The 144,179-nt window shown below is 48.7% G+C and overlaps 1 long non-coding RNA gene and 2 pseudogenes across 1 annotated transcript; 2 read left to right on the top strand and 1 right to left on the bottom strand.

Moving 5' to 3' along the window:
• Positions 1–44,284: 44,284 nt before the first annotated feature.
• On the top strand, positions 44,285–44,387 carry LOC119873482 (annotated as a pseudogene).
• A 19,476-nt stretch (positions 44,388–63,863) lies between these two features.
• Positions 63,864–99,697, bottom strand: LOC111097425. The gene is made up of 5 exons (XR_005364663.1): positions 97,938–99,697; positions 97,286–97,363; positions 82,150–82,285; positions 81,559–81,666; positions 63,864–64,726 (listed from the first exon to the last, which is right to left on the bottom strand). It is a non-coding gene; the product is annotated as an uncharacterized LOC111097425 (long non-coding RNA).
• Positions 92,921–94,560, top strand: LOC100687175 (annotated as a pseudogene).
• Positions 99,698–144,179: the final 44,482 nt, after the last annotated feature.

Here is a 144,179-nt window from a genome sequence, read left to right as displayed (position 1 = left end):
GAAACGAGGACCGGGAGAAGGGGACAGTTGGCCCAAAGTTACATGGCAAACTCTGCTGTGCCTGCCACCCTGTCCTGTAACAGTGCCCCTTTCTCTTCATTCCTCACCCCCTGTCTAAATGCGAGAACTCAGAAGCAATTGCTAGAAATGGCAAGTCCTGACCCTTGTGCAGTTCAAGAGGGAGCAGGCTTGGAGGGAACGAGGCAGGACATTAAGTTAACAGCCCCTCTGGAATGGCCCTGGCACTGAACTTCTCTTTAAAAATTTGTCTTCAACCCCGAAAATGAATCGAGGGACCTTGTAAAGAATAGTTATTGACATAGAGCTGCTCAGGGAGCAGCGGGACACCAGGCCCATGAATCAGCTTGCTAGCAAAATGAGATTTCTTAGACAGCCAGGCCTGGCAAAGGCAGAGCTGGAGGGACAGGGAAACCACGTCGAACCTGTCCCAGCCCTGGTGCTCAGCTCCCTGCCCACCCCCTGCTCCACCCACACCAGCCCTGCCTGCGCCTCCTTGCCTGTCTTCAACAATCTTGACAGGTGCCTACTAAGTGCCAGACACGATGCTCCCTTTAAGGAAAGGCTTTGGGAGAAGGAGAGGTCTTGGAGCCAAACTGAGAATCCTGAAAATACAACAAATGGGCCAGAGGAAAGAAATTCTCACTTGAAGCGATGATACTTCCTAAGACGGGTTGGTAAGGACTCCTGGAGTCCGACAGTACATTTGCTGTGTGTGATCTTCGGCTGATATATCACCAGCTCTGGGTCCTCACTTCCTCATTTCTATGAACATGGAAATCACCACCACCAGGCAGTGTCCACTGGCCTCTCTCACGAGGCCGCAGTGTCTCAACACCAATATTGCTGAGAAGAGTCTAGAGAGATAGGAATTATTAATGCCATGTTAAAGAGACAGGAACACAGAGAGGGCAAGCAGCTGGCTGATGGCCTCCAGCTCAGAACTGACCTGGCAAGTAGCTGTCCTCAAAGCTTTGCCGGCTCTGCCATCCTCTACCTGATGCCACCATGGGTTTGGATTTGCCGTATTGGGGTGAGAAGAGCATAATGGAGGAGCAAAGGGTGGGTAGGAATGATAACTATCCATGTGTGTGCCAGAGAGGCAGTGAGTCTCTGGGCTAAGACAGAGCTTGCAAGGTCCCCTGCTCACAGGGAGCTCCCAGTCTTATGAGAGAGACCCGGTGCTGTCCCAGGGGAGCTCCCAGTCTTAGAGAAGAGGAACGGGCCCTCTCCTACAGCAGCTCCCAGCCTGAGGGGGGAAACAAGCCACCTGCCCTTGACAAACACCTAATCTGATAAGCCTGGTCACACCCTGAAGAAAGTACATGGTGTATACAAACAGGTGCAAGTAAGCACACAGTACTTGCTGCATGCACTTAGCCCACAGCACAGAGGGGTGAAGTAAATGTGGAAGGCAGACGGCTAACCCAGAAAGACAGCCTGGAGCAGGGCTGCTGGTGGCACTGAGGGGAGTCATGAGAGGGGTCTACCAGATGGCTGGGAAGTCAGGCATCAGCACTCAGAGGTTTAGGAGGTGAGATGGATTTTGTTGTTGTTGTTGTTGTTGTTGTTGTTGTTGTTTTCTTTTTTTTCTCCCTGGCAGAAGGGAGGGAGCCCTAAGGGAACCTGACCAAGAGGAGTGGGTGTGAGGATGGGAGGAAGTGACTATCCCTCAGGTGACCCTGGAGCAGCCCTGGGCTGTTGGAGAGAGCACTGCTGTCCAGGCATGAGAGAGGCTGGGGAGATGGCCCCAACCCTTTCCACCTCTCAGGGAGGAAAAGGTGCCTGGCACCCAGTGGAGAGGCCTGGATCAGAGCCAGGAGGCTTGGCTTCCAGTCCCCTGGGCAAGCCCCCTCACAGTGAGACCTGGCATGAGTCTCTGGCCTTCCTCTGTAAGACAAAGACTCTGGACGAGCTATTGTCAGATGGCCCTGCCCGGACTGAGCCTTTGTGTCCTCCCATCAGAAGCCCAAAGGCAACCCATATGCAGACCCATATACATAAGTTCAAGCACAGGAATCATGGTGCCTGGCACCCCCTCCCTGGATGCTTAGACTGGACCTCAGGCAGGGGCACTGGGGCTGCTCCCTGCAGCTCCTCCCTCCAGGGGAGGTCCTGCCAGCCTGGAGAACTGACAGCAAGCAGAGGGAAAATGAGTAGAGCCCTGGCTTGGATCTCTGTGCCCCATCTTTAGCACAGAGCCCTGCAGCCCAGCACTTGCCCTGAAAGTGGACTCCACCTACAGCCTGGCCCCATGGACCTGTCAGGGAAGAGGGTAGAAGAAAGCTGCAGAGAGTGAAGGGTCCCCCTAGCCTCCCTGCTCTCTGCCTCTCATTATTTACTCCTACCACTGACTCCACACATACTTTGCCCTCCAAGAGACAGGGTGGAGTCCACCCCTCCCCTGGATAGGACACTGGTCTAGGGCCGCCTCCCTCACACACACTTGCTCACTCCATGGGGTCCTCTTGCCTCTGCCCACCTCTTCCTGGTTGCTTTGGTCCATATTCCAGTCCCCTGGGTGAGATGGGAAGGGGTGGGCCCAGGGGACCGGAGCTGGACTGTGGTGAGCCCTCTGGGCAGGGACTACTTCCCCAGGGGAGGGTAGAGGGGAAGAGGGGAAGCAAAGAGCATCCTCAGCATCTGGGCTTCTCTAGGAAATCTCCAGAGATGCCAGAGACATGAGGTGACCCTCCACCCCAGCAAACCCTGCTCAATGAACAGACACAACAAAGCACAGGGAGTACCCGGTGATTAAATCGCTGCCTTTGTCAAAAGATGAGAAACTAGGCTCTGGGGAGTGGCAGGGTGAGCTGAGCACTCGGGGAACACACTCCCTACACGCGCACAGAGTGCACAGAAACGCACACTCTTTGAGCACTGCTACTCACTCATGTGCCCGCCAAACTGGCTGCCCCCAACATGCATGCATACTTTCACAACACACACATGCATACATGTACACACAGGCATGCATATGCACACGGCGCTTGCACACTACAGCCCAGTGCAGTCACAAGCAGAGGCAGCTAATGTTTGAGCACATGATGAGGGCAGAGCCCTCCCAGCCCCACCGTGCCACCAGGCGGGAAGGCCCAGAGTTGCGAAGGAAGGACGGCGGGCCTAACAGCGAGGGGCTGGAATGAGGACAGACACTCTGGGTTCTAGGGTACCCAGGGGCGTTCTGCAAAGAGTTGCCGCTGTCCATCTGCGGAAATAACCTCAGGGTGGGAGTGGGCTTGACTGTATAGGACCTTGTTGGAGGGAGGAGTGGTGAGGAGCATATTTATCCCATACTTAAAACAATAAATAAATAGTCTCATGGCACTCAGAAGAATTCCCATTTACATGCAAGCCGTCACTGAGTTAATTACAAAGATTCTTATCTGTTCATTAAAGCAGACTGGAGGGCCCTCTATTTGGAAACACTTTGCAGTTAAAGGGACTATGTTATTACCTCTAATGAAATGATTTATTTTGGACTGGAGCCTAGTGAGGTAGAACCTAGGACCAGAAGCCCTCATGGAGGGGGTGGGTGTACCCTGGTTGTCTGAGCTGACACTCTTTGCACAGAAGTCATGAAGACTTCTTTGGGAAAGAGGACAGAGATCTGGAGAGATTAATATCTCTCTTGTGGATGGAGGAAGCCCCGCTGAGGCTGACTGGACGTGAAGGGCATCCCAAGTGACTCGGGGGTCACCCCGGATATGGCCTCGCCCTGGAAGGCAGCAGAGTTAATTTTTCCCTAAGGTCAGTTCCCTGTCTATGAAATGGGGATGAGATAGCAGTCACCTCATAGGGTTCTTGAGAAGATGAAATGAGTTATTGCATGTGAAAAAGAAAAAAAAAAAAAAAAACAGAAAATGTCCAGCCTATAGCTCATCTTAGTAAATGCTAGCTATTATTTTATCATTTTCCAGGGAAAGATGAATTTTCTAAAGTGACATGACACATGATCTGATTCTCCATGTGATACTCCAATTTTTTTTTTTTCCAGCTTGGTGTTCAGATGCGGGACTTTTCTCTCAGACTGAGCCATCTCTCTGGGGGTACTTCAACAATTTGGAGGAGAGGCTTGGAGTCCCTAAAAAAAATATTGATGTTTTGCTAATTTGGAGGCAGGAGGGATTCAATCAATTCATCTGACAACCCAAAGGAGATCTGAATCCAGCCTGGTGTCATAATGCCTGCATTTAAAATAGTCTTCAGGACAGAGTTCTTACTGATGTTCCTTGGAGCTGTTCTAGAACTAGGTCTGAACTGAATCTTCTGTGTGTGCTGGGAGAAGAGGGATGGAGTGTCTTGATCTTAGCCCAAGTGACATCAAAAGGAGTAGGAATGCTTTGAGAGAGCCGGCCCCTGGAGCTGAGGCCAGGGACACTCAGCTCAGAGAAGCAGGCCCTCAGCTAAGGCAGGCCAGGGAGCAGCTTGCCAGGCCGCACAGACCCTGCCGCCACTCCTCAACCTGGCACAGGGCTCAGAGGACCACTGTGGGCCAGAAGCAAGCAGCCAGGTAGAGATATAGATCTTCAGGGTGGCGGTAAGGCCCAGCCTAATGCAGGGAGCTTATCTCACACTAACCTTTCTGGGCTGTGCTCACAGGCTGGCTAGCCTGCCGCCAGGGCTCCCCTCTCCATTCCCTATTCCTGTCCCCTTCCGAGGCCTGCATCTCAGTCCCCCCATGAGACTGAGCACCGGATAGGGTGTGTGATTCTACTTGGGCTACTCTGTACTCCAGGCCCCTCTGCTAGAAGGGAATGAATGTGCAGGGACCTAGCTTCTCAGCCCATCCCCACCGCCCTGGGGCCCACAGGTGGGGAGGCAGCCCCAGCTGGTCCCCAGTGACACAGTGAGTGGCTCCCGCCTTCCCAGGCCCAGCCACTACCCACAGCTCCTAGGCAGGCATGGCTCGAGCTGTACTCAAAGACCAGACTGTAAGAACACCTACCCCCCAGTGCTCAGGCTCCTCCAGTCGTCGCCCCTCTCTCGTAAAAACACTCTACCTTTTCGCCTGGAGGGTTTCCCCAGGTGTGGGGAAGGAGGTGGAACAAACTCTAAAGTCCACATAGGAAGATCAAAACCTCCTTCCAGACACCGAGTAAGGAGAACTTATGCTGGAAAGAAACCCAGACTCCAGAGAGACACAGAAGAAGGAGAAGGGACCAGGGATTTGGGAAACGCACAAGGCTTCTCCCCCAGAGCTCAGCAAGCAGACTGGGAAGGCAGGTAGCGCTGTCTCCTGGGGCCAGTGTGCACCCACAAGGACTGGCAGAGTGACCCCAGAAGATCAGGTCTTAGAAAGATGGCTATGGGGCGCCTGGGTGGCTTAAGTGATTAAGCATCTGCCTTCAGCTCAGGTCATGATCTCAAGGTCCTGAGATGGAGCCCCAGGTCGGGGATCCCTGCTCAATGGAGAGCTTCCTTCTCCCTCTGCCTCTCACCCCACTCATGCTCTCTCTCTCTCGCTCTCTCTCTCTCTCTGTGTCAAATAAATAAATAAATAATATTTTTAAAAATTAATAAACATTTTTTTAAAGAAAGAAAGATGGCTATGATGCAGAGGGGCAGCAGAGGACTGGGGCCCCCTGAGAGGTGGAGCTCCACTAGGTGTTACCTGCATCCTGGAATGGGAATGCTTTCCCCAAGGGCTCTCTCGAGATCCTCAAATCCCTTCTTTTGATTATTTATTTCTCTGTGAGATTCTCTAAGTTCCAGGGGCCCCAAAAGTCCCTGCACCCGGGGGATGGGCACATCACCTAAGTAAGAAGAAAAGATGATGGAGCCAACAGGGCTGGGTTTGAGTCTTAGGTCTGCCATTTCCTTCTCGAAAGTCACCTCAAGTCAGCATCTCAGTTACCCAAAGTGTAAAATGGGACTGACGTTGGCCTGGTCCCCAAGGTTCTTGTGAAGACCCGACCCTCTTTTCCATACAGTCGAAGGCACACAGTGAGCGCTCGATTAATGGTGGGACATTCACATCGTAGCTTGCCGTCCCCTGTGCATCGTCACTCACCAACCCTGGGAGGAATCCGTTCCAATTCCAGGGGAAAGCAAGACCCAGAGCCGTAGAATGATTTGCCTCAAGTCCTAGAATTTCAGGGACTGCGTCTTCCCAGCTTGACCTTTGCAGGTTCAGTGAAATGACTGCCCTGCATCACGCCCTAAGACCATGTAAGGCTATGGGGCCTGAAGGCAAAGCTTTCCACCTCCTCTGCCCCGACCACTGCCTCCCCTTCTCTGTCTTGGGGCTACACCTGCTCCCGAGCGCCATCCAGGCCAGAGGCCCAGCGCAGGGAGAGAAGGAGCTGCACGGAGGAATGTTCTTGTCTCCCTCTCTCCCTGGGCCCCAGAGCGGGGGAAGGCACAGGCCAGGGCTCTGTCAGCAGCCCCCGGCCGAGATGGATGCGGAACCTGGGCGGATGGTGTCGGCAACACTTGGTGAGATTCATTTTCCCCGCTTCTCGGGGAGAAAAAATGTGGCCTCGGCGTCATCCATCTGCTCTGCAGCCAAGTGGTAAACAGGCGAGCCTCTCAGAGAACAGCCTGGAGCGGGGCCCAAGCTCGCCAGTTCCCGGGGGGGCCAGGAGGCTGTCGGCACCCGGACTCCCTTCCGGGGTGCCCCAGCTATCGCCCCATGGGGAGGGAGCCTTGGTGGAGTCACACACACCCTGGAGAAGCGAAAGTTAGGATGGACCGTGAGCCAACCTCATGACCTCCCCCCCCCACCCCCCCATGGATCTGCTCCTGAAGCCCTGCTTTTGCCTGTGCTGTCCCCTGCCTGGGGCAGTTCTCTCGGCCTCCACCTCTGGATCCTGCCTAGAGGCGGTCACCTCCTCCAAGGAGCCTTCCCAGATCCCCCCAGCTTTATTTCCCACTGCTCTGAGTATGTATCTTACAAGTCATTTGGCTTTAAAGAGCAGAATCCGGGATCCCTGGGTGGCGCAGCGGTTTGGCGCCTGCCTATGGCCCAGGGCGCGATCCTGGAGACCCGGGATCGAATCCCACGTCGGGCTCCCGGTGCATGGAGCCTGCTTTTCCCTCTGCCTGTGTCTCTGCCTCTCTCTCTCTCTCTGTGACTATCATAAATAAATAAAAATTTAAAAAAAAAAAAAAAAAAAAAGAGCAGAATCCTTTTTATGGTGCTTCTGCTTCCCGGAGTCGAATCATTTCCGAACTTCGTTCCTCTCGCCTTCCCCTGTAGTGAGTCATCTGCATTCCAGGGCCGTTGAGGACTGGGCTACAACATGCGTAAAACCATAGTTCACCATTTCCCTCCCTCTCGTCAGGCTGTCAGATGCTCTTGTCAAGAATCTCATGCTTCAGGGAAAGGCAAGTAGACACCTTGGGTGGAGTCGGATGCTTCCCTCTTGGGCCCTCCCCACCCCCATCACTTCTTCCTGTGCAACCTTCCTGGAAGGCTTGTCAGCAATCCCACATCTGTTCTCCCATAAGCATCAAAGTGCTTTCATGCCCACCCTCCTATCTTCCAGCCTTGTTTGCTATAAAGGGTTACTATTCTATTTCCCATTTCACAGACAACAAAACTGAGGCCAACACACAGTCTTGCCTAGAGTGGCCCAAAGCCAAAGCAAGGAGTATCTGTGCGGGATATGTGTGGACCCTCAGAAACAATCCCTTTCCACATTTTCAAAGTCCCCAGCACCAGCAGGAGGTCCGCGCCTCCCTACTTTGTCACCGCCAGGGGTCAGGGACCATGTCAATGCTCTTTCTCTGTCCTCTCACCTCCTGGTTCTCACTGGGACCACCACAACACCCTCCTACCTGGCCTCCAGTGCAGCCGGTGGCCTACTTGCCTCAGTGAGGCTGCCCTGTGTCCCCTACCCCTACCCCTCACTGGTGTCTTTTGGGAAGTGCAGAGATGGGCTGCCCCAGGTGAGGGGTCCTTGCTTTCAATCTGCCTCCTGGAGCACCAGGGCCCCTGCCACCCCTAGGAACCTCTGGGGAAGCAGACAAGGCAGCTCCTACATACACCACACATAACAGGCCCTGCTGGAACCGCCTGGTCTCACCCCAGCCTCTTACCCCCACCCCCCAGCACTAATGCCCTGTGTGGTTCACAAGAAGAAAGGCCATGCAGGGAGGGCCAGGAGACCGGGATTCTCTCACTCCGTACCTCTCTTTAGCAGAGATCATGGGGAGGTGAAGATAAACAAAACCCAGGCCAGCCCCCAGGACCCACACTCTTGCCATGGGACACTGGACAAGCTCCTCTCCCCATCTGTCTTTTTTTTTTTTAAGATTTTATTTATTTATTCATGAGAGACACACAGAGAGAGGCAGAGACACAGGCAGAGGGAGAAGCAGGCTCCATGCAAGGAGTCCGATGTGGGACTCGATCCTAGGTCTCCAGGATCAGGCCCTGACCCAAAAGCAGATGGCCAACCACTTAGCCACCCAGGCGTCCCTCTCCTCAACTATTAAGCAAGAGGACAGAATCTTAACTTGGGGTGAGGAGTAAGAACCCTTTAGAGAAACCAGTGAAAACCATGAACGGGAAAAAAAAAAAAAAAAAAGCCATGAACGTAGCCCCCACCACTTTTCTTTTTTTTTTTTTTTTTAATGTTTTTTCCCCACCACTTTTCTAAAACAAATTCCTATTTGTTCGAAATTTCACCTGCTACTCAGTGGGGGTGGTGGACCCTTGAGGACCCTCCCATGGACTCCTCCTTAAAACTCCGTGGAGGCCACTTCAGAAGCCCTTGAAGGATGGTTCCTAAGGACTCTTCCTCAGCTCTCTGAGATGGTCTGCTTCTTCATGCTCAGGTGGAGGCAGTCCCTCCCTGTCCCCTGGTGGCAAGCCCCAGGAAAGGCGAGTAGAGGGGGCCTTTCTCCTCTCATCCCTCACGGGGGGGGGGGGGGGGGGGGGGGGGGTGTGTTAGTGGAGCTGGCATGGCCATTACTCACTGAGCCAATCTCTCATTCCAACACTGGCCTAACCCCACCCCCTCCACGGAAGAACAAAATTAAAAGAGATTTGTCCTCAGCAGCGACAGCTCATCTCTCTCACGCCAGCAGCGACAACTTTCCTGTGCTGGCAGCTCTGTGGGGATTGCCCCATGAGCCTGGGCAGGTGGCCCAGGAGCCCACCCACTTGGCCTTGATCCCAGGGCTCATCGCAGCCCCTCCCAGTTCAGAGCCTTCCCCTCCACTCCAGCCCTCTCCTCCCCTCCCACTTTTAGCCCAGGAACATTTTAAATTGATTCAATTTAAAACTTCAGAAGCAATCCCTTCACACATTTTTAAAGTTCTCAGCTCCAGCATTAGGCCCTCATCTCTCATTTGTTCACGCGTTCATTCAACAAGTATTCTAATTTGTCACCCTTTGCCCAAGACTTCCCCTCCCTGTAAGCTGAATTATGGTGTCCTCCTTGGAAGTCTCAGAGCTAGTGCTTCCTTGAGGCTTCTGCCCTCAAAGTGAGGACCCAAGCTGCTAGCCTCTCTGTCCCTCCCACTGGGCAGTGAGCTGCTTGAGGGCACAGACCCTTTGGATTCATCTTTGCAACCGCCACCTGTGCCTGACATAGAGCACATGACCACTGTACTGGCTGTGGGGCCACGTGTGCCTGGTACCGTGAAGGCCCAAAGGGGCTGACCGAAAACGATGCATCTAGTAGAGGAGACAAGTGTGCAATCAGACAAAATGCTGCTGTGACCAGTGCTGCAATAAGGGTGGGCAGACCCCACCCCAACACTTGGCCCTTTAGCTACTCACCCCACATCTCTGTCCACATTGGCACACCCTCTGGAGCTGAATCAGGCTTCCCCAGGTAGGCAAGGTGCCCTCCTCACCAACTTCCCTTGTCTATGACACTGGGGCTCGAACGGACAGAGCTTAGTACCAGTTCTGCTCATTGAGAGGAGAGCGGAGAATTGTGAGAAATTCCATCATGGCTCTTGTAAGGGATGGGGAGTAGCTGATGGAAGCAGGAAAGGAAAAGAAGCATTCTCTTGATCAGCCCTAACCACTTGCTTACTTTGGCCTCACTAATGAGAGAACAAATGCATAGAACAAATTCACTGCAGAAAATACCGGAGGCCCTTAGAATTTAATTTGGAGGATCTGCTTTGGGGGACCTCCCTAAGATCTCCTTCTCTAAGGGGCTTGCAACCATAGCAGAAGTCTGGCCTGAATCTGGACTCACATGAGGTCTCAGCTCAAGGGGCCCCAAGGAGAAGAACCACTCACACCCAGACAAGAACCTGCCCCCGGTCAACAAACTATCTTAAAGCACCAGATAGCAAATAATTCAGGCTTGCTGGTGACACAGTGTGTCCTCTCTCTTGCCCCTGAAAAAAATGGCACCAGACAACACCCTGAGCAAATGGGAGTGACTGTGGTACAAGACAACTTTATTTATAAAACCAGGAAGCTGTCTGCTGGAACTCAAATATCACACACACACACACACACACACACACACACACACACACACCTTAAAGAACCCAGGGCACCTCCTGTCACTCAGGAATATTACACTCAGGGCCGGCATCATATAACCCATAATCCTAAACATCCACCCTCATGATTGCCCAGTGAGGGCCCCAGAGACATGCATCTCCACATGCACATTGTTTGCTCCAGGTTTGCAAAATAAAAAGCAACAGTCAGATATCCGAGAAGCTTTCTGGGACCTGCTGCTGCTGCCATCACTCTCTGCTTGATGGAATGGGGAACATGGAAAGCATAGAGCAGCAGAAGCCCTTAGGTAACCAGGAAAATGAATTAATTAGCTTTTCAAATATCCTTGCTCTTCAATAGCATGAATGCAATAGATTCTTGAAAAACAAATATCGCTTCCAACTGTCCTTTTCTAGCTATCTGACTGCTCCAATTAATGGTTCTGGAAGTACTCACAATCATCAAGTTATTACCGGTACATAGTATTTGCTACAGTTGACACAGCAGCTAAGGAACATTCCATTACTTTGAACAATTCATATTAATTATATGGCATAAATGCAGGTCTAGATGATACCGATTCATTACATTAACAAAAAAATTGAAGAGTTAAGGCTATTTCCTTATAAATTTTTTAATTTTTTATAAAAATATTTAATGATAAATATCTTTCCCAAAAAATTAAAACAAAGTTTCCACCTTATGTAAATAATTTTTATTTACATTTTTGATATTCATTAATTCTAATATATAATTACAACATGTAATCACATCTCTTGATGTTAATCATTTTGAATGCTTTGTTAAAAACGTGAACAAGGGGATCCCTGGGTGGCTCAGTGGTTGAGCGCCTGCCTTCGGCCCAGGGCGTGATCCTGGAGACCCGGGATCAGTCCCACATCGGGCTTCCTGCATGGAGCCTGCTTCTCCCTCTGCCTGTGTCTCTGCTTCTCTGTGTGTGTGTGTCTCTCATGAATAAATAAATAAAATCTTGAAATAAAAAATAAAAACGTGAACAAAATTTAAGTTTTGAATTTTTCTCTATCAGTTGAACTGAAGTGTTTAAAGAAAATATATTCAAATTTTGTACACTTTGAAAAAGATTGCATATGATTTTTTCATCCTTTAGCTGACCTGTCCTTTACAGTAGTCACTCTCTGTGTAATAATAATCGGACGCTTGAAATGTGATCAGTTTTTTTTTAATATTTAATTTAATTTATTTATTTATTTGAGAGAGAGAGAGAACAAGAGAGAGAAACAGACTCCTTGCCTTGGTGGGGCTCAATCTCAGGACCTGGAGATCACAACCTGAGCTGAAGGGAAATGCTTAACCCACTGAGCCAGGCACACCTGAAATGTGACGAGTTTGAATTGAGATGTACTGCAAGGGTAAAATACATACCAAATTCCACAGACTTAGTAAGGAAAAAACCACAAAATATGTCAATAATTTTATATTGATTTCTTGTTGAAATAACATTTTGGATGCCTTGGATTGAGTAATGTATATTATCAAAATTAATTTCACCTGTTTATTTTCACTTTTAAAAATGTGGCTCCTGGAAGATTGTGAACGTGACTCACATCTGTGGCTCATGTTATTTCTATTGGACAAGGTTGCCTTAGATCATTCCTGCAAATAGAACACGAATTACATAAAAATCCTGATTGTAACAACAAAATTGGTGATTTTGCTGACACGATGGCAAGAAAAAATAAATTTTGTGGAGTAAATATGTGACAGTTTAAGCATTGTGCACAGCTATTTTTGTCATTTTTTAATCCTGAGTTGTTCTAAATTTCTCCTGATTCTGATGTTATTGGATTTTCTGTTACTGTGTTTGAGGTAAAATTTACATATGGTGCAACGCCCTCATTTTAAGTATTCAGTTGGATGAGTCTGGATCGGTGTATACTCCAATTCTCCCAACCCTCCATGTAGATATAAGACAACCCCAGACCCCAGACAGGTCCCTGGCATTCCTTCTCCCTGAAACCCACCTCCCAAGAAGCAATTGATTTTCTGACTTCTATCTTTCCCAAAAAATCACCACAGATGCATTTTGCCTGTTCTTGACCCTGATATGAACAGAATCCTGTGTCATCTTTTGTGTCTGGCTTCTTCGGCATGTTTTTATTTCATTACTCATCCAGACGGCAATCCACCAACAGGATTCCAGGACATGCACAGTCGTCATTAAATTGTTTGGTATTTACCACCATAGCCTTATACATTCTTTGCAATTTTGTCATTACAAGGATACATTGCCAGTCTGATGGCTGTCTCAGTGACACTTAGGTATTTAGATGTGTGGTGTGTGGGCCTCCATGGTTCCCACGGTTGCCCAGGGCCCCACAGATGGTAGGCATGGGTGGGCTGAGGAGGGAGAGAAGGGAGGCCAGGGCGGCAGGAGAGCCTCCACCCGGTAGCTCAGGAGAGTGGCTGGGTGGTGTGACTCAGCCCTGAGGGAAGGATCCTCCAGCTGTCTGAGAGCCAGCGGGGAAGTCCCGTTCAAAGGAGGCAGGGGTGGAAAGCTCAGGGTGGGTGGGAGCGCGATGAAGTGAGGGGCAGAGCCAGGGGTCCTGGGTGCTAGGCTCAAACAGGACTACTCATTGGACTGACAAAGATTTATTGAGCACCTATTGTGTGCCTGCAGTGTGCCAAGTCTGGGAAGGAAAGAAAAAAAAAGACGTGCCCTCTACCCTTGCATGGAGCTTACAGATTGTTGAGAGAGACAGATCTTAATCAAATAGTCACAGACACAAGGGATAAAACCTGTAGATCCAGCCCAAACTTTCTGGACAGACGCTCAAGCCTTACCGCTGCTGCCCCCTCTGCCACAGCAGCCCTTCTGGTTCTTCCTTCTGCCTGAAGACATCCCTACCTGTTCAGCCAGGCTGGGCTCCAAATGCCTCCCCTCTCTGAGAAAGCTTCCCTGCTGTCCCCATCTGAAGTTTGGGTCCTTCCCCTGACTTCCTGGGCACCCTTCCTCTCCCTTCTGTTATCTCCTGCATCGCGTTAGGTGGGGATCATTTGTCACTGCACCTGTACCTCCCCCCACTGAGAGTTCTCTGGTGGGGGGAGGGGCAGGAGACAGAGGAGGGCTGAGCTTGAGCATTTGAGTCCCCCGGTTCCACCGCCTACGTGTGATGACTTTGTCCAGGTGAATGAGGGTCTCTGCACCTGTTTTCTGGTCTATACAGTGGAAACAAGGACAGTTTGGGGGAGGATTAATGATGTTTACAGGTACATGTAGACTCCTGAGTAAATAATGTTCACCCACCCTCCATCCCTCCCACCTTTGTTTGGGAGGCCAGGACTGCCTCAGAAGAGGAGTTGACCATCCTCGCCTGGCCTTAGAGCCTCTGCATAGCTCTGCAGAGTGGACAGGCAGCTAGAACAGGGAGTGAGGGGGATAGAGGCAGGCTGGAGGCTCAGGGCCCCTGAGTTCCCTGTCCACCCCCCACGCCCACACCCCAAGGGACTGGGTAAATTGGTTCCCATCTGTAATGTAGCAAAGGGTAGGGAAGAGGCGGCTTCTCTCAGCAGCATCCAGGCTTGGAATCAGCTGCCAGGAGGGACCCTGTGTGGTGGCAGGACAGGCCCAGGGCAGCTGGGATCCAAGTGGCCACTGCCAGGAGTGGACTCAGGATGCTGGAGCACTGCCCAATGCCGCTTCCCAAATCCCATCTTCTCCCCATTCCCAGGGTGTGGTGGCCACATTGCCAACAAACCTGGCAGCCCCTGGTCCCTCCATTTCCAGAGCAGCCTGGGAGCCTGGGACTCTGCCAAGCTAGTTGCCAGCGGGGTGAAGTGCCCCTGCCTGGGCCCTGACACTACAGCCCCTCTCCGTCTCATCACCAAGCTCGAGGATCTAAAATTTCATTATAAGCTCTTCTGGAGCGAAGCCCCGGCCAGGCCCCCAGGGACAGCCCCCTGCTCCAGACAGAAGAGTGGGGTCCTGAGCTTCAGCTCACTTCTCCATTTACTGACTCATTCTTGGTCCTGGGCTTGGGCATGGCTCCTCCAAGGGCCCATTTTCTCATCTGTCAAACGGAAAGAATCCACTCTGTCCTCCCTACCTCCCGCAACCCTGTAGTTATAAAATGAGTTTGTGCAAGTCCAGTGGATCGACTTGCGTTGGTGTGACCTTAACCAAGTGGCTGCCTTCTTCTGTGCTTCAGTTCATATGAGGCAGCACTAGGAAAGAAGCTGGTAAGTGTCTGGCTCCTCCCTGCCCCATCCCCATCTCAGGGAGAAAAGTGAGAGCATCTCCGAGCTGGAGCTGCCTGGGATGAGCATCAGGTTTTCTTTCCCTGCCCTTCAAGAAAGCCAAGGATTGATTCTCACACACGCTCCCATCTCCATCCATCCTTGGACATGTCCAGGAGGTACTCCCCCTGTCCTGGAGAAAGTCCAGAGGGCTCCTGCCCTGAGAGATAAGTCCCCAACCAGATGCCAGCTCTCCTACCAGCAGCCAGCCTTAGCTGGGCTGGTCCCCTCCCTCCCAAGCTAATTATCGCTGTCTCTGGCAGCTCCTCTTGGCAGCTCCAACCTCCACACCTTGCCCCGCTGGGCCTCTCCTCCTATCAGGCCTTCCCTGTTGCTCCACTTCTGCCATTTATTTCCAAAATCACTGCCTCCAACGGGGACTCACCATGAGCCTGCTGAGGTCCAGGCACTGGACCATGCGCAGGGGGCCACGAGTAAATGAGACCCAGGCTGGCTCAGTGGGGCATAAGAACACAACCAGCCCCACTGACCTGAGGGCCATGTGCCATCTTACAGGTGTATAGTAACAGCTCACAGGTTCCAGGGGCAGGACTGGGGGATTTACAAGCATGATCCCCCCAAAACATCCCCACACTGTGAGGTGGGTGCCATTACTGCAATGAAACGGTCCCATTCTCAGGCACAGGAACACTGAGGCTCAGCAAGGCTGTCCCCGCTCGAGGTAGCACATCTAAGTGGCAGAGCCAGAGCTGAGACCCAGTCTGCCTGACCTCAAGTCCCTGTCCTTTACCTACGACCTCATGACCCAACGCAGCTGAGGGACCAGGAGCTGATGATGCCTGGGAGAGTCTGCAACGCTAAAGAGAGATGACTTTCTGACAAGGATGGGCCTCGCCAGAGAATAAGACTGTCAGGAAGACAAGGAAGAGAAGCATTGCAAGCAAAGGGAACAGCATGGATGAAGGCCCAGAGGCGTGGAAGTGGGTGGCGGGTGTGGGGAACAGCGCGTTCCTGAGTACCGCCAGACCCACAGAGAAGTCCGAATTGCTGGGGCCCTGCAGATCTCATGTCACCCTGTCAACCAGAGGAAGGCTCCACCCACCAAGGCCAGGCAGCCAGGGCTGAGTGTGGGAACTCAGCCCCCAATTTGCTTCCTCATCAAACCACCTCCGGGCTTTTCTCCCTCTCTCCTGAGAACTTTCCCTCCTGGCCTCCTGTCCCCACCACAGCTTCTCCTCCTCTCTCCACGTCCTCCCAGACCTGGCCCTCCCTTTGCTGCTCTCCCTCCCAACGCCCCCAGGGTGCTTTGTCCATAACACAGAGGGCACCTCCAGGGCTGAGGTCGTGGGCAGGCATCATTTTACTATTCCGTGTGGAGTGCTCAGGCCACAGACTGCTCACCGGCAGGTAGAACGTAGGTCTCTGATGGGCCCTCCGCTCAGCCTGCTTCCAGGTTGTGCACAGGTGTGCTGCGCACAGCACCTGCAGGTGATGCCCGCCCACCGGAGTGAGCCAGCCAAGTGCAGGGAGGCTGCCCAATGCACACACGAAAATGCATGCGGGGCCCTTCTCATCTCTTTCCCTGGACCCCTGCCCTGATGTCATTCACATCCCAAGCGATAATAATGCAAATAATTCTTGCCCATAGAAATGCAAATTGCTTTCTGAGGCATGCAATTGATTGTTGTTCTGTGGATACTGACTACATTTGCCAGTTTTGCATCTATTTATAAATTCATTCCAGCATACCTTATTTGACTATATATGAGAGGTACTTTGAATTCTCCTTTGAACAGGTTGAACATCTCCTGGGGTCCCTCCCTAATTAATGAGTTAAATACAATCTTGACACATGTTCACTTTATTTCTGTATGAGAGTCAGGATAGCACTTTTTCAAAATAAGTTATCCTTTAATACTCCCAGGATGTCTGGCAATTTCTCATCTGGAAACTGGGAGGGTGGGAGTTAGGGGCAGGGTGCACCCCAGTTGTCCATCGGTTCCGGTACTGCTCCCAGCTACTTGCTCCCTTGCCATGGGGCCTGACCAAGGAGGTGGGGACCTTCTAGTGATCTCTCTTAACAGCTGTTCCACTAATGTTTTTGCTAACAGAAACATGGAAAGACATCCTTGTTCCCTCCTGAGGGGAGGCCCCAGCCCCACATTCTGAGCAGAAAGGGTCCTCCATCTTTCTAGTCATGCCCAGGCTTCTCAGAACGGGGCTCTGGAAAGCAGAGTTCAGGATCTTTTTGCTGGGCTCCTCAGTCATTCACACAGCATTAACTGTGCACCTGCTATGTGCTCTGAGAGCTGAGCCGACCAGGAGGGCTCCCCCTTTGGGTCTCCCTCAACTTCCCTAGGCCTCAGTCCTGCTGTCACTCCTGTTCCAACTGGCCCTGGCATCAGGTAGGGCCTTAAGGAACCAGAGAGACCCTATGTTCCCACTCCCATACCTCCAAGCAAGCCTGGCCAAAAATCCTCCTGTGGGAAGCAGGGCTCTCCACACTCCAGGGCAGCTGGCCTGCCTCAGTGGCTACAGCTTCCCCTGGGAAGACTTTCTTATCATGAGGCCTCCTTCCCCAGACTGGAAACTAGCACCTTTCCCCACCAAAGTTCCTGGGTCTTTAGAGCTCCCCAGTGTGGTTCAGTGGAAACTGTATCAGACAGCACATCAGATAGAACAAGGTTGGAGCTCCAGCTCCTCCACAAATGACCCCCTGTGTGACCTTAGGCCAGGGTCCTCACCTGTCTGCTTTCCCACATGGAGGACAGGGACCATAATAGCTCTCACCCCACAAGGTTGTGAGCAGTAAATAGGACCATGCAAAAATAATGCCTTTAGCCCCGTGCCCAGCACACACTCAACTCTAAATAAATGCTGGCTGGTATTAGCGTGCTTATTAATTATTAATCCACCCCCTATAAAAGGCTAAGTGAGGTCCAAGAGTTGTTAATTCCATCCTATAAACTGGCAAATTGAGATCCAGGTGATAAGGAGATGCAAAATGTCTCTAAATGTAAGTTCAAGTTCAAAGTCAGAAAACCAGACTCAGGGCCCCCCACACTCCTGATTTGAAGTCCCCTCATCAATTCCCCAGGGGCAGAGAAAGGCTGGGACCATCTAATGAGAAGATCAGGCCAAACAATGAGGATGACCACAGAGGCCCAGCTACCAAAATTCCAGGAGTCCTGTGCCCAGTTTGCCGTGTCCACCTCGGTGTCACAAAGGAGCCATGCAGGTAATGCGCTGTGCCCCATGCTGGCTTGGAACTCCAGGTACCCCTGCCGGGGAGCATGGGGGGCATGAAATTCCTCCACCTGGGGCCTCTGCTCCAGATGCTCTACACCATTCCCACCCCATCTCCTCTGGGCTGTAGCAGCCACGGGGAGCAGCACCTGGGCCTCCTGGGATGCAGGTGATCTGAAAGCCCCCGTGGAGGCTCATCAAAGAGCTTTTTGGTGGATCCCGCTGCAAGTCCGCAGATGGATGGATGGATGAACAGGAATGTAGGCAGAGATCTTCCCAGGAGACCAAAGTTCCGGCTTTCCCTCTTTCTAGTCATAGCAGATGCGCGACAGGGATAAAGGGAACTGCCAGAGGAGGGGTGTGGGAGGAAGCAGGTCAATGTCCGTGAGGCAGGGGCGGGGGGGGGGGGGGCATGGATGGGACACATCCTACTGCAGGCCAGGCATTGTGCTGGTAACAACAGGCGAGCCTCAGGTGGCACCTACTCCTTACCAGGCAGGGGTCCCGATGCTCTCCGCATGCTATGCTATTTCATTTAGCGCCCCCACCACCATGGGAGGCGAGTGCTCTGATTATCCCCATTTCACACACTAGGGAACTGTGGCTCAGAGAGGTTAAGTAACTTGCATAATACCACACAGCTAAGAAGATGGGTAATATGACTTAGGACCCAGGATTTTTAGTGATTCCCCCACCCTGAGTTTGGGCTTTCGTCATCATGTCATATTGCCAACAATCCTGAGATGTATTATCACCAAACCATGTTCTAGAGGGAGAAACCAGGCTTCTAAGGGCCAAGTGACAAGCCCAGGGTACAAGGCTAGTGACGTATTAATCAGCACTGGGGCCCAGGCTGTCCCCACTCTCCAGAGGCCACTGTTTTCTGGGATACCACATACACCTGTACAGATGAAGGCTATGTCGTCCTCCTCAGACCAGGCCTTCCCAGAAGCAGGGGCTTGACGAGCTCTACTTCCAGGCCCTCTATACACAGAGTCCCCAGCTGGGAGTGGCTCAGTGTAGAGATGATGCTTCCTCAAGCACAGCTGCCTGAAAGCAGACTAGCGGGTTCCCAGTAGGATTTCCCATCCCAGAAGGTCCACATCAGGCTAGAGGGAAGGACTGGGGTGCACTTGGGAGGTTTCGTGGGTAGACAGGAGCCTATTTGGGGCAGACCTTCGGTGGACCTGATCTCAGAGAAATTTCACAAAGCTCTGCCCAGTTCTCAAGAGCTCCCCTGGAATGCTTGACCCTTGGGAACCTCCTAAGCCCTCTTGGAACTCACCCTCTGTCCCAGGGAGTCTGACCCTGAGGACAAGCAAGGGTTGAGGGGTGCCCTGGCTCCCAGTTTTGCCTCTCTCTGGTCCCTTCAGTGTCTGCTAGGTGACCTTTGGGGACAGAAGCTTCTCTTGTGGGCCTTGTTTCTGCAGGGAAACCCGAGGACCCCACCCTCAAAGCACCCCCCCCACCACACACCACACACACACACACACACACACACACACACACACACACACGGAGCCCTGATATACTGGCCCCAGCAGAGGCAACCAGGCCCAGGACATTCAGGAACCCACTCCACCAGCCACTCGCACTAGGCCTAGGAGACCCTTGTAGAGAGCAGCTCACCTCCACTGCCTGCAACCCAGGGTGGATGGCCAGACAGCACACAGGGTACAGTGGGAGGGGGGGAGAGGGAGGAGGGAGAGAGGGACTGACACTCAGACATGAAGGAGAGAGCAATGACAGACAGAGCAGAATGGATGGAGAGATGAAGGCAGGAACAGAGAGAGGAGAGATGGAGACAGAGACATTGGAGAGATAGAAAGAGACAGAGAGGAGAAACAGAGACATTGGAAAGATAGAGAGGTAGAGAGAGAGAGAGGAGAGACAGAGACAGAGATGGAGGAAAGATAGACACTGGAGAGAGAGAGACAGAGAGGCAGAAGAGACAGAAAGAGATGGAGGAGACAGAGATGGAGATGCAGGCTGGCAAAGACAGAAGCAGAGAAGGGAGAGCCAGAGATCCAGCAGGACCTAGAACACAGAGGGGGCAGAGACCTCGAACACAGAGCTGAGGAAGTGAGGCAGCAGGAAGCCGGGTACTAGCCGAGCAGGTTAGAGCTGCGGGGAAGGTGGGCCAGGGGATAGCAGAGGCCAGAAAGCTACTGGAAAAGCAAAGGAAACAGACAACAAAACTAAAAGACAACCTGCGGAATGGGAGAAGATGTTCACAAGTGACCTATCAGATAAAGGGCTAGTAGCCAAGATCTATAAAGAACGTATCAAACTCAACACCCAAGAAACGAACAATCCAGTCATGAAACAGGCAGAAGACCTGAAGAGAAATCTCACAGAGGAAGACATAGACATGGCCAACATGCACATGAGAAAATGCTCCGCATCACTGGCCATCAGGGAAATACAAATCAAAACCACAATGAGATACCACCTCACACCAGTGAGAATGGGGAAAATTAACAAGGCAGGAAACCACAAATGTTGGAGAGGATGCGGAGAAAAGGGAACCCTCCTGCACTGTTGGTGGGAATGTGAACTGGTGCAGCCACTCTGGAAAACCGTGTGGAGGTTCCTCAAAGAGTTAAAAGTAGACCTGCCCTACGACCCAGCAATTGCACTGTTGGGGATTTACCCCAAAGACACAGATGCAGTGAAACGGCAGGACACCTGCACCCCGATGTTTCTAGCAGCAATGTCCACAATAGCCAAACTGTGGAAGGAGCCTCGGTGTCCATCGAAAGATGAATGGATAAAGAAGATGTGGTCTATGTATACAATGGAATATTACTCAGCCATTAGAAACGACAAATACCCACCATTTGCTTCGAGGTGGAGGGACCTGGAGGGTATTATGCTGAGTGAAGTAAGTCAGTCGGAGAAGGACAGTCATATGGTTTCACTCACATGTGGAATATAAGAAATAGTGAAAGAGATTATAAGGGAAAGGAGGGGAACTGAGTGGGGAATATTAGAGAGGAAGACAAACTATGAGAGACTCCTAACTCTGGGAAACAAACAAAGGGTTGCAGAGGGGAGGTGGGTGGGGTGATGGGGTGACCTGGTGGCAGGCAATGAGGAAGGCACTTGATGGGATGAGCATTGAGTGTTATATGTTGACAAACTGAATTTAAATTCAATCTGGGTGTTTAGGGGACAACTGAGGTGGGGAGGGGAGGCTGGGGGGTGCCCCCCTCACTGGGTGGCAGGGGTGGGGGGAGGCATGGCCAGCAGGGAGTGGAGCCGAGGCCACCCTGCCCCGCCCCGCCCGCCTGGGCATATGGCTCCTGATTTCCTAAAGGCACGAACGATAACCATTCATCTCTATAAATAATTTTATCCGCGAGCCTCCTAAATGGGTTCTCTGTGTCTGTGAAAGCTTTTAAAAACCATTTGCTTGGTAAACATGCAGGCAGCAAACAAAGGCCTCTTCCTCGCAGCGGGAGGGGAGGCTGGGAGCCCAATTAGGCCGAGGGGGTAATTAAAAGGGAGAGTGCGCTCCGCTAGGCCCCTGCCCGCCTCCTTCCCTCCCAGGGCCTGCGAGCCAGCTGAGGCTGCCAGTCTGGCTCCTCACCCCACTCCCCACCATGCTCCTCTCTTCCCAGCAGGGGTGGCGGTGCGCTGGGAGGGGACCCCTCCACTCCCATTCCGTGGGCACCTGGGCCATTGCCCTGCCCTGCATCAGGCCACCCACATACCCGCACGCAGAGGGCATCTTAGTCCTAGCAGAAGCCTGAGCCTGGTATTCCTAACAGCTTTGTCTCCAGCCCCATCCCTCATGCTCTTCCCTGCCCCACAGCCTTTAGACCTGAGGCTTTCTTGGTCACAGCTGTCTAAAACCAGACTGGGGATTGGGCCTCTCGGGAAGTTTCTCATCCCTAACTCTAAATCCCAGTGTGTAGTGTCAGGCCCCAGACCTTCCTGGGCCACCCCGAGGTTGACATCCCACTTTGTCAATATCCTAACCTCATCTCATACTAGGAACTGGGTTCGCCCCAAGAAGAACCATCTCGCCCCTCCTCTTGGCTGCTGCTTTTGCATGAACAGAGCCCCGGAGAGCATTTCCTGCCCGGGTACCTATACCTCTCCACCAAAGAATCATTTCTGCGCAGTGTCAGCTGTCTATGTGCTACAGCCCCCAGGCCATTGTCACTCCTGCTGGGCCCTGCTTGGCTCTTGGGACACCCAAAGCAAGATGTCCCCTTTGTCCCTGTTAAAGGTTCATCTTGTCCAATTCTGGTGTTTGCTCCAATCATCCAAGATCCTTTTGGACTCTGATTCTATCATCCAGACTATTCTCTAGTGCTTTCTGACCTCTGTTCGACCTCTCGTGGCTGGGCTCCTGAGCACCACTGGGGACACTCTGGGTGTTTTGGGGCACAAAGCACCTGCATCTGATCTGCCCTTACTCTGCAGGGGCGATCTGTGTGTGGGCTACTCTGGCTCCCTGAACTGCCTGCTGCCAGCAGGCCTTCCATTCATGCTGCATGTTGTTGCTAGACATGCCAGAGAGCCTCACTGGGGCTTCATAGGACATACCCCCGCATGACCCAACGTGGTCCAGTGGTGCCAAGACACCTCCGGCCAGCCCTCTCTGACACCCGAGCACCCTACCGTTCCCTGACTCTACAAACTTAGAAGCCACCGAGGCTTCAGACAGCAAAGAGGGTCCAGACACCCAGCCCCTACTCCCAGATACAGTTATAATTAAGCAAAAGCCTGTGCCTCCAATGACCAGAGACCTTGGTCTAAGTGACCAGGGGGGGAAGGGTCAGGGATGACAGAGCAGTTTCCCAGTGCTGGCATTCAAGAGCTCTCTGCACACAGGTCATCCAGAAGTGTGGAAGTTATGGGTTCCCGAACTCAACGTGGTCAGAAAAGAGGACCCCAGAACTCCAGCCAGCCTTTCTCTGAGTCCTGTGTCCAGCAGGACAGAGGTGGGGATGCACAGGGTGGAAGTCATTGGATAGAATTCATCCTGTACTGCCTCTGGGAAGACCGAGTCACCTGGTAGCAGACATTCTAATTCAGTGACTCGTATGGTGACTAAGACCGTGAATTTTGTGTTTGAGTGCAGCTCTGCTTCTTAGCCGCTGGCTGACCCCGGGAGAGTTACTTAAACTCTCTGAGCCTCTGTTTTCTGATGTGTGCAATGAGAACACTACCACCTCCTTACAGGGGTCATCTGAGCATCTGTCGAGGGCCCGCAGCATCCCAGGGCCCCCAGAAGGACTGCTTCATTTCAGCCCCATAGAATGGATGCTATAGGTCCAAATCATTTTCAAAAACCATGGAACCAGATGTTTTAAAAGTAACTCAGTGCATCAAATGTTTATTTTATAAAGCCTCCAGGGGTACACCCCATCATCAAATACATTAACTTATCTGCAGTGAGACATGCGATTCCTCACATCAAGCAAAGTAAGTAAACTCTATGTTTACAGCCTCATGTCAATTCAAATCAAGTCTGTCACCAAATGAGCTTCGAAAAACAGCTCGGTTTTCAAGAATTGTTGACTTCCTGAATTCCAGGTAAGGCATGTGGACCTGGCTTACTGTCCCCATTTTATGGATGTGGCAACTGAAGCCAGAAGCCAAGAGAGCTCCATAAACAGATGTGCCCAGGGACACCCAGTGCGTGTGAGCAGGGCCGCACGTGGGAGTGAGGTCTGCCTGCAGCCCGGCCTGAGCCCTTGCATGGCCCTTGCATATTTGGAAATGTCAGGATTCCCCTTCCATCCTGACAGCCTCTGAGGGACAGCCTGGGAGGCCAATGTCTGTGAAGGAGGTGTCTGCCCAGACCAGGGAGTGACTTTTGCAAGGACACAGGGGTTTGTCCCTGCTGCTCCCCACCTCCCTTCCTAGCTGGCCTCTCTTTGCAGCCCATCCCCCAGGCCTCACTCAGGCCAAGGTCAGAGGTCCACTGCACTTGGTACCCACTGGGGTATGTATGTGCTTGATTGTGAGCCAAAAGCAAGCACGGATAGGGAGGGATTAGGACAGAGTGCCCTACAACCACAGGACTGTGGGTGTGGGACATGGCTTCAAGGTGCTCTGGAAAAACTGCTCCACCCCAGCCCCCACTGCAGCTATTGGGCCTAGGGCATAGGCTTAAGACCTCTTCCTGCCTGCCACCCTGCTCCCAGCCCATGCCACCCCCCAAGCCCACAGGACAGCCCTTCCCCCAGGCACTGCCCTGCAGGGCTCCTGTGTACTCTGCTGTCTCCAGGCTCAGCCACCCCCTCTGCTCAGGCTCCCACCCTGAGCCTGGGGAAGCTTCCTTGATGTAGGAAAAGGTGTTAGGGTTCAAAGCCGACAGCCAAGAAAGAATTCTTGAGACGTCTTTGGTGCAAAAAGACGGTCTTATTAAAGCATGGGGACAGGACCTATGGGCACAAAGAGCTGCACTGGGGTCATGAGGAGGGGCCCATTATAGACTTTGAAGTTGGGAGGGGGTTAGGGAGAGGGAAAGTCTCCAAGGAATTTTGGAAGCAAGCTCTCCAGGACCTTGACGGGGCTAGCTATTATTGGGGTAAGGTCATTTATCACCATCTAATAAAACCTTAGTCATGAGACCCTTCAGATGTATATCACTGGGTTATATGCTTGGGGGGTGGTTGCCAACATGTATCTTGGGCGGTGGGTAGAGATAAAGGAAGTTTCCAAAGGAATTTTTTTAATTATTATTTTATTTATTTATTTATTTGAGAGAGAGAGGGAGAGAGAGAGAGAGAGAGAGCACAAGCAGGGGAAGTGGCAGAGGGAGAGAGGGAGGGAGAGGGAGAAGGAGAGGGAGAAGCAGAGAGAGAAGCAGGCTCCACACTGAGCAAGACCCTGGGATCATGACCTGAGCCAAAGGCAGACACTTAACCTCAACCCACTGTGCCAGCCAGGTGCTCCCCAAAGGAATTTTTATATGTGAAAGTAGACTTTCAGGATCCTGGGGGTCGGGCTAAGATTGCCTTCTGCCCTTAGCAAAATATGAACATCAAGGCAGTTGAGACCCTGGAGGAAAGTCACTCCTGTGACAGACTTTCTGTCTGTTTCAAGGACTTGTCAATGGGCCGTAGGGAGTAAGGACATTTCATAATTTATCTTTCGCCTTTGTTTCCCATGTCATTCTGGACATGATGTGTGTTAAGTTTCCTGTGACTGCTGTAACCAGTTACCACAAATTTGGTGACTTAACCAATAGAGACATAATATTCTACAGTTCTGGGGGTCAGAAGTCTGAAACAGATGTCACTGAGTTGAAATGAGGTGTCAGTAGGTCTGGAGTCTTTCTGGAGGTACTGAGAAAGAATCTGTTCCCTAGTCTTTCCCAGCTTCTAGGGGACCCTGGAGATCCCCGGCTTGGAGCAGCAAGGGCCAGGGGAGCCCTCCCATTGTATCATTTCAGTCCTGTCTGTGCCATCACCTCCTCCCTGACTCTTCCGCTGTCCCCTTCCAGATTGTAAGATCCTTGTGATTACTCCGGGCCCACCTGGATAATAGGCATGTTCTGCATCTTCGTAAGGTTGGCCAGTTAACAATTCCGTCTGCAAGCTTATTTCCCCTTTGCTTTTAGCTTAATGCATTCACTGTTCTGAGGGTTAGGATGCGGGCATTTTTGGGAGGGCCCTGTCTCCCTACATTCTTCCAGGAGCCACAGAAGCCTGGAACGCAGTGTAATGAGGACAAATGGTCTGGGCTAGTGCCTGAGGAGGCCTGCCACTTAATGCTGGGTGACCCTAGGCAAGTAACTCAACTTCTCTGTGCTTTATTCGTGTCATTCATTCAACACCTATGTGTGGGATACCTACTATATGCAACGACTCTTCCTCTCCTGGACATTATAATCTAGTAGGAGGGAGATGGGAAAGAACCAAATCAACATATAAAAGGTCAGGAGGTGGGGCTAATTGTTATGGAGGCCAATTAGCAGGGAAAGAGGATGAGGACCAAGGGTGGGATAGGGTGCTATTTTAGGAAAAGTGGTCAAGAAAAGCCTCTACGGTGAGGTGACATTTGAGCAAAATGAAGTGAATAGATCAAAACCTATGAATGTCCAGGGGAAGCGTGTTCCAGACAGGCAGAAACAGTAAGCGCAAAGGCCCTGAGGCAGGAATGTGCCTGTGGTGCTCAAAGAGCATGAGGGAGACCAGGAAGGTAGAAGGAAGCAAGTTGTAGGTGAGGACTCTGGAGAGGTAATGGGGGTTGTAGTAAGTAGGGCCTAGCACTTTGGGTTTTATGCCAAATGAGATGGTCAAGTTGAGGGTAATGACTTTGAAGGAATTAATGTTGTGTAAAAACACCCTGCACCAGGTCTAACATATAACAGCAGCTTAATAAACTCAAATCCCTAACCTCCAGGGCAGGACTGTGTCTCCTCAGTGAATCTGGAACCCCCTGAGGCTGGGCTGTGCCCAAGGGGATCACCCCCAGCAGGGCACCTACAGATTACACCCACCCCCGCCCCTGCCCCTGCCCCTGCCCTGGGCTGCAGCCCAGAGCCCAGCGGCCTCCCAACAGCCTCCAATGTCCAGCTCTGGTCCTGTTTGCACAGCATTTCCTCGCAGCCCCCATGGTTCTGTTAGTTTTCATTGCTCCTTTATTAATTGGCTTTTCTGTTCTTGGGATTATTTGATTTGCACTTAATTGCATGATGACAGCAAGTTTGTTTTTGTTCGTTGCTCTCCCAGCAGAGGGGCAGATGCTGGAGAGCAGGAGAGGCTGACTGCTCTGGGCTGTCCAGTGTCCTCTGGGGTAGCCTCTTCTCTCCCACCTGGGGCCTCAGGTTCCCTGCCCAGGGGACAGAGAAGGGAGGCCAGAGGCCAGGGCTGTGGGGGCAGTGGGGCAGGGCCACCCTCGGTGTTTCCAGCCAGAACCTGGTGCTGCAGATCCAGCTAAATGCCTGGTCTTTGAGACGTGCATGAATCCTGAGCCAGCTGCGCCCGCCTGGAGCACTCACTGTCACTCACTCCCAGCAGCCAGCAGCCGGAGAAGGGTCCCTTCATATCCCAGCTGAGGCAACAGAAGCTCCCAGAGTACTTGCCTGGGGCCATAGAGCCAGCCCCTGGTAGGGAAGAAAGCCAGATCCGGGAGATACTAAAGGCCTTACCTCCCTCTTCCTCCTCCCTCCCCCTCCTCCCTGGGTGAGCCCTGCTTCAGGAGCTCTCAGACTGGCGGTGACAGGCAGGTAAACCAACATTGGACACTGAAGGTAGAAGACGGCCCTGCCGCAGGGCTGAGGGAAAAAAGTTAAAAAAATAAATAACCTACAGTGTGTTCCTGCTTTCGCTAAATGAAAACTAAACACACACAGACACAGAAAAAATCATTCCTTCAACAGATATTCACGGGAACTTTGTGTGCTGTTTCTCATCTAGCTACTAGGGAATACAGGGTGGAAAAAAAAAAGTAAGTCCCCACCTTTGTTGAATTTACATTCCAGAGAGAGAGATGGACCATAAATGAGTAAATCAGCAGTTGGCAATTTTTATTTCAAAGATGTTATTTATCTATTCATGAGAGACATAGAGAGAGAGGCAGAGACACAGGCAGAGGGAGAAGCAGGCTCCATGTAGGGAGCCTGATACAGGACTCCATCCCTGAACCCTGGGATCATCACCTGAGCCAAAGGCAGACTCTCAACCACTGAGCCACCCTGGTGCCCCAGCAGTTGGTAATTTTAAATAATAATACATGCTGTGACAAAAAAAAAAAAAAAAAGAAGAAGATAGGGAGCATCACGGGAGCATCACTAGAGAAGACTCCTCCAGGAAGGTAGCATTTGTGGAAACTTAAGTATGAGGAGCTGGTCATGTGACCATAATGCCAAGATTGTTCCCGGCAGAAAAGACAGCCTGTGCAAAGGCCCTGAGGTGGGACAGAGCTTTTTGTGTTTGGAAGCCAGACAAAAGCCTGCTGTGTGAGTGGTGGGGGAGGGGAGAGTGAGGTCAGAGAGGAAAGCAGAGGCCAGAACTGCAAAGGTTTTTCAGCTACAGTACAGAGTTTGGATTTTATGGGAAGGGAAGGATTTTAAGCTATGTATAGGAAAAGATCCGGGGTAACTCCTGTCATGCTCCGAACAGTGGTTATCACTGAGGAGAGAGGGTTGAGGGGGTGAAAGAGGAAGGGATAGGGTATCAGAGACAGCAAGACTAATGTCAGGTTAGGGAGGCATCAGGCTTCAGCCAAAAGTCTGGGGTGGGGGCGGGGTGGGGGTGGGGGGACGCAGTACCCAGACACCAGTGGGCAAGGGCCCTGGACAGGGAGATGAGGAGTAGCTGGAAGCTGGGTCCCGCCCCCAGGGACTCCACCAGCTTAGGGCAGGCAAGGAACCGGTGTCCCGGGACCCAAGCAGAGGGCCAGCTCTGCAGACTGGACGCTCACAGCAGAGAGGAGGAGGAGTTAGGTGAAGAGGTACTGGCCTCCGGGTTCCAGGAACGGGTTCTAGGAATCATTTCTACATGCATTTGTTCATTCAATGAGCACATATTAAACACTTGACAAAGTGTCAGGTGCACTCATGTCGTTGGAGAGGGAAGATCCTCTTGGACCCTATAGCACAGCGATTACAGCAGTGTAGACGTGACCAGCCCTACTCCCTGTGAGAGGAAGGTGGAGGGATAGAAGGGAATTCTGGGTAGAATTCCAGAGGGGCCAGGCACCCATGGGGCCTCTTACATTCCCATCTGACTCCTTCTGAGTCCAAATTCCAAATTCCCAGGAACAGGGCTCTCTGATTGGCTCAGCATGCCCCAATCCAACCAGCTGTGCCAACAAGAGCCAGAGTTCCTTGGATATGAGACTGTCCTGTGTGCGGGTCCTGGGTCACTAGAATGAGCAATGGGCTTAGAAGCAATGGTTGACATTGGGCTACTTCCTGTTCCTCAAACAGACCCTTATTTGCTGGCCCCTCAGCCTTTACTCATGCCTTCCCTCCACCTGGAACACTTTGCCCACGAATCTTTGTCCTTCGTGCACACCAAGGTTATTTGATTCCTCCAGTCCTCCAACTGGTTACCAAACCTCGTGCTCCAAACACTTGAGATGGCCCCATATGCCACCTTTTGCACCAATGGCCACTGCCAAAGATTCACTCCTGGCCTGCCCAGGCTCTCCCCACACACCCTGATTTGGTCCTGCCTGGCCCCAAATTGCACTGGACACAACATCCTTCATGCCAGCCCTCACCCTGACCCCCACCATGGTCAGGACTGATGCTTGAGCAAATTGAATTGGGGGAAGCCAATGCAAATTCTGAAGACCCAATCAGGCCTGGAAGCTCCTTCACTGGCAAAGACCGTTTGCCAGGCTTTTTCCTCAGCAAAACTTACTCCTTCTCTAGATTGAGAAAATTTCTCACCAGCCCAGCCTCCGAGACACCCCCACCCTAGGACCAGACATATTTAGCCAGCCTCTCCCAGCTGTCCCTCCATGGTTTCCCCCAGTTCCCCACTCTGGGGCTTGTCTCCTCTAAGACCTACCTCCTTCTAACACCTCATCTGGAACTCCCCCACCCCCTTCTGACACCTGCAAAACTTTTCAAATCAGAGATGAAAGAGTCCAAAAGCTCGGATGCTGAAGATAATAACCCTGCCCCGCCTCACCCCCTTTGGCAGAGTGGGTTGCACTTGGACTTTCCATTCTAAGCCCCATTAATTTTTTTCCCCTCTCTTCTTTTTCAAACGCAGGGTAATTTAAACCCTCTTTTCACAGATGAGAGGCTTTTAACTTTGGCACTAGAACTTGGGTTTGATTTATTTTTTTTTTTGATCCTCAGAATAGATTTTTCCCAGCCAGAGAGGAACCCCCTGATCCTCTGGGCCAAGCTGGAGCTCTTACAGAAGCAATTGCTCAGAGCCAGGGAGGAGAGGTGACCCATCCAAGGCCACACGGCATAGGTAGGGTGAGAACCCACATTTTTTGAGGCCCCTTGTGTGGATTTCTCTCTCACCCTCTGCTGCAGATGGTCATCTTTTATAACCTCCAGAAACTATTCACTTAAAGAGAAAAACAGGAGGTACTTGAATGAGCAAGTGTCACCTGAGAGAAAGCAGAAGCCATACATAGAGTGGCACGATTATGAGGCCAGTCCCTGGGTGACCCGCAGCACTAGAACCACGGCTACCTCCAGAGCTTCCTGGGCCCCAAGCAGGGCCTTGGGCTCTGAGAAATAGTGGCTCTGGTGCTTCTGCCTCCCCGACGCCTCGGCTAAGGCCGGGATCCCAGGATCTACCCTTGTTCTGGCTGCTGCCATAACAGAAGCCAAGCTGCACTGAGGGCTTGTTATGTGCCGGGCCCTTTGCATGATCATCATATCTGGCCCTCCCACGACGCCGTGAAGTCGGCACCATTCCACTAAGTCCACTCTACAGATAAAGAAACCATGGCTTAGAGGAACTGAGCAACTTGTTCCAGGTGACACAGCTGGCATATGGTAGATCTAGGACTGCAAGCTCTCTGGCCCCAGAGCCCATGCTCTTCCTAGTACTACCCTCAGATCCCATTTTTTAAAATCCCACAAACTGAGAAGGAGCCAGGTGGAGAGGGTCAGAGTAGGGTTGGGGGATCATTTCATCCACTAAAAAATAACTCTGTCACAAGTGCTAGGTCCGAGCAAGCCAGCAGACAGTTGAGCTCACTTCCAGTCAGAGTGGACCCCAGCCAGCAGCACCCACAGATCAGACGCTCACCTGGGGTCTGGTCTTTCTTCTTACCACGCAAATGCCTGCCCTACCTGTATGCACAGCCTAGTTACCCCAAGGCCAAAGCCCCTGGACGCCCCCAGAACAGGGTGTGGCCCTGGGCCACAGGGTCAGTGGCATCCATGTAGACTAGATGGAAACGCACTTCACCAGGAGCACAAAGGTCCCACCCCCATCCCAGAAAGTCCTGGATGAGTGGAGGAGGAAGGGGAGGAGGAGGAGGCTCTTGGTGGTAGCACAGTGAAGCTACTCTCCTGCAGGGCTTGGCTCTTAGGAGGATTGCCCACAGGATTGGAGCTCAGCCAGGGAGAAGCCCACAGTCCTGCACTGGCCACCAGGGACCTGTATGACCCAGGCCCTGTGACAACACCGACCTCATGTCCTACTTCTGGCCTCGCTGCTCACCCTCCCTGGCCGCATGGGCCACCTCACCATTCCTCAGACACCGCAGGCTCAGTTCCGCCTCTGGTCCTTTGCAAGTGCAGCTCCCTCTGCCCGCACACCCTGCAGACATCACATGGTCGGCTCACTTTCTTCTGGTCTTGACTCAAATATCATCTTCTCAGAGAGCACTCCCCCCACCCGCCCCAGCCACACCTGCTAGAATTGCGAGTCTGCCCCACCGTGGCCTAACCCCCCTTTCTTGCCTTTTCTCCTTAACACCCCCAGACATCTAGTACAATATATTTCTCCCTAATGTATGTATGTGTCTGTTGGTCTGTCCCACATGCACTCTGTGAGGACAGGGATTTTGTCCAGCTTGCTTTATTCCCCAGAGTGTCTCACCGTGCCTGGCACAGGTGTGCACCATCACTGTATCTTTAACCTTCTGAAGGTGGGAGCCAGCGCCACCTGGGCCACAGTCTGGGTCGGCGTTCGGAAGCGATGAGAAGATGTCACATCCAGGCACCTGTAAAACCACCCCACTGCGAGAGCACGTGAGTGAGGGCAGTGGGAGCCAGGCCAGGCCAGGCAGGAAATCTCCGCTGGGTGGTCTCAATTATCAGAGTCATTACAGCCACACACTTCTCCCCACTGCAGCATATGCTTCTATTCAATCAGGAGGGGCCAGAGCAGCACGGAGGGTGTGAGTGGGAGGGAGGGAAATGAGAGAGGGAAAATTTAGAAAAAGATATTCAGAGTCAACAGGCAGCTAGAGACTGACGGGAAACCAGAGGGGGTGAGCGGGAGAGCTGGAGCTGCCTAGAATATCTCGCAATTGCTGGAACGCAGCACCTCATGCTGTTGGAATCCTTGCTGCACAGATCACACGTGTGGATGTGGATGCACCGGTCTCTCCTGCTGCGGGCGGGCTCTTTGAGGGGGGCCGGCGCTGCTCTCACTTTGCCCTCCCGCCGGCCTAGCTGGGGCCTGGCAGGCAGTAGCTGCCGGCAGCCTCTGAGGAGCTGACTTGGTTTGAATTGTGTTTAAGCAGCTGGGCCAGGGCGGGAGTCGGGAGGGGTGTGGGCTCCAACTGCTCTGCGCACCCCTCCCCACCGCCAGCAAGGTGGCAACGGAATGGCTCCCTACCCCCTGGAGACCTCCTTTGGGCACCCATGAAATAGAGAGCTGCACAGCTCTCTCTGGGTGTCTCGAGCTCTAACATTCTGGGGATTTGTAAGGGTTTGGTTCCACACTCCACAATCTACCTCCTGAGGGAGACAGCTGCTCCCTTTCCCCAGAGGGAAACTGAGTAACCACTAAAGAGATGTGGTGTATCTCCCCCACCCCTCCCAGCTGCCTACACCCTCTTTCTCCTGGTTGTGTACACCAGCTCTCTGGACCCCATTCTTTGCTTTATGGGGGGTCGCCGTCCACTCCATCCCACATGACCTCACTCGGGCCTGGGGCACCCCACCAGCTCTGCAGTCTCACCCCCTTCTCTCTCACTGTCACACCTCCCCCAGAGAGGCCATACCACTGCACAGCTCTGATCACCCCTCCTGCAGATCCTTCGATGATTCCCCACTGCCTCTGGGATGAGGCACAGGCCCTCACGGAGCTTTCACGGCCCTCCACGACTTAGTACACCTGCCTTTCCCAGCCTCAGCTCCCTCTTTCTGAGTCCAAATTCCAAATTCCAATTCCCTCTTTCATCCTCTGTTCTCCAGACCCTGTGCTATCCCCCCTCCGTGCTTTCGCTGACACTAGTCTCTCTCCTCAAGTGCCCTCCCATCCTGGTCACAACCACTCATCTTCCAGTGACCCAACCAGAAACCCTCCTCCCTCTCTCCATCAGACCTTCCCTGTCTCTCCCCACAGTTGGAACATTTGACCCAGCCCTGCCTTGGGCCCCTTGTCTGCCGTCGTCATGGCCATTATGGGAGGAGCATGACGGAACGATTTCTGACTGACCTTTGCAGGCTCCATGCACCAATTGGTGACCTACGCACTCCAGGGACCCCAAACGCTTGGTAGAATGGGATACCAGGGACCTAGCCCAGGGCTGAAGTCACCGCCAACACCGCAGGTCACATCCTGTTCCATCTAGGCTCCGGCTCTTAGGTGCCTTGACCGATTTTTGCCCCACAGTGATCCTGTGAGGCAGGTACTGTTACTACCCCTGACTTACAGATGAGAACATGAGGCTCAGGGGACCGCCCAAGGCCACAGAGCTGGGAGCAAAGCCGGGATTAGAGCCCAGAGGGTCCAGCAGCCTAGTGCACGTTCTTAGCAGCTGTACCTCCTTCAGGCCCTCCCCAAGCGCCTCGCCTGATCTAGCCCAGCTCCTCCACCCTCCCAGCCCTGCCTCTTCTCCATCAGGGGCCCAGGGAACCCGGCCTTGTCCAGGGTTGGGCAGGGCAGGGCTGGTTTCTTGGAGTCACACCTGTAATAGACAGTGGAGGGCAGAGCAGTTTGGATTATTGATCACAGACCCTGACCCCAGAAGAGGAGAGCAGAAGGCCTGCACAGAGCAGGAAGGTAAAAGGGTGCCCCTCACATCTGAATGAAATGAAAAATCATCATTGTCAGGTTGGGTTGTTGGTTGGGTTTTTTTTTGTTTGTTTCTTTTTTCAGTACAAAGCTCTAGGTATTTAGAAACATCTGAGTGATGGGCTGGCTGGTTCTGCTTTTCGTCCAGATGTTCAGCGTTCCCCAGGTTCAGCCTGGCAGTGGTTGCTGTAGAGACAGGTTCAAGTTGAGGAGGCCAGGGGATGATGGTGAGGGAGAAGCCGTGGCAGTCGCGCCTCATGGAACCTTCTGCCCCTCGGCTCACTCTGTGTTCACCACCTGCCCCCTCGGCTGGGAAAATTTGTTCTCTGTAACCCCCGCACACAGTCTCCAGGTTGCACGGAGCTAAGAGACATTGATGTTTATACAACATCTTCCGCTGGGAATCAGCCGGCCCGGCACAGAATTAGCTGGCGTCTTATGCTCCTGGATTATGCAGGTAGAGACTTTGATTGAATCTGGCAACCAGATTTATGAATCAGTCGATATTTATTGCAGGGAACAATCCATCTTCTTGTCTGGTATGTACACACAGAGCCCCACTCGGGGCACACCCGAGGCCTTGGTGCTAGATGTTGGAGTGGTCCCCGTGAACACATCTGAGGGAGGGGACAACGGAGAGGGAGCTGACACCAATCAGAAGGGAGACGAGATATAATGTGGGAAGCGTAACTGGGCAGGGGTGGCGGGGGGTGGCTACCATATCCATCCTGTGTTTGTCCAGGTCTGCCCTTCTCAACCCTCTCCCAATCCCCCCTACACCCTCTGACAACAAGTCAACTGACTGTTGCATTATTTGAAGCCAAACAGGATGTAGAACTGTGATAGAATGCATTCCAAAGTAAACGGAATGTGTGTGTGTGTGTGTGTGTGTGTGTGTGTGTGTCCTAATTACGCTTGCCTTCCTTCCTTGCCCACTCGCCCAATCTTTAAAGAAAATAGCAGCCTGAGCTCCCACGGTCAGTCTTGGGACGGACCAATCACAGAGCTGAGGGTGTAACTCCGCTGCCGAATGGCCAGGGAAAAGGCTGCTCAGGGTTCTCTCATTTTCGTACCTGCATTGAATGGCTAAACTGCTGCCGCCTGGGGTGGAACACCAGCCCCAAAGTTAAGGCAGAGGGGAACCCGAGTATCAATCCACCCAAAGGTGTTCAGCAATGTTTGAGTCCCAGGAGGGATGAGCTTCTTAGCCTAATTGGAAGGCTAGGAGTAAGGGGCAGGATTCCAGATGGGTGGGAAGGAAGAAAAGAGGACATTCTCTCCAAATCAACTTCTGCTGCCCCTTTCTCAGCTCTAACCCTGCCTTCTGCCCCAAACACTCACTCCTCTGTCCCTGTCTGCCAGGGTGACCCCCCTTTGGGAACTGTGCCAGCAGCCCACCCCGTCAGACCCTTCCCCAGGTAGAGTTTCTTGCAGGAAATACGAGGCACTAGGAGCACTGAGAAGGGACAACAGAAATATTTGAAGAAGCTTAATAGCTCCCCACAAATTACAGACGAGAGGCTCCCCAGCAGGAAAGTGAGAGATGCCTTGGCCGTTCTGTGTTTCACCAGCTTCCACACCACGGATCATGGAAGCTATTGAAGCAGTTGTGGAGGAGCTGAGGGGGAAGGGCTGAGTTGGGGATCAGGACCTGACACCTTCCCCATCCATTCACAAGGCCTGGGCCTGAGCTTGGGCAGGGGGCTGCTTTCTTGCCTTACAGAGATAGTGGGTCCCTGGGAGGCAGGGGCAAGGCAGCCGGAGAGGCAAAAGCAGCAGCTCAGAAACTAACCTCACAGATGGTACAGATGAGAAATGGGCTGGCCCAGCCCACCAGATGGGAGGAAAATGAGAAGCACCCAGAGGAGATAAAAGACAACTGCCCCCACCCAAGGGCCAGGGCACTCTTAACTAGCTCTCAACCTCTGGTCAATTACTTCACCCCCGAGAGCCCTATCAGACTTCCCCTGAGCTAGTCAAACAGGACAACACCCACAAACGGCTGGAATCTTCGTGGCTCCAAAGGACAGAATCACAACCCATGGGTAAATTTATAGGCAGTCAGGCTTCCATGCAGTATGTAGAAGAAGCTTTCTGTATTCAAAGTGTCCAGTAATGGAAGCAGTTAAGATAGTGATCGAGCACAATTCAAGCATTCAAGCACGGTTTGGATGACCATCTGTTGTAGAGTATAATTTCTGGACACTTTCATGCACTGGATGAGAATTTTGGCATAATCTGTTGGCTGCCTCCAACTCTTTATGATTCTATGATTCATTCATTTAGCAAATGTTTATTGGTTATCCGCTAGACCCAGCTTTGTCCCTAATGTGCTATGTGACTACCACTTTCCTCTCTAAAGCCAGTTTCTATACATAAAGTGAGGGTGTTGGGCCAGTGGACCTCTAAGGGCTCTTCCAGCCCTGACAGGCTGCCTTATTCTAAATCGAATTACAAGGAACTACAAAAGCCCACTCTGCTCCCCTGAGGCTCCTTTCTCCCGCTTCTTCCTGCACTCACCATAACTTAGCAGAGTTGGGACAAAATGAACTTCCCTGGCCTGGGATGCTCTGCGAAACAGATGGCCCTGTTGCCATGGAGACCAGGGGGATATTTGTCCTGGGGGGCTGGGATTGGGGGGTGGTGCATATCAGGCAGGGGTGATTTACTCCTGCAATAGCCCAGCCTGGAATCTACATGAATGTTAAACAGGAGTGGCTCTAGGCGTTCGCTCAGCCAGACAAATCAGAAACCACTTAAGATGAAAAGACCTAGACCATCTCTTCCCAGGGATGCCTGCTAAGCCCCCTCTCTGGCCCAGGAGATTTGACTCCATCTTCCCATGGGCAAAGCTGGAGGAACACAGAGCCTGTCCTGAAGGATGAGGGTATAGGCAGTTCAGGAAAGGACCCTCTGGGGACTGAGGGGGACTGACTTCTTGGGCTTGTTAGGAAAAAAAAGAATTCTGGCAATCAGCCCTGTGCAACCATGAGTGAGCTGCCTGCCCCAGGAGGGAGTGAGCTCCCCACCCCTGGAAGCATTCAAACTGGGCTGGGAAGATCCTTTGTCAGAGATGATCAGAACAACTTCCACATCAAGGAGGAGATCCTAAAGGTGACTCTTATAATTCTGAGAGTTCGTGAGAGCAGAGGCAGTGGGATGGGATGGTTAGGAGCATGTACCATTTGGAACTGGTGGACCTGGGCTCAGGTCCCAGCTCTGCATCTTACTTGCTGTGTGACCTTGAGCAAGTTAACTTTCTCTGAACGTCTATTTCCTCACCTGTGAAATGTGAGTCATACTACCAGCTTCATAGGATTTTTTTGGAGAAAGGATTAAAGTAAAACAAGGCATCTAAAGTGCTTAGAATAATATATTGCATATATTAAGTACCCAATAAGTGGCAGTTATCATTATTAGTCTGTAATGAGTAAACCTACGCAGGAATGAGAGCTCCCCAGCTGTCGGATTGGACTTTGTCAAGGTGCCTGGCTCCCGATCTACCATTCACTGTGTGATCGTGGGCAGATTTCTTTGAGCATAGTCTGACACACACAACGTTACATTAGTTTTAAGTGTATGACATGGTGATTCAACATCTCTATACATTATGCTGTGCTTACCACACGTGTAGCTACATCTGACATACTTCTTAAAAGGAAAAAAAAATCTGTGCCTCAGTTTCCTCATCTGTAAAATGAAGCTAATAATAGTCCTTATTATCTCACAGGATTATTGTGAGGGTTGAATTTACAATTCGTGTAAAGGGTTTAGAATAGAACCTAGCACAAAACAAGTATCCGGTAGCTGTGTGCTCACGTCATTGTCACCCAGCATCCCTGTCCCCAGCTTCAGCTCTAGGTCACCTTGCCAATGACTGGTTCTTCTTAGGACTTATTCAAAGATCCAGGGTTTCTGTTTGGGATTTTGTTCTTGTTGTTGCTGTTGGGAGGGTGAGAACATTTAAATTTTACTGTTAGCAAATTTCAGTTATACAACATTGTGTTATCAACTGTAGTCACCATGTAATACATTAGATCCTCAGATCTTATTGATCTTAAAACTGAAAGTTTGGTCCTCTTACCAACTTCTTTCTATCTCCCCCACTTCTCAGTCCCTGCCAACCACCTATTTACTCTTTATTTCTATGGGTTTGACTTTTTTTTTAGATTCCACATATGAGTGATAGCAAAGAGTATTTGTCTTTCTCTGTTTGGTTTCTTTCACTTACCATAATGCCCTATGTGAGGTGATAGATGTGTTATTTAACTTAGTGGGGGGAATCCCTTCACAACCTATATGCGTATTGCTTACACTTTAAATATCTTACAGTTTTGTCAATTATACATCAATAAAGCTGGGGTGGTAGGGAAAGACAAGACTTAATAAACGCTGGTGAGGATGTGGAGAAAATGAAACCTTTGTACACTCTTGGTGGGAATGTAAATTGGTGCAGCCACTATGGAAAATGGGATGGAGCGTCCTCACAAAATTAAGACTACCATATGATCCAGCAATCCTACTTCTGAGTATCCAACCAAAGGAAATGAAATCAGAATTTTGAAGAGATATTTGTACTCCCATGGTCACTGCAGCATTATTCACAGTTAGCAAGACATGGAAATAACCTAAGTGTCCACATATGGGTGAGTGGATAAGGAAGATATGGTATACACACACACACACACACACTAGAATATTACTCAGTCTTAAAAAAAAGAATAAAATCTTATCATTTGTGGCAACATAGATAGAATTGGAGAACACTATCCTAAGTTAAATAAGTCAGACAGAAAAAATAAATAAATAAAAATAAATAAATAAATAAAGAAGTCAGACAGAGAAAGACAAATACTGTATGATATCACTTACACATGGAATTTTAAAAAGCCAAACCGGTAGAAACAGATTGTAGCATGATGGTTACCAGGGGCTGGGAGGTGGGGAAATGGGGAGATGTCGGTCAATGGCCTCAAACTTTCAGTTACAAGGAGAGCAAGCTCTGGATACCTGATATACAGCATGGTGACAACTGTATTATAGACTTGAAAGTTGCAAAAAGAATAGATCTTAAATGTTCTTGCCATAAAAAAGGAAATGGTAATAATGTAAGGTGATGGAGGTGTTTACTAACCCTACTACAGTGATCATTTTACAATATATATCAGTATCAGATCATCATGTTATACATCTGAAACTTGCACAATATTATATGTAGATTAAATCTTAGTAAAGCTGAGGGGGTGGTGGGGAAACATAGATCAAGTGAGTGAATGAGCCAGGTATGAGATAAACAGGAAACCCTCATCAACAAGAAACATTTGTGAGAACCTGCTGCGTTTGGTGCCCTGTGCTAGCTGATAGGATGCAGAGCAGCTGCCTTTGCAGGGCTCATACTGAGTGTAAGCAACCAACACCTTCAGGAAGAAATGATCAAAGGGTCATGATATCCCTGATGGTATAACAAGCCAGGCTTCCTGGAAGAGGTGAAAGTTGCATGAGGCATAAAAGAAGGGTGGAAATTTGGCAAGTATCCAGAAATGGGGGTGGGGCTGGGGATGGAACATTCTGGAAAGGGGATCCATGAGAGCAAAGACCCAGGGTAGGAGTGCATGGCCTCTTGGGAAGACAGTGAAGGACACACAATGACAGGTGCCAGGGTTTCTCTACAGGGCATTTTTTGGTGAGGTCTCAACCTACCAGCGATAATGCTATGGACTCAAAATGCCTGGGGGCACTCACCTGGGCCTGAGTGAGCTGCCTGTAGACATCTCCCTTTGCGAAACCAACATTAGGACTCTCTTGTGGTTCTCATTACGATTGCAAGACACCCTGCAGCAACACCCATCAGGAAACTAAAAAAAATAAATAAATAAAAGGATTATTACTTACAAGACCTGGAAAGTAATTACACAGCACACCCAGGGTCACACAACGAGGTCACAGGTGGAGAGAGAGCCTGTCTGGATGGGGGTTCTGTTTTTATTGGGGTCAACGTTGGAGGTCGAGGGTTTCTCAGGCTCACTTGTTATTGGTGAATTTAAAATATACAGGTGGGAAAAAATAAATAAATAAAATATACAGGTGGGAATTTAAAGCACAGAGAAGAGAAAAGACAACTGGCCCAAATAGTTATCAAAATCAGTCATGATCTCTAAAACAAAGAAGCCCCAGTTGGAGGAGTTCATCTGGCTCTTTACCCAGCCTGTGGCCAGTAAATGTTTATTCCAGATAGTGAGATCGCAGTCTTTGAAGTGCATGCCTTGGTTATCAAAGCCAGCCCTTGAATTACAAGAAAGAAAGAAGAAAAAATTGTCAGGGCTTATACCACAGGAATCTTTGCCTGAAGCTGGCAAGAGAAGAGAATTAGGAGACGAGGTTCAAGTTTGCCAGGGAAGGCAGAGGTCTGGGTCCACTTCCTCCTAGTACTTGAGTGACCTTGAGCAAGTATGGTTCTAAGAGTCAGTTTTCTCATCCTTACTAAGAGGCTAATACATGCCCCTAAAAAGTAACAATAAGCTAACATTTATACAGCACCTGGAAGGCAGTGGCACTCAATCAATGGGAGCTATGGTTTGTCCTTTGAGGGATGAAGAGTAAGGGCAGCTTTTTCCTGATATATATTCTTTTAATTCCAGTATAGTTACCATACAGTGGTATATTAGTTTCAGGTGTACAATATAGTGATTCCATAAATATAATGACTTCCATAAATTACTCAGTGCTCATCACAATAACTGTACTCTTAATCCCTTTCACCTATTTCACCCATCCCCCCACCTCACTCCCCTCTGGCCACCATTTGTTTGTTCTCTGTCGTTGAGAGTCTGTTTCTTGGTTTGTCTCCTTTTTCCTCTGTTCTTTTGTTTCTTAAAGTTCACATATAAGTGATATCTATGGTATTTATATTTCTCTGACTGACTTAGCATTATATCCTGTAGATCCATCCATGTTGTTCAAATGGCAAGATTTCATTCTTTTTTATAGCTAATATTCCAGTGTGTGTGTGTGTGTGTGTGTGTGTGTGTACATCACATCTTCCTCATCCATTTATCTATCAAAGGACATTTGGGATGCTTCCATAATTTGGCTATTGTAGATAATGCTTCAATAAACAGAAGGGTGCACATATCTTTTCAAATTATTGTTTTCATATTCCTTCTACCCAGTAGTAGAATTACTGGATCATATGGTAAACTGTTTTTAATTTTTGAGGAGCCTCCATACTGTTTTCCACAGTGGTTGCACCAGTTTGCATTCCCACCAAAAGTGCATGAGGGTTCCTTTTCCTCCACATCCTTGCCAACACTTATTTTTTCTTGTGTTTTGGATTTTAGCCATTCTGACAGATATGAGGTGATATCTCATTGTGATTTTGATTTGCATTTCCCTGATGATGAGTGATGTTGAGCATCTTTTTGTATGTCTGTTGGCCATCTGTCTGCCTTCTTTGGAGAAATGTCTGTTAATGTCTTCTGCTCATTTTTAATTGGATCATTTGGTTATTTGGTGTTGAGTTGTATTAATTTCTTGATATATATTGGGATACTAACACTTTATCAGATATGTCATTTACAAATATCTTCTCCCATTCAGTAAGTTGTCTTGTTTTGTTGACTGTTTCCTTTGCTGAACAGAAGCTTTTTATTTTGATGTAGTTCCATTATCCCTAATATGTTTTAAGGAAATTAATGGTGGTAAGGAGAATGGATTGGAGTGGGGTAAGAGGAAAGTCCAAGAGCTAGATTTCAAGACAGTGGTTCATGGGGATCCCTGGGTAGCTCAGCGGTTTGGTACCTGCCTTTGGCCCAGGGCGCGATCCTGGAGTCCCGGGATCGAGTCCCGCGTCAGGCTCCCAGTATGGAGCCTGCTTCTCCCTCCTCCTGTATCTCTGCCTCTCTTTCTCTCTGTCTATCATAAATAAATTAATAATTGAAAAAAAGACAGTGGTTCATGAGTAATGTAATGCTGCTTCAAAATTTAGTGGCAACAACAGAGACTGATAGGAAGAAAAAGAAAAGGACCTAGCAGAGCAAAAGTTGGTAAATAATGAAGAGAAAAGACTCAGCAGTGATGTCACAGTTTTAAGAAAGGGGGGTACTAAGAAAATGGCAAAAGTGATGGGGAAAGGGTGAGTGGTTCCATATTGGAAACCCTGATCTTCAAAAAATGCAAATATTCTATATTCGGTCAACAATCATATGTTAAGCCTACAGTATGTCAGTCACTAGGAATATAAATATAAACAGACATGGTTCCTGCCCCAGGGACTTTATGGTATCAGTGCGGGAAACAAAGACATCAACAAATGCACGCAATGAAATATAACAGATGCTTTTATCCACAGTATCAGTCCAAGGAGACCACAAAACAAGGAGGTGATTGATTTCATCAGACTGAAGTGAAAGAAGGAAGTTACTCAAGAACTATGTAAATATTCTCCAGGAAGACTGTGGGGGAAGACATGCTCCATATGGAGAGAAAGCATGAAGAAAATACCAGTGAGTGAAACATGACATGTTTTAGACTTGTGAGTCACTCTGATACTTGGAACTGTCAGATCCAGAGCTGAGGCTGGAGATGCCTAAAGACACCATGGCATGATCAGCAGTGTGGGCCATAATATGGAAAGAGGGAAAAATCAAGAAGAATGTTGTGTTGGGGGTGTTTGAACCCTAATGGGAGTTCAGGACATGGGTTTCCTGTCAGAGGAGAGTTCGAACAGGAAGAATCAAGACAATTCTTCCTTTAAGGTAGGAAGGAAGGAAGAAAGAGAAGATAAAGGCATGTTGAAGTAGAGAGTGGGAAACTGACTGGCCTAGGAGCTTCACCCTTGACTTCCAGAAAAGTCAGAGGCAAGAGCATTAGTTAAAACCAAAAAGTAGGGAGTAGGATAGGGGTCCATAGGTTGACAAAGGAAAAAAAGAGCAAAATGACTAATATCAGGCATGAAAGAGGGACTATTACTACATTTCCCACAGATATTAGAAGGGTAATAAGAACATTATGAACAACTTAGACAAATTGGACACATTCCTTGAAAAATACAAGTTACTAAAACTGACACAAGATAAAATAGAAAAATTTAAGTAGCCTTTATCTATCAAATAAAGTTAATTTGTTATAAAAAAAAAAAAAAACCTTCCCACGGGCAAAATTCCATAACTGGATGGTTTCACTATGAATTTGATCAGAAATTTAAGGAAGAAATAATATCAATTCTATACAAACTCAGAAAATGGAGAAAAATGAACATTCCCAACTTGTTTTATGATGCTAGATTGACCCCGATACTAAAACCTGACAAAAATATTACAAAAAGAAAAAAAAAAGACAAATCAATATGCCTCATGAACATAATTTCTTAACAGATTATTAGCAAATAAAACCAGCAATACACAAAAATATATGTCATGACCAGGTAGGTTTATCCTAGGAATGTAGGATTATTTGAACAAACTCGTTAATGTAATACACTACATTAACAGCATAAAGAAGCAAAATGAATGTTTTTGTACGATCCAAAACCTGTTTATCATTTTTTAAAGTCTGAGCCAAGTAGAAAGAGAAGGCATTTCAGATAAAGTACCTCCATGAAAAACCTACAGCTAACACCATATTTAGTATAATTTAATACACATTTCCTCTAAGATGAGAAACAAAGCAAGGATGTCCACTCTCACTACATTTATTTAATATTCTAGTGGAGGTTTTGGCCAAGGCAATAAAGCAAGATAAAGAGTAAAAAGCACAAGGATCAGAAAGGAAGAATTAAAATTTTATGCACAGATGATGTGATTTTTAATCTCAACTAACCTACGAAATAGCAACTGGAATGAATAAAGGAATTTAACAAAGTCACGAGATAAAAAAGCAATACTCACAAATCAATTGTATTCCAACATACTAGCAGCAAAGCATTGGAAAAAGACATTTTTTTAATATTTTCATTTGCAATAAGGCCAAAAAGCATAGATACTTAGGAATAGATTCAACAAAAGATATATAAGAACTATGTACTAAAAACTGCTTTAAAAATACTGAGATAAGGAAGACTTAAATAAATGTTTTTGTATGGGAAGACTCAATATTGTTCAAATGTCAATTTTTTCGAATTTGATCTACAGGTGCAACACGATCCAAACCCCATTTTCCAGCAGACTTCATTTGTAAAAATTGATAGGTTTATCCTAAAAATTTTATGGAAATGCAAAGGACCTAGGATATTCAAGGCATCTTGATAAAGAAAAACAAAGGACTTAACACTACCTAACTTCAAGACTTGCTATAAAGCTGGTATACCATCTTCAAGACAGGATGGTAGTGTAAAGGGATACATATAGTTCAATGAAACAAAATAAAGAGCCCTGAAATAGACCCACGTGTAATATGATTATTTGATTTTCAATGAGGAGCCAAAGCGACTTAGATAAAGCAGTCTTTTCAACAGATGTGGTTGGCACAACTGGCTATCAATATGGAGAAACATGAACACTGATCCCTGTCTCACAAAATACACAAAATTTAATTTGAGATGAATGATAGATCTAAACATAAAAGCTAAAACTATAAAGCTTCTAGAATAAAACATAGGAGAATATCTTCATGATTTGCAAATGGGCGAAAGTTTCTTAGGCAGGAGGTAGAAAATAATCACCATCAAAGAAAGAATCATAATTTAGGTTTTATAAAAATTAAAAACTTCTCATCAAAAACCTAGTTGAGAAAATGATGGTGTGCAGTGACTGCGCACAGTGGCCTCCTCAGTAGTGTATGCAGCCAGTTGCTCAGAGAGGTTGTCCTAAGGTACCTTGGGACCATAATTTCCAGTGGACACGCATGTCGGACCTCATGATGTCCCCAGTCTAGGCTCCAGAAAAACTCATAACAGCCTTGGGGTGAGAGCAGGAAGGAGTGGTCAGGATTTCCTGGTATTCAAGGTGCCTTTGGAAACTTCAGGGCACAGTGGCCATGGTCCACACTGGCCAAGTCATCATGTCCATCTGCACCAGCTACAGAACAAGAAGCATGTGATTTAAGCCCTTCACAAGGCCAAGTTCAAGTTCCCTGGTGGCCAAATGACCCACATCTCCAAGAAGTGGGGCTTTACCAAGTTTAATACGGATGAATTTGAAAACATGGCACCTGAAAAAGTAGTTTATCCTGGATGGCTATGGGGTCAAATACATCCCTAATTGTGGGCCCTTTGGACAAATGCTAAGCCCTGCACTCCTGAGAGCTTCTACACTACTCCTCCTTATTCACGCCCACCAATAAATCCTACTTCCTATCGAAGAAAGAAAATGGATAACAAGTCAGAGTAGGAGGAAATACTTGCAAAAACATGTTCATTAGAAGAATTATATCAAGTATATATAAGGAACTAAAACACAATAAATACACAAACAACTTGATAAAGAAAAGGGCAAAATATTTGAACAGACACTTCAAAATAAGGTGGATATACTAAGTGTATGCCTGTCCTATGACCAGCAATTCCACTTATAGGTAATTACCCAAAAGAAAAGAAAACATACATCCACAAAAATGCTTGTACAAGAATATCCATGGAAGCTTCATTCATAGCAGCCTCTAACTGGAAACAACCCCACATAATGGGGGGAAATGGATAAACGAATTGTAACCACTATTCAGTGACACATAAGGAACAGAGTACTGACACATGCGACAAAATGGATGGATCCCGAAAACATGATGAGTACACAATATTTGGTTCCGTTTACATGAAATTCTGGAAAGGTTTTTTTTTTTTAAGGCAAACTGAATGTTTCTGCAAGATGAAACAATGATTGACTAGAAAGGGGCATGAACAGACTTCCTGTGTGATAGGAATGTTCCATATCTTAATCGGGATTTGAGTTACACATGTGTAAGCATTTGTCAAATCTTCTGGAAGAATATACTTATAATCTGTATATTTTACCATTTCACTGATACAAATTTCACACCCCCTGACACACACACACAAAGAATCACAAGCAAATACTGAATTCTGCTTAATGAGTGAAGATATTGATGGTCTGCATCTTACTTTAAAATATACCAAAAGCAAGATGTTTTGAAGGGTACATATAGAGATAGATCTTTGAAGGAGATAGAGCAAAATGTTCACATTTGTAGAATCTACATGCGGAGTACCCAATTATGAATACTCAACAATTCTTTTCATTTTTAAAATTTCATAATAAACCTTTGGGGAAAAGGGAGTCAAAGAGGGATGCAAAGCTGGTCAAGAATGGAAAAAAACTCATAACAGCCTTGGGGTGAGAGCAGGAAGAAGTGGTCAGTATTTCCTGGGTGAAATAAGGGTTCAGCTGGGGTTCTACAGCTCTTATGTGTCAGAAAGCCAGTCAACATGAGTCCCAGCAGTTCTGTCAACAGTCCAGCCAGCCTAATCACAACTATCCAATAGGACATCTGAGGGACAGCATGGTGCCATCATATCTCCCATTGAGAGTATCATCTCCATAGGACCAGAGGCTCCCCAGTACAGGGACTAGATATCCCCTATCAGACTAAGTGCTTACTTTAAATAGGTCCTAGGTCTTCCTCATCATACCAGGAGCTTCAATAGGCTAGAAATTATGTCTTTTCCATCAGCTTAGGAACTCTCTTAGGATGGGGACTAACTCTACCATCAGAAGGCCTCCTTGGATGTATCTGCCAATTTGATAGGGTCTTTTCAGAGGGCTGCCAGTGGTTTCCTATATTATCATGATTCCCAATTGGGTTGTGCAGGCTGAGTGCACTCAGCAGAGAGTGAGGGAGGAGTGATTGACAGTATCCAAGTAGGAACGCTCTAACTTCAATCATCCCAGAAGCCGGCACTCACATTTAGTCAGGGAAAAGCAACATTAATTCAGTGTAGTGATTGAGACTTTACACGCCCTAAAGTGAAGAAATTCTAACTTGAGGTTCCCCCAGCAACTGTAACTGGGCAACGTCACCCCCAGGCATTGGCAGCAGGTCACAGCGCTCAACAGCTTATTGGGCAGGTGGAAGCACATCCGCCTTCACACACCTGGGCTCACAGGAACTGAGGGTGGGGTGTGCCCAGATATCTAGAGAAAGGAAGATGGTACTGAGGCCCCAAGGAAGAACAAACAGGAAAAGAGATAGGGGGAAGAGCCAAAGTGTTTTCTCTGCTTCTTTTTTATAGAAGACTCCATGAGACAACTAGTACATCTCCCCCATATCTCATTTTCTCTCTTTCTATCTCTCTCTCTTACTCTCAATCTCTCTCTCTCATATCCCCCTTCCACACCGTGCATCTCGTGAATACACAGATACACAGCTTAAAGTGTGATTCATGTTCTCAAGGGTAAGTTCCCTAGCAATTGATGACACATTTGCAAGGGTTACATGATTGGATCCTAGACATTTGGCTAAGAAATGGAACAAACTTGGTTATTGGATCTTGTATACAAGATCTATTCAACTCTCATCCTTCAAGTCACTTTCTCCCAGAGCCTCCTCCACACTCTGGCCCCTATAAGTTTGATTAACTTCCAGATTTTCTTTAGGACTCAGTTTCTAATGTGATAATACAGCTTGTTTTTATTATTCTGGGTGAGATAGAAAGAGAGCCATTAAAGTAGGCCATGAGAACTAATCCCCCATTTTCTATGTCAGAGTTTTTCAAAGTGTCATCCTGTGTTGCTTCCAGCAATAGGAAACTAAATAACCTAAAAGGTCCTTCACTACAAAACTAGCTCCTGCAAAAACAGACTTAAATGCATTTCTAGGGTCAACATAAGTAAGAGAAATATGTAATGGTCTCGTCCATCCCCCCAAAATTTACTGAAACTAGGCCAGCAAGGCAACTCAAAAGACAGGTGTTGGAACAAGACAAGGATACAAGGATACTTACTTTCACCACTGCTATTTAACTGGTGGAGCAATTAGACAAGAAAAATAAATTAAAAACATCCATGTTGGAAAGCATGATGTAAAACTACCTCTGTTTATAGATAACATGATCCCATATATATAAATCCCAAATAACTCACAAGAAAGCTCTAGAACTAGCAATTCAGCAAAGTGGTAGGGTATAAGATCAGTTGTTTCTATACACCTGAAATATAGGAAAGGAATCCAAAAATGGCCAAAAGAAATTAAAGACCTAACTAAATGGACTCTTAAGGGAGCAAAATTTACCACCCCAAAACGTATATCTTTGGCATGGGGATTATTTTGAGCTGATTATGTTTTAAAAAATAGAAGACTCAAGAAGTTTTTCTTTATTGGCTCCCTTCTAACTGCCTGAAAGGAATTTAGACAGAGGAGCTGTTCCAGGAAGGGAGTTATCACCATAGATGACTACTGTATAATATGAACTAGGTGTGGTAGACAGGAAGGAACCTGACAAAGTCATGTTAAAATTCCTCTGTGTCCCATTGTTTCTGCACTACCCAGCAAATATTTGCTTACCAAACATTTACTCCTTTTCACCCTCCTGTGAGTTGTCTTCCTTCTCTTTGAAGTCCCAGACCTAAACACCCTTCTTAGCTTAGATGGCATATAAGTCTCAATTACCTGACTGCCTGGAGGTATCATATTCTTACAGAGCTCCTGTAGGTGCATGATTAAACTTTATTTTCTCATGTAATCTGTCTCATGTCAATTTAATTCTTAGATCAGCCATAAGAACCACAAAGGGAAGTGGAAAATTTTCCCTCCCCAACAAAACACATGCCATGTTCATAGGTAGGAAGACCATATTGTTAAGATGCCTATACTAACTGATGCAATGAAATCCTTATCAAAAACCAATAGCCTTTTTTTCTGAAATGGAGAAGCCAATTGTCAAATTCATGTGGAGTTATAAGGGGACCCTGAGCAGCCGAAACAATCTTGATAAATAATAACAAAGTCAGAGAACTCATATTGCCCCAGTATCAAAACTTACTACAAAGCCACAGAAAGCAAGAGTATGGTACTGGCATCAAAAGGTATTATCAAAAAATTGAAAAGACAACCCACAGAACGAGAGAAATTACTTGCAAATCATTTGGCCTCAGATATTGGAATATCCCACTAGAGTGTAAGCTGCCTAAAAGCGGGTATGTTTATCTGTTTTGTTTACTGCTGAATCCCCAACTTCTACAATGAAACTAGCACATAGTAGGCACTAAATATACTTGATGGATAGTCAGACATAAAAATAAAATGAATATGTATAAAATGTTTTAAAGGAAACTTGTATATTAAGATCTTTTAGGACCCTTGCCCAAGGTCACACAGCTAAAAAGTGGCAGAGTCCAGGACTCAGTCCAGGCGTGTCTGACACCAAAGCTGAGTCCTTAACCTCTGTGTTATTTTACTGCTTCCCCAGTAACCCAAGATAAACCAAGGTTTGGTTTTTGAGGGGAGACAGCAGAGTGGAAGTTTTCAGGCCATATCCAACTTGAGTTGTTTCTTAGTTAGGACTCCATCTGGACTCCTTCTCAACACCTACTTGCCTTTCGAAGAAAACATTTCCCAGGAAATGGGCACCCCATGTCTTTCCGTACATGTGAATAGAGTGGGAGGAAGGGAGGGAGAGTTGTTGAGGGTTTTTGTTTTTTTTTGTTTTTTTTTTTTTGGAAACTGTCCGGGGGATGTGGTGCTGCTACTGGTGGTGGCAACTGCTACAATCAGAGCTGTTTCGAAGCAAAGAACTAATTTACTGCATGAATGACTTTAGCTCAAAAGAAGAAATAAGGACGATCAGGAGTCCTAAGGGAGCAGAATAATAGGGTAATTTACACGGGGAGATGAGGGAGATGGGAGAAACATGCAGGGTAATTCTTCTATATAATCTTTATTTTATATTTTTGCCCTTTTTCCTTTTGCCTCTCTGGGGACAAAGCCTCAGCTCAGAGATGCTTCCTGGCCATCCCTGGGGTTGATATCTGAAAAAAAACAAAAAATGAAAGGGCAAGGGAGAGGAGGCTTCTCAGGCTGAGGAAGAGAAGGTCAAAAGGTGGTTTCATGGTTGTTCTCTAAAGCCAGCTTCTACTGGAAGGATGGTCTGTGGGAGATTCCCATTAAGCCTTGTGATTGGTGAGGGATTACAAAAAGGATAGTTTCAGATGTCTAGCTGAGTGCTGTGTACAAAGAAGCTGTTATCTGTACCATCAGCTTGGGCTGGCCCCAAGCTAAGAGCTCACTATTACCCCTGTTATAGACTGAATGTATGTGTCCCCCCTAAATTCATATGTTGAAATCCTAACTTCCAGTGTAATGGTATTAGGAGGTGAGGCCTTCGGGATGTGATTAAGTCTATGGTAGAACCATCATGAATGAGATTAGTGCTCTTATAAAGGAGATGCTAGAGATCTCTCCCATCTCTTTCCACCATGTGAGGACATAAGAAGTGGGCAGTCTGCAACACAGAAGGGGATTCTTACCAGAACCCAACCAGGTTGGCATTCTGATCTCAAACATTCAACCTCCAAAACTGTGAGAAATAAGCTTCTACTGTTTATGAGTCACCCTGATCTATGGTAATTTATTGTAGTATCCCAATTTGACTGAGACCACCTCATATTCTTATTTTCCAGCACAGAGAAGATCAGAGCTGACAGGACTCTTGGATAGCATTTGGTCCAAGACACACATAATCTACACCAAGGAAACCACTAAGGCTTCAGTTGCAGATCTTACGTCAGTGCATATAAGCTATATAACCTTGGCCAGACCCTTAGAGCCTTGGGCTTTCTCACATGTAAAGTCAAGGTAGTCATCTTCTTCACTGACATTTGTGAGGATCAAATGAGATGGCGTCTGACAAAGCACTTTGTAAACTGCAAAGTACCATATGAAGATGAGGTATTGCTATTATTTGTCAATGAAGGAAACTGAGTCGCAGGTAAAGTGACATTGCAAAGTAAATGCGGATAAGAGCTTGAACATAAGTCACTCTCCAAAGACAATGTGGTGTAGTGATTAACAGTATAGACTTTGGAGCAGGCTGCTTGGTCTGCCATTTGCCACCTGTGGGACATTGGGTAAGTTAGTTAATATCCCTATGCTTCAATTCCCCATTTGTCAAATAGGGATAATAATAGTAGTGACCTCTGACCTCATAGAGTTGTGTAACTATATGTATTAATATATGTGAAGAATATAGAACATTGCCTGCAAATGGTATTTAGTAAGCACCAACTATCACTATCATTCAGGAAATACGGGCTAAACCCAGGAGACTTCAAATCATGTGGGGATCTGCCTTGTGGAACCTCTCAAAGATGGAAAATGAAGATGTGAGAGTCATGTTTAGCAATAGGTATTCAGGCTATTAGGCTGAGGTAGAGCTTCAAATCTCATAGAATCAAAAGGTCCTTCCTTGAAGTCAGGAGACCTAAGTTCTGGCCCCAGTTTGCCACCTAAGGTGATCTCTCTGAGGCCCAAGCATCTTATCCATAAAATGAAACTGACAATTCTTTCCCAACTTGTCCATACTATAGGGCTTTGATTACACCCTAGTGGAAAATCTCATAAACTATAAAGTTCTGTGACCATATTAAGATTATTTCTGACAGTATAGATCATTGAAATAACATTTGCGGGAGAGAAGAGGACTGGGAAAAGTACAACATTTCTTGCCTCTGAAAAATGCAAACAAGAGCCAACTTAGAGAATGTTGGGTTGCCATCCTTTCTGACAGTGGAAGGATATTCAGGGTCTTCTGTGGCATAAGCCTAGTCAGGGTCCACCCTAGAGTAGACACAAGGGAAATAGAACAGGATAAGTCAGCTACCTACTGCACACCTGCCTCCATATCCTACGACGTTCATACAGGGGAAACCAAACTAATTATATATCTCTACATCTTTCAAAGTCCCATATCAGATACCTCCCCTCCTTCAGAAGGGGGAAGTCCTCCAGAGATCCTCACCTATTCCCCCAGGATAGTTCTGCTGCTTACATAAATGTCTAACTCTCAATTAACTAAGTAACTAAGTAACTGAACACAGAGACATGGAAGGAAGCCACAGATAGACCTGAGTCACCAACAAAACAAAACTGTAGTCAATCCTCCATCACATATTATCAGATCACTATGAGTAAGGGGACAATGGACCCAGAGGTGCCTACTTCTCAGAAGGGGCTTGGAAAATGGGCAAGGGGTAATGCGTGTAATTACAGAAAGGAGTTAACCTTAGGATCATAAAGCTTGGAATGGGGATGGAGACAATGAGGTAGGGTATTCCAGTTAGGGCTTAAGTAGGGGCTTAGATACGACCCTCTAACATGGAATCACAGACATTCTCCCTCCACAAAAGAGGTCTCAATATACACTAATCACCTCTTCTACGTCCCTTTGTGAGAGTTAAGCACATCCCAGTTCTAAAGTATTTTAGCCACAGGTAATGCATTAGTTGGCCCCCAGATAATGACATGGCAATAGTCTTATTGTTCTGCATCTTCTATTACATCATCATTTATATGTTACCTTTACAACTCCCCCACCCACCAGATTGGGAACTCTTTGAGGGAAGAGATTGTGTTTAATTCACTTTATACCCTTGTGTCCAGAGCCTGACATATCATAGGTCTCATCGAATTTTGTTGAATGAATGTTTGTTGAATTTAGAGATTAGAATGTGTTACTAGTTGTTAGAGATATTTCTGGATAGCTGTTAGGTGTGCCTGTTGGCCTTTTCTAGAACTTAGGGAGCAAAATGGCCCTTATTCTAGAAATCTACCTTGGCCTTGTGACAGATCAGAGGAGGCCATAGAAACCCTTAGTAGATGGGAAGAAAGGAGCTTAAGCCCAAAAACCAGCTCCAGAGCTGAGTTCCTAATGCTGAAAGTGGCCGTGACTTACTGAATAAAAATTGGGCTTGTGGGGGGAGAAAAACCTAAGGAATACTTCAAAACATTCTGCTTCCATGTGGCAAGCTGGAAACTGGGCAATTGGAAGAGCCCAGGCTGGCATTGTCCTCAGAGTTAGCAGAGAGAGGTACTCTACTGATGAGGCTGGAGCCAGGAAAAACAGAAGGACCAGGAGGAAAAATAGCCTGCCACCAAAAAACTCCAGTATTATGGAAAAGCAGTATTACATCTGATGATAGCTCACGAAACACAACAGGACTTTCATTACTTGTTGTGTTTCAAGGCAAAGGATCCTCCTGTTTCTGCTCTATGCTGAACCATTTTTAAATTACCTAGAGATGGAAACCAGAATGAGAGCCCCAGGTATAGCCTTTGTTGGCAACTTGTGCCCACCCTTAAGGAGGGCCTAGCACTTTAGCCAAGACTCCAATAGCTGATCCAAGTACACATAAAGTCTTAGCAAATGAAGCCAGTTTTACTGAAGATTCCAACAGAAAATGGAAGACAGGGTTACACTGCATATCACAGAGCAAAACTTAATAAAAATGCTGATTAGAAAAAACAACACAAGTAAACAACATCCTGCTTCCTATGTCCCAAAGTGAGCATTACCAATCAGACCTGAACACTAGGCACTTGCTTCTTAGAGGCTTGCTTCTTTTAGATACACTGAGCTACCCCATCCCAGACAATTCACCAGTAAACAACCACAGAAATTCCATAAAGGTCCAGTTTTTGCCACAAACAGAAGCATAGGAGTTGTTCTGTTACCTGTACATAAGTGTTTCTACTTAATGTGTAAAATCATCTATTTGATTATCAAATGGGGTCTATATTTATGGTCTTGCTGTCACATTGCTATAGCCTGTGGCTTTTATGGCCCTAATTTCATAATAAACTGTAGTTTTAATTTTTCTCCTTCTTCCCTGCAGCCAGAGTCTCCTAGATGTGGGGGAAGGGAGAGGGTTCCTGTCCAATCGCTCTAGGCCACCTGTCACAGCAAAAATCCTCACTAGAGCCAAACCAACCCACCTGCTCCTTCATCAAAGAAGAAGGTCACCTACCCTGTGGGGAGGAGGCCTGAGCAGCCCAGATGCCCTCCGTGTCGGAGGCCTGAGCTTTGAAAAGTAGCAAGTTCATCCTGTAAAGGTGCCAGGACAGTGCCAGCTGTTCACAGCCCCCAGGAGATGCCCAAGCTAGGGCAAAGGGAGGGCAGGGGTCAGGAGAAGGAGGCCTGCCAGTTGGAGGACCTGACCCTAGCTATAAGCACAGCATCATTAAAAAGAGAAAGGAGGAAGGCGGTAACAAGCTCTGTCTCTGTCCGTGGTGCTGACTCATGCTTGTAAACTTGATCCCGATTGTTTTCTCCTAAACCCAGGATTCTGGTGACTCTCATCCAGCTTCCTTTGCTTTTATTTCCCTTCTTGATGACATTTTAGCAATTTTTACACTGATGCAGAATAAACAGAATCATGACTTGTGTTTCACAACTGATGCAACTGGTTTCGAGTAACGTTGACAATTTTATCACATTTCCAATATTTATAAGAAAGCTTTTTCCTTTGAGCATTTGAGGGGCTCTTCCCCCTTAACACACTTGCTACTCACATTTCCCTACACACAATATAGAGGTGAGACGTGGAGAAAGAATGGCATCAGCAGGAGCTATTGGGTGAGTAGTGTTGGTCCCAGCAGGATGCCTCCCCACCTGCAGATTTACTATTCTAGGGAGCCGCCAAACGACCCTTGTGGAGCAGAGTGGGCTGTTTGAGCACTTCCAATCTTGCAAAGGCACTTAGTATGACAAAAACTCTCCCAAGAGGCATATTTGAGATCTGAAAGGCAAGGATAAAGAGGGAGAAGCCCCACCCAGCTTCACGCTCTGGAGAAGGGAGAAGGATGGACTCACTCTCAGAAGAAATCTGATATTTTGCCAGCCACAATGAAGACAGGGGTGCAGATGGAAAGATATGAGCAATCTGAAAGGACATACTAAGATTCTTGTGGGCCCATTCTGTTCTTACCTCTGGTCTGCTATTCATTTTGGAGTGGAAGAAGTATGGGTTCTTTACTGGAAAATAAGATCTACCACTTGCTAACTGGTCGGTTTGGACCAAATATTTCATTCTCTGGCTTCTGCTTTCACATCTGTAAAATCAGCCTGATAATAGCAATCCCTCTTCACAGGATTCTTCTGAGGACTGATTGAATGACAGGTTCTCTTCTGTCCTCCCTTCTGTGCCTCACTCATCTCACATATACAATAAGCCTTTAAACACCGCCTGAGAAATCCAAGAAGGCAAAGGCCCCTTGAACTTCAGATTACTTCAATTATGACTGTAATTGGGCCAGATGGGTGATTCTCATTGGCCCCATGGTCTTCTGAACCATAGACAGATCCTGCCTCCTCCCAGAAGCTGGTTGAGAAGACTCAGAAAAGGAAAAGAAAAACAAAAACAAGAATGTCAGGGACTAGAAAAGATCTGAGATATTAACTAAATTCAGTCAACAAGAGTGAGGCCCAGAATGGGGAAAGGAGCCTTCTGAAGTCATACAATGACCAGGCATGCTCTTATGACTTCTACACCTTTTCCTCATACAATACAATACAAAGCATACAAAGTAAAACAACTTGAACCTGGTAGAAGGAGGCATGATATTTATATGTGTGTTTCCAATTTGAGCTTTTCTGCCCCAAATGATGAGGACCAGGACAAAAGAATCCTTTTCTTGAGGTTTCCTTGTTACAGTCTCTGTCAAGCAAAATCAGAAAGGAGGAGTTCCTATCTTAGGTATGTGACTGCATGTGTATTTACACACACACACACACACACACACACACACACCCTTCAATTTTATCCCTGGGCTCCCTGAGGGTGACTTACCTCTCTCCCCTCTCCCTCTTTCCTCCAGCATCAGATGGAATGCTCTTCAGTTATTTCATCTTTTTGCATTTGTACTTTATATTTTCCACCTGCATTCCCCTTAATGCCTTCAGATCAGCTCTCCCTAGACAAGGATACTATCTTCCTCACCAGCCCAAGAATGTCCTAAGGGAAGCAACCATGATAGCTTGTTGGGTTGGACACTCATTCCCATTGGTACCTATGCATCCCTCACTGGATTCCCATTCCCACAAGACAAGGACTGGTTTTCCCCAGGAGGCAGAGACCTGTCTCTTTAACTCACTCCTCAATTCTTACGATGATAGTGTGAGCTCAGAGTAAGAGGGTAATTATAAGAAAATTATACTTGGGCCAGGACTCCTTTCAGGAACCAGACACCTTCTTAAAAGTGTGAAGGAAGTGCAACACCCAGGAATCTTAAATCTCTCTCTATCTCTCTCTCTCTCCCCCCCCCCACTCTCTCTCTCTCTCCATTTTTACAGGTTTACATCCAACCTCCCCTCCTCATCCCAGCTTCAAAAACATCTCCATTATTCAGTGTATCCAAAGGCAGGAAAGAATCTTGGGAACTTTGGTGCTAAGTTGCTAATTGGGGTCTGTGGCTTGCAAAGAAGGGTTCTTGTGTCACAGAGAAAGTGTTCATGTGTCCTTGCCTGATGGCCCCCTAAGATGGGGCTCTTTACCCACATCCTGGGAGAAGGCATATCTCTGCAGAGCTAGAACCAGTAGACAAAGTACTCTGTGTCTGAAGATGGTAATGATGAAGTCCTGAGAGCCAAAAAGACTTCATTCTAATTCACTTAAGACAGAGGTCAGCTCCAATGCCCTGATGCCCCTCCAAGCTATTTGTTGTTCTCACCACTGGGTTGCAGGGACAGGGAGCAGAAGGGGAGCAAAACTCTCACCTCTTACGCACAGAAAGACTGTGCTAAAAGAGACTTTAGAAATCATTTAGTCCAATCTTCTCATTTTACAGATGGGTAAATATAGGCTCAGAGAGACTTGCATAGTAATGTAACTTTCCTTCCATGTCTGAAACTCAGAAGTACCACCTCCTGAGCAGAGGAGAGGCACTGTGGGAGAGTGGAAAGGCCCTCGAGTCTGATAGGGCTGGTGTTTGAATCCTTACCCTGCCACCTGAGATGCTCTGTGTTCTTGGGAAAACTATTTAACCTCTCTGAGTCTGTTTCAATATTTAAAATAGGCTGATGATGGGTATTGTAAGAATTTAATGACATAGCATGTGAAGAAGACCTTCATATACAACAGATGATCATAAAAGTGAATTTTCTCTCCCTACCCCATCATCAGCTCATTTGCTCTCCCTAGAGGGCTTCCACCCATATTTCTCCTGCCACTGCCTGCCCCTGACTCCTGCCTCTGACTCCCTCTCCACCAGAGTAAGCTGGGGAAGGAGAGATTGATGAGAAGGACTTTGCAGCCCTCCTGAGCTCTCTGCCCCACTGCTTTGGGTGAGGTGTATCTTTCCATCCATCTCTGAGGGGTAGCAGAAATCCTTATACAACCAAATAAAGGCAGAGAATAGAGCAAAGGTAGGAGGAAACTGGCAAGGGTCAGTAAGTTGGCCTCTTTGTTCCTGGAAAATGAGTGCAATTTCCCTTCCTTTCCACAGGAAGCTGGGTCCAGTGAGCCAGCAGCGGTGAGGTGTTGCCTTGGTGAGTAATGGCCCAGCAATGGCTCTGTCCTTTGCTTGTACCTCATGCCCCAAAGATGAACTTAGGGCCAACAAGCCAGGGGGAGTGGTGACAGCTTCAACTCAGCCATACCACTCCCTGCACCAGCCCCTCAACACCGCATTATTTCTTTTCTTCAGGGTGTCCTTCAGACTTGGTCTCAAGAAAAGCTGCCAGAGCTCATTTGATTCTCAGCACCAGAGGGAGATGGAGACCCAGAGAGGGGAAGGGCCTCATCTAAGGCACACAGCCACTCAGCACCCTACTGCCCCCGAGCCACAGAGGCTGTGGGACATTCTGACACTCCCAGGACCCTACCACTAGCCTACAAGCTTATGCACAAAGGAAGGAACTAAAACTAGAGGGACCTAGATTTGAGTGTCAGCTCACTAACTATGTGACCCTAGAAAAATTACCTAGCCTCAATGTTTCCATCTGTGAAAGGCAATAATGAGGGACACCTGGATGGCTCAGTGGTTGAGCATCTGCCTTTGGCTCAGGTCATGATCCTAGGATCCTGGGATCGAGTCCCACATTGGGTTCCCCCCAGGGAGCCTGCTTCTCCTTCTGCTTATGTCTCTGCCTCTCTCTCTATGTCTCTCATGAATAAATAAATAAAATCTTTTCTTTAAAAAGGTGATAATGATCATATCTCTGGGGTAGTTAAAGAACAAAAGTATACTCAAAGTGCTGCACGCAGTGCTTGGAACATGATAGGTGCACTTTTCCACTCTCTGTTTCCTCTCCAAACATGGCCAAGGGGAGCAAGAACATCCAAGAACATCCAGGGTGACGCTCACAGTGTGCCCTCCTGCCCTGTGCTGGATGGCTTCCAGAGGGAATTGAAGCCCAGAAATGGATGATCATGTCCCCAGAGGAGTTCAGGGGCCCCCTCAGGCCTCACAACAAGATAAGAGAGGCTCCTGCTAAATCATGCCCTAGCTCTGAGCCTGAGCACATTAGATATGGACAGAGAAGGGTAGGATACACTAAATCTCTGCATCCACCGCTGTCGCTGACCACCATCAGGCTGTGGAACAGCCACCGAGCTCTGTGCCTGCTCTGTGGCTGGTGTGGGCCTGGGTGAAATGATGCACATTTGCAGAGCCAGAGGAGGGCTTGATCAGGAAAAGCACAGAGGAGTCCCCTGAAGGATGTAGAGGGAGCCTTTTAAAGAGCCTGCCCCTGATCCATTCATAGATAGCCACTCTTACACTCCTGCTAGGAGGCATGTCATGCATCCCATCCTGCATGCTGATCAGCACTGCCTGCAAGTGACTAGGGGGGTGTGAGCAGACACGCCTCCTGACCCAAGGCCCATGCTTCCCAGCATATGCCGCATGTCTCATCTGAGTCTTGTCCCCACCCAGGGACATCTTTGAGCCTCTTGGTAGCTGGCAAACTTAAAAAGGCTCAGAGAAGTAAGGTGACCTACCAAAGTTACCCAGACTGGAAGTAGCAGATGTCCAACTCGAAGCCATGTCTTTTGAGTCCAAATTCAGTGCTGTCTCCGTTGAAGGGCAACACACACACAAGCACACACCGCATGCCCTCACTCACTCTCACCAGCACATGAGCGCATGTGGCCAACACCAAGGGCTTACCACCGCCAGACCCCTTTCGAAGGGGTTTATTAAGTCAAGTTGAACCATTCCAACCCCTGTAGGAGGAAGGCACCCAATATCCTCATTTTTCAGGTAAAGAAACTGAGGCACAGAGAAGTTAAGTAACCATTCAGGGATATATAATTAGAACTTAAATGTGAATCTAGAGTAGCCTGGCTTCTGAACCCAACCTCTTGACCGTTCTGCTATCTCCGATAGACTGTGTCTTTGCACACATGTGTATGCACACAACACACACGCACACACACACAACACACACTGGGAAAAGTGGAGCTGGTTCAGGCCCTGGAGTGGACTCCTTCTCCCTACACTCCCCTTCCCTACCCTGCCCAGTCCCCTGCATGGAAACCCACCCCCCACCATTGCCCTCCCTTGCCCCACACCTGTCTGCCCAAGGCCCCAGCTCCCTGGCCCCCCAGAGGCCTCAATTGCATTGCAGAGACGTCCTGGCAGTCGGGAGGCAGAACAGAAGGAAATATATGTAGCATCTTATTAGTAAAGGACATCTGAGCCTCTAATTAAAATTTGCCTAATGACCCAACTTCTCCGTCATTTTCGCTCTCAGAGACATTAATTTAAGGTGACAGGTACTTAGGCAAAGGGAAAATTAATTATTCCTTTAAAAAATTAAAGGGGAAAAGAGTGGCCTGCTCTCTTATTTATTGATTTTTTTTAAATGTTTATTTATTTTTCAAACTCCCTCTCATTCTTTCCGAGTAAAACCTGACATTGGAGAATAATTCATTGAAGGGAAGGGGATCGGGAGGGGGTGGGTGACCTGCTTGTGCCCACCTCCCCTGGAGAGGGAAGGCTAGCTGATGCCCAGGTCAGGGCTGCTGTGGTTCCCTCTGCCCAGGCCCCGAGATTGCTCATGGAGAAGCTGCCCATTGGTGCTGGGATTCCGGGAGAACCTGTTTTCATCCCGGCTGTTTGAGTTGGCTGAGCTAACGGTATCTGTTTCTTCACAGAACAGATGGTGGGCACCTCTCCCTTGACACCAGCCTGCAGCCTCGCTTTGTGCCTGGGCATACTTCCCCAAGCAACAGGCTGCAGCCTAGAACACGCTCCATGGGTGCAGGCACAGGTGCAAAATGCCCGGGGAGGCAGCTGTGGTCTGTCTGCATGACACCTGGCCTGGGCCTGGAAACTTCTCATTCCTGGGTCTAAGGACAGGGAGGGCTTTGGACAAGGGTGAGGCCATCCACATAGGGAAGCAGGGCACAGGCTAGATGATAGTCCCAGCTTGGGTTTAGAGTCTGCACAAACCCACTGAGGGGATTGGTCTAAAGAATGCAGAAACATCTCCCTGCCTGCACAGGCTCGTCCTCAGACTCCCTAATGTTCTCTGCCTCTTCCCAGGGGCCTGCTCCCACCCTCCCCATCCAGCCCACCCCAGTTCACTGCCCCACTCCTGTCCCCAGGCCCTTCTATGGCTCTGTCCTCATCCTTCAGGATGGTAGCTTTGCAACTGGGTTCTGGGTAGACTAAGAAGAGAGATGAGGAAGGGCGGGGAGGTGGAGAGGTGAGGAGGGAGGGTGAGTCCTCCTTCCTGGAGACCTGGAAGTCCCTCGCATCCTGTTACTCACTTCTCTCTCTCTCTCTCTCTCTCTCTCTCTGCTTCTCTCTGATTCTCTCCGTCTCCCCTCCAGCAACATGACTGCTGCTGGGAAATCTGTCAACTTTTGCTTCCTGGGGAGCTGAGGGAGGCTTTTCTAGCAATTAGGCCAAGGCCTCTGATCCGAGAGATTGTTAAACACCTGGCAAGCAATAACCCGCTCCACTGGGCCCCGTGGGGAGGGCAGGAGGAGGGCAGGGCAGCAGTCAGAGCCTCTTTCCACCGCCTGGCCAAGGGACCAAGGCCAGGTGCAGGAAGGACTGAGGGGGAAGAGAAGGTAGTGGGGATACGAGCCTTAAAAGTCCTTCCCTGCACGCCGCCTTTCAAGAGCCACAGGCTCAGCTCCGGGCCCAGCCAGGCCACTGAGCTGCAGGTCCCTCGCTACATGAGGGTTAGAAAAGAAATTAGTGGTCAGGCTGTGGCAGAAGGAGAAGGCGTGTGTCAGGAGCAGAGCAAAGAGAACGGAGTTTGGAGTCAAAAGCCCCAGGCACAAGCTCCTCTCTTTCCTTCCTCTGCCATCTTGAGCATGCAACTTCACTGCTTTGAGCCTCGTTGGCCTCCTAGTGAAATGCAGACCCACTGCAAGGTGTCCCAGGGACGGGAAAATTAGTTCAAGGACAGAAAGTTTCACTGGTGAGGCACCAGGCTGACTCAGTGGTTGAGCGTCTGCCTTCAGTTCAGGTCATGATCCTGGGGTCCTGCATTGGGCTCCCCACGGGGAGCCTGCGTTCCTGTCTCGGCCTCTCTGTGTGTCTCTCATGAATAAATAAATAAAATATTTTTTAAAAAGAAAGAAGAAAGAAACAAAGAAACAAAGAAAAAAAGAAAGTTGCTTTGGAACAGGACAAAGAGCCCCCCCTCTTGAGGCCTGCCCTGCCACCCCGCCACCCCTCCACCCCACCGCCCTTCCACCCACTGGCTGGGGGGGAGCTGTAATTCCCCTAATGCAAGGAGGGGAAACAAAGCGTCAAGGTTTTAAAGATGCCTGTTCATCTTGCTTTGCATACATTTGCATATTGAGTTCAAGAGGCTTGTCCTAATTCTAAGGATGGAAAATAAAATAAATTAACGAATGCAAGATGAACAAATGTGATTCCTGCAGCCATTGTCTCCCAGGCTGTTCTGGGCTTGACACCAGGGAGACAAAAAATGTTCTCAAGGCAATCAACTTAATCATCTCCGGGCAAGGGCCCCAGACAGAGGCACCCTGCCTCTCCCACCCCCACCCACAGGTCTGGGAATGGGGGCACCAGGGCAAGGGGGGACCATCCGTGAGCTGCACTGGGAACTTGCATCTCAGGGCGTGGTGGACGAAAGCCAGGGTCCTGGCCCACAAGGCCCAGGCGTGAATCCCAGCCCTGCCACGTCCAGATGGGCGGCCTTGGGAAGTCACCCAACCTGTCTGCTCTTCGGTGCCCTCGGGACTCAGACAGTCAGATGGGGATAACCCGTAATACGGACTCCATAGGGTTGGTGTGCAGACTCAATGAGTGGACGTGAGGAAACTACTTAGTGAAAGGCGTGATAAGCGCTCATGGGTACTACTGTTCTTATCACTGTCATCATCATCACGTGGTCGAAAATGCACACAGGACCAGGAACCTGAGATTTGTGGGGTTGTGCTCTTCCCCTGCCCCTGGTCCTCTGGCCCTCTTGGCCTTTGTACCCACAAAGGGATGCCCCGGCGCCCTTCAAGCTGTGACAGCGGCCCCAGTCCTGGCCCGCCCCGGGGCTGCTGGAGAACACACTCTGAGGGGGCGTCAGAGGCACAGCCCTGGAAAACCCGCAACCGGCCCTCTTCCTCGCATCCCTCAGCTCCTACACTCCGGAAGGACACTGCCCGGTGCCCTGGGACAAGCGACAAGCTCCGTCTTCCTGCTTCCACCCCGCCCGCCCCGCCCCCCTCCCCCCCCCCCCCCCGCCCCCTCACACCCTGCTGGCCGGATCCGGATCCGAGACTCCCCACCGCCTCCACAGACACCCGAGCGGGACCACAGCTCACAGGGGGCCACAGCATCCACTTTGCCCGACCGCTTCACTCACCACATTCCTCCCTCGCTGCCGGGAGGGAGGGCGGTGTCAGGAGCCCCACTTTAAGGTCCAGAAGATCAAGGCTCAGAATGAAGCAACCTGAGACGTCCCCCTGCCAGAATGGTTAACAGGGAGCTGGGAGACCCGTGATCCCCGATTCCTTCCCATGGCTGGTCTTTCCAAGGCACAGAAAGGAAAGGAGGTGGAGAGAACACGGCAACCCCACTTCCCACCTCAGCACCCCTGCGGCACAAGGCTCCCCTGCTCAGGAAGCTGGCACCCGCGCAACGGGCCAAGAATCAGCGCCACTGCCTGCAGGACGTTCTGGAGCTTCACTGATTGATGGCCCGAAAGAGCCACCCCTGAGTGCCTCGGCCGTGACCATGACCCCTGGCCCATCCCGTGGTGGCTCCTTCACCCTGGACTCATGAGGCTGCTGGGCTAAGTCAGAGGTCAGATATCAAAAGCCCGGGGTCAGTGGCTCCCACTTCCCACCCAGTCCAGGAGGACCCAGGCCCAGGCTGGGGAGAGGGTCAGGAAGGAGAAGGGGGAAGGTCCCAACAGCCAGCCCAGCATCCACGCTTCCCCCAGGACCTTCCTCTGGCGCCCCGAGTGGGCGGCCTCGGCTGCCATCCCCATCTTTCCTAGCTCCTGAGGCCCCTTCTCGGGCAGAGGCCCATTAGGTTGATTAAGAAGCACATTCCGGAATGAAGGAACATATTTCAGTCCCCAGAGGACCCTCTGCATTTTCCCACTCCCTCTCTTCTCCCTCTGCCGTTCCCTCTCCTTCCTCTCCTCTGTCAAGGCCCTATCCCTGCCCTCCATGGCCCTGTCACTCACCTTCTGGCCCCCCGGATTCCAGGGGACAAAGATGTGAGCCAGACTCGGTCAGCGCCGCAGGATGGGGTGGGCCAAGCTGGGCCGGGCTGACATGCTAGATGTGTGTCGGAGAGGGAAACAGGAATCCTCCAGCATCGATCATATAATTTAATCCTCTCAATGGCCCTTCCAGGGAATTATTACTCCACTTTTTATAGATGAGAAGACGAAAGCTCAGAGAGGTTAAGTAACTTGCTCAAGGTCACCCAGCCAAGAGACAAAAGTCAGCAGTTCTGAAGCCCCGCGCCTCACTCACCATGCTCTCCTGTAATGCCTCCTCCTACCCCATGGACACCAGGATCACACAGTCTGGCTTCTCCCACCCACCTCCCGGCCACCCAGCCCAGGGGCCCAACTATCAACTCAGACATAAATCACATCGAATCACCAGGGAAGCTGGTTAAATCCAGAGGCTCCTGAGCCCTCTCCTAGAGCTGCTCAGCCTGAGGTGGGGCCCGGGGATCTGTGTATTTTAACAACTTGCCTTAGTGAGTCCGATTTCCAAATAAGTTTAGAAACCACTTTATTAACCAAAATTATTTTTAAGACTTTATTTATTTATTTATTTATTTATTTAAGAGAGGGATCATGTACCAAGCATGAGTTGGGAGAGGGACAGAGGGAGAGGGACAAGGAGAAACAGACACCACGCTGAGCGGGGAGCCCAACACAGGTTGATCCCAGGACCCTGAGATTGTGACCTGAGCCAAAGATAGATACTTAACCGACTGAACCATCTAGGCACCCCCCAAAATTCTTTATTTTGCAGATAGGAAAACTGAGACCCAGAGACGGTATGCAATCAGCCCAAGGCCACACAGCAAAAGCCCAGAGTAAGGCCTAAGTTCCAGCCCCCTTTCAACCTGGAGGGTCATTAGCAGAGAGCTGCCAGTCTCCAGGCCTTCTCAGGCACCAGCCCCTCCTCGTCTCCACCCCCACTTCTTCCTGAGTAACCAAACCAGGAAAGCTAGGGCACAGCATTCGCAGGGAAGAAGTGGCCTGCCTCCACATCCCTTCCCTTCTGGGCCTGGCAAGGATGTGCTGTATGGAAAGGTCTTTACTTTCTCTGGGCCTCATTTCTTTCATCTGTTAGTTGAATCTCTGAGACAGGACCTTTCTGTTTCCTGAAGGGAGTCTAGAAGCAAGGGAGAACGAAAATCCCACCAATGCAAGTGGCGACTCTGGCCAGCTCCCCAGACCATTGGAAATGGGTCACTAGCTACGAGAACGATCCACTCCCAAAGCCTTGGGGTTCGTGCTCACAGGCACTGCCATCCGGGTTGTTCTGGTTAAGATCTCATGGCCACAGCAGAAGGACACGCGTCAGAGGGACCTTGCATGGCAGGAGGCTGCTTGTCTGGCAAATCCGTCACAGTCGTCCCCAGCAGATGGGGGGAGTAAGCCACGGTCCAGAGACAGCAGCACGACTTGCCCCTTTGTAGCACTAAAGCTCCCACATCCCAGGAAAATCATCAGTTTCAGACTAGCCCGACGTTGGCCACTCTTGGCAATAAGTCACTTGCTCGGGGTCACACGGCACAGGCCCTTCCCCCATCAGGAACTCTTTTCCTGTAAGAGAAGCAATGGATGGCGGCATCCAGGCTGCAAAATTCTAATGGCAATAAACAACAAGAGCCACAATAATGTCATGTTTCTTCAATTCTAAGAGGCCATTGATTTTAAGGAAAAGTCAAGTTAACAGATTTTCAGGGGGGGATCCCTGGGTGGCTCAGCAGTTTGGCACCTGCTTTTGGCCCAGGGTGTGATCCTGGAGTCCTGGGATCGAGTCCCGCATCGCATTCCCTGCATGGAGCCTGCTTCTCCCTCTGCCTGTGTCTCTGCCTCTCTCTCTCTCTGTGTCTATCATAAATAAATAAATAAATAAATAAATAAATAAATAAATAATCTTTTTTAAAAAAAGCTTTTCAGGGGCAAAAGGGGAGGCACATCACATTACGTGTAAGATGCATCTTGATGCCGGAATTCAAGTGTTGGAAGGAAAGATAACGGGGATCTTCGAGCTGAGGAAGTACAGTCGTAATAATAACCCAAACAGACGCGCAGCCCAACATGCACAGCCCTTGTCCATCGACAAAGCACTGTGGGGGGTGGCGGGTGTCTCCACTGTGGCGAGGAGGAGGACGCTGAGGCCCAGGGAGCTTCCCCAGCTAAGCCCAGGCATAGGCCCAGAGGTCTAGTGGACCTGAGGATCTTTGTTCTTGGAGGCTCTTCCCCAAGGGCTGACATCTTGGCCAAGAAGGGTGGAGTCGGGGGAGGCATCCTGTACCCTTCGGGAGACCAACAGCATTAGCTCCAGCCATATAACACCAATGGCCTCGTAATTTATATAGCGGTTTTCATTACTTCCCTTCTCCAAAGGCTTGTTCAATAAATTACCATTTTATGAATTCCAAAGTGCTCCGTGGAGCGCAGAGCTGCACCTGGCTCCAACTGCCATAAGAGAAAGGACAGAGGGGGCTGGGGAAAGGGTGCCGGGCTCCCTGCAACAGCTTGCCTTACTTGAGGGCGAGGGGGGATCCCCACAGGCTTGGCCGGTGCCAGTCCCATCAGGTCCTGGTCTCTCCCCACATCCCAGCGCTGTGAGCTTGGGCCTCACTTCCCGCCTATAAACATAGGAGGATCAGATCTCCTTTGTGGATTGTGAGGGAAGTAAATGGGATGATGGGATTACCATACCTGGCACGTTGTAATGATAATAAGCTCTATTTCCTGTCGCTGTAACCATCTCCTTGCTCCACTCAGATCATCAGTCACCCCCTCCTTCAGGGAGCCCCCCAGGACTGCCCTGCTTCAGGCCTCCTCTTTCTCTACCCTAAAACTCTCCTCAGTAATATAAAATAGATCAATACTTACTGATATGGGGGATGCCTGGGCGGCTCAGTGTTGAGCACCTTTCAGCCCAGGGCGTGATCCTGGAGATCCAGGATCGAGTCCCGCATCAGGCTCCTTGCAGGGAGCCTGCTTCCCCCTCTGCCTGTGTCTCTGCTTGTCTCTCTCTCTGTGTCTCTCATGAATAAATAAATAAAATATTAAAAAAAAATACTTACTGATACGGAGAATCTCCAGCATACGTTGTGGAGTTAAAAAAGCAAGATGTAAGCCAATTTGTAGAGTATGATTCCAATTTAATACAATATATTTTTACAGATATGAATATATATTATATATATATAGAGAGAGAGAGAGGAATATATCTGTATAAGCCTAGAAATAATCAATTAGTAGGTTTCACAAACTGTTAACAGTTGTTTTCTTTTTAAGATTTTATTTATTTATTCATGAGAGACAGAGAGAGAGAGATACACACACACACAACAGGCAGAGGGGGAAGCAGGCTCCATGCAGGGAGCCTGACGTGGGACTCGATCCCAAGTCTCCAGGACTGAAGGCAGCGCTAAACTGCTAAGCCACCCGGGCTGCCCTGTTAACAGTTTTTAACTTCTGAATGATAAGTCTTACTTTGGAGGAGAGTCAATTTTTATTTTTGTGTAATTTTATGTAGTGGCAGTGGGGGTGACCTTTACCTTAGGGTGTGTGTTTTTAATATACTTCTCAAGTTAGAAAAGGAAAATAAAAGATGACTCCTCCTCCAAAGAATATGAAATGAAATACTCTTCTCTTCCTTGCTCCGGGAAGATGAGGCCAGAGGTTAGACTCCGATGCTGAAGTGTGAATTGGGAGGGGAATTTTTTGCATGCAAGTGAACCAGGCTCTGGGTCCTGTTCCCTCCCTCACCAGCCCCCTCCGGTCTCTACCGCCCCCTCCCCCACCCCCACCAGGAACCTAACCCTGTCCTCCCTTGGCATGTGCCTGGTGACTTTGAATGGCAGAGGACCTAGCTGTGCATCCCTGAGTCCCTCAGAGGGAAGGAACTGGAGCTGCATCCTTTACCATCGTGAAGATGCACCTGTACCAAATGTGGTCACCATGGCAACATAGTCACACCAGGGGGCACTGTCCAGAAAACAAGTTGCCTGGAAACAGGGCTGAGGATGGGCAGGGTCCGACCAGAAGGAGCTGCCTACTCACCCCCAACTCCCCACCACCACCCCACACCCCCACCCTACCCCCCAACCCCCGTCTCCTATTTCTGAGGAGGAGGCCAAGAGGGAGAAGCCAAGCAAGAAGCAGGCGGACCGACAGCGGAGATGAGGAGGCCCAGCAAGGCTCTCCTGGCCCTGGACTTGGGTTTCCTGCTATGTGAAGAGACAATGGCAGACGTCCTCGGGACGTTTCCAGGCCTCACAACTAGTGCCCTAGCTGGAGATAGGTAGTCACAGAGCCAGACAGAGACTTTGGGCTCTGAAGCAGACAGCCTCAGTTGGGGAATATGCTCCATCACAAGTGTTGGCATTTCCCTGTGCCTCAGTTTCCATGCCTATATAAAAGAGGAATCTTGGAAATACCTACTTCTGTTGGCTATTGTGAAGAATAAATATTATTCTGTTTGCACAGTATACACTCACAATATATGTCACCTGTTGTCATTAAAATGCTTGGCACATAGTAAACACTCAATAAGCATGTTTATTATTAATTCCTCCCTATTCTAGTAGGTTCCAGACAGCCTGCACCCTCTGTAGATGCATCCACAATTATTTGTCAAGCCCTTACTCTGCCAAGCTTTGTTCTAGGCCCTGAGGATACAAAGATTTAATGAAAAAAATCATAAGAATTCTCTGCTTGTGGGTCTCACAGAGGAGGCGGGCCGTGGAAGTCCACAGAGGGAAGATGCCATACTGTGACCTGTGCTGGATGGAAGCAAGAAGGGACAGGTGGAGGGGGGCCGGAGGCACTTCTCAGTAATGCCTGAGCTTGGGATTGAATAAGTGGAGAAGGGCAGCCCGGATGGCTCAGTGGTTTAGCGCTGCCTTCAGTCCAGGGTGTGATCCTGGAGACCCGGGATCGAGTCCCACGTCAGGCTCCCTGCATGGAGCCTGCTTCTCCCTCTGCCTGTGTCTCTGCCTCTCTCTCTCTCTCTCTTTCTCTCTCTCTCTCTCTGTCTTTCATGAATAAATAAATAAATAAAATCTTTTTAAAAAAATGAATAAGCTGAGAAGCTGGCCAGGGAATAGCATCCACAAAGGGACCCAGGTAAGTATGAGGATGAAACGAGTGGTTTATAAAGCAAGTGGGGTGTTGGTTTGCAGTAGGGGTATGGGGCAGGTGACCTAGAGAGCACAGGATGAACAGGGTCACATGGACATGGGGTAGCTTCTGAGGACTCAGGTGTCACCTGAGGATGGTGTGGAGCAGGGGAGGATAGGGGCACACCTGGAGGAGCAAGAGCTACAGGATGGCCATGGATGGGGCACAGTTCAGGGAGCGGGGGTGATGGGGAAGCACTTGGGTCCTCCTTCCAAGGCCCAATCCCTGACCCATGGTGTGGCTGGCATGGCTCTGAAGCCCCTCGCCCCCACAAGGAGCAGGGTATGATTTAAAGAACGAGCCAAGTCCAATGCCTGGAGCAATCAATGCCTTCATGGGTCCCCTGCCCACCCCAAGTCTCCCAGGGGCTCTCGTGGCTGTTCCCAAAAGGAACCTCCCAGACAGTCCAAGCAAACCCAGTGTGACAGGAATAAGTGCTGTGCCTCCCAAGAGAATGCAGAGAGCATGCCAGCACCTGAGCAGCACTCACTGTGATGGATGCCATCCTGGCTCTTTGTTCCAAAAACCCCTGGCGCATGGTGCTACAGTCACACCTAGGAGCTAGGATGTAGCGGGACCGTGGAGACCTGCAGCACCTCTAGGAAGGTGTCACCCTGGTTCTCCCAGCCCCCTTCTCTCTTCGGGAGAGCTGCAACTGCAGCAAGCAGGCAAAAGGGGGTGGCAAGTGTTTCTGCAGGTGGGGAGCCCACAACATCATCCTCCCCGAATTCTGCAGATGAATTTTGCAGATGAGGAAACGGAGGCCCGAGAAGTAGCATACTCAAGGCTAATAAATAAGCTACCAGTAGCAATGGGCCCCTGGGGCTCGCCCCCTGGCCTCCTCCCCTACATCTCCACGGGACAAGATGCGCCCTGCCAACACAAAACCCCAGCTCCAGCCCAATCCTGGAGAGCCAGACCTGCTCCTGTTTGTTTGTTTGTTTGTTTGTTTGTTTGTTTGTTTTTTAAGTCCTTTCGCTTTTAACCTGACCTTGAGCTCTGCTTGGTTAAGGAAATGAAGTAAGGGTTCTGCAAGGCAGGAGGAAGGGGATGAATGAAACAGTGCTGGGAGTGAAGATCAACCGTTCCCGGTTCCTCACAGGCCCAGGGTTTTCCCCATATTCAGCTGGGCTCAAATAGAAGGGGTTTGGAACACACCTCTTTGAAAGGGCCTCATTCAACTGAGAGGTTAAGAGAAGACAAGGCCTGGGGATAAAGGACACAGAGACCACCAGCTTATATACCCTGGGCCTGTGAACATCCCCTTTTCTTTTCTTTTTTCTTTTTTTAAAAAGATTTTATTTATTTATTTATTTATTTATTTATTTATTTATTTATTTGCACCCACACAAGCAGGGGGCGGTGGAGGGGCAGAGGGAGAAGGAGAGACAGATTCCCGCAGAGCAGGGAGCCCCATGAGGGGTTCCATCTCAGGTTCCTGGGATCATGACCCAACCCCAAGGCAGCCACTTAACCAACTGAGCCACCCAGGCGCCCCAAGCAGAGCTTCCAACAGGTCTTCCTGTGTCCCTACCTGCAGTCCCAGAGTGAAGGGGGGGGGGGGATTGGGGGAGAGCTCCTCCCACTGGACTGTGGTATCCTGGGAAGTAGCTATTGGATCTTACTCCTTGTTGGGTCCTCAGTATCAAACATAATAAATCACCTTAAATCAAAGTGTAACAAAAAAGTCTCAATAGGAGGAAAGAAACAAATATTCATGAAGTGCCTGCTGTGAATCGGACTCTCAGCTGCAGAAATGTGCCTCATCGAATCTGCACTCCATCCAAGGTGCTCGGAGAACTGTGGTTGTCCCCACCGCAGGTGAGAACACCAAAGTTCAGAGAGGTTAACTTCATCTCCCCAGCCCACACAGCTTTCCAGTGGCAGAGTTGGGAGTCGTGTCCAAGGCAGCCCGGCTCTGAAGCTATGGTCATCCCTCCTCACCTCGCCACCCCTCCCCCTGATGTGGAGGAGCTGCAGTGAGAGGGCACCCAGCTTTGGCAGCCTGGCCTCCTGGAATAGCCCCGGGTCTGGAAGCCTCTCCTTGCACAGCTCTGTGGCTAGAGCACCAGCTTTCATGTCTGCCTGGCTCCTGGAACTAGCCTCCTGGTCTGTGCCTCATTCTGTGCTCCCGAATAAACGAAAATGCCTCAAAGATGACTTTTTCACCAAATCTAGCCTATGGGCCTTGTTTCTGAAAGGCACCACATCTGGGGTTTCTGCTTCTGGCTGGGGCATCACATAAGAGATGCAGGCAGGGAAGGTACAGGTCCTGGGAAGACAGACAGAGTGACCCTCTAGTGGCTGTGACACCCTCCTGCCACCCCCCGAGACCAGGTACCTGGCCCTGAGTGAGGCTGCTGGGTAGAGGGGGGTTAATACCTACTGAGAAACAAGCAGTGCCAAGCCCAGGCGTGTGCTCCATGCACAAGGCTGCACTTAATCCTCAAACAGCCCCGTGAAGAAGGCACACTTGTCCCCACTTTATAGCACAGATGGGAGGAGGGACTCGTCTAAAGCTACACACAGAATTTGAACCCAAGTCTGTCTCACCTGAAACTTGTATTCTTTCTGTGACATTATATGACATGAGTGGAAGCCCTGGGTTAACAATGTCCCTTGTTGGAGGGGCCAGTAGCCACGTGGACCAGGCCCACAGGGGACCAATGTGGAGGGGGCGTGGCCTCCGGCAATTGCCCAACAGACTAGACCCTTGGAAGTGGTCACCAGCAGCAGTGAGCTCCCACCGCTTCCTGGTCCCTCCTTCCTAATAGGAAGCCTGAGTGATGGGGAATCAGTGTTCCTCTGACCTGTCACCTCTCGGACCCCAGGGACTCCAGGGAAGGCCCAAAGAGCCCAGGAGGCCTGCATCTGCACAACCATTAGGTACCCTCTCAGCGGCCAGGCCTCCCTGCATTTGGTGGGTGAAGAAATTGGGGTGCAGAGAAGAGGAGGGCTTAGCCAAGCCCACCAGCCCGGGGAGCTGAAACAAAGGCACTCACATCTTGCCCTTCCCACTGTGGGAGCCCCTCCTCCCACAGGCTCAGGCCATTTGAGAAGCCTGGGTCCCTGTGGGTGGGTTGAGAACTGGATTAGTGTTGCCTTGGCCCAGCAATGTTTATTCCTCAGGGTTTGTGTCCAGGTGACAGGACCCAGCATCTGGGAGGATGGAGCTCTAGGAACATAGTAGGCTTACTGCCATGATAAAGAGCTTAGTGCGTGCCAGGCATTCCACATGTTATCTCCTGCAACCCTGTGTGAAGTGAGCATCACCGACCTGGGATCAAAGTTCCCAGGGCAGGGACCCCAACACACCCCCATCCACCAGGGCTGCCTCCTCTCCCGCCAGCTAGGCCAGAGTTGGTGAGGACAAAGCACTACCTCCTCACAAGCCAGGTGTCTCTGAGCCCTGGAAACTGGCTGAGCTGGGAGCACAGGAGCAGGCTGGAGACTGAGCTGTCAGCTTCCATCTGCGTGGGTTTGATGCCTGCTTCAAGTTTCCGCTCGCATTCAGGGTGGTGATTGAAGGCACCGGAGGGGAACTGCGTGTCTTCCAGGATTATGATAGGTACTTGCTGGATAATGACTCTATGTCTATTCTAAGCAGGAGGCTGGTGCCAGGTGCCCCCTCCTCTAGTGACCTCGGCTCCACAGTGAGGCCTGCTTTCCACGGGCTGTCCTTCCAAGTCACAGGAAATCTCTGCTCTGGCCAGAGGGGTGCATACAGCTAGATGTCAAGGTCATCCTTCCTGACTCACAGCTGAAGCTCTCTGGCCACCCTTGGTTGCTGAGCTACCTAGAGCTCTCTGTCAGCCAACTCTGAGAAGCCTCTGTGTTTGTTGTCAACTGTCAGAGGCAAGAAGTTCTTTCTCAAGTTCAACCTGCAATGGTCAGGGCTAAGACACTAGGGCTGAAGGTCAAGGAAGCCAAGTCTCGGTCCCAACCCCACCACTACCATGCTACACACTCACCACTGGGTCACAGGAGTTTAGCTGGTGGCCACTGAGGCTCTGTCAATTTATAGTTCACATCTAAGATGTCCTGTAGATCACAGTGTGAAGGCAGCTTCTTTCATTTCTCTGGTTGGAGCAGTTTGGGGCTTAATGGGAGGGAGAACCACAGACCCAAAGTGGGACTCCTCCCTCCAGAAGTCTCAAGAAGAGTAGAGATGGAGCTGGGGTCAGATCGGGGGCCAGGAGGCAGAGGCAATGGGACTGGGCAGAGGGGGCCTAGGTGTTTTCCTGTGTCTCTTCCAAAATCTCTATAAGGAGGGGCTCAAGGCACCAATATGTTCCAAAAGGAAGGCCCACTACAAAAGCTGCCTTGCACAGCAAGCCTGGTGTTATTGTGAAGATGATTTCAGATCAATAAAAACAGCCAAGCTCTCTAGAGGCGCTTGATTCACGCTTTCCATGAGACTGAGGAATCATCAATTGCCTGTATTAGGAATGAGAAGACCACTGTAAGGATGACTTTAGAGGCAGGAGGAGATGGGGACACTGATGAAATCGTGGGGAAGCAGAAAGCTGCCCTAGAAGCCCTGGCAGGAACGCAGGCTCCCTTCCCTTGCTTCTTAGAAGGATAAGCTTGGTGAGCCCAATCCTGAAACCTCCCACCGTTTCTCCCAATCTCGTGCTATCAAAAACGGTGTTCTGAAGGCTTTCCTGTGCTACGTCCCACACGGGCATTGGCAGGCTGCGCAAATGAAGGAGGGCCTCCAGGCGTCAGGGTGCTTGGGAGCTGGGTCTCTAAAGACTAATAAGACACTGGAGGTATGCAAGTCTATTTACTCCTTGGCAGAAACACAAGTCTCCTTGGCTTCAAAGAAAAGAGGCTTAAAAAGTCTTGGGCGCCGAGATGCAGACATCAAAAGCCGCCTGCCCACTGACAACCAGATGCATTAAGTGCAAATGAGGCTGAATGTGCAGGTTCTATTTCCCTTGAAATATACTTGTCAGCCCGGAAGGCAACGATCAGAGAGCCGAGGGCTCCTCCTGGCCTGCATCTACCCTCCTCCTGGCACCCGGTGCCCCAGCTCCCATCCTTCCACGGGGCCACCGAAATCTCTTCTTCCTTGGGTTGACTGCTTGTTCTCTCAGTGTTTCTAGAAGGGAGGAGAAAGCTCATCTGGAGACACACTGGGTTTGCAGGCAAAGCAATGGATGGGTTGATGGAGCAGAGCCTTAGGAGGATCTCAGCTGTAGGAAGTGAATTGAGAGTTCTTTGCCTCCTCCTCTGGGCAGAGGACTAAAAAGGACACAGCCTCTCCCCATCCCAAAGGATGCCCAAGTCTGGTGGGGGGAACCCAGTCTCTGAATCAGGAGCCCTAAGTGTGATGGGAAAGACACAGCCCAACTGGAGAGGAAGGGTTCTCCTTGTCCAATGGGGCAGAGAAAACTCATACTGCCCTGGAGCCACCAACCTGATGGAAGAGACATAGTCCTGCCTCAGATGAGCTCCTAGTCTGATGGAAGTGGTAGCCAAGATCCCCCAGTCTGAAGGCTGGTCAGCTGTTCCAATGTCTGATAAGCAATCAGAGCTTTTCCAGCCCTGCACTCCCCGGGTGAGCCTTTACCAGATTTGCCATAAGCGAGGACAGCTCACTGGGCATCTGAGCACCAGATGCTCTCCTCATCTGCTTCCTGCCCATACCCAGGGATCCGAGACCTTACCACGACCCACACTCGCAGCTTGAGTGGATCCCGGACTGGGCTGTCCTTACCATCCTTGCCCATGATCCCTTCTCTATCAATACCTGCCCCCTAATGTTCTGGGAAGTCTGGGCTCCTGAGGCAGCCCAGTAAGAGAACCTGAAAATTAGCCACAGAATCGCTGAACAGTAATTGGGTGCTTACTATGTACTTGACATATGTAGTGTGCTGGGGATGAAATAGCCAATGAAGATGGAGTCCTGACCCTGGAGGATGCCCTATCCCAAACACAAAGTTGCCATATATTCTGAGGTCCACTATATGGAGTATATCTCCATGAGTCCTGTGGCAGCGCAGAGGAAGGAATGATTAATTCTGCCTGGGGTAGGGGTGGAGGAGAGGCTTCCCAGAGGAGGAGACATTTGGCTCAGGCCTTAAAACATGAGCAGAAAAAAAAATGAGCAGGAATTTGCCAGATGGAGGAGGAATGAGCATTTCAGCAGAGAGAGGAGGTAAAGGCTCCAGGGAGGGACATAGCTTATGGGACTCAAGGATTAAAAAAAATGGGAGGGCTGGGATCCCTGGGTAGCGCAGCGGTTTGGCGCCTGCCTTTGGCCCAGGGCGCGATCCTGGAGACCCGGGATCGAGTCCCACGTCGGGCTCCCGGTGCATGGAGCCTGCTTCTCCCTCTGCCTGTGTCTCTGCCTCTCTCTCTCTCTCTGTGACTATCATGAATAAATAAATAAAATCTTTAAAAAAAAAAATGGGAGGGGGTGGGCAGCCTGGTTGTCCAGCAATTGTTCTCAAACTATGGTCTGCATCACTTGGGGGTTTACCAAAACTCAAATTACCAGGCCCCATTACCATATTTCTGACTCAGTGGGTCTGGGGTGGGGTCAAGGTGACACTGGTAACTGTGCGAGGACAATGCCTTTGAGAACCACAGTTGTGAAGGACTATAACAAATTGGATCATTACTCCCAATTCTTCTACTAGAGGAAGTAGAGTATATTCCCTGCCCCATTGGGCTTGGCCACAACTCGTGTGGACTTGACCAATAAAGTGTTATTGGGGCAGCCCTGGTGGCTCAGCGGTTTAGCACTGCCTTCAGCCCAGGGCCTGATCCTGGAGACCCGGGATCGAGTCCCATGCCAGGCTCTGTGCGTGGAGCCTGCTTCTCCCTCTACCTGTGTCTCTGCCTCTCTCTCTCTCTCTCTCTCTCTCTGTCTCTCATGAATAAATAAATAAAATCTTTAAGAAATAAAAAAATTAAGTATTAGTGGACTTGATGTGAGCAGAATCTTTAAATTTGCTTATGGGGTTCAGCATGGCGTCTTGTGCTTCTGTTACCCACCATGGAAGAGTGTGCTTTGAGGAGCTGCTGATCCCAGGATGGGAGTTATGTGTCACAGACCTGAACCCAGCTTACAGCTTGACACAGAGTTTCCCAAACCACCTGAAGACCCATGAGTGAGATAAACAAGTTAGTGATTGTAAGCTATTGGGATTTGGGGGTTGTTTGTTATATAGCATTATCATAGCCAAAACCTGACTAATACAAAGGCTTTCAGTGACATGCTAACAAATTCAGGATCCATGCAGGTAGGAGAATAAAAGCTGAGTGTAGGGTAGATCTAAGCAGGCAAAACTGGAGGCAGGAAGGCCAGGTAGGAGGCTGTTGCCATAGTTCAGATGAGACACGGGATGAGCATCCCAATAAGGAGAAGAGAGAGAGTAAGGAATGGACTGGAGAGATACAAAGGTGCTAGAACCCCCAGAGGACTTACTGGGTGAAGAAAGGAGGGAGGCAGCTGCCTGGGTGGCTCAGTCAGTAAGTGTCTGCCTTCGGCTCAGGTTTTGATCCCAGGGTCCTGGGATGGAGCCACATATCGGGCTCCCTGCCGAGCAGGGATCCTGCTTCTACTTCCTGGGCAAGCCCCTGTCCCTGCTTGTGCATTCTCTCTTTCTCACTCTCTCTCTCTCTCTCTAAAGTAAATAGATAAAATCTTAAAAAAGAAAAAGAAGAGGGAGGCAGAAGTTCACTAGAATGGCTACACTTTTGTACGGAGAAGATGGAGCAGTCCATAGAGAACATGAAGGCCTTTTGTTCTCTGATGCCTCAGGAAGTCCCATTGCATCCTGAAGGCCAATAAACACATAGACGTGCCCCCCAGACTTCCACCTCCCACAACAGGGTCCTGGTCAGGGCGCATGCCTGGGCAAGCTGGGGCCCATCCAGAGCAGCAACTAAGAATTGCAAGGGGACTTGCTCGTTGAGAGACTGAAGCCACAGCCATTTCTGTTGTTTTTCTCCAGTCTGCTTGGTTCTAAGTCAGCTGTAGACGAGCTTCGCCCACAACCGCCAGTCTTTTAATTTAATTGTGTGGTGCTGGGGTGTTTTTCCCCCTAGCAAATACATCAAAATTGTCACATCGTAAATAAACAGCCTTCTTTCCCCACTCAACACCCACCACCCACCACCACTCCACCCTACACATGCACAGCTGGAACAGCTGGAAGGGAGGGAGGGCTGCCAGGGGCGGGGGGCCTAGGAGTGCCGGGGAAGCTCCCCTGGAGGGAAGAGAGGCAGGCAAGCCAGACAGCTGCCTTCAGAGCCAAAAGGACTTGAGGACTAGATTCTTCTGCAAGCCTCCACCAACTAGAGACCACATAGAGCTGTGGAGAAGCCCGGCGGCAAGCTGGCCCCCCTAGGAGCATCACTAGCCCCTCTGAGCCTCAGCCTCCTTATCCGCCAAATGAGTTTCAATGTGAATGACAACACAGCTACAGCTACAACAGACCTTTGTCAGCTGTGAAGTGTCTGACTGTCTAATAGTGCATTGTTACACAGTGACAGTGTAGAGTTGCAGAGGCAGGGCCGGGCCTTAGTCACTTACTGTGTGACCTTGAGCAAGTTGTTTCACCTCTCTGTGCCTTGGGTTCCTTCCTATAAAACAGGGCTACCAAGAGCACTCGACTCAGAGCACCTAAGAAGTAAATGCAGCACGTGTAAGCACCTGCAACAGAGCCCGCATGTGGTGAGGGACTGACGAATATTAGCTCTCACTATTGTATCGGGGAGTAACAGCCCCCTTCAGGCTACTCAGCCTCTCATTCCCAGGCAGTACTCTATGAAGAGGGAAGCGCCGAGACAATTCGAGGTCCAGGAGACCATGGCAAGAGTTCTTTCTAGCTGAGTTCTCACTCTCGAAAACCAGACTTCACAGAGGAACGTGTCCCCCCACCACACACATGCATGCACACACACATGCAGGCACACACGCAGCAAGGAGAGTGGAGACACAGTGCGGGTGCCCCCGTGCCCCCATTGGGAGGGATAAGTAAGGGACTGGAAACCCGTCAGGCACATTCCCACAGGAATGGGAAGTCCTTCCTACAGGAAAGGTGAGGCACCTCTCCCCATTGAGGCACCAACAGAGAGAAAGAAGCAGATCCAATCAGTCCCTAAATGTTCATGAGCCACCCCTACTGTTTGAAGTACTGGGAATGGGGCTGTGGAGCAAACCAGCAATGTCCCTCCTTCCTAGGAATTTCTCTCCTTTATGGTGTGATGGATAAATCCTGGGCTCCGCGGCATCAGATGCCATCACTTTGGACTTCATCTTGTCACTTTCAGGTTTGCCATCCTTAAGGAGTCACTTAATGCCCCCTCTTCACCGTGTTCCCCTCTGTAAAAGGGAGATGACGCTCGCCCCTGAAATGTGGTCGTGAAGATCAAATGAAAGTGTATGTCTTCTGGGAACTCAGTAAATGCTTGCTTTTCATGTCTGTGCTATGTAGCGTTTAAACCAGTGCTGCAGACACTGCTTGTGCTTCTCCTTTCCCTTAGTGGTGGAAGCTCTGGATTTTAGCTGGGCACATAGCCCTCCAGAAACAAGCACATTTCCCAGCCTGCCTTGCAGCCAGATTTGGCCAGCAGCGGGTAGAAAGTGGTGTGTGCACTGTTGGGTATGCTCTTGAGGAAGGCAGCTGGCTGGCCCTCCTTCTCCATGGCCCTCTCTCCTCCCTCCTAACTGGCAGGAAAGCAAACCCAGTGGACATGCTGGGGAGTCATCTCGCCCATGCTAAGGAGAGTAGTACCCTGAGGAGTGTTGGGGGACAGTTGGATAGAAGGGATCCCCAACTCCAAGGGGCCACCATGTTAAATTGGAATGCTTGTGACCAGCCTCATGTTTACATGAGAAGGAAATCAGCTCTGATCCTCTTTAAGCTACTGCTACCCTACGCCTTTGTATTGCAATTGAAAATGTCTCCCCATTGAAATAACACTTTTTCCTTAATTAGCAGCACAAGGAGTGGAGAAGAACGTGGGGAGGGGTCAGCCTGAGGGCAGGCAGGTGAAGAATAGACTGATGGGTCATAAAGATTGTACAGACCAAGCTGGTGATGGGTGATGGATGGAGACAGTCCAAGATGTCTTTTGGAGGATGGAAGGATGATGACAGAGCTGGTTACACGCCATGACTGTGAGGTGAGCCCCCCTTGAGGGATGACAAGCCCAGTTTGGGACACGTGGAACTAAGGTGTGTGCATAACCTCCAGGTGGCACTGTCCAGGATGCGGGGCTGCCTTGGGGGCTGGAGGTGGAGACTTAGGGACCATTTCTCTATGGAGTGGAAGCCCAGGCACAGGGGTAAAGAAAGCAGTTGGAGAGGAGATGGACAAACGCTCAAATCAATATGTATGTACACAGTGTGATAAGTACAAGGAAGGAAAAGAAGATGCTGTCTCTGAGCGGACAGTTTGCATGAGAAGGGTCAGGGCAAGTTCCACGAGTTCATGATATTTAAATTGAGACCTAGGTACATGGAGGATTTATAGGTACCTGGTAGGAAGGCAATGGGGCAGAGGAGTGACAGAAAACAGCTCAAGCAAAGGCCTTGCGGCTGGAAAGACTTGACCCATGGAAGCCAGAGGCAGTGGAAATCTGCCATTCTTTTTGGCTGGTCTACATTAGAACCCCCTCACTATGTTAAGGAAGCCCCTACTTTTTCTGGCAAGACCAGCTTCCCACAACAGTCACTACAAATGTTAAATAATCACATTCCCAGGCTCTCATGCAGCCAGGATGCAGGGACCGGGCCTGGGCCAGACCATCCGAGGCATGCTGTGCCCTGTCTGCCACCTAGGACTGTGCCCATTGCACAGAGCACACATGCAAGGCTCTTGGTCACTTAAAATGATGATCTGTCTGAGACCTTAGAGAACTTTGCTTTGTTGTGTAGAGCCCTGCTTTATCTGGATCTCAGTCTTTGTTCATGATAGAAATCTGCTTTCTGACCCCCGAATACATAACTGCACTGTTGTTATCAGAAATCCTGCACTTGCCACAGAGCCCTCTTCATGCACCCTGATGTCTGCTCTCTTATGCAGAATTCCACTTGTTTCTACAGAACTCCACCCAGCTTCCCAGAACTCTGCTCTTGGCTTTTTTTTTTTTTTTTTTTTTTGAAACAGATTCCAATATTGATATACAGAGACTGTCTTTATTCTACAGAAACCCTGATTGGTTATACAGAAATTCACCAAGTTACACGGAATCCTGCCTTTTTCTTCAGAAGCATGCTTGGTCGTGCCGAACCCTTGGTGATTTTATAGAAATCTGAATTCACAGAATCTTGCTTTGTTACAGAGAAACCTGCTGTGTTCCAACAGCCCTTCCCCATTAGAGAGAACTCAGTAGAGCTGCACCAGCATCATTGACTTGGACACCTGCTCTGGGGTGCAGGACCCTGCCGCCCACTTGACCACTGCTTGCCAATCTCATTGTTCTTTAGAACGCTTTTTGGGTGCACAGAGTTCTCCCAGGAGGTTCAGAACCCCAATTTTTACACAACACCCCAAAATTGGTACAGAGAAATCTAGGAGGTTACACTGAACTCAGCTTTGGTTGGTAGGACCGCATCCTGGTTCACAGATTCCCACATCCTGCGATGAAGCCCAGCATCACAGTAGTGGCTTCTGTAAGGACATGGCACCCATATAAGCCTTTGTGAGGCAAGTGGTCAAAAGAATGGCTAATGGATCCTCACCTTAGACGAGGCTGGGAGGGCCTGTGCCCCCCGAATCAGGATCCAGGCCCCCTTCACTCTTTTCTTCCCCGGCCAGGGAGGACTCAAGCCTGAGATATGGACAGCAAGGGCCAAGCAGAGACCCGGAGCAAGGCCTCGGAGAAAGAGACAAGCACCCAACTTGCTTCTCCTCAGGCCTGGCCCCAGCTGCCTGGGCACAAATCTACTTGGACAGAAATAATCAGCCAAATTAATTTAGCTTTAAATAGCAGCACTGAGAATGTTTCCACAAAATTTTCTCCGAGGAGAGCTAAGCAGAATTAATGATGGCACAATATCGGAGAGAAATGTTATTTATTAAGGCCTAATCATTCCGGGGAGGGGGAAGTCATCATAACATAATAAAGTGGGAATCAGTTGGCCCAGCCCAACCCCGCCCAGCCCCACTCAGCCCGGGAGCCAAGGAGGGGCCCTGGGAGTCCAGGATCTGGGGAGCCTTGTAGAGAAGCTGCCTGCAAAGTGAACAGCTTCTCCTGGGGCTCCCTGGCATGGGAGAGCTGGGCTAGGCTCCCCACGTCCTGCCACGTTCCTCGTAGGCTGTGTCCACACCAGCCCACTTGTTCCTTTGCTGAGCACCTTCCAAGGGGGGCAGACTCCACTACTGCCAGGGCACCATCAAAACATGGAGCTCACCCCAAGCGGAATCTGTGGAGCCCCACCCCACTTCCCGCTGCTGCCACTTTATTTTTTATTTTTTTTTAAGATTTTATTTATTTATTCATGAGAGACACACAGAGAGAGGCAGAGACACAGGCAGAGGGAGAAGCAGGCCCCACTCAGGAAGCCCGATGCGAGACTCGATCCCGGGTCTCCAGGATCACACCCTGGGCCAAAGTTAGGCACTAACCCACTGAGCCACCCAGGGATCCCCTCGCTGCTGCCACTTTAAGGGGGCCTCCATTCATTTGTGCTTTCAACTATTATTTATTGAGCACTGAGATGTCGAGCTGCTCTGGATGCTGGGAGAGACAGCGGGAAGAGCAGCAAACAAGTAAATGAACAAGATGATGTCTGGTGGTGAGAGTGTTCTGGAAACAATAAAGTGATAGAGATGGAAGCAGGTGGCAGATTTAGGGGATGTGGTCAGGAAGGGACCCCGAGAGAAGATGAGCTACGACCTGACACCTCAATCGTTGGGGTTGGTTGGTTCTGTGAAGAGCTGGAGTCAGGGGAAAATATTCTGGCAGAGGACACAGCATGGGCAGAGGTCCCGGAAGAGGGGAAGAAGCTTGGTTTTCTGAAGACCAGAGTGACTGGGGCGTGGTGGACGATGGGGAGAGAAACAGGGACTGTGAGCGGCAGTTCTGCTACCAAGAGTGTGAGGATGGGTCAGAGTCAAAGACTTCCCAAGAGGAAGATGAGATCTAGGAAAGAAAGGATGAGGGGCCACTTTCTCTGACCCCTGTGCACCCCAAGATCTTCCCCCCATCACACCATGGCTTCTGATCGGCCTGGTACCACATACGTCACTGTGCCGGCTGCCATTTACCTTAAGGGACATTGATAGAGCAGCATAAGTCTGGAGGAGGCTGCTTCCCATCTTTTGGGGGCATGCTCCACATGGGGTCTTTTGGGTCTGTGGTCCAAAATGCAGCATCTGTCATCAGAGAGGCCTGGGTTCAAATTCTGACTCATCACAGAACCATGGGCAAGACATTTAACTCCTCCAAATTTCAGTTTCCTCAACTATAAAATGGGACAATAGCATTTACCTTGTGCAATTCTTAAGAGGATTAAATGGGTGAAGGAGGTCCTGAGGCATCTCTGGGATACCACCAAGGTCCCCAGGGTCCTCCTTGGTCTGAACCATAGGCTGCCAGTCATTGGGGTCTGGAGTGTGCTGATGTAGAAAGAGTCAGACACACCTGGCCACCAGGACTCACCTTTCCTCACTTGGAAGGTGAGAGTGATAACCCCTCCCCCAGGAGCTCATTTGAGGGTCACATGGAATGATACTTGGTAAACACCTGGCCCAGGTAGCTCCATTACTGCCACTCTCTCCCCCAGACTCCTCTGTTGGGCTATCATAACAAAATGCCACAGACTAGATAGCTCAAACAATAGAAATTTATTTTCTCACAGTTCTGGAGGCTGGAAGTCCAAGATCAAGGTAGCAGCAGGGTTTGGTTTCTGAGAGTTCTCCTCTTGGCTTGCAGATAGCCATCTTCTCACTGTGGGATCTCCTGGGAGATTCCAGAAGAGCAAATCCGTTCCATCTGCATTTGAAAAACAACATGGTAGACATGTTTACCACTCACATTTCAGAGACAGCAAGTCAGCTTTGGAATCCAGCCTGAGCTTTGATGAGAGAAGGGAGTCAGCATCCAGACACCCCTCTCAGTGCTTGACCATTCTAACTGACCCCCAGGGCCATGGGAACTTTTCTGCAGGTGTCAGGACCGATCTTTGACACTCTGGCCTAGCCCCAAAGACTCTGATGCACAGGAAGGAACCTATCTACCCCTTCTCAAGGTGCGGATTCCTCCATCCAAGTGTGCCCTACTCCATCCCACCTGCTGGGGATAGGCCTTCTGGAATGACCTTCATTAGTCCTAAAAACACATAGTCAGGGAGGCCTGTTGAATGTGAAATGCCCCATTTCTCTTGGGACTTTTCTGGAATCTAAAATTAAACACAACTAAAGAACTCCTCCAATCTAGCCAGACTGGTTTACTGTTTTCCCCTCCAAATAAGCCATGAGGGTTCTATATCCTGAAGTCTTCCCTCTCCTCTATTCACAGCTAGGTCTCTTCTTGCAGATGACCCCACCAGTTCTCCACCAGTTAGAAACATTGGGGTCACATTCCACTTATTCCATCAGCCATCAATACCCATAAATCCTCCTTCCTGAGTATGTAATTGTGTACTCCCTGCCTTCCCATAGGGAACATCTGTTGCTCTTGCCTGCCTAGCATCCATTCCCCTCTGTTCTGATAAGGCTACCCTGATTTCCTTTGGGGAATGACCTCTCCCACCTCTTGGGCTATGTGGATGGGTGGAGTGCCCTAGGTTGACCCCAGGCCCCAGCTGCATGGGTGAGTACATGACCTAGGCCCGCCAAAGAATCCCACAGCCCTGGTCACAATGATTCTCTGAGGATAGACATTTGACCTAATCTACGTCAATTAGAGTCAGGTCCTGGACTTTTATAGGACCTACTGGGGATTGTTCTGGGGCATCTCAGCTGTTGAAGGTAAGTTGGATATGTTGATGATCAACTTGCCACAGTAGGGGCAGCGCCTCCTTGAGAAAGAAGGCTGAGTGAGAGGTGGAGAGGGAGTGCCCCTAGTGTACCAGTTTGCTTTTATGTGTGATAACCAACCACAACACCTCAGCAGCATAGCCCAATAAACTTCTATGCGTGGGGATGTGCAAATTGGCTGCAGTTTGGCTGATCCAGGGCAGGCTCAGCTGGGCCACTCTGTTGTAGGAACAGTAGCGGCTAGGGTGGCTTGACAACATGTGGCTCTCATCCTCCTTGGGCCAGCATGCTAAAGAGTCCTTCTCATAGAATGGCAAAGGGACGAGAAAGCAAGCAGAAACGTGCAAAGTCTTGTAAGGACTGGACTCAGAACTGTCATACTGTCACTCTGCCCCTTCCATGGGCCAAAATAAATCACACAGCCCAGAGTCAAGGAGAACTGAAATCCCCTTTGCCCTTTAAGTGAAAAGAATGGCAAAGTCTTGTTATCAAGGGCATGAGCAGGGACAGAAGATGCGAGTGGAAGGCAATCTACTATAAGTGGTATTATTTGAACCTCTGGAGCCAGCTGAGCCTGAGCCAGATTCACCACTTGAGCCTGACTGATCTGCCTTCCCCAACCCTGCCCTCTTCACACCTTGACAGATACTATGTTTTGTTTAACAAATGGAGGCAATTCTCTTCTAAGAGAGAAAGAAGGAGCCTTAACACATATTGAGTCCCACGGTGTGACAAGCTCTGAGCTGGGAGCTATACATTCACTTATACTGGAACCTTAAAACAGCTCTGTGAGGAGGCTGTGAACATCGTCATTGTGCAAATAGGAAATAGGCTCAGAGGGGCTCTGTAACCTGTCCACAGTCTCACGGTGAGGAAGCCGCTGAATGGTCAGTGTTGAAAACACGTGCTTTCCCCAATCCATAATGGTGAACTTTCACCCCAGAAGTGGGCAGCACCCATCCTATGCTCCATGCTTCCCTCAGCCTGCTAAACTAACAGCTAATGTTTCCTGAGCCCTTCCTGTGTGCTAGGTAACTGCTAAGCACTTCCAATGTATTAGCTCACATAATCTCTCCAAAAGCTCTGGATGTATTAGTACCATCTATGTATTAGTACCATCTCCATTTTACAGAGGAGAAAACTGAGCCTCGGGAAAGTTAGACAACTTGTCCAGGTGGTAAGTAGTGGGGTCAGGATTCCAACCTCTCCTATCTGACCGCAGAGCTGGCCCCCTGGTCTCTGTTTGTCTTAAAAAACCTCTAAAAACCCTGGGGTTGGGTGGGAGGGTCAGAAGTGTCAAACCTAGACCCTGCCTCTTCCCAGTGCCCCCCTCCCATACACACACACACACAAGTCCCCAGCCCTCAGGTGCTCAGCTAGCCCTTCAGTGCCTGGTCACTAGCCTCTGGGCCGGTGAGCCAGCCTACTCCATGGCTGCAGACGTGATAAATGGCTCCAATTATCCCCTCTGAGTTCCGGTTTAATGTCATGTTTTATTAATGGCAACTGTCAGAGGAAAGCAAAGCACCCACTGCGTGCCTGCTGCCTGCCTCCATTTGGAAGCATGCTCTCCAGGTGAAGAAATGAAAAGGTGTGAGGGGAAAGGCACCACCCCCAATCCAGCTCCACAGGCAGGAAAATAACTCAGTGCGCCTCCCCACTCAGGCCCCAGGCTGAATGAATGCCACATTTTTGCCTGGCACGTTCCACCCATTGCTAATGCTCTGTTGCTTCCTTGACTGACAAATTAGGGGTTTGAACAAAATGCGAGGGGGGGGGAGATGGCAGCTGCCCACCCTGTAATTAAGAGAGGGTGAGAGAGAAGGGGGGCAGGGGGTATCCAGCCGTCCCACAAACATGCCTTCGTCTTGCGCGGCTTTGGCTGAGCATTTTCAGAGTGGGCCTGTGCAGCCCCTGGTGGCCTGTCCTCCGGGCCATCCCACTGATCCAAGGCTGCAGCTTCTCACCCAGCTTTAGGACCTGTCAACCAGGTCCTCGGAGACACAGGCTGAGCAGGTTTCACTTGTCCCAGCTGAGGGGACAAAGGGGATCCAAACTCTCATCCAAAGGGGATGAGAGTTAATTCCTGGCACAGGAAACAGTGGGGAACAGATGGAAAACTGAGGTCTGGCAAAAGGCAGTGCTATCTCCCAGGTTATGGTGGGAGCTAGTGGGAAAGCCTGCACTGGTACCTCGGGCTTCTGCCTCCATCTAGAATTCTCCTGCTGCATAAAGCTATATAAATGGCCACGGACAGCTTGCAGTGAGGGACATGGGTATCTCCCCCCACACATACCACTGCCTGGATGGGCTCCGAGCCATCAGTCACAGGGCTGAGCCTGGCCAACTCTGGAAAGGGTATGTATGTGTGCATGCAAGCAATGGATGCTCCCTGACACAGTGAAGTCACCCCTTAACAATATATAGGTGTAGAAAGAGGTGTAGTGCCCCTCATATGGTCAACAAACAGACAATGCCTACAGTAGGCGTGTGTCAGGGGGTATGATGGGAGAGGACCGTTTCTGTTTCAAGAGTTAACAGACCATCTCCATACCCTCTAAAAATGAGGTACAGGAGCCAGATTAAGAGGACTGTTTTGTCAGTCCCAGCCCTCTGATGGTGCCAGTCTCACCAGGGAATGCCCGAGGCACTTACTAGGCTGTGTGACTCCTAGCCAGCCCCACAGGCATTTCTCCCCAGGGGCCAGTATTGTGGCTGAACCAGCCTTGTGGTTCTTGTTACCACCACAGGATGTGCACTCCGTGGAAGCCATCAGGGAACTTGGAGGAATAACATTTCTTGCTCACAAGTCCTGGAGGGTACACAGCACATCGGATGGCCACACAGAGCAGCTATGGGTAAGGAGAAGGCATATCCAGGGCTCTGCCTTTATTAGAGACCGAGTGTGGGGTGTCTAGGGTTTTCTGGGCTCACTCTTTATGGGTTACTATAAAGCATATGAGTGGGAATTAGGGTGTGGGAAGGGAGACATGGGGTCACTCAAGCCATCGGTCAGCCAGGGCTTTCTCAAAGAAGGACCTTCATGAGTGAAGGGCAGCCTTGTTCCTCATCAGATAGTTTGCTAGTAGCTGGCTTATACAGCTGGCACTATGTTTGTTCTAGATGGATGTCTTTTGAAATGGATGCCTTGACAATGAAAAGCTTAAAACTCACACTACTGGTACATGAGCTACCCCTGGTAGGATGAGATCAAGGTAAACTCCTGGGAGGAAGAGATGTCCAAGTAGGGACTGAAAGAAAAGTAAGAATTAGCCAACCAAAGGGGATGAGAGTTAATTCCTGGCACAGGAAACAGTGGGGAACAGAATTCTAGAGGGGAGGAATGGATGGGGCTCTGATGTTCAGAGAGAGAGAGGCATTGGCTACAGAGTCTGCAAGGAAACTGAGGTTGGAAGGAGTCACACCCCCACACGGTCAGGCTAAGGAAGAAGTTGTACCCCCCACCCCCCTCCCACCAAGAGTCACTGTGTCTTTAAGCAGGGAAGGGAGGTGTGTAAATGCCTCCCGGAAAGAGCATCGGGCTAGGATGTGGAAGGATGGAGCAGAGGGAAGAGCAGTGAGAGGCTGTTCCCATAGCCCAGAATGGGGAAGGTAGGGATTGCAGCCTGGTTTTGGCAAGATAGCAGTAGAGATTCAAAATATATTAAGGAACTTCTAATTGACTTACAGAGGTCGGGTGAGAATGGAAGCACCAAAATGCCACCTGGATACTAACGCAGGCAACTGTGGCTGGAGCAGCAGGAGAACTTTCCTTGAGAGGGGGGAGATATATGTCCCTCTGGGGTTGAAGGATATTTTCAATGTGTAAAGTCAGATAAACATGGGTTTCCCAGTGCTCCTGAGCTAGACCTGATGGGACAGTGACAATGGGAAGTGATGATCAATAAAGAAACTGTATTCTTATGACAGTAAAGCCCAGTGCCTCCCAGGCTTGGCTCTGGAATGAGACTTCTTGCCGGGGAGGGATGGATAGACTCCTGCTTTCACGGTCCTCTGCAGCTAGATTACTTCCATCCCTGGGGCCTCCCAACTACCCTTTTAACTCTTTCCCCAACCCATCTCTTTAAAAAAAAAAAAAAAAGTATTTGTTAACATAGAATAAAATTGGCTTCTGTTTGATTACAGTTCCATGAATTTTAACACCTGCCTAGATTCATATGCCACCACAACAGAGCAGTTATGTCACCGGGGAAGAGCCCCTCGCTTGGCCTTTCTATACGTCAACATTTCCCCCACTTCCTTCCCCCGGCAACCACAAATCTGTTCTCTATCACTATAGTTTTGCCTTTTCCAGAATGTCATACAAATGGAACCATACAACATGTGTGACCTTGTGAGATTGTTTTTTTTCACTCAGCATATTGCCTTTGAGATGCATCTAGAGTGTTATGTGTATCCATAGTTCATTCCTTTTTTATTGCTGAGGAGTATCTCATTGTGTGGACTTACACATCCATTCACTTGCTGAAGGACAATTGGGTTGTTTCCAATTCAGGGTGATTATGAATACAGCTGCTGTAAATGCTCACCTACAGTCTTCCTTCCTCTCAGTAAAATACCTGGGAGCAGGACTGCTGGATTTTATGACATATACATTTAATAAGAAAGTGCCAAACTGTTTTCTGGATTGACTGTCCGTTTGCATTCCCACCAGCAATGCATGAGAGTTTCACTTTCTCCGCATCTTTGCCCCCATTGTTATTGTCAATATTTTTTATTTTAGCCAAATTAAAGGTGAGAAATGAGATCTTATTGTGGTTTTAATTTGCATTTTCCTAGTAGTTAATGATGCCAAACATCTTTTCATGTGCTTGCTTGCTATCTATATATTCTCTGTGATGAAATATCTCTTGCTTATTTCTTCTTGGGTTGTTTTCTTATTATTAAATTTTAAGAGTTCTTTATATATTCTGGATACAAGTCCTTTGTCAGATATGTGATTTGCAAATATTTGCTCCCAGTCTATGTTTTGTCTTAGCAGTGTCTCTCATTTAGTAAGAGCTTTTAATTCTGATGAAATCCAATTTGCCAAATTTTCATTTTATACATAATGTTTTTGATGTCATAGCTAAGAATTCTTTGCCTTGCCTAAAATCACTAAAGTTTTCTCCTATGCATTCTTCTAAAAAGGCTTCTTTGATTTCTATCATCTGCATTTTGTAGTTTTCAGCATACAGAACTCTTAATGGGTTTGTTAAATTTATTTATAAATATTTCATATTTTTGGAGCTATTGTAAATGATAGTTTTAAATTTGATGCCCAATTATTCATTGCTGGTATATAGAAAAATGATTGATTTTGTAACCTGTGACCTGATCAAACTGCAACTTAGTTGTAGGAGTTTTTATTTTTATATAATCCTTAGAATTTTCTACATAGATAAACAGTTGGTCTGTAAATAGAAAGAGTTCTATTTTATTATGTTTCAATCTGTATGCTTTTGTTTATTTTTCTTTCCTGATTGCATCAGATAGAACTTGCAATGGTAAATGGACATCCTTGACTTGTTGCTGATCTTAGGTAGAAACATTCTATTTTTTACTGTTAAGTATGATGTTGGTTGTAGGGTTTGTTTGGGTTTCTTTTTCTAGATATCTGTTATCAGGTTGAGGAAATGCCCTTATGTTTCTAGTTTCCTGAGAGTTTGTGTCATAAATCACTACTGAATTTTGTTAAATGTGTTTTCTGTGTTAGTTGATATGATTATCTGGTTTTTCTTTTTCAGGCTGTTAATATGGTAGCCGACACTGATTAATTTTCAAATGTTTAACCAGCTTGGCACTCCTGTGAGAAACTCTACTTAGTCATGGTGTATTATTCTTTTTATGTATTACTGGAATCAATTTGCTAATACTTTGTTAGGAAATTTTGTATCTATATTCATGAGAGAAATCAATCTATAGTTTTCTTTTTGCGTGCTTACTAGGTCTGGTTTTGTTATCAGGATAATGCTTGCCTCATAAAATGAATTGGGAAGTGTTCCCTCCTCCTCTCTTTTCTTAAAGAGATTGTGTAAAATTTGTGTTATTTATTTTTAAAATGTTTGGAAGAATTTGCCAGATAAATAATCTTGACTGGGAGATTTACCTTACTGAAGCTTTTTTTAAATCTACAAATTCAATTTCTTTAATAATGATAGGACTATTTAGGTTATCCATTTTATCTTGGGTGAGTTTTGGTAGTTTGTGGTCTTTGTACATTTCACTTAAGTTGTCAAATTTATGTGCCAGGAGTTGTTCATATTATTCCCTTAATATCCTTTTAATGTCTGTTGTGATATCTCTCCTTTCATTCCTGATACTCATAATTTTGTCTAATCTCTCCCTCTCTCTCTTTTTTCTTTCAGTCTTGCTAGAGATTTATCAATTTTATTTATATTTTCAAAGAACCAGTTTCTGGTTTCATTGATTTTTTTTAAATTGTTTTTCTGTTTTCAATACTGTTGATTTCTGTTCTCTATCTTCCTCCTGCTTGCTTGGGATTTATTTTGCTCTTCCCTTTCTAGTTTCTTAAGATGGAATCTAAGAGTAATGATTTGAAACCTTTCTTCTTTTCTAATATAAGTGTTTACTGCTATAAATTCTAATTACTGCCTTACTACATCCCACAAATTCTAACTACCTTCTTACAACATTCCACAAATTTTGATATGTTGTATTTTCATTTTCATTCAGTTCAAAATATTTTCTAATTCCCCTTGAGGCTTCTTATTTGACTCACGGATTATTTAGAAATATGTTTTCAACTCAAAGTGTCTGGAGATTTTCCTGTTATCTTTCCATTACTGATCTGGTTTAGCTCCATTATGCTCAGAGAACATACTTTGCATGATTTCAATTAAAATTTGTTAATATTTGTTTTATGAGTCAGAATATCCTCTAGCTTGCTGAATGTTCTATGTACACTTGAAAAGAATGTATATTCTACTTTTATTGGGTTGAGTGTTCTGCAAGTGCTTATTAGATCCAGTTGATTGAATGAGTTCTACTGATTTTGTCCACTAATTCTATCAATAACTGAGAAAGGAGTGTTGGCCTTTTCAGGATGCCTGGGTGGCTCAGTGGTTAAGCATCTGCCTTTAGCTCAGGGTGTGACCCTGGAGTCCTGGGATTGAGTCCCACATCTGGCTCCCCGCATGGAGCCTGCTTCTCTCTCTGCCTACGTCTCTGTGTCTCTCATGAATAAATAAATAAAATCTTTAAAAAAAAAAAAAAGGACTGTTGACGTTTCCAATTACAATTACAGATTTCTCTATTTCTCCTTTCAGTTCTGTTAGTTTTGCTTCGTGTATTTTGAAGCTGTTAAGTGAATCCACATTTAGACTTCAGTCTTCTCTATGAATTGATCCTTTTATCATTATTTAAAAACCCATTTTATCTCTGCTGATTTTCTTTATCTGAAGTCTACTTTGATATTAATTAAAGCCACCAAGCCTTCCTTTAGTATTTTCAAGATATGTATTTTTCCACCGTTTTGCTTGTATCCTAACTATATCCACATATAGATGATGTGTCTTGTAGACAGCATATATTTAGGTCAAAGCTCTGTTTTTTTTAATCCATTCTGATGATCTCTCCATATAAATGGGTTTGTTTAGACCATTTACATTTAATGTAACTACTGATTTGTTTGGATTTAGATCTGCCATTTTGTCAGTTTTCTGCATAATCTTTCTATTCCTTTTTTATTTGTTTCTCTGTTTCCTCCTTTTCTGACTTATTTTGGGTTAAGTAAACATAGTGTGTATTCTATTTTGATTTATAGTTCTTTTTCCATATCTCTTTGTATAACTTTTTAAAATGTTCTTTAGTTATTGCTCTAGGAATTAAATTATACATACCTAACTTTTCACAGTCTGCTTAGAATCATTGTTTCTCTCTTCAAGCAGAATGTGGAACCTTACCACTATCTATGTTCCTTTGTCTTCATCCATAGTCGTCTTGTATATTAAATACATATTGAATATATCTAACTTCCCCAAGTCACATAGTGAGTAGCAGTGCCAGAATCCACCAGGCAGGCTGATGCCAAAGCCAGGAACATAACTACCCTTCCCCAGTGATGCCCCTGATTCCAATCTGACCCAGCAGAGAATTCCCATGGACTGGACCTTCCAAAAAGCCCAGAGCTGGTTATAAAATGTCTTGACCTCCAAATTTAAGAATATCCCAGGTCATCCCATCAGACCAGGACCCTAAGGGAAAACACATTGGATTTCAACTCCCACATGTCCTTTTGGCTGGGAGTCTTTGCTGTGCAAAATTTGCCCAGATATTCATGGCAGCCTTGCCCTAGAGTTCACACCTCAGCCAGTAAATGGCTCTGCTTTTCTGAAACCTTCTGGACCTTTGGGCAGAACAGGAAGTGTCTCTGCAAACTGAACAGTGCTACTCCAGCCAGATGAAAGAAGCTCACACAGTATTCTACAGGAGCAGTTTGACATCTCTATCATCCTGACTGGCTAACCCCACCCCCCCACCCCCCCTTGCTTCTTTGGCTGAACTCTCTCCTTCTCTTCTTCTCCCTCATCCTCCAGGGCTGAGGAAGAGAGTGCATCTCTTGCCTGTCATCTTTCTGCACAATTGGAATCGACAGGTCCTTGGGCAAAGGGACTGGCCCCTCCTCTGACAGCAAACTAGTTCTAAATAAATGAGTATTGGTTTTGCTCTGTTTGTTTTTCATTTGTAGCTATCCTTTGATTTTTTTTTTCTCTGCAAAATTGGTTAAGCAATGATAGCATGGTCTGCTTCTGCAGTTGCATTGATTGGGCTGCTCCTGGAGTCTGGGTCTTTTGCTGGGTTTTCTGTTTTGTTTAGCTTTTCACCACCACCACCCCCAACTCAATTCCCTCTTCTATATTTGTGGAAGGGCAAGAACTAACATATACTTAGCATTTATTAGTGCCAGGCACTGTGCATGTGATTTATGCCTTTTGTCTCATTCTACCCTCAGAAATCAAAACAAAACAAGCCAATTGTGGCAGGTATTTTTCTTCCTCTTTTGCAGATGAAATTGGGGCTCAGAGCAGTTCCAAAACCTGTTCAAAATTGCATAGCCATAAGTCAGCAGATCCAGGTGGGGATCTTCCCCCTGCTTCCCCTGCCAAGTGTTTGCTTTATTGCTGGCCAGTCCAGCATGTGGCCCTCAACAAGTGGTCTTTCTAGACCTCACGCTGCCCCTCCATGAAACAGAGGGAGCCCAAAGGCACTCAGAGGTCAGCAATACAATGTGAGTTATTCCTCCAGGTGGGGAAACTCTGAGCTCATTAGAGAAAGGTCAAAAGCAAAAAGAAATGGTGGCAATGAGGGGGAAGGAAGTATGGCTTCATCATGAATGAAAAGTCAGGAGACCCAGTATGAGCATCTTCCATGCCAATACCTCTTAGCTGAGTGACCTTGGTTAAGTCACTTCACCTCTCAGTGCCTTAGAAATGACAAAAAGCTGATATTGGAGTGCTCACCATTTTCCAGTCACTGATTTAAACATTTTCCATTAAAAAAAATAAAAATAAAAATAAATAAACATTTTCCATATATCAACTCATTTCATCCTCAAGATAGCCTTAGGAAGAGCATTATCGGGAACTTTGCTGAATGCTCGGTGAGACGTGGAGGAGCTGCGGCTGCCCGAGCTGCGCCCAGCAACACGCCCCTTCCCGCTCCCCCACACCGGCTTCGGCCCTCTCACCGGCTGTAGAAAATGGTGAAAGAAACCACTTACTATGATGTTTTGGGGGTCAAACCCAATGCCACCCAGGAGGAATTGAAAAAGGCTTACAGAAAACTGGCCTTGAAGTACCACCCTGATAAGAATCCAAATGAAGGAGAGAAGTTTAAACAGATTTCTCAAGCTTATGAAGTGCTCTCTGATGCAAAGAAAGGGGAATTATATGACAAAGGAGGAGAACAGGCAATTAAAGAAGGTGGAGCTGGTGGTGGTTTTGGCTCCCCCATGAACATCTTTGATATGTTTTTTGGAGGAGGAGGCAGGATGCAGAGAGAACGGAGAGGTAAAAATGTTGTACATCAGCTCTCAGTAACCTTAGAAGATCTATATAATGGCGCAACAAGAAAACTAGCTCTGCAAAAGAATGTGATTTGCGATAAATGTGAAGGCCGAGGTGGTAAGAAAGGAGCAGTCGAATGTTGTCCCAATTGCCGAGGTCCTGGAATGCAAATAAGAATTCATCAGGGGATCCCTGGGTGGCGCAGTGGTTTGGCGCCTGCCTTTGGCCCGGGGCGCGATCCTGGAGACCCTGGATCGAATCCCACATCGGGCTCCCGGTGCATGGAGCCTGCTTCTCCCTCTGCCTGTGTCTCTGCCTCTCTCTCTCTCTCTCTGTGACTATCATAAATAAATAAAAATTAAAAAAAAAAAAAAAAAAAAGAATTCATCAGATAGGACCTGGAATGGTTCGGCAAATTCAATCTGTGTGCATGGAGTGCCAGGGCCATGGGGAACGGATCAGTCCTAAAGATAGATGTAAAAGCTGCAACGGAAGGAAGATAGTTCGAGAGAAGAAGAGAAGTGCATATTGACAAAGGCATGAAAGATGGCCAGAAGATAACATTCCATGGTGAGGGGGACCAAGAACCAGCACTGGAACCAGGAGATATTATCATTGTTTTAGATCAGAAGGACCGTGCTGTTTTTACTCAACGAGGAGAAGATCTTTTCATGTGTATGGATATACAGCTGGTTGAAGCCCTGTGTGGCTTTCAAAAGCCAATATCTACTCTTGACAACCGAACCATCGTTATCACCTCTCATCCAGGTCAGATTGTCAAGCATGGGGCTATCAAGTGTGTGCTAAATGAAGGCATGCCAATTTATCGTAGACCATATGAGAAGGGTCGCCTAATCATTGAATTGAAGGTAAACTTCCCCGAGAACGGCTTTCTCTCTCCTGATAAACTTTCTTTGCTGGAAAAACTCCTACCTGAGAGGAAGGAAGTAGAAGAGACTGATGAAATGGACCAGGTAGAACTTGTGGACTTTGATCCCAATCAGGAGAGACGGTGCCATTACAATGGGGAAGCATATGAGGATGATGAACATCATCCTAGGGGTGGTGTTCAGTGTCAGACTTCTTAATGGGGCCGGTGAATAACACTGCTGCTGGCATTTTATATGCAGTAGTGGATGAGTGAAGGACTATAATCATAGCTCACTACTTGCTATTGTTTTTGTTTTAATATTCAACTATAGTAGTGTTTTAAAAGTTAAATGAAGAATAAACTCAAATATAAAAGCTCAAAAAAAAAAAAGGAAGAGCATTATCCTCTCTTTGCATCTCCATCAAAATAGAGGGGAGTCATGAAGATCAAGCATAGTAAAGAAAATAAAATAGTTTTTATTGTGTGTATGCGTGCATGAGTGTTAATGTGTAAAGGGGAGGACTCTGTGTGTGTACAAGGAAGGAGTGTGTGTGTTTGTGTGTAAGGGGGAGGACTCTATGTGAAAGGGAGGACCCTGTGTGTGAAGCATATGTATGTGGAAGGAGGAGGGCTATTATTGCAGAACTCAGAGCTGCCAGAGCCCATCAGGGAGGAGTAGCCTCCTGAGCCCTCAGGGAGCCCTCAGAGAGATTCAGACAACCTTCATGTGCTCCTGAGATGCTTTGACCTTGGCCTGACACCATCCATCCATCCATTCATTCAATCCACAAATATATGAGGGTTAATCACAAGCCAGACACATTCCAGGTGCTGGGATCAAAAACAAAACCCAGAGCATTTCTGCCTCTGTGGGGCCTACTTATGAGCTAGGGAAACAGAGTATGGTTCAATTAACGCATCATCTATAATAAAATATCATGTGGAAAAGGTAAGTGCTTTGGAGACAGAGAAAGCAGAGTTAGGGGTTCCACAAGGATGGCCAGGGATGTCTGCTTGAGGAGATGATATTGGAGCAGAGACCTAACTGAGGGAGGCAGAGGACCTACAAGGCAACAACAGGGCTCTGTAGTGGAGATCAGCTCAGTGCATCCAAGCAGCCGCAGGACAGAGTGATGGAGGAGGCCAAGCAAGAAGAGCCACATTGCCTGAGGCCTCACAAGCCACAAGAGGATGTGGGACTATTGTAAGCATCATGGCATGCCTTGAGAAGTTCTGAGCAAGGTGATATCATCTGATGGTGAGTAGGAGCTGACTGTGTACCAGCCAGAGTGATCATTCTTAAGCACTCTTGTGAACATCTCCCAGTCCCTGCCTCCTTCCCTCATCTTTTTCCAAAAATCTTTAGAGGCCCCTCTTGGCCCTCAGGACAAAGGCCAGGCCCCTAGGCATGGTCCTGCCCCAGTGGCCTCCAAGTCACACTTTCCCCAACCCCTTCCTTCCCTACACCTGTAAACCATTATTCTCCAAACCTGCTCACTCTGCCTGGAATACCCCCGTCCCCACCTAAACTAGACACCTCCTTCCTACACCTTGGTCTCTGCACTCATCTCCCTCAGGGACTCTTTCCTGGCCCATCTCCCTCCTCCTGCAGCAGGTCACAACCCCATGCTGATGGCTGTCAGAGCATTTATCACAGGAATGGTCATTATCTGCCCTCTCGTGGGTTTCTACCAAATGCAGTAAGCTCCTGTGGGCTACAACTGGAAATTACCTATCAGTGTGTCTCCAGTCCCTAATGCTATGCCTGACAGACCTATAGTAGGTATTTAGCAAACATTGAACAAATCAATAATAATAATTGAATTAATATCCAAGCAAAGCTGCCCCCCTCTGACCCTTATTCCACGAGGCTTTCTGGTTCCCAGGGTGGGGGTGGAGGGGCCAGAGGAGGGAAAACCCCCTTGTTCTTCTCCAGGGAGAAGCAGCCCTGGCTAGGCCAGCCTGGGAGCCAAGGGTGAGGTTGACTTCCAGAGGCAGGCGGGCAGAGCTCATAAACGGCCTGGTTACATTTATAGCCATGTTCTTATTAAGCACCAGGAGAAGAGAGATGAATCATATCCCCTCCTCCCGCCCACAGCCTGGGGAGGTGGAGGCCACCAGCCAGTCTGGCCTTAAATCTCAGGAAATCTAAAAGTCACAAGTGCTGTGGGCCAGCCCTGCATCACTAGGGACAGAGAGGAATGCTGCTTCTCAGGCAGAGCCCTGCCCTATGCCCCATCAGGACCCAGACCTTGGGCATAGGAAAGGAGGGAAGGGCGGAGGTGCACTTTTCTGAGCAGTTCTGGGAATAGGGTCCTCAATTCAGAGCTGCACTGAATGCTGTGTGACCTTGGGAAAGTCAAATGACAGCTCTGGGCCTCTGGGTGACACACTTTCCCTTGGTGAACAGATTCTAAGTGTTTCTGGGAACACTCCTAAAAACTATAATGTTTACCTCCCCTCGACCTTTCCATTTTACAGAAAAGGAAAGAAAAACCCAGTGGGGACCCTGACTACCAGACTTCTAGCAACTGCTGTTCTGAAATATCAGAAGTGCAGTGGGTTCTGAGAATAGGCATGGCCTTGAGGGTGAGGTGAGGGATGGCATTCACAAACATGTCCTCATGGTACCCTCAGCCAACCCCTAATCTAGGAGCCATGATAACCATCACCCTCTTAAAGCAGAACAGGGGCCCTTAGCAAATATCTCTGGATGGCAAGGGTGAAGGGTGAGGGCAGCCACACCTACTTCCCAGGGAGGGTAACTAGGCACAGACCATCTGCCAGTACTGGAACGTGGATGGGGTCTTCTCCATACCAGAGGCCTCTTTAGCTATTTGTATGCGTAATTGATTTCAGTGAGATTTATTGAGGTTTTTAAACCCTTTTTTTTATTGTGAAATATAACACAAATACCAAAAAGTGAATAATCCATAACTGTAGAGCTTAATGAGTTATATAAAGTGAACACCCAGGAAACCACCTCTCAGGCCCCAGGAAATAAGACGTTGCCAGAAGCTACCCATCCCCATGCCAGCTCCTCCCTCCCTGCTGCTCAGGGACATCCTGGTTTTTACAGGAGGGCATTTTTCTATCCTGAACTGAGTCCACTCACCTGGAAATCCAAGAGAATGAAGAATATCGAACTGGAAGGCAAGAGGCATGTTCCAGTCTCAGATCTCAGTTTCCTCATCTGTAAAGTAGAGGATTGGACTCATCAAGCCATAATGGTCTAAAATCCTAAACAAGCAGGAAAAAAAATTCTGCTGGGGGACTTTGTGTGTACAGGGTGAAGAGTGGAGATCAGAGGGACCTAGACACACCTGGACACACCTCATTCCAGGGAAATGGTGATGTCCTTTGTTCACCAAGCCCGGGGCACTTGTGACTAGAGGGAGCCTCTATGTGCCTGCCTTGGAGATGGAGTTTGGGAGTTTCCTGCCCCAAGATCTGTGGGGAGTCCTGGGGTTCTCCAGGCTTATACCAAACCCTGCCAGGAAGACTTCTGTTCAGTTCTGAGTATTTCTCTTAAGGAAAAAAAAAAAAGGTAAGAACCCAGAAGCCAAGCAGAGTTTGGCTTTCCTTCCGTCACAAGCCCTGCTGTGACTTCCAGTCCTCTCCTGGTGTCAGTCCCAGGACAGCTAACCCAGCAACCCCTCTGCAGCCTGACAGTTGGGAAGCACACCATGGAGCACAGGGAGAAAGAAGGAGGTAGAAAGGTAGAGCCCTACTGCATGCTGAGCACTGCAGGGGCACTTGGTACTCACTGTCTGGTTCAACCACCCTCCTCACACACATCTGGAAGCAATATCAACACTCCCATTTTCAAAAAAGAAGATGCTGAGGCTCGGAGTTGAAGCAACTTGTTCAAAGTCACACTGTTGGCAGGTGGCAGAGGCAGGCTTAGAAACAGTCCTGTCTGGTTCCACAGCTCTTTATTCCCCCCACCATGTCCAGTCCTGGCCTGGAATCAAGAAAGGAAGTCAGTCTCTTCCCCCTCCTGCCCTGGTGGTGGTGTTGATGAATGGAAGAAATCACCAAAGGAAGTCAGGGTGATGGAAGGTGAAATGGACTGAAAGGAAGAATGAGAGCTGGTGGGGGGCGGGGCGGGGCAGGCGAGGGAGCAGGCAAAGCTGCAAAGACCAGGCTGAGATTTCTAGCTGGGACAATTCAGTGGATGACAGAGCCAAAATCCAAGATAGGAAAAGTAGGCTTGGTGGGGGAGGAGCTTGGTTTTGAAGACTTTTAGAATTTTATTTTTCACTTCTTTTTCCTTTCCAAAAAGCCTGCTATGGAATTTGAACATTATAAATGGGTGGATGGATGGGTGGACAGGTAGATGGATAGATGGGCAGCTGGATGGGTGAATGAATGGATGGATGGATAGGTGGATGCGTAGGTGGGTGGATAGGTGGATGGTTGGGTCGATGGATGGGGGATGGGTAGGTGGATAGATGGATGAGTGGGTAGATGGATGGGTGGTTCCATGAATGGCTGGATGGGTGGTCAGTTGAGAGAAGGAAGGGGTGCAGAGGTGAGTACATTTATGGCCAAGGATCTTCTGGGTCTCCACAGCACTCCAGGTATGGATGGAGAGATACACAGTACCCTATAAGCAAGGCCCAGCACCCAGATATGCCTAAATGTACTCCCACGGACAATATTCCTGGATATCCTCCTGTACCTGTCCTCTTCCTCTCTCTTCCTGCTCTTATTCTTAACCCTCATTTCTTCCTCTATCTCTTTTCCCCATTGCCCTCAAGACTCCAAGAGGGGACATGCTACTCTGGGCCCAGGAGCAATGGCTGTGAACTCCAAACTCCTTAGCTCATACCAGCAACTCCAACTGGCAGAGCAGGGGCTCAGGAAAGCCTGGGGTCACCCATAATGCCTGATGCTGAAGTGGATCCAGACTCTCTGGCCACTCAGTCCTGGGGCTCGCTGCTAAGCACCTGCTGGAGGAGAGGAGCCCAGCGGGGCCTGCATTCCCATCTCTGGAAAACACTGAAACAAGCTGGCCTCTCAGCCCTGCTGAGCTCCTGCTGCCCAGCCTGGGTTAAGGCCATGGCTTCTCAGCAGTGAACTGTGATTGCTCGGTTGCTTTTCCTGCTGGATGATTTTAGTTGAATAATTTTGCATGATCTCAGCACAGCATGAGAGAGCACCAAGCTAAGGATAAGGGGCTTACACGGCAGGAGAAGGTTCGAATTGGAATCTAAAGAGCTCCCTACAAATCGGCCTCTGCCAGGGACTAGAATTTCCTACAGCAGTGGTTGCTGGTCTGCTAATTACAGCAGCCCCTCCCTCTGTCCATGGCTCTGAGTGGCTCCCAAAGGGAAAGGACCCATGAGTGGCTCCCAGGCTTATGCGATCACGGGTGGGCCCCAGGTTGATCAATGTACCCAGCACTGTACTGGCGTTACCTTGCTGAATTTCCACCACCTCTACCAGTGCCCCCCCACACACACACACCCTGTAGAAGCAAGCATTGTCATCCCTACTATGCAATAAGGAAACAGAAGGGCAGACTTGCCTGAGACCCTCACCCAGTAAGGGCTGAAGGAGCCAAAGCCAAGCCTAAGATTGACAGACATCAAAGGGGTGAGTGGTGGGTGCCCATGACTCCAAAAAGAGGCAATGCATCCGGGTTGGGAGTGGAGGTGCCAAACTGGAAGACCATCCTAACAGATGAGCAGAGTCCAACAGAGGAATCCAAGGAGTTTCCCTGGAGGGGAGGAGTTGGGAAAGCAGGGCTATTAGAAGATCTGGAAGAAACTTGGATCACAAGTCAGAGCTGCCAAGACTCTTACAGGGCTTCGAATCATCCTCTTCATTTCACAGATGAATTTCACAATCATCCTAGAGAAGTCAAGGGGTTTGGTCAAGGTCACAAAGCAGGGAAGCTGAGATCAGAGCCAAGTACTCCTGACCCCCATAATCCCACACCAGGCTGGGCCTCCCCTTCCCCTGAAGCCAGCCTTGTCCTAGGTCCACCAAGGCTGGGTCAGATTGGAGCCAGAGTAAGAGGAGTGGAGGAGTTCTAGGCCAGGTCCAGGCTGGGATCATCCCTCCTGCAGTCCCTCGCCCACCCCACCCTCATTGCTATTCCTGGCACCGCCCACTTGCTCCCCCTCCCTCAGAAACCCAGTGATGCTGGGAGCTGGAATTTGGACGTTTTCCCAGCATTTGGGATGTTAATTAAAACTAATAAATCTGCCACTTGGAGTTGGCTTGAAGATGAGAAAGGGTGAAGTAGGAGAGGGAGGAGGGGACTCAGGCACAGGATCCCCATGCACACACCCCCGCGAGGGTCTTTTCCTTTCAATCCTGCCTACTGAATTATTTTCTTTATTGGCCATTTATTCATTCCACTCTTGATTTTCCCAGCTGTCAGCCCCAACCTCTTCCTAAGCATGCTCTGGTTGTTCTAAGGAGGAGCGGAAGACATTTCTAAGGCAAAGACTGGCCAGCCATCCCCTGCCACTTCGAGGGACTAAGCAAAAAAGCATGCAGACCAAGATTCAAATCCCAGCATCGCCACTTTCTAGCCAGGTGACCTCTGGGAGTCATTTGTCCTTTCCAAGCTTCTCTTCCTTCACCAAAATGCAGATTATATTTCCTGCTTTTGAAATCACTTAAAAGCATGGATTTAAACAAAAAATCAAAATGGCTGCACTAATGTTTCAGCAAAGTTCAATTTTAAAGTGACCTTTTTCCCTCTCTTCTGCAAAGCTCCCCTCCTCCCTTCTTAGCCCTTTGTTTCAGGAACCCGGTACCCCCGCTAAAGATGTGATGAAGGAGGTTGGTGGCATCTACAGGATTCCTGTCAAAACCTGCTAGATCCTGTATTTCCCTATAAAACACTCCAGCCTCTTCCTCCCCAAGGGCTTGAGGTTTTTGAAGGCCATACCCTGCTGCCTCCTTTGCTGGTAAAGCAATAATGAATAATCACAATAAAGCTCTCATTCCCCTTCATCCCAAACTCTGTCTTTGAGTTAAACTTTGGCTCTGAAGCACAGGGGGCGGTTTTCCACCACACTTTGACAGGTTATTGAGAAGATGGCATGAGAAAGTTATGTGCAAAACAGCCTCTTACAAACTGTTTAGTGATGTATTTTTTGGCCTCTGTGATTTCCTATCCTGATCTCACATTCCTTCTTGCCCATCTCCCTTGACTCCTAGAGATTCTCACAAACTTTCCAAGTTGTATATTAATAGGAATGGAAATAATGCCATTTTACAGCTCAGTAAGGGTGATTTGATTTTATTTTTTAAGATTTTATTTATTTATTTATGAGAGACACAGAGAGAGGCAGAGACATAGGCAGAGGGAGAAGCAGGCTCCCTGTGGGGAGCCCCATGTGGGACTCACACGCTGAGTCAAAGGCAGACCCTCAACCACTGAGCCACCCAGGCATCCCCATAAAAGCAATTTTAATTTAAAGAAGTCCCTCACTAGTCTAGGGGGCGCTCTGGGCCATGATAGTGTCTCACTTGTGTTCATTTTCTCAGTGCCCACCCCAGGCTAGACACACAGGAAGTGCTCATTTACCACGTCTTGGATGGATGTGTGAAGTGCCTTGGACTCTGAAGGAGACATCCATTCCACTTGTCCACACAATACTGTCCACTCCATCTAGGAACAGCTTCTTCAGGTTGCAAGGAACTCCATGTCCTACTGTACCTGCTTTCTTGCCTCTTTTTTGCTACGCAGACTCTCATGTGACCAAGCTGGTCCAATCAGAGCTCTCCCCAGGTATTTTTCTACCTGAGGCTGGTGGACAGCCCTCCCTCCCCTTCAGTCATGGGGCCAGAAGGTGGGTAGAGATGCCTGTGGGCACAGCTGTAGCCTTTCTCACCTGCCAAAATGAAGTCATGTATTAAAAAAAAAGACCAAAGTGAGCTGAAAAGTGAATGCCCAGATCCACTGATCTGGTCTTCCTCTGACTGGGTTATGTGAACCGACTGAATTCCTCATTTCTTGGTTAAACAACCAAGCTGGGACTTTGCCATTTACAGCCACTGACTCACCTCTATCTTGTGTGATTTCAAAAATGTCCCAAGTCCGGACACCTGGCTGGCTCAGGGATTGAGCATCTGCCTTTGGCTCAGGGCATGATCCTGGGGTCCTGAGATCAAGTCCCCCAACAGGCTCCCTGCAGGGAGCCTCCTTCTCCCTCTAACTATGTCTGACTCTCTCTCTGTCCTTCTCTCTCATTCTGTGTCTCTCATGAATAAATAAATAAAATCTAAAAAAAAAAAAATATCCCAAGTCAAGCCAGCAGAGGTTATTACTTCCATTTTACAGATGAAAGCCAAGTCCTGAGAGAGTGGGTTCGTTTCCTGAGACCACACAGCTGGCAATGTGGAACTAGAATTGATAAACGAGTTTATCTAGGGTGGCGAGTGCTGTGAGTAAGGGCTCACACTCATTATTTTACACCATCATACTCCAGTAACATCAATAGCTGCCCTTATCCAGATGGGGAAACTGAGGTGAGAGCAGGTACATAAATTACCCAAGGTCACCAGCTAGTCAGTGGAGCCGGCCTAGGTTTGTCTGCCCAGAGCTGGTGCCACTAGCCACCCAACTGCCCAGCCTCCAAGGTCTCAGGCTGCCTTTCTGGAAGAGGAGCATGTAGGCAGTAGGGAAGTAAAGGCACTGGAAATTAATGAAGTACCTGCTCCGTGCATACACAGCTTATGCAAAGCCTGTCAGGAGCACAGAAGGCCAAGCCATGCCTCACACCTCAAGGAACTCCAAGACATGCCCATAACTTCCATGCTGCAAAGTTTGATCATCCTAATGGAGGCTCAGGTGAAGTGCTCCAGGACCCAGAGGAGGGAGAGATGACTCTAGCCAGGGGAGGGACAGGATCTGGGAAAGAGTCATGGGGCTGGTGGCACTGAATAGGGCCTTTCATGCAGGTGAGACTTGTACTCGTGGATCTGGTGTGGCCATTGCGTGGTGAGTGCCATAAGCAGACACCTCATAGCGGGGTGACTGGGAGGGAGGCAATGGGCCTACTTTTCTGAAAGGGAATATGCATGAATGGGAAAGACAGAGACAAGACCAAAGAAGCAAGTTAGAAGCAACTAGCTGTGGGCTTTGGATGCCAGGACTAAAAATCTGGGCTTTGTTCAGCAAATGGTAGAGAGCCGCTGGGGAATTTTGAACAAAGACAGTGACACAGCCAGACGGCGACATGATGGTGGCAGCCACACCTAAGGCGGGTTAAAGGAGGGAGAGGCCAGTTAGGAGGAAGCTAGCAGGGAAGGCCGGGAGCCTGGTGTGGGCCAGAGGAAAACGTGGGCCCAGGAACAACCAGCTGAATGTGATGACACTGAGGAGGCAGGATCGCCAGGGAAGAGTGTAGAATGGTGGCAAGAGCTCCGTCTTGGGCTTGCACCTGGTCTGCCTGCCTCCAGAGGCTGACGTGCAAGTCTCCAGGACCTTGAACAGATGGCAGCATGGGAACCACAGATGCACTTGGCGATTCCATGACACAGGAGCTAGAACTTGTTCTGACATCAGTTTGTGTTCAGTGAACGCTGAGGGGCTGATGGGAGGGCAGAGGGACAAATGAAGGAACACATGAATGATGAATGATCCAGTGAATAAATGCATCAGTAGAAGAAGCAGGGGAGGAGGGGGAGAGGTGAAGCAGCTTGGAGTGCTCCTGCAGGAGCACTGGGCTTCCTGAGCCTTCCCCTCCCCCTCCTCCACACTCAATCCTAAGGGGAAGCAGGAGGGGAGGGCAGGAAGGGTTTAAACATGAACTGCTGGCATTGCACCGCCAGCACCCCTCCTCCTTCTGAGAAACAAGTACTTAGAAGCAAATGCTACGTAAAACCCAGTTAGCGCTGCTGTGATTTTAGGTTTTGTTACAGGGGGCTTCCCACTAGCCCTACCAGTTTGGGGCAGGGATGGGGGCCACTCCAGGGGCTGTGACTTCAGTCTAACCAGCGACCACTGGGGACCTGGCCTAGGGCACTGGTGGTGTCCGAGCCAGTATGGGGCCCGGGGGCTGGGATCTGTTGCCTCCAGGAAGCCCTCCCATTGGGACCACTCCTTTCCTTCCAAGACAAATTACTCACTTGCCGGTCAGCAATCACACCACAGATATCAGGACTGCTTACTAACATTGTACACCCATCCTCATTTGGTCTTGACAAGGGCACCATGAGGTCTCTCCCTACCTCACAGATAAAGAAACTGAGAGTTGGAGAAAGTAACTGTCCCCAGCTCACGTGGTAAATGGTAGAAGCTGGTCCAACATGAAATACAGAGATGCCTGGTCACCTCCCACTGCCCCCTCACATTTGTACAAAATGGGGCTCAGAGGGGAGAACCAATGCAAATGAATCCCACCCCCCACCCCCACCATGAATATAAAATGCCATCTAAGCAGAAAAGCCCCCCAAACAATCATAATGATGAGGGATAATATTATGGAGGTCTTCTCTCGGGTCAGGCCCTCCTCTGTGCTAGAAATGAATCAACTCACATAACCCCATGATAACAAATATTAGCTCCTCTTTCCAGGCAAGTGACTGGCCCAAGGTCACACATGGCCAGGATGAGGCAAAGCCTGGACTCAAACCCAAGTAGTTCAGCTCCAGAGCCAGCGCCCTACACCTCCTCCAGTTCCAAAAATACTCTGAGGGCAAGTCTTAACAGTGCCCCTAAGTTCTCTGGGGTCAAGTGGGCACAATGATAGCCCTTGGCTATAACAGCATGGCTGTTACCTTGGCTATAACAGCATGCTACAAAAAGCTAATTGAGAATACAGCTGCCGGGGCATACTGTAAACTGTCCAGTACTGTATAGTGGATCTTCCCAGTATCCCTGGGGTTTGGGTGACATCTAGGGAGCCATTTTTTTGTTGTTGAAATTCAGGAGAGGTGTTGATGTAGGCAGATGGGAGGCCAAGCAGGTGTATGGGACAGGGAGGCAGGGACCTGAGAGGCAGCTGGGCAGGAAGTGCAGGTACATGCTGGATGGAGACAGACAGAAGTTGCATTGAGGGCAGACCAGGGTTCCTGAGGACCTGCTGTGTGAACTTGGGCAAGTCACTGGCCCTCTCTGGTCCAAGTTTTCTCCTCTGAAAATAAAGCAGAGCAGAGAAGCAGGGTGATGGGGGAGTGGGATGAAGATGCTCCCTGAGGTCACTTCTAGCCTCACCGCACTATTTCGGTGTCCCCGAGAGCTGGCCTGTGGCACAGTAGAACACAGGAAACAGATATTATGGTGATCGTATGGTACACAGCTGGCTCTCTACAAGCTTTACTACTGGACAGCCAGAACCCCAAGTAAATACAAATGCTCTCAGCTTCCTGACCTCCATCCCACCCACCCCAAACTCACCCTACCAACTCCCCAGAGATCTGAGAAAATGGAACATTGGGGAGATACCAAATAGAGAGTCATTGATCTACTCTGAGCCTCAGTTAACTCCTCTGTAAGGAGGAGTAGAAGGTCCAGCTCTGCCAGCCTAGGGTTCCAGCCTTCAAATGAAGCCTCTTTCTCCATGAGGTTATGTGTTTCTCTGAGGATAAAAGCAGGGAAAGGGCAGGAGCAGTACTAACTCAATTCTTCCTGGGATAGAGCACCCTCCAAAGGGAGATGAGATGGGTGCCGCATGGCTGCTGAGAGGAAGATGATGGAGGAGCTTTATCATCTCCATGTTAGATTCTGGATCAGCTTGGAACAGGATGCCACTTCCTCCAGGAAGCCCCGGTGAATATTCTGGGTGCTGACTAGCCCAATGCTTGGTGGCCAACTCCATCTCCTCCCCATCTCCAGCCCAGTCCCATCTGGGTGCCCCCTCCTCACACTCGCACATGGGCTCCCCTGCCCCACAAGCCCCCTCTTCCGTGGATGGACCACATGTCTCCACCAGGCTGACCTCTGTCGCCACCCCCTCCGAGGCCCACTAGAGAAACAGAGGAGTCAGGGCTTCTGTCTCTTTTTCCCATTTCTTTTTGCTATGGTTTGGCAGATTCTTTGATAGCCTGGACTTCCAGGCTGGGGGAAAGGGCAGCTCTCGGCAAAGAAAAAATAATTGAAAAGAACACAAGGCAGGAGGTACGGAGCCAGTCTCCATCCCCAGCAATGTTCTGACCAGGCTCAAGGACACATCCTGTGACCATGGGGCCCCTCGGAGGCTCCTCCATTGTGTGAGGTTCCCATTGTGTGCCAACAATGAAGACTCCACCACAGTGGGCTTACAAAAAGTGTGGCATATATTACATCTTAACATTTAACAATTTAATGCTTTAACACAAAAATTACAATGTAATATAATTGCTCTATTAACACGATAATTACAGGTTTGTTTTTAATTGATTCATAATATGCTGCAGATGGTGTGGTCTGGTAATAGGACCAAGTGTAGAGTTATAGGATGAGCAGTTCCTGTTGAGCCTGTCAGGGTATCTCTGAGACAGGGAGAAAATACCCCATTTGGAAATCATGTCAGAAGCTAAATGAGAGAATGGGGGGCCTGGCCTGAAGGCCTCTCCTGTTCCTTCTCGCCTCCACCCCATTCCTACCATGACAAGCTCTGCTCCCGAACACGCCTGCTTCCCTGAGATACCACGAAACATAGACGAGGGAGGAAATTTCTAGATTAACAGTTCAGGCTCCATTGACCAGATGAGAGGCTCAGGCCCCATGCAGCAGAAAGCACTGCTGGATAGGGAGTCAGGAGAGCCTATTTTGCAAATACATCTCTTTCACTTATTACTCACATAGCCTTGGAAAAGTCAGCTCACCCTTCTGAGTCCCCTTTTCTTCATTTGTGCAATAGGCACAAATAAAGCCTGCCCACCCAGGGGAGCTGCGGAGAGGTACAAAGCAGCAGACACAGGTGATGTGATGCCCGTTGGGCTCAGGTGAAGGCAGTACCCATGGCACCAGCAGCAGAACTGAGAGTACAAGCCAGGCCGGATGCTGTGCATCCCCTGCCCTCACCCACCCTCCACAGCTGAGCTGGAGTGGGAATGGTCTCGGAGCAGCTCTGACTCCGGAGCCAGCAAGGAGAAGCCATATCCCCCGCACAAGTCATGCCCCCTCAGTGAGTCAAGCTATCACCTTCCAGCAATGAAATAGAGGAGAGCTTGAGGTCAGGGAGGAAGGGGGCATCTGAGAGCTGTAACCCCGGGGCATCCCGCCCCGCTGCTGTCATAACCAAGTAAAGCCATCTGCACCCAGAGACCTCTGTCTGTGCAGCAGGGACACAGTCAGCCACATCAGCTCCAGCCCTGGGGATTAAGGGACATTGGGAATGGGCGGGTGCCTGGTCAGAAGGTCCCCCCAGCAAGCCTGACTGCGGACCACAGGGACCTAGACACCTGCTCCCAAGCAATCCCCCCATTTCTTTTCCATCTCAGGATTCTCAGAGTGTTGAAGAGAACAGCAACACCCAACCCCCAACTCTGAATGGGGGGGTGCTGGGGAGTGAGGGGGGAGTAGGAGGGGGCAGGAGCTGGGGAGCAAGACTCCAGACTGGGGAGGAAGCTTAGGTGAAGGCAGGGAGGGAGCCAAGAGGAAACTGAAGCCACTCAGCGGAGCAAGAGGCTCCTTCCCTAGCCCCCAAGCACATGGAGTGTGAGAAGCCCACTAGGCAGGGAGCTGAAAGCTTCACTCTTGTTCTAAGATCAATCTTCAAAGTGTACCCTCTCTCTGGGTTCACCTTGCCTTCTTCTCCACCAATACTTACTCTCTCATCCACACACCACTGCTAAGGTGACGCTTATAGAACATGAATCTGAGCACAAATGTGGCCCCCAGCTTCAGCTATTGTGACTCCCCTCTGTCAGTCCATCGGTGAGTGAAACTGTGGCTGGCATCGGGGTGACCTGTTCCGGTCCTGCTCCTCCGCATCCTTATCACTAAGAGAGCAGTGCTCTGCCCAGCTGTTCCCTCACCTCTCCAGACTCCACACCCTTAGCAACCCAAGCAGACTCGTCTGCTTGCTCAGGTCAAATTCAGACCTCTGGCCCTGAACAAACTTCCAGCCTAGCCCCTAGAGCCCTGTGTCCAAGGCAGGGGCCCACTTCCTCTCTTGGTGACCCATACTGGACATGCAGGCCACCTGCAGGGGGCAGCCAGCTTTTAGCTGCTGAGTACCTGGAAGGTCAGCCCCTTCTCCCTGCGGGAGGGGACCTGGAACCCGAAGCCCACCCCTTGGGCAGGCAGAAATGGATCCCACCCCTTGGCCAAGAGTTACAGTGTGAGATAAAGCCCCTTGAAGGGGCTGCAGGGGCATCAGTGTTGTTGGAGAAAACCCAGCTTCAGTGAGAGCAAGAAGACAAACGGAATGTGGCTCCCAGCTGGCCCCACGCTCCAGGGACCGCCCCCTACAAGCCACAGGCCTCAGCCTAACATGGCTGTCCCTAGGGGGTCCTCTACTGTCCCTCAGGTGCCCAAAGTCCTGCCACAGGACAGAAGAGCTACAGGGCCTCCAGACAGACCCTAGCATAGGTTTCATCCCCTTCCCCACCCCGCCCCCATCAGCCCCCTGCTAATGCCCTCTGTGGTCCAGCCCTGCCCAGGGCTTACCCCAGTGTGGTCCTGCCCATGGCCCAGTCGGACCCGATCTCTCACCCCTTCCCAGACTCCAGGCCTTCCAGCCAAGCCCTCTGGATCCCATCTGTTCCTCTGCCTCTTCTCTGATGCTTCTCTGGGCCTTCTTGCTCAGATTCTCTGACAACAATGTTATCCTACAGCCCTTTCAAATGACGTCTACTTTCTCACACACCACACACATCACCCACCTTACTTCTAAGTGTCACCTTCCAGCAGCATCCCTGGCTTCTTCCTTTAACTTCTTGGAAGGGCGCAGCCACAGACATCTGTCGCCTGCCCCCCACCCTCCCGCCCCGGCTGCAGTCCCCGACAGACCTCAAATGCTGATGAGGCACCTTCCCCTCCATCAGTGCCCCCGGCATCAGTCAGCATCCAGGAAGAGGGTCCAGTCAACACACCTGTCAGTTCTCTGATCTCAAGGCCAATGACCTTTCCCTCCCTCCCTTCATATGTTCCTTATCTGAACCTTCCATCTTATCTGTGCCTTCCCTGAGATCTGGATCGTAAACATCTCTAAGAACCCTCTGGCCATCACCTCCTCCCCTTCCATTTGGCTCAGCCCAGAACCCTGTCCTGGCAGTGCAATGAGCTCTATGAGTTGCCCTTCCACGTTCTCCCTGGGGGTCAGCACTCCAGCTGTCCCACTGCGAGCACCCCCACACCCTTGTCCTTCTTTGCCTTTGCCACATCACCTGGCAAGACCCTGACTATGGTCAAACCCAACTCCCCACCAGCCCCTAACCAATGAAAACTGTTAAGGAAAATCGGGCGATCATGATGGCTGGACCTACTTCATGCTGATGGGCACTCAAAACCTCCAGCCTCTCCCATGACAGCCCCCTGGAAAATTTACTTTGCCACTGCCTAAGACAACTGTTTCCCACATCTCTCCTCAAATCTCTAACATGTTTCTCTCACCCTGTGACCTTGTCTCATGTTTCACAGGAGAAAAACAGACTCAGAAATAAAAAGCCTGCCTGTCCTCCCAACTCTGATTCCCTCGTTCTCACCGCATCTCAGCCCACCTACTTGGTCCTCCTCTCCATACTAATGCAGTGAGAGCCTCTGCTCCCATCTGCCACCAGCCTCCTCCACTGAGCTCCCTGGACCCCACCTTACCAACTATAGGACTTTGATTCTACTGTCGCCCCCATTTCCCTGCTCTGCTAGAACATTCCATCACCATGCAGACATGACTTAATGTATAGTGTGTCTGAAAACTACCACCAGGGGAGCGCCTGGTCAGCTCAGTCAAAAGAGCGTGCAACTCTTGATCTTGGGGTGATGAGTTTGAGCCCCACAATGGGTGTAGAGATTACTTAAACAAACAAACTTTTAAAAATCAATCAATAAAAATGCCATCAGGGACCCCATGCCCCTTCCTGCTGGTACCTCATCTCTCTCACTTGCTTTCATACAAAAACTCCTCCAAAGAGGCATATACACTCACTTCCCCACCTCCTCAGCCCCTATTCTTCTGTTACCTTGGGTTTCATCACCACCTGGCCCCTGAAAAAGCTGTAATCCAGGCCACTGATGACCCACACTTCGAAGTCCATTGTCACTTCCCTGTTCTCACCTTGGGTGACCTCTGGTGAGTATCCCTCGTGGTTGACCACTCCTGTCCTTCAAAACTGTTACTTTCCTTGCTTTCTCCTCCGGGACCACTCCTTGTCCATCTCCATTCACAGCTTCCCTTCTGCCTGGGCTCTACATCTGGGGGTGCCCCAGCCCCCTTACGTTGGATATGAACACACTCTCCTCGGGGATCTCACCTACTCACACGGCTTTACATGCTGACCACATTCAAATGCGAAGCTCAGGCTCTGATCATCCCACTGACCTGAAGATTCACTTACCTACCTGCTCATTCAACATCTTCCCTTGAATCTCTGAGGCATCTCAAATTCAACCTGTCCAAAAAGAACCTTCTATTTCCCCATCAAATCCATTCCTCTTTCTCCCTACATACTTTTTGTGTTTCAGGAAGTGGCACCTCCACCCACCAGTGGCTCAGATACCCAAAGAGTTCTCCTTGGATACTTCTCTCTGTCACACGGGACAGTGAGTCCTACTGTCTCCCCCTCCTAAACACATCCCCAAACTGATCACTCATCACCCACCTCTGCTGCTACCCTTTCATCTGCACTATTACATTTCTTCCCCCACCCCAGCCTTCCCACTGCCACCCTTGCCGCACCACACAGTGACCAGAGCAGACATTCCCAATGTAAATCGGGTCCCACTGTGCCCCCACTGCTTAAACACCAGTGGCTTCCTGTTGCAACCAGAGTAAAATTCCATACTTGACCATGATTGGCAGATCAGGCACCCCTGGAAAGACTGAGATGGCGAGCAGCATGCAGGACATTTACTGGAGGGCTACACTCCGGATCATGCCTGTGGGGAAAGAGTAGGAAGGAGGACCAGTGGGGGGAAAGGTTGAACCCCAATATAGTTGTAGCCAACTGCACAGGGAGCTCTGAGACAGGAATGGTCCTTCAGAGTTGTCCCAGGCAAGGTGGTCAAGCCTTACATTCCCGCCTCAACCGGCCATGGCTGTGGGCTATCTCCCCCAAGGCAAGAGATGTGACCCTGAATGGACCAGGCAGCTCTCTGGAGTGGACCCCAGTTCCTAGAGAGGGACCCAGCTGAGAGCTTCTTGCCACTGGAGGAGGAGGGCAACCCACCACAGCATCCCCTCCACATGGCCCACAAGACCCTCGTGATCTGGACTCCTGGCCCCCAACATATCTCCCACCACTGTCTCTCCTGTTTACTATATGCCAGCCAACACCCACCATCATTTGGCCCCAAAATGTGCCACACTCAAGATCTTTACTGCTTCTTCTGGGTGTTTTGTTTAAAGATTTTTTTTTAATTTTATTTTATTTATTCATGATAGTTACAGAGAGAGAGAGAGAGGCAGAGACACAGGCAGAGGGAGAAGCAGGCTCCATGCAGGAAGCCCGATGTGGGACTCGATCCTGGGTCTCCAGGACCAGGCCCTCGGCTGAAGGTGGCGCTAAACCACTGAGCCACCGGGGCTGCCCAAAGATTTTATTTATTCATGAGAGACACACAGAGAGAGGCAGAGACATAGGCAGAGGGAGAAGCAGGCTCCCTGCAGGGAGCCTGATGCAAGGCATGATTCCAGGACCCTCAGGTATCACGCCCTGAGCCAAAGACAGATGCTCCACCACCGAGACGCCCAGGTGCCCCTTTGCTGCTTCTTCTGTGTCTCAGTTTCCCCATCTGCAAAATGGAGACAATAGCCACACCCATCTTATTAGGGGCTTGAGAGGATCCAGTGAGTCAGTATACATAAAGAACAGTGCCCAGCACATGGAAGTGTTATATAATCAGATGACAGTGGTGACAACAATTACAATGACAGTGGAGGAAACTCTTCCCTCTTCCCTGCCAAACATCCTACAATGCACAGGGCAGCCTCCCCACAACAGAGAATTATCTAGCCCAAAATGTCAGCAGTGCCAAGGCTGCCAAATGCTGGTTGATATGTTTCTTTTCCATCTCCTCCACACAAGAAGGTCTTATCTCTTAGACCTGCTGTATTGACACCTTGTAGATGCTCAGTAAATGCATGTTGGCTGGAAGTGCCTTTATGTACTCAATATGTCATCGGCGGTCCGAAACTGTTCGCTGAGGAAAAATGTGATAAACTCAGTGACTTCAGAGCTGTATGATCTTGGTGAGTCATTTAACCTCTCTGAGCTTCAATCTGCAATTTGCTCATATCTGAAATAGTATAAATACTCATTCATGCACCAACATTCACCAAGAGCTCGCTGACTCCCTGTCTGTCCACTCTTCAGAACTGTTTTGGGAATAACAGGAGCTCTGTGGATTCATCCTGTGGGACTGGCTGACATGTCACCTCCCCCTCTGAAATCCTCCCTGATCCTCAACCTTCCCTCAGCGTCCTCCACCTCCACTAAAAGTCTATCCTCTTTCAGGTCCCCCAAGCCTCATGTTCACATCCCCATGGCAGTGCTGTTGGCCTGAAATGCTAGTTTAGTTCTTGGCCCTATCAAATCCCTACCCCCCCCCCCCGAACTTTTATAACAAATAGTTTGTAATGGCTCCTTTACAATCCTGAAATGAAATTCATGGATAGTATAAACCTACCTAGACACATCATTTGAAAATAAATCAATATAATGTCCTAACTGGAATAGAAAAGAAAAGTAAAATGAAGATCATTTATAATAAAATATGTATCTCAATATGTAAATGCTCAAGTTTGACTACACTGGAAGACATAGTGAAGAGTGGAAGCTTTGTACCAACATGCTGGATCATCGTAAGGGCCTCAGTCTTGAAAACAGCCTGACACACAGGGGTTGTGTCTGGAACTCAAATCCCACAAAGAGCGTTGCCATCAGAAATGATTTTCCAAAAATGATGAATAACTCTTGGTAACGTTTCCAACAGAACAAAGTGCAATCTTCCTTCAATTTACACGGTAGTTGTATTCCTGGAAAACTCAGTGTATATTAAATCTGTGACACAAATGCTTTGTGTTTATATACAAAACACAGTTAGGTTCCAGGCTCAAATAATTATAAGCAGATTTTTCACCTACAGGAATGTCAACCAGGATATTAGAAAGTCATGCAGGGTTACAGGAGTCCTGCATCACGCAGGACTATCTCATTGTTGCAGGACTTCCGACATCCTTTGCCCTTCCTGGAAAATGCCAGTAGCATCTCCTAGAGTAACTGTGACCATCAAAAATGCTCCTGCTTGTTCCCAAAACTCTCCCTAAAGGGTAGTGCTGTCTCCATAGAGAATTTCTGTTCCAGTTGGTCTGTCTCTTTCACCTGATGATGAGCCACCAGAAGGCAGATGAAGAAGCTGGGTACATGATGGATCCTCAATAAATGCTGACCACTGTTTCACTTCTCCACTCCTCAGCCTCCTGAGACTATTCCCAAACATTCTTTGTTTCTAATAAACCACCCCAAGATGGCTTGAGGTAACAATGATATCTTATTTCCCCTGATTCTGGGGGTGGGGAGGGGGTCAGTACCTCTAAAGTTTTCCCGAGTCTTGCTCTTGTGGCTACATTCGGCTGGAGGATCCACTATGGGTAAGGTCAAAGCTGACCTTACCCATGTATCAGGCAGGTGGTGCGGGCTGTCAGCCCGGGGGGCTCCATTCTTCTGCTCCTGGTTTCTTTTTTTTTTAATATTTTATTCATTTATTCATGAGAGACACAGACTGAGAGAGAGGCAGAGACACAGGCAGAGGGAGAAGCAGGCTCCATGCAGGGAGCCCGATGTAGGACTTGATCCCGGGACTCCAGGATCACACCCTGGACTGAAGGCAGGCACTAAACCGCTGAGCCACCCAGGGATCCCCTGCTCCTGGTTTCTTATTCTGCAATTAGCTAGATTAGCTTCCTTGCATGACATTTCTGGACCATCTCCCAAGATGGCAAAGCTGCAAGCCTCTTGAGGCCTGGGCCCCAGGTCACAAACAATACCCTTTCTGCTGCATTTTTTAAAAGATTTTATTTATTTATTCATGAGAGACACAGAGAGAGGGAGAGAGAGGCAGAGACACAGGCAGAGGGAGATGCAGGCTCCATGCAGGGAGCCTGATGTGGGACTCAATCCCAGGTCTCCAGGATCACACCCTGGGCTGAAGGCAGTGACACTAAACCGCTGAGCCACCCGGGCTGCCCCCTTTCTGCTGCATTCTGTAGGTCAGGGCAAGTCACAGGCCACACAGGGGTTGGGGGAAACAGACTCTTCTGTGGATGGGATTTGTGGTAATGGGGGGCATGTACAGGGATGGGACTGGTTTGTGTGCATTGAAGAATTTTCCACTCGGGTGCTTGCTTTGGCAGCACATATACTAAAAAAAAAAAAAAAAAAAAAAAAAAAAAAAAAAAAATGAATCTTCCACTCAGGGTTTGCTGGGAAGGGGGATAGTCCCAAATTAAGCACGAACCAAACCAAGTGATAAAATGAATACACAGAGGAGATCCACCACGTGACAGAGTGGCAGACAGATGACGGTGAGAAGCACTTTGGAAACACAAGCACACTCCCCATACCACTGTTGCCACCTCGGGCATGTGGCTGGTAGACACACAGGCTGGGAGGCAGATGAGACCTTCTCAGCCATCTCTAGTTCTACCACCAAGCTTGTATTTTTCCACAAGACTGTGTAATTCACCAAAGATACAATTACTTAAGGCAGAACATAAATAGTGTGTGCCACATGCCTATGGGGCTCCATAACTCAGACTGGTCTCCAGGGGTAATTAAAACATCCTCTGAAAATAGTATGCAGTATGCACCTGCACCTGCCAAACCCAGGGTAGCAGCTGGGACTGCTTGGGACAGAAGAGAAGGTGGAAGAGGAAAAGGAAATAGCCCGCAATCCTCAGAGAACTCTCACCAAGAGGCCTCAACCCAAAGAACACCCAAGTGCAACAGCTGAAGGGAGTTCAGTGTCAGCAAGAACTCCTCGTTATCCTGGGGGCCACTTTTAGACTGCAGCCCAGAGTGTCTCCTTCCCCTGTGAATGATAGAGAAGGGATGGAAGGAAGACTGCTCAGGACAGGGGCAGGATGAGGGTGGGATGACCTTCCATGGATAGTCTGTGTCTGAGTGAGGCTGGGGATTGGGGAGAGGATGCCTTCTGTAGAAGAGAGAGGAAGGGATCATCAAGTCTTGAAGACCTACTCTGCATCAGATGCTGCACAAGACACTTCATACCCATTTTCATCCAATCTGTCCCCATTTTATAGATCTGAAAGCTGAGTGTCAACGGCGTGAAATGCTATTGCCAAAAGCAAAAAGTTGCTAAGTGAAAAAGCAGGGACCATGGTCTTTTGACTCCAAAACCTATGAGGGTGTCTAGAGGAGGGTAAGAGGCAGAAGTGTCTAGACAGCAGGGAAGAGAGAATGCTCTCATGAAAGCAGGAAATACTTGAAGGCCAGTTGTAGAAAAAGGCAAAAAAAGGATGTGTCTTATTCCATGTGTCCCCAAAGGCCAGCACTAGGCCAGAAAATAGGTGTTATCAGGAGACAGATTTCAGAAGAAAGAATTTTCTAATGGACAGAATTGTCCCACTCCGAAATGAATGGGTGGTACGAGGAGTTAGTAAGTTCCCCATCCTTGTAAGCATGTAAGCACAGCCTGGATGTTCACCATCGGAACTTCTGTAGAAAGGTCAGACCTGGTTCCTGTGCAGTCTCCTGGAAATTGAGGTCCCCTGGGAGTGGCCAGGCAGCCCTAGCTAAGTGCCTGGCAGGTACAGGGGGGACAGAGCTGGGGTATGGGCAGCTTGGTAACTAATGGAGGGGCCCTGGTCTCCACTTTCTGTCTTCCCTGGCCCCCCCAAAGCCTTGAGATGTCCTCATCTCATCTGCTGCTCTCCTGGCAGAGCTACTGGCTGGGAGAGTAGAGGGATCAGAGGACCCCAGCCTCACCCATATGTTGAATGGCAACAAGTTAACCCCCTGACCTTTAATCAAAGGCTCAGAGCACAGTGGCTGGATGAATGCAGCCCTTTCTCCAGCTCCAATTACTCAGCAGGGAGTTCATGAGGTGGCAAGAGGTAGAAGGAGCAGAGACAGATATGGCCAAGAGGGAACAGTCCTAAGGAAGCAGAGCTTTAGCCACCTGGGAGTCACCCTAGCCTAGCTGAGAGAGGCCTGACCCTGGTAGTCATGGGGGAGTGCACCACTGAGACCATAGCATCCTGGCTCCCTAAACACAGCCGCATGCTGGGGTTGGGGGTGGCACACGGGGGCCATCTTGAGATTGTGGGGAGCCTCCTGTCCACATCACCCCGTGTTCCCTCTGGGAGCTGCCAGCCCTAAAGGCAGAGGAAGGTGGCACGAACAGAACACTCCCACACCCAACCCCCAAGATCCTTCCCTCCTAACTGGGATTGTGCTATTTAAGGGAATGTCCAGAACAGGGTGCTCTAGGAGCCTTGCCAGCCCCTCTTCCTCTGCCCCCTTCTTTCAGAAAAACTTGGAGGTGGCAAGGGTTCTTCCGGGACCTAAACTCCCCTGTTGGGAAGTGTGGGAGGCTCTGGTCTCAACAGTCCAGTCTGATGGAGGAGACACAGACCCTACCCTGTAAGAGCTCCCAATCTGATGGGGGAGACAGAATTCTGAGGTCAACCCAATCTGAGGGAGGAAGACAAACCCACAGAGATGGACTCCCAAAGGCTCACACAATGAGAAGATCCCCTGCCCTCTGCCATGCTTGCACATGTTGGTGCTGAGAACAGTAGAATGTCCATAGAAGGAAGGACCAAGGTCAATTCTAGGGCCTCCGTTGAGGAGGAGGTAAGCTTGAAAGTGGCTTTACTTCCTCCAGACGCTGCCTCGGAAAGCATTTCCCAGAGCATAGAAGTGCCAGTCTGTACAGTTGTGGGAGCCAAGAAGAAGCAGCTTATTAATTTAATCCTTAAGCAAATTTACAAAATTGTCAGTGGATTTGCAGGAAGCCAAGGGAAGTGGCTTCTGGGGGAGCTGGCAGCCGCTGTGCGGGGAGCGAGCAGGGAGGGAAGAGGCTGGTGCCTCCTAGCCCATTCCCAACCCCTCCTGGTGGGGCCCCTGCTTCTCTGCACCACCCCCAGTCTCTTCTCTAGGAAACAGAACCCCAACATTGGTCAGGGACGACTTCAGCCACTAAGAGAAATAATTCTAAGATACTGAGTGTTTCCAGCATGCAGGATACTGAACATACATTAACTCATTTTCTCTCTCTGTCTCTGTCTCTGTCTCTCTCTTTAAATTTCTTTCAGCTTTATTGAGGTATAATTGACCAATAAAACTGATCATTTCAACTTCATAAATGAGGTAGATGCTCTTATTATCCCCATTTCTTGAATGGGAAAACTGAGCACAGAGAGCTTAAGTCACTCATCGCACCAAGGTCACACGGTTCAGAAGTGGTAGAGACAGGACAGGGTCCTTGCCAGGCAGCCTAGCCTCGGAAGTCGGAAGTCGCGCTCTTAACTTCTCTGCTATCCCATCGCCCCTCTGTTTCCTGCCTCCCTCTTCCTTTTGGCTTCAGTCAGAAAAGGGAGAGACCAGGGAAGCGCAGGCTCCTTCCCCCATCCTCATAGGACTGTGGGCCAACTACTTCCCATGCTGCCTGTAGGGGCAGCACCAAGTGTCATCAGGCCATCCCCCAGCCTCAAGGACCTCTGCCACCCAGTGCCAGGGGCAACACCTCTTCCCTATCCTCCTCCCATCCCTTCCACCTCCCACGCTGCTTCCATCCCAAGAGATGGAATGCATGGAAACCCGTGCTGCCCCTCAAAAGGGGAGCCTCCAGAGAGCACAGATTTGTGGCCCATGCCCTCCCTGTGGGCCAGCTCCGTACCCTCTCTAGCAGGGTCCCAGGCCTTCAAGTCTTACAGCCACTCCCCTTAAAAAGGGCTTGTGCCCAGCAGCCTTCTCGCTTGAGGAGAAGCCTTCTGTGAGCCAGCCGGAGCCAGCCCCAGCTGATGGAGTCTCAGTCCCCACAGGGGCCTGGCCAGTTAACCTGTTTGGCGAGTCCACTGATTAAGCACCACTAAGAAATGAGAAACGGCCTGGCCAGCCGACAGCCCCACCCCCGCCACCATCCCTGGTCTGGCTCCAGTGCCTCTGTCCAACAGATCCCTCATTAGCATCTTAATGTGAGGAGCATATGCAATGAGGCATCAGAGAAAATCCCCAGCATTTAAATTCATTAACAGTCACTGGAAGTCTTCAGTGCAGTGGTGGAATTATCGCTAAACTGCTTTTAACTTCCCAGCTGTGCACTAAACGGCAGAGGAGCCTGGCTCTAAGGGTTTGGGAGAGTGCTAGGGGTACTGCCGTCTGGGGGCCCAAGCTTACGCCCAGGGATGCCGGGGCATCTGGCCGCAGGGCTGTGTTTTCTAGATTCTGTTCAACATCCTAATGATGAGTGAAAAATTCAATCAACCAGCTGGCTTGTCCACTTAGGAACAAACAGCCGCCTCGACTGATATTGATGTGGGCTGCGCAGCTCAGGTTAAGTTGTGTGACCCTGCTTCTCTCTGCTCAGCATCTGATGGATGGTGGAGGAAATGTCTCTTCTCCCCGGGCGTGGGGCCCCCACCCCCTCCTGGCCTGGCTGGACCTTGCCTGCACAGCAGTTGCCCCCTCCAGGGAGCTGTTTCTGATGCCCTGCTCTCCCTGGCTGGGTTTGGCCCATACTTTTCGTCTCCATCACCCCGTGCATGGACTGTCCCCACGCACAGCCCTCAGTGCCAGCCATGACCTACCTGAGAACCTCCTCCTCCATGTGCCTGGAGGGCATCATTCAGTCTCTGTGTATCCCAAGCCCAGCAAACACCTGGCACAATAGATACGCTACCCAAAGATTCACTGAATTAATTAATTGATCGATTAATGTCCCTCTTTGCCTGCAGTGTCGATCACAATGCCCGACTCATTGTGGTTTCTCAATAAATATTTGCTGAGTTAATGTTGAATGATAGATAAGTGGTAGCTGCAGGGACAGGGTGAAAGCAAGGAGGTTAGGATTCAGGAATTCAATGCTTTATTCAACAAATGTTAATTGAGTAACTAATCACCATGGCGGCAGTTAATATTTATATAGGGTTTCCAATCTGCAGAGCACAAGTTAACTCATTTAATATTAATAACAGCCCTGCACAGAGGATCCAAATACTATCCTCATTTTACAGATGTGAAAAGTGAGGCACAAACCTTCTAAGCATCTTGACCAAGGCCATATGACCCACAAGTAATGGAATGGGTATTCCGATCCTAGGGGGATGGAACTTAGGGCACTGCTGTCCAATGCAAGTATAACATGAGCTGTGTGTGTAATTTTAAATATTCTAAGAATCCCATTCTAAAAAGTAAAAATAAGTTGGTGAAGTTATTTGGATAGGGTATTTTACTTGCCCCATAAATATTCAAAAAATATTACTTTTTCAACATATGATCAATATTTTTTAAAAGTATTAATGAGATACTCTACATTCTTGTTTTCATTCTAAGCTTTCAAAATCCAGAGTGCATTTTATAGTCACTGCAATACCCAGCAAGGACTCCAACATCACAAGTGCTCCATGGCCACATGGCCATGGCCACATGCAGCAAGGGGTTACTATGTTAGATGGGGCTGGGCCAAAGTCTAGATTCTTTTTTTATTTTATTTTATTTATATTTATTTATTCATTTATTTATTTGACAGAGAGAGAGAGAGAGAAAGAGAGCACAAGTAAGGGGAACAGCAGAGGGAAAAGGGGAAGCAGGCTCCCCTCTGAGCAGAGAGCCCGAGCAGGGCTTGATCCCAGGACCCTAAGATCATGAACTGAGTGGAAGGCAGGTGCTTAACCAACGGAGTCACCCAGGTGCCCCAAAGTCTGGATTCTTAACTACTGTGCACTACTGCTTCCACTCGCCTGGTGTCTGGCATAGGGCTACACACTGAGGACATAAAGATGAATCAGGCATGGTCCCTACAAGGAGCCAACTGTTGGGGAAGATACTCAGGACCTGACAACACACTGTGGTGAGCATCAGTAAGGTAAGATGTGGTAAGAGCATGGTGTTGTAGATTTGTATAGAAGAAGGACCTAACTGGGCCTTGGGGGTGGGATGTCTTAGTCAGGGAAAGTTTCTAGAAATCAGAGACCCAAAATTTCAGTTGAGATTAGCCGGGTAGAGGCAGGGAAGAACATGTACAAAGGTCCAGCAGAGGGAAAGTAGACAGCAAGTTCAGGAGCCCACAGGCAGTTCATCCAGAACAGCGGAGTCAGGAGTCTGAAGTTGAGGGGTAGGGGGCAGGGGAGCATTGAAAGCTGAGGCTGGAGAGGTGGGAGGGGCCAGAACACACCTGGCTATAGGCACCCTGAGAGGTTTGGACTGGACCCTCGGGAACACAGGGAGACACTGAAGGACTGTACATGAGGGAGTGCCGGGATCAGATGTGCATTTCAGAAGCAAGCCTCGAGGGGTCAGCCCTAGAGCCAGGAGGCTATAGCCAAGACCTGTGTGATGGGGCAAGAGGCCGTGCCAGGGCTGGAGAGGAGATACGAAGTCAAGGCAACAGGACTCAGTGGCTGAGTGCAGTGGAGACCGACAGGAAAATCTGCCCCCTGGGTTTCCATGGGGACAACTGGGTGGACGGTGGGGCCATTCCCCCAAAGAGAAGAAGCACAGAGGGATAGAAAGTGGGTTTGGAGAAGGGGAGGCTCCCTTAGATCCTATCACGTGGAATTTCAGATAATGGGTGGCTGGGCCTTCGGACAGCTTAGGAGGTTCAAACTGGGGACTGCAGTGGACACATAGTCACTGGGAACAGATGGCAGAGTCTCCAGAGCCGGCCTTTTTTGGAAGACAAGGCACGCCCAGGATGTGGCCACAAGTTCTCCTGTGGTTACGTGCAGTTAAGCACAAGGAAGAAAATGTCCTGACAATTTAAGGCCACAGAAACCACACTGATAAGGAGGTAACAGGCTCCTGTGTTACCTCATTTGCTCTGTGTTAACAGCTTCGGGGAGTAGACAGCGGAGGCCCAGAGAGGTTAAAGGATCCATCCTAGGCCACACAGCCAGTTAGGTGACAAGCTAAAGAGTCCAGGCCTCCTGACTCTAACTCCAGGGTCCTTTCACCCATCCATCTATCCATTTGGCCACTACTTACTGAGCAACTACTGTATGCAGTGCACTGGGCACTGGGCATACACAGCTGAGTTCTGACATACTACATCAAGGAGGATTTAAAGGTGAGGAGGAGCCCAGCAGAAAGGAAGGGGACAATGAGAGGAATAAGACCCGACAGTGGGAGCAAGGCATTCAAAGGCAGTGAGGAGGAGGCTAGTGTGAGCACTGGATCCAGGCTGGAGAGAAGCGAGGACATTGGTGAAATGGAGGGTTTGCGCTCCGTGCACAGCCCTGGGCTCGCAGATGCTTTGTCTCTATGTATCACAAATGACTCCATCTAGCCCTAACACCAGCAGAAGGGCCTGGGATGACACAAAGAAATTCTGTTACAGTAACTGGGGCCACCATGCTCTCTGTTCTGCCCTCTTCCTATGGCTCATGCTCGGGATGAGGCAGCAAGAACAAGGTCATAACTCCAGTTTGACGGGAGAGCTGAGCTTGAGAGCTGGCTTAGCCACAGCTCATGTTGCGGCCTTGCCTCGGTGTCCTCCTTGGTACAGGGGGGACACGGGCCTGGATCTGCCCTTCCCTGTCCCAGGTGAGCCTTGGAATCACCTCAAAGCTTGTCGATCATGCAGGTGCCAAAGCCCTGGCTCAGGGAATCAGTAGTTCTGAGAATGGGGATCAGTCAAGCTGGGAAGCTAGGTGACCTCTAAAGACCTCTTCAGCCCTGGTCTTCCCAGAGCCTCTGGGATACACAAGGAGCAAAAGAGGAGCCTGTCAGGCTGTCAGACCCAATTCTTAAAACTCATGGGTCTCCTCAGCCTCCCACCTTGTCTTCATGGTTCCATTTACAGATGAGAAAGCCCAGGAGCACACCTGACCACATTCAAAGACAAAACACATCACCCTAGCTTGCCCCTTTTCGGTGGGCCAGGTGCCCATCCATGTTTGTCAGTTTTCGAAAATAAAACAGGATACCCAGTGAATTTGGAATTTCAACAACAAATAATCTTTTTTGGTAGAAGTATGTGTCATTTGATATGGGGCCAACAATTTGATGAAAGGTGCTCCCAGCCTCTGGGGTTCTGAAAGCAGGAGGGGCCTTCCCCTGGAATTCTCTCCTGCTGCCTATCTCAGACAGAAATACACGGAGATCATCTATGGAGGATCAGGGCAACAGCCCCTAGTGACAATCACCTCAACCCACATCACTGCCTCAGGCCCCACGGCTCTCAGAGCAAGACAGGACTTCCTACTCTTCAGAGAGAAAGAGGTGGGTATGAGATCAGATGATTAGGACAAAGCTGCCAGGTTACAGACTGGAAGAACCAGTAATGGCAGTACCCTAACGGAGTTGTGCATTGGCTGGTCCAACCCAAAATGATGGGCCACAAGACAGAACCTTGACCCATGTCAGGCCCAGGTCTGAGAAGGAGTTCAAGATCACCATCCACAGACAATTTTTTAAATCCCTTCCATCCCACAGCCCATCCCTAAACACATGCATATGAGCAGCCCTGCACTCTCAGAAAGAGGGCACTGCCATCCGGAACATTAGCTTCTTATCAGGAGCTGCTTTCCGCTACAAACACAAACACAGACCAAAAGAAAGATTGGCTGGGTTGGGCCTGGCCCAGGATGGGAGATGAATCAAGAGGAAGAAAACCTACTCTGGAAGCCCTTTATTAAAATAATTAATTCACTTCATACCTTTCAGGGAGCCCAAGAGAGGGGTAAAGGATATGAGAGGCAGATAGGAAATTGAAAGAAAAAAAAAAAGTCACAGACTAGGGAAATGTGAGTGTGAGGGGAACATCTATACTGGGCAGGTGGGAAAACTAAGGCCCATGGGGGGAAATGAGCCACCCTCCCGAAGCCTAGATGTGGTGGGGGATCTCTTCCTGGTTTAGCTCACCTTAAGCCAGGAGCCCCAATGAACCCGATGATCCTGTATGTAGCTAAGGGACTCACCCAAGGAGCAAGTGAGGAGCAGACGGGTCTGCTGGGAAAGGGGACCTGGATCAAGGGTCCAGGGAGAGGCGGATCTGGCAGGAGCAAGCCGGTCAGGAGGCTTCTCTTTAGCTGAAATGGCTGTCACTTTACCAGCAAGGCTGTGTGACAGGCTCCACCTGAAGTTGAACAAATGCTTCCCTCTTCTTTGAAAGAATAAAGGCTACAAGAGGGAACAGCCAGCAGTGGCCGCCAGCCCCGCTCTCACAGGTACAACGAGGAGCAAGTGTGCCCCAGGGAGAGCATGTGCTGCTAAAGGGCCCATCTTGCCATGCATTGACACTCCTGCCACTCGGGAGCACAGTCAGCCTGGCTCACCTTCCAGCATACCCTGTGAAACAACCACAGGTGGCAGTCATGTCCACACACATGCACACACACACACACACACACACACACAGAGCAGTGGAGGCGTAGGGGGTGGGGAGGTGGAGCTCTAAAGCAACCTGCCCCCCCTTCCCTCCTGCAGCCCCCAGATCTTCCACTGGATGCTTGGCCCTCACCAAACCAGGATGGGGCCCAACCAGGAATCTTTCCAGGCTAAGCAAGTCTCAGGTTTATCATCAACCCTTTTTATAACAAGCATTTGGGAATGCCCTCTTGAAATGAAATGGAATACATAGAGAATACAACCTGCTTCCATACATAATTTTTAAATATCCTAATTGTAATATAAAGGAGAAGTAAGTAGGGGGGATTATAATAGAACAGTATGTATTTCAGTATGTGAATGCTTTAGCATGAGCACCCATGGAGACCCAGGAAGAAGTCAAACATTTGCATCTGAATGCATCATGAACACAAAACCTACAAAGCTGATAGATTCTGTGGTTTCTTTTGGGGACTGAGACACCATGAGCAGTCTTGCCATCCACAATGTGATTTTCCAACCAATAGACAGTCCTCAGTAAAATACTCATCAAAACAAAGTCCAGGGGCACCTGGGTGGCTCAGTGGTTGAGCGTCTGCCTTTGGCTCAGATCATGATCCCAGAATCCTGGGATCAAGTCCCCCATTGGGCTCCCTGCAGAGAGTCTGCTTCTCCCTCTGCCTATGTCTCTGCCTCTCTCTGTGTGTCTCTCATGAATAAATAAATAAAATCTTTTTAAAAACTCAAAAGTCTGACCTTCCTTGGATTGTACTTGATGGTTACTTCCCTGGAAAATTATATATATATATATATATATAATATATATATATTATATATATATATAATTTGATTTATATAGAAAATCATGCCCGAAATAGTGGAAACATAAGTAACACAGAGTTAAGTTCTAGCCTCAGACAACCAGACACCTACATGTTTCACCTACATAGCATCTGGCAGGACATGTAGCATCTTTTTAGCCTTGCCCACTGCCAGGTACCCTCAAATTATGGTGGTGGTCCAAAATGCCCACTGGGGGGCAGTAGTGCCCTCAGTGAGAACAACTGCCTCAGACCCTCCCTGAGACTGTGTCCTGAGTGGGGTTGCCCATCGCAGCAGATGGATGTGAAGGACAGAGGGAACAAAAGATGGAAACTAGTTTGAAAAAAGCAGAGCCTATGATCCAGTGAGGTATGACCATTCCCACAGAGGCAAGGCTAACAGCCACAACATGAGCACCTGGCGAAGGGGGGGTTGTTGGTGCACAAAGGACTCATCCAAGCTGGGCGCTTGTCACATACTGTCTGTAAAGCAAGTCCTGGGGTCCTCTGGACCGGGAGCAGTGGAGGGGCAGGTATTGAAGCTCTAGGAGGTTAATTACTTGAGTCCAAGTTTATCTGAGTCCAAAGCCCTTACTCTAAGATGCCTCCTGCCCTTAGAAAAGGCTCCAGGGAAGAGTGGGTATTTTCAAGGATGACCATGCCATTCAAGCTAAAAGAGAGCTTCCCCCAGGTGAGGAAAGGGTATGGGCAAAGACGTGGAAAGCAAGTTCAGGTAGCTGAGGTCTGATTCGCCTGGAAAATGGACAATGGGTAGCAGTGATGGCAGATAACTCTGGAAAGAGGTTTAGGCCAGGTAATCGATGGCCTTCAATGTTCAGGTAGGGAGCTTGGTCTGATTCGGTAGGGACTAGGGAGCCACTGGAAGTTCTTGAGCAGGGGAGTGAGATGCCCAGATCTGCCTTCCTGCAATGCCCTGAACTGGGCTCCACAGCCTTTTCTCCAGTCCCACAAACTAGACTCAGCTCAGCATCTACTTCTAAGCCAGGCCCCTTCCCAGGGTTGGTGCTGTCAAGGAATTCCCCCCGGCCTCCTTGAGCAGTTTCCAAGCCATAATTAATTGCACAGTAACGAGGATCTAATTGCCTTCCCCCTGCCAGCACCCTAGAGATGATGGGCTGTACCTGGAAAAAGGTGTATTCAGAAAAAAACAAGTTAACACCCTGAACAAAGAGGCTGCTAATTACATTGTTTCCATTACCTGGAAAGACACTTTTTAGGAATGGGAGTCTACTGCCTTGGCTCACTATGGGAAAAAACAGGGTCTCTGGTTGAAGAGACCCTGTTCCCTCTCCTCCCCAACAAAAGAACTACATGGACAACATCCTGACTGCAGAATGAAGACCTGCATTTTTCTCTGGGGAGCCAAGAGCCCAGCAATCTTCTTGTCTCCACATTCCAGATGGACAAACTGAGACCAAAAAGGATACAATGATTCAGCAGAGTGGACGCTTTTCCACAGCGCTCCTGTCTACCATAAATCCAATGACAGGGTTGCAGGAACAAGGGTAGGACCAGGGCAGATTCTTCCCCAAAGTTCCCTCCACTTATGAAGGAGGAGATGTGTGCAAAGAGGTAAGGGTGGCCCGAGGCTCCAGTGGACAGTGAAGAATACTTCCTGGGGGACCCCTGTCCTTGCCTGGGGCTGGCTGCCCAGCTCACTGTGGGGCCCAGCAAGCTTCAACACTTGGGCTGCTAGCTCCAACCTGGCCCTCCTGGGCACATAGAACCTTCAGACCATCCCCTCACAGCCAGTATACAGCAAGTCTCTGAATTTCTAGGGGGCTCTAGTTGCTTCTTGGATATTCAGTAGACACGAAAGAACCAGCAGTAACTATTTCAAGCTTTATAGGCCATACCATTTCTGTCACAACTACTCATTCACCCCTGGTATGGAGAAAATTTCCTATGGACAGCAGCAGGATATTGCCTCTTTCAGCCCTTCTGTCCCTGACACAGGTGGGCACTTCCAGAAACTGATTCTGTGAGCCAAGCAGAACACAAATTACAGGGGCACCTGGGTGGTGTAGTGGTTGAGCATCGGCCTTTGGCTCAGGTCATGATCTCGGGGTGCAAGAATCGAGTCCCACATCAGGCTCTATAGGGAGTCTGCTTATCCCTCTGCCTATGTCTCTGCCTCTGTCTCTGTGTCTCTCATGAATATATAAATAAAATCTTAAAAAAAAAAAAAGGACACAAATTACAGAGGGCTTGACAGTGACTATGAGGGTAGGCATGATGCCTCTCTTCTTCTCCTCAGTCTCCACCACAGACTTAGCATAGTTTTTGTGATATGATACCATATCCTCCTCCTGTCTGGGCATTAGAACAGCATAGGAGGAACTGCCTGTGTGATTGGGAAAGTCCTTATTGGGCCCCAGATCTGGAAGCTCTGCTGCTCCTTCCCACTCACCTCCTTCAATACCTTCTATGGTTATTGTCCAGAGTCAGGCTACCACCTTTGTCAAACCTGCTGGCCTAGAAGCTTCTTGGCCTGAGGCCCTGGCTCAATCTCCCAGTGGATGGACTGTCCCTTGTAGGCTCTTCTACTAGCTTCTCTCTTCAAGCAGACAATCCCATGGCAGGAGCAGAGAGGGAGAGATGCACTGGCAAGGCAAGCTTCTGGGAAAATCTGCAGGCCATGATGGACGAAGAAGAGAGCCTGAGCAACTGGACCCAGCAGAGCCTGGCTGCAGGCCTGTCACCAAAGCAGAGAAAGGAGCAAGTCACAAGTGGCAGGGGCTTGGCTCTGAGGATGCGTTTAGGGCCCTCCAGGAAGCTGAAGATCGTTCCAGGGGTTCCCAGTTCTGAAAACCTGCAGTTGTGGGAAAGGCTCCAGGATGAGGCAGAGGTATGGATGAAACACAGATCAAAGGCTGCAATTGGGAGTTGGAGAAAGAAAATCCAGCACAGGCTGCCTCCATGCTGGCTGGGCCCTGTGAGTCTTGAACTCCTCCAACTGCCCAGGGAGCCCAGAAGCTCTGTTAGTAGTTGGTGAGTACAGAGGGAAGGGGGGCAACCAGACGGCCAGCCCAGCTCAGGGCTCCTCATGAACAGAATCCAGAAAAGGCCAGGGTTGGGCTACCCCCAAGGAAGATAAGGCCCTTCCCAAGCTTCTAGGAGGACCTGCCCGTATGATCCTCCTCAGGAGAGGAGGCAGCAATAATTTAGGTGTGGACATCCTCCTCAACAAGTATCACACCAGATTGGGAAGGGCAACAAGGTCCTTGGAAAATATTACTAATCTTGTCTGATTCCAGTGGGGCAGTGACTGTCATAGTGTTTAAATATTGTCTCATTTAACTCTCTGGAACAATCTATGAGGTGGATATTTCTATTCCCCACTTTACAGATGAGGAACTAAGGTACTAAGTCATCTGCTCAAATCCCACAAAGCCGACAAGTGTCTTGGTTGGATTGAAACTTGGTTCTGTCTGACTCCCAAATGTGGAGGCCAAGAAAATTAAGGCCATTCCGCCTTAAGTTCAGCGTTAGCACAAGTACAGCCATCTCAGGCCCCTGTGAACAAGAGCTGACATTTACATTACTTCAGTTACAGGAAAAAAAAACAGCTTACAGCTTCATATTAGAATGAGAACAGAGCTCAAGCCAGTGGCAGGAAGCCCCATTTTAGAATGAGAACAGAGCTCAACGCCTGTGGTAGAAAGTCCCATATCAGAATGAGAACATAGCTTAATGCCCTTGAAAGCCCCATATCAGAATGTAAACAGAACTTGAGAAATTCCTCCACCCCTTCTGAAGGTCCCCTAGACCAGCCCATAAGAATCCAGCTGGAACCCACCTCAGGGTCCAAGGCCCTGCTCCGCTGTGTATACTTGGACCCAAGCTCAAGCTTGTAAATAAACCCTCATGTGTTTGCATCGGTGTCGGCTCCTTGGTGGTTTCTCGGATTTGCAATCTTGGGCACAACATTAAACATTTCCTGAATGCCCAGGGATGAAATTCAAAGTACTTAACCAGCAGTATGGCATGGGTGTTGACCAACCCGGAAAGATGCCAAGTGACTGAGCCCCAGGATAGCCATGCTACATCTCCCCAGCACTAAGAACAACCCCATCCTGCACACATGCATGACACAATCTATCTGAAACACAAACAACATATCATCTCAGCTTTGTCTTCACTGCTAAGGAAAGGAACATAAATCGTAACAAGCTTGACACTCCAGTGTCTACCATTCAAATCAATCTGCAGTCCACTGTCCCTCGTTACAGATCATCTTATCCAATTCCTTCATTTTACAGATAAGAAAACTAGGTCCAGATCGGGGAACTGACTTGCTCAAAGTCACACAGCAAGTTGGGAGCAGACTCCAGTCCCAAGAAATGGAAGCCCTAGTACCCACTGGACAGTCCCATCCCTGTACACGCTGGTAGTAGTGCTACAACTCAAGTCTATCCTCAGGGGAAAAAATCTGCAATGTGGAATAGGAGCTTCAAAACTATTTTTGCCCTTTGACCTGATAATTCCCCTTCTGGGCATCAAATCTTCAGAAATAATTCAAAGGAAAGGGTAGAGGGGGAACAATGTTTGACAAAGATGTTTGTTTTGAGGCAACAATATTTGCAAGATAGGAAATTTGGCCAGCACTCAAATGCTCAACTATAGAGGTAAGCAAACGGTGGTCATATTGATGCACTGTAGTTATTAAAAATGACAGCTCTGTAGACAAAGTGGATACAGAGGAACATTCAGGTAAAATACTGATAAGCCGAAAAGGCAGAAAATGTCTTCACATGCTGGTTACAACCAAGTAAAACAAATGTGTGCATTAACAAAGGCTGCAGGAGATGAGGAGAGATGAAAATGCCTTATTGTTCAATTGGGGATAGGTTATTTTTTTCCCCACAGAGAGTTGTTTAATGTCAAAAATTTTTTTAAGATTTTTAAGTTATCTAACAGTAATGGAGGAGAATGAATGATCAGAGAACAATCCTGCATTCAAATCCACCGAGTAGAGTCTTAAATCCCACTGAGATCCCCTTCCATGCCCGTGCCTTACCAACTCCTCTTGAGGCACATGTGCAGCTTAGCATCCTACTCCCACTAACCATCTTCTTGGAAAGATAGTCAACAAACCACCCTGGCGACACACATGATATCAGGAAGTCCTTCCACATGTCTACCCACTTCCCTGAGACTTTGGCAGGCGTGAGAACAGGTTCTTTGGCAGCATCTCAGCCATGAATCCCCACAGAAACACAGACAAAGATAAGAGAGAAGTAGAGAGAAACACACAGAGAAACAAAGAAAAAGTGTGACAGACCTGGGAAGGAAGAAGACAGTGAAGATCAAGCTTCCTGGGAATGTATCTGGGGAAAAGGAGAAGAGCAGTTGGTTCCAGGCCCAGGAAGAATTATGAAAATCCTCCCATGCACACAGAGATATGCAGCTTGCAGAGGCTCCTCATTTGCTGTGGAAGCAGGAGAATGGGCAGCAGGCACTGGGTTGAGCTGAGTGTAGGAAAGACCCCAGGGTTAGCTCTTAGGGTGAGGTGGGCCCATCCCCTTCACTCCCTCAACTCCTTCCTCCAGCTTCATCAATCCAAAGTTTATGGCTGTGAGCCTGGTGGGATCAGATCACCCTCCAACCCCAGCCCAACACCACCTCCATGAAGAACTGATGAGCATCACAAGCCAGCCACTCCAGAGAAAACTATGAGGTCAGTACTGGGATTTCCATTTTTCAAGTGAAGAAATTAAGACTCAGAAAGCCTATTGGACTTGGGCAAGCTCACCTGGTAAGGGATGGAGCCACCATCTGATCCAAAGTTTGTTTTTTCTACCAGACCACGTTCCAGGAAAGGAAATAGCCCTGCCAGGGATAAGTCCCTGGAAAATCATGCTATGTCTCACTTTTTCAGGACTTGGTGCCAGTGGAATCATGTCCAATATGGTCAGAATAAAAATCCAGGGTCTTACCATCAGGGCAGAAGGAATTAGACAAGTTTTGGGGAACAGAGCTTTCAAAGAGGAGCTCTAGGATTAGCTCTGGTTACAGCTACAACTTTGGTTATCACCATTCTCGGAAGCCAACACCCTTACCACCTTGAGTGTAGTTATAGGATCCTGTTAGGCTACTTTGGGACTGACTGAGAAGAAGGGTGTGTGAATCTGAAACACATAGCCCGATATCTTGGACATGGTAGTGAAGTCTGCTGTGCTGAGCCAGGCACATGCCACATCACCAGGTCACAGACAAATGAACCCCATGTGGGCTCCTCAGAGGTGGCCAACCTGGGAAAGGCCTCCCCTAAAGGGGGTGGGCTCAGCTAGTCAGATTCTCTTCACAGAATTTGAATTGGAAGATACAAAAAGTTGGTAAGGCCATGAGGCTGCCTGGAATGGCTTAAGGTTACAAGTTAAGTAGAAACCATAAGGCATTCAGATGTTGAGAAAAGGAGAAGCTGCCAGAGCCAAACAGAAGCCACCATATGGGACACAGCTGAGCCATATTCATGATGTCTCAGTAGAGGCACCCCCCAGCAATGCTTGATGCTGCTAGGGAAACAAGAAAACTAGTTCCAATAGATGCCATGGACCCAGACTTTTTTCCCAGATCCCATGACTGTGATACCTGAACCCTGTACTTCCCCTAGGATTCCTATCAGGCCTGTGATAGTAGTCTTATAATAAGTTCCATTTGTTGAAAAACTTGAGTGACTGTCTCTGTTCCTTGCAGTCCAAAAATCTGAGCACAGAGCCCAGAACTGGGTTAGATGCACTTTTAAATTTTCCCATGCTGCACTTTCCCATCACAGCCTGTTTGTCTGTCCCTCCCTCTAGAATCTAAGCTCCATGAGATGCTGACCTGTTCACCATTTTATCTCCAGAATTTGGCAGTATTTTAGAAGGAGGGAAGAAAGGAAAGAAGGAGAGAGAGAGGGAGGGATGAGGGGAGAGAGAGAAAGGGAGAGGAAGGAAGGAAGGAAGGAAGGAAGGAAGGAAGGAAGGAAGGAAGGAAGGAAGGAAGGAAGGAAGGAAGAGAGAAGGAGGGAGAGAGAGAGAGAAAGAGAAAGGGAGAAGGAGGAAGGAAGGAACAAATGAACAAACAAAGAGAGGGAAGCAGGGAGGGAGGGAGGAAGGTGTGAGGGAAGGAGGAAATGGAGGAGAGGGAAGGAGGGGGAAAGAGGAAAAGAAAGAAAAGAAGGATGAAGGAGTAACATCTGCAAGTTTGTATTGTTAGACTACCAGCCCCGCACGTTGTCATGTGCACCAAGGATTGAAGTTGACCTCCACCCTCTCCAAGTCTACTGCACCCAGAGCCAGAGCTAGTCATCCAAGCTGAGTTTCCCACAGGGGCACTACTGGTATATTGAGGGATCTTCTTCATTGAGTGGGATGTCCTGCACATTAAAAGAAATTTAGCACTGCCAGCCCATCCTAATTAATATCCTCATCAATTAGTGGTCCCTAGTCATTGTGTGAAGCCAAAACACCCTATTTCTGGATGCCCCTCTGGGCACTCTGTTCCCAGTTCCTCTGACCATCTATCCTCCTTGGGAAATCTTGCAGTAGCACTATGTTTCTTACAGAATAATTATAATAATAATACCTGACCTCGTAGAGCACTTTCTCTATGACGGGCATTATTCTAAGCACTTTATGTGTATTAATTCATTTGATCCTCACAGCAACTTTTATTGTAAGATGGCTACTGCTGTTATCCCTATTTTCCAATGAGGCTCAGAGAAGTTAAGCCACATGCCCAGAGCATAGTGCATGGGTGGCAGAGCTGGAATTCAAACCCATATTGGTCTGACTCTGGAGCCTATACTCTCAACCACAATGCCAGTCTCCGCTCCAAGCTGGCTGCTCCCCGCTTCACCAAGCTTACCTTCTCGCACCTCGCTGCTCATCAGTTATCCCACATATGCTTGCAAACACATGCACACACATTCACATATACCCTGGCTATGTTGGCTCACTCACTGATGCCGGAATATGCTAGCATTCGCTCTTCTGAAGCTCCTCCAAAAACGTCCTTTTCTCACTCACTATCAGCTCCATCTTTCCCATTCTCAGATTTCCTATTCAAACAGTGCTTTTCCAGAAGACTTCCAAGCTTCTTCCACGCAGAATAAACTATTCCATTCCCTCAACCTCTGGTGGCCCTATAGTCGTGTTAAGCATGTCATGCAAGCTGCGTTGGAACACAGCTACTGTATGGATGTTTCATGAATGGCTAGGTCAACTCTGAGGACTTGGAGTCTGTTCTCAGCAGGTGCTGGGGCCCAGTTTTTTTCTCCCAGCTCTCACCAGGAATCTTGCTGGATTACTTCACTGCTCCAGCTGGCCAAGCCCTGTGCAGTCTCCCAATCTGCCATTTCTAGGGATAGCTTTGACTACCATCTTCCTCAGTTTCCAACCCTGACACCCAGGATCCCAGGGCTACCACCAGGGGGCATCCCATGGCCCCAAGTCTTCCTACCTCTCAAACAGGTGAGAAGATGGGACCTGAGGGTTGTCGTGCCCTTACTCTGCCCTCCCCCTGGGCCTCTGGCCCTGTCCCTGGTACATTCCCTCAACACAAGGCTAATGACCCTTCTTCCCCACATTTTGATCCAGGTCCACTCCCAACCATTAATAATAGCAGCACAACCAAGTGGTTCGTTACTTAGCAATTTACAATCATTAATTAATGGAAATTGCAGATTGGGGCCGTGAAGGAGAATGGCATGAATAAACTCATTTGGAAATCAAATTAATTGAGTGATGGAGAGGGAGGGCTGCCTGGCCTGGAGCAAGAGTCCCTCCTGTAGCTGCTAAGCCAGCCTCCAGCTTTGGAGCAGGTGTCAGATTGCCCATGGGCGAAACAGGAAGGAGATGCCCCAGGCTGGGGTGAAACAGAGAATCTACAAGGATGACAGTGGGATAGATGTGGAAGACTAAAATGAACACCAAGGCCACTCTCTCAACTGATACCGCTACAGAGTTGCCCATTGCCCCCTTGAACAACTGCGATCCCCCATCCACCATCTGCCCACCCAATACCAAGAACTCTCCCCAACCACCTCTTTGGATGATTCCACGTTCCTTAAGCACAATTCGCCTTTGGGAATTAATTTTATAGAGGGCATTTAAAGGGAAAGGGTTAAATACTCCTCCCTACCGCACCCCACTCTAGGGAAGAATGCTGAGTAGACATCTCTTCTCCCAAAGCTGGAAGAAAGATGCTGCTGCCTGTGCCCATATTTCTTCCCTAGGAGACACAATTATCTCCCCCCACTTCCCTTTCCAGCAAGCAACAAGCCAACACAGCCCCTGATATACGGGCGCCAGCGCAGACTCTGTGCTGGGGAAAAATGCATCAGAGAGCTGCCACCCTGGAGTCATCTCCCTCCCCCTTGTCTCTGGGAAGGGATCTCAGTGAGGAAGGCAGAGGCTGAGGAGGCTGGCAGATCCCACTCATTCCAGCTGAGGACTCAGGGCTTGAAGGGCCCTCCCCAGAGGGCAGGATAAGGATCCAAAGGGCTGTAGCCTCTGCCTGTAGCCCACCTCCCCCCTTACCTCCTGTTCCAGCCACTGAGTTGTCCCTCCTCTGCGCCCACGCCTAGACTGTATTGTCTGCCTGAAATGCCACTCAGTAATTTAGTCATTTGTGCCTTCAACATGCAGTAAGCACCTACCACTGGCACTACTAATAAAACACTGAATAACATGAGATTAATGAGTCCCTGCCTGATGTAGCAGTAGAAGACCGTCTCCCCAAAAAGTAATTTAAAAATAGTATGGTGGCCATGATGGTAGAGAGAAAGCTACCAAGGACACCTGTAGTATAGGGTTGGATCCTGAAGAGTAAAGAGAAATTTAGCAGTTGGGTAAGAGGGCTGGGGGAAGGGTATGCCGAGCAAAGAGAAAAGTATGTGCAATGGGTCAGAGTCATAAAGAACATACATTTGAGAAGCTTAGAGCAGTTTGTGGTTGTTGGTTGTGAAGACTAGGGGAGTAGTGGTGAGACAAGGAACTTCAGGTGTCACGGTGCCCAGGGGCATGCCACAGGGCCACTGATAGCCGTGAGCACACATTTGCCCTGGCAGCTGAGTGAAGGATGGCTACAGGGGGTAAGAAAAGAGACAGAGTGGTGGGTAAGTAGTAAGAGGCTACTGGACTAGTCCAGGTGAGAGGGGCTGAGGCTGGAACCAAGGCAGGTTCAGTGAGCATGGGGACAAGGAGAGGATCTGAGAGATACATCCACTGAAATCTTACCCGTCTTCAAGTCCAGTTCAAATGCCCTTTACTCCGCGTAGCTTTCCTGATTTCCTCCACAACCACAACAGTAACAGCTTCTTTGTTTTGTGTCCCTAGACCATTGATATCTCTATCAAACATATAATCACATTCTGCCCTGTGCTAGAGGACTCTAACTTTCTTTCCCCTGAATACTCCCTGGAAGCAGGGACAATGTCTCTTCCCAGAGCCTCGCCCCATGTCCTGATTTTGTTTGAGTCTAATTGAACTGAAATACAGGGAGGATGTAGTTCAGGTACCTGGTAGGCATAAGAACATTCCACATATGAAGAGGCTGCCATGTGAGGTAGGGAGCTCCCCAGCACTAGGAATGCTCAAGCAGAGACTGGCATTCCCTTGTCAGGGGCCTGCAAAGGGGACTCTTGAACTGAGTGTGAGGGCAGGAGGCACCTGCTCTGAGCCCACATATTCTAGAGGGGCTAGTCTGCCTTTCCCCAGAGAGGGACAATCACTTCCCCTGAGCTACACAGTAAGTTCACAGAGGAAAAGAGATGGTTATGTGGCCTGGGCTTCTCCCTGGAGTAGATTGAGGCTGTGTCCAGGGGCTGGGATTGTGTTCAAATCAGACCCTGATTCTGCAGGTCTGAGGTAGGGCCTGACACTGCATTTATAACTGGCTCCTAGATGATGCCCATGCTGCTGGTCTGCAAACCATGCTTTGAGGACTAACACTGAATGCCCACTCCAAAAGTAAAACAAAACAAAACCTGCAGAAGAGTGTGGGGAGCCCATTTCAAAGATGAGCAAGCTGAAGCTTAAAGGAGCAAAGAACCAAAATATAGAGTCCATACCATGAGGGACTCCAGTGGGAGACAGAGCACCCACTCTTATAGAAGTCAGTCTGATGGAGGACAGATATGCCCCAAGTTCAGGGAGCCCCAAGTCTGACGGAGAGATATAGCCCCCAAAAGGTAGGTTGCAATGGGTATAAAGCCATGGGTATAAAGTCCTCCCTGGTAGGAGTCCCCCTGATCTTGTCAGAGAGACATAGCCCTTGCCTTAGGGGATCCCCAGCCTTTTGGTAAAGGCACAGCTCTACCTGTGGAGAGCTGCCAGTTGGCTCAGAGACCCAGAGAAAGGAGGGGAAGAGGACCAGTGCCAAGCCTGTATTTCTAACACAGAGCTCTGCTGCCTACATTAAGGAGGAGATGCAGGGGACAGAGACAGGAGCCCCTTCTCAAACCACTCTCAAAACGTAGCACAGATGCACTGAGCTCCTGTCCCCAAAAAAGAGCTGGAAGGTAGCTCTCAAGCATGGGTGGGCTGGGCTATTTAACACTGTAAACACCACACTTTACTGCGGCCATTAGGCCCATAACTGCAGCCCATCCATCCTCACCCTGGCCCCGCGACATCAAGCGCTGATGGTGCAATTAGGCAGCAGAGAGTGGGCTGTAAATTGCGGGCACAGCCATGCCTCTGCCAGACACAGCAGAGATGGTCCTGCCTGCACTCCTGCATCCTAGGCTCCAGCCATGAGTAGTGGTGACCCTCGCCCTCAGTACCCACCTGCCAACATAGATACCCTCCTGGAAGCTGGTACCTGAACCTTGACCTATTCAGGCTGCAGGAAACTGTAAATCTCTTTGAATAGCTCCACCGCATCAGTATGTATGTGACAGGTAGTTCTGGGGTGACTCTTCTGTGCTTCCTTAGTGTCAACCTCTAACAGCTATTATTCTGTGTCCTGGAAAGGGGGCTGCTCCCCACCAGACCACAAGCATATCCAGGCCTAGGACTATGTCTTTTGAACACATCCTTGTGTCCACTGGGCCTAGCACGTAATAGATACTCCCAGTTGGAGAAAGCACATTCTAGTCCATGATAATATGTATTCCCTGACACCTTGAGCAAGTTACATCCTCTCTCTAGAACCATATAGTCATCTAACAAAGAAAGGGAGTAGACCACAACAGAGGTTGCAAACTGGAAGCCTACTGGCCTCACAGACATTTTTCGTATGACTCACAAGACTAGGGAAATTTTTTAAATTCAATTATTTGGTGATATCTAGACAATAGGAAATTTCATCTAAAAATCCAAATTTCTAGTACTTCTTTTAAAATAGATGGGGACAACAATGGGCCCATATTCCTTCATGGCAGCCATGTGGTGCTGCATAACCACTGCTCCTTCAGACAGCATGTGCACTCTCAAGTTTGCCCCAGACCTCACCTCTCCTTAATGTATCCTTCAGTTTTCTTTTCTTTTTTTTTCCTTTTTAAGATTGATTGATTGATTGATTGATTGATTGATTGATTTATGATAGACATAGAGAGAGAGAGAGAGAGAGAGGCAGAGACACAGGAGGAGGGAGAAGCAGGCTCCATGCCGGGAGTCCGACGTGGGACTCGATCCAGGGACTCCAGGATCGTGCCCTGGGCCAAAGGCAGGCGCTAAACTGCTGAGCCACCCAGGGATCCCCAATCCTTCAGTTTTCTTATGCCTGACCCACTTCATTCATTTCAGGTACCTTCATGTGGGCTTTTAGGTTTCTCTCTCATAACCTGGCCACAATCTCCCTATGTCCTATGATTCTGAATCCTGCAAATAAATGAGTAAACAGATGGAGGAGATGGTTGGCTAATGGATTCCAAGCCCCTCACTTCCTTTATGAAAAAAAAATCACCAAGTTCTTCACTGTTCTGCCTTCCTACATCAGAGAATCTCTTTCTTGCTCCAGCTTCCTCAGAGGATGGTGATAGGAGGTGAGTTTATAAAATATTTCAAATAATGATAAGTATCAAGGATTCTGATATGTCACATTGCACAAACGTTGGGGACAGAGTGATCTTGGGGGGTTTATAGGGAGGGGGACCCACTGCCCACCTACTCTGAAGCCACAACCACTCCCTCTATCACCAAGGTCTCACTGGTGCTTTAGCATTATTCCTCAATCAACACCTTGGACAGTTCCACTCTTATCCAACTAGGCCCAGCCCCTCAAGGTGCCACCTGCCTCCCCAGCCTCTTTCTCAGCAGTGGCTCCTCATTCTTGTGCTCTAGCCAAATGTGCCTTGTGTCCACTGCTCAAACCAGATAAGCTCTTCCCCAACTCAGGATGCTTCTGGCTCCATCCCCAGGAAGTTTTGTGCTTCTACTTTTTACAGGGCTAATTCCAACTCTTCTTCAGATCTCAGCTTCAAGATCACTTTCTTAGGGAGGGCCACCCCTAAGAGTCCAAATTAAATCTGCCCCTAAACTTAGAGTCCAAATTAAATCTCCATATAATGCTGTCTCATAGAAACTTCCCTCTCCTTCAGAGCCCAAATTGTGGCTATAAGGAGATAGCTGTTTGTGTGATTATTAACTAATGACCTCTTCCCCACTACAATAGGATTTCCAGGAGGCAAGGTGCAAACTGGTGTTGCTTACCACTGTGCAACCAGGTCCTACTGGTTATACATAGATGAATGAATCAATCACTAGATCCCTTCTGTCTGTATTAACTGTGCTAGAATATAGTCCCTTTCCTAGAACAGCCCATTGTTTTGTTGGCTAGTTAAACTCCAGTTTACCTGAGTTAAAAGTAATCCAATCCTCCTCTCCCATTACAAAAAGTGGAATTAAAATTCTGAAGCATAAAATCATTCCATAATTAGATGGCAGAGCCAGAGCTAGAAGCCAGTCCCCTACTTCCCAGTCTCTCCCTATGGCCTCTTCCCTCTGTGGTTCTGTCCTTTCATCCACCAGTTAATGGCCATGCATATACCCACTTCCATTATCCCATCAGCACTGCTTTGGGCATCTCTATTGCTGCATTTAGCCCCCTGGGGTTTCTGTTTGCTCTGGCTCTACCCCATTGCTGCTTTCTCAAAGATGCCTGTCTGGGGCTCCTTGCAGCTCTGAGTGTGGAAGAGCAGGAAGATTTAATGTTGCTGCTTTGGTCTTTGTCTCTGCAAAGCAAACCCTTCCCCTGCTGGGAAACTCATCATCACCAAGCATCAAACTCAAGCTGTGCTCCACTTAGCTGTTTGCAAATGGCAGTAGGGAGTGGGGGGCACGTGGGTGTGTGAGTGAGAGGCTTGAAGCCCAGAGAGGGTGCCTGGGGGGTCTTGTAAGAAGATGCAAAGGTGGGGGGCATTATTGGCAAGGCAGGTGAGGTGTGTGTAGGCCTGTGAGGAAAGCTGGTTGACTGTGAGCAATCAGCAAGAGTTCAGGTCTGCCCTGACCACAGTCACATCCCTAAAGTGACCATCTTCTAATCACAAGCATAAACATTGGTCAGCACAGGCTTTGGCACAATTCCAGTAGTATATCCAGGAAGCTCTCAGTCTTCCATGAATGGACTGATTATCTCACCAGCTGTGAGTCCAAAGGAATTCAACTAACCTCTGTGAACCTTACTTTACTCATCTTGAAAGTGGGAACCTTGTAAAGTTGTTATCAGTATGTAATGTGATCACTCATATACACACCCAAGAAGGAGTTCACACCTCATAGGATGCATGGCAAATATGCTTTTCTCCCTGTAACAAGTACCTAGCCTTGCTTGCTCCGTACTTTGACCACAACTTGTCCCACAGTGTGGCTCACCCATTGTGACTGGCCCAGGACTAAGGAAGGCCATCTGGAAGGGAAGCCAAATTGGGATGGGGTGAGTCATGGCCATGCTAGCATTCCATGTCCTCACCTATTCCTGTACATCCTCAGCCCCTTGCCTCCTGCCCTTATTCATTCCAGATGCCAGTACTCTCTGAGTTGCAGAAATTTATCCCACAGTCTGAGCATCTTCTGCCCTCCACCTACTGCTGTCTCTGTCTTATCCTCCTCCCCTCCACCCCATGAACATGAAGACAAAATACCCATAGATACAATAAAAATGATGGAGAAAAAAAGAAAAGAACAGAAGAAAGGGACAAAATTCCGCCACTGTCTCAGCCTCCCTAATTGAATGACTCTCCTACCTGACTCTCCTTGTCGGCTCCCATGTTCCTTCATTCCCTCTGATGGCCTTTAAAATTGTCTCCCCCATCTCATCAAATCTCTCCCCCTTCCTCCCTGCTTGTTCTCTAAGCTGCAGATTACTTTTTCATAAAATTCAATTTCTAGCCATTCTCATTACTTACTCACTTAATGTGGCTGGCTGGGAGGAGGGGAGCCAAGGAGGAAGACAGGAGGGGGAGATGGTGTTCTGTGCAGCACTTACCCAGCCTAGTTACCAAGGCCCCTTGCTGAGGTGTATCAGAGCCTGATATGAGCAGATAATGGATTTCTGTCCCACACAGGGAGCCAGCACTGGTGTATTTGGGGACTGCAGCATTGTGTCAAAGGGCGGCAAGATTAAGAATTGTCTTCAGGGACTCTTCTCCTGCTGGGAGGAGTCCACTGGGAGAGCCATTTGTTCAACAAATATTTACTGAGAGCCTTTTATAGACCAGACAGTCTATTAGGTGCTGGGTGTATAGCCATAATAAGAGGGGCCTCTTACCAAGACCTTGTGGTTGGGGAAGAATTTGGGAAGAAGTGACATCGGTGAAAATCTGAATAGGAATTATACAAGCTCAAAGGAGAAATGAATTTGGGTTCTTGGTTTGGGTTCCTCTCAAAACAAGGTCCTGGGGGCAGGTAATTCACTTGAGAGATGATTCTGGGAAACCAGACCAAGGGAGTAAGGGGAGTGAGACAGAGAAGTTAAAAAGCAGTAAAGAGCAAATCATTGAACTAGTTATTTATACAGAAAACTCAGGACCCTCTGAATAACCATACAAAATGAATCTCAGAATTACCCTTCTGAAGAGAAGAAGCTAGGACATTCACCTCTGACTCCTGTCCCCATTGTTTCAGAGTGACCCCCAGAGATATTCATTCTCTTACACTTCCACACTGCACATGTCCAGGCTGAGCAGTCTTCTCTGGCTTGAAAGCCCTGAATAAAAAAAAAATCAGAGAGACACCACTTTGCCTGCTTGAGATAAGATGCTGGCAATATGCCCAGAGTTGCACTGAAATCAGATCAATTGAGGGAATGTAGCATGGGGCATACAAAGTGTCTGCTACAGTCCACCCCTTGTAGTGCTCAGATCTGCTCATGACCCAAAATAAGTGCACTTTGTCACTGAATTTTCAAGATATAGCTGGCCTTAATCTTTAAAAAAAAAAAAAGTCTTTAAGCAGGAAGGTTAGTGGATCAAGGTACAGTACCAACTGCTAGAGCAGATCCTGAGGTTACCATTGATATTCAAAACCTACATCCTTTACCATTTACCCTATATTTACTTCACCCTCAGTCAGAGTTCAGCTGCTCTGGGTTGCTTGTTCCCTGGGGGGTGTAAGCCCTTGGTTGTCTTGCCCTAATCATGCTATGGTTGCTACAACAGCTCATTTAGTATTATCTTCAGGCATGGAAACATCAAAAAATATTCCAGTGAATCCCTGAGCTCCAGAGTCCTATTCCTCATTAGGTAGCAGAAATGCCAGCTTTATGAAAATCATAGTGAATTACCCCAGGCCCTTCCTTCCCTGCTATTCCACTAGTATGAAGAACCCGAAGTTACCAGGCATACTCATAGTGTCACTCACAGTGGACCCCTAAGTTATCTTCTGGTAGAAGTGTTCTCCACAGGAACCAGAGCCTAGACTTGTGGCAACAGAAAGCACACATTCTCCAAATGTTACTAGAAGTGATGATGATTAGACCCAACCCTACTTCCATCCCTTGTTCCCCAGACATGTGTATTCTAGCTATTAAAGGTACAACACAATAATTAGCCACCAATTCAATACACATACCATATCCTGGAGGTCAGCACCACAACTCCACAAAGTGTTTCTCACAAACCAGCACCTTCCCTAAGTCTTTAATAGGCTATTTCAGTATTCAGTCAGACATTGTATGTTATATAGTAGGACCAGTGAATAACATATCTCATGACCATGTCTACCTTCTTCACCATGAAATGAGTATCTTGGTCTGAGATGTCTTTGTGGGATCCCATATGGATAAGTCGGGCACACTTTAGCCCCCCCAGATAATAATACTAATGGAAGCGCTGTAAACAGGAACAAAAAATCAACAAACAGGTGAATTGAATACCATTAAATGGAGACCACCAACCTTCATTTTTTAGATCTTTGAGGGTGGCACTAATCTGCAATTCCACTTGGATGGTTTTTCCCTTTCTGTATTGGCTAAAGGGAGGACATTACAGGACATTCTCTTTGGCTCTTCTTACCATAAAAACTTACTCTATAGGTGAAGCCACCAATGTGAGGATTCTACCAATGAATAAGTATATCCATCCCCATAATGCACACAAGGCTTAGAGAAATTACCACAAGGACACACTATGAACCTATGACATATACTGTAAGGTAAATATAGGCAGGACTCCATTATCACCTGGCCTTCACATGACCCCAGTTTAACTGAGGAACTTTTTTTTTAACTGAGAAACTTTGATGGTATTACAGGTCCCCTAATATCACTGATAGTTCAGACTCTGTATTCAAGCAAGAGTCCTCAAAAGATCTGAGTATTCCTCTTTCTGTGGTGAATAGTCATGGGCTTCTTTGGGAAAAAATTAAGGGAATATTTATTGTATATACTTATGGTGGCATTGTAGGTTCTTCTTCAAGAGGACTGTCTTTCCATCAGTTGAATACTAGATCTGAGAATTAGCTCAAATCTGGAGCATGGGTGAGAAATCATGTTTTTCTATTGCAGTCGCTGATATTGACCATCAGCTAATGATATTTTAAAGTTTTTCCTAGTTATACAAGTCATGGAATACTCTAGCTGGCCACCTATCTATCTAGCCCCTAGGAACACCATAGTGTGTCACCCATCACCACAACTCTCTGTGTGTCAAAATACCCACGTGGCCATTCTGGTCTTGCTTCCCACTATGATAATTATGTCCACTTTGCCTCTGAGGATTAATGCCACCACCAGACCTCTACTAGTCCAGAGCCTTCTCATCTCCATTGACACAAGGGAACCAGTTCTATGGCTGCATCTCCCACTACAGCCCAGGCTTCCAAAAGACAGCCACCACTGAGCAGGTCAATAGTGTTAAAGCCTCCCCCACTAGTGCATTCCTTATCAGTTTAATGGTGAGTGTTCTATTGGCCTTCCCAGGGCAAATAGATTATATGGTGGTTTCCTGGTTTCATGTAATAAATCCATTCTAATACATCCACTTCTCTGAATCTTCTGACTCCGTTCTCAGTGCTCTGCAAAGGCTATTCTGACATCTTCAAGAAGATATCCTAGCAGCAGATTAGACCTAGCTCTAGGAGTCGTCTCCAGAGTACTAAATCCTGAGTCATGAAAAAGTGTCCCTATGTCAATAAATCTATTTCCAGCCTATATTCTACTCCATTTCAAGTCTAACCCCCAAATTCCATTCCCATGCAGATTTCTCAGTTTTATATATTAGCCAGGTCCTTCTGCAACTCTTTCAGGGAAAAAGCTATTTCTTCCCACAATAGAGACTATATTTCCCTTGAGCTAGGCTAAGATCTGACTCTAGTTATGACCTGGGTGAGAAATGAAGGGCAGATCTTGAGGTTGGACAAGCATCAACTCACAAGGCAGCCACCTCAGAAGAAGTTTCTGCACAGCTCTCAGAGAGATGTTCACCTATTCCAACCAAGGAGAGGGGACTACTATTACCAGCCAAGAGAGTTCAGGGAAATCTGAGAGCTCAATGGTCTCAAGTGCATCACCCAATGTCCTTATCCATTCCTGGGGCCTCATTCCTTCTCTATCACAGTCCTGACCTGAGCCTAGGAGACCTGTGGAGATTGCGCAGTCTCCTTTGCAGTTCTCCCTTTCTTTTCATTAACTCCTGGGCTTGAGCTTCAGCATAGGCTGCCTTCTAACTGTACCTACCTCAATCCACTAAGTGAAAGCTTCAGTAATTAGGATGTCCAGTACATCAGAGATTATCACAAACCCCCATTAGCTACCTATAATGGAGTCCCTATTCCCATCTGACTGGAAGGGACATTCCAGAACCCCATGTAGAGGATGTACTTTCTAGGACTGCCTCTAGTAATCACTGTCATACTTGAGGTTACCCTAAAAGCAGAACCTGAGACAAGGTCTTAGGAGCAGGTAGTTTACTTGTAAGATGATCCCAGGAAACCAGAGTAGGGACAGTGAGACAAGGAAGGAGAAAAACCAGTAAAGATACGTGGTTGAGTTGGTTACACTGTGGGCAAGTAGGCTCAGTCCTGCTGGGACCCTCTGAAGAGCCATGTGAAATGCACTTTATAATTGTTTCTCTAAGAACAGAGGGTAGGGACATTTGTTCACTTATGCCTGGAC

This window comes from Canis lupus, chromosome 9, assembly GCF_011100685.1.
Source record: "Canis lupus familiaris isolate Mischka breed German Shepherd chromosome 9, alternate assembly UU_Cfam_GSD_1.0, whole genome shotgun sequence".
NCBI lineage: Eukaryota > Metazoa > Chordata > Mammalia > Carnivora > Canidae > Canis > Canis lupus.
This window is presented reverse-complemented; position numbering and strand designations above follow the sequence as displayed.